The sequence below is a fragment of the Drosophila arizonae genome, chromosome 2 (genome assembly GCF_054131065.1).
Source record: "Drosophila arizonae isolate 15081-1271.41 chromosome 2, UAZ_ARI_1.0, whole genome shotgun sequence".
Lineage (NCBI taxonomy): Eukaryota > Metazoa > Arthropoda > Insecta > Diptera > Drosophilidae > Drosophila > Drosophila arizonae.
Genome location: NC_142922.1, coordinates 11,072,957 through 11,217,135, shown reverse-complemented (window position 1 = coordinate 11,217,135; position 144,179 = coordinate 11,072,957). Strand labels below are relative to the sequence as shown.

The following is a 144,179-nucleotide window of genomic DNA, read 5'->3' as shown; positions in this document are numbered from 1 at the left end:
ACCTTATGAATGTTTGATGAATATAGTCCCAGTAAAAGATTATTTATTTAACAAGTAAGATTTCATATTATTACCCACACTGCAGTCCAAGCGCAGTCGCTGCTAACTGCGCAGTTAGCAGAGCGATACATGCGAATGTATGTGTGCCTGTCTTTTTGTTTATTGCGAATGAATGTAGAATTCAGAGAATCTCCTAGTCGAGCAGCCTCGACCATAGCTAATTAAATTAATTAATCATTTATTCTAGTTTATTATAATCTGACTAATAATTTAACAAAACTTTGTTGCACAAAAGTTAATAGCAGTATAGTATTAATCTTAAGAAAATACTAACGTTACGTACCATTTTATAGATATTTACATTAGTGATCCACTTTAATAATAATAATCTATGTATGGATATGTACCTCATTGATACACAACATTAGGGCGTGTATGATTTTAATAATGCATTTGTTTATAAAAATATTATTCAGATTCAGTGTTTTATATTATTAATATTGCCTAAGGCTCTCGGATGCTTATGACTTTAGTGACAATACTAGATTATCAAACTTTCAATTTTTTAGTTTCAATACTAATATTTGAAGCTATTACAAAAACATTCTGCAAATCAACGCAGCCCCCGCCCAATTAAATGATGTAAATTAAGTCTCGCTAAAATTACTACATTTATATTTTGTATATGCCATACAATTTAAGCCTTTAACCAAAACTTATTTTTGATGATAATAACCCAGAAATATTCAATTATCGGTCAATTGAATGCATGCAGTTAAACTTTATTAAAAACAAAATTATAATTGGTCAACAAATAACATTGGATTAGAAGAGACATCGTTTGTAGTTCAGATAAGCTTAAAGAAAAGAGACAAAAATATTTAAAGTTGATCTGTAGACATTAATTATTTTGGGATTTCACTTACCTGTTCGGTTTTCAGCTGAGAATTTCTGCAGTTCGCACAAACTGCTGAATTTACGCTGCTTCAACTCGTCGGGCTTGCTCTTGCAGCCGCATTCTGGACGCACAAGTATCGACGCTATCACTGGCTTTCTAAGGAGACAGATCTTGGGAATGAAGTACTTGCAAAGCTCCTCCGATACGGGCACAAGTGCTAGGGGTCCATTTAAGATTCGATTAAATCGGGATGAGTTATGTGATTACAGCGCACTTACGTCTTCTACAAGTCTTGAGTCTAAATTCATTCTCAGCATCCCTCAGGCAAGGATTTTGGATCGGACGACAAACGCATTCGTCGAGCACCCAGCACAAGTTCTTTTGATAGATATTACACCTGCTAGGAGGCACGAAGATGGGAGGAGCCGGCTTGAGTAAGATAGTGCTCTCCACTGCCAAAAATACGGCAGTCAATACGAATAGGACTCGAAGCATTTCGAATTTCTTGTTAACAATAGGCTAGTTAGGACTAATCTGGTTGCTACCTCCGGCGGAAGGCTTTTTATAGCAATTTTTGTTTTAATATATTTATATATATATGAATAATCGTATTTGAGCAGCTGAGCACGCTAAGCAAATAAAGCCCATATTTTATATATTAATAGATTGTCATTTCAGTTTTATACATGACTCATTAATGAGACAGAGCTCTAATATATCATATGTATATAGAAGACTGCGCAGCTGAGATGAGCCTGTCCTAAGCAGCTTCCACTTGGACAATGCGGCTGTAACCGGTTGAGCGAGGTTAGCAACATGAAATATGGGACAAAAATATACAAAAATATATTTAAAATAATAATAATAAAATGTAAGAGACGGCCATAAATAATGATGACACCTTTTCAGCGGTCGGTAATTACACGCAGCAGTCATTAGCTCATTAGCATTAGAAGAGCGGAAAGCGCTGCTCGTTGCGGACTGCAATGGCGCAAAAACAAAAGTCAAACAACGCCATTAACCCTTTGCCGAGGAAGGGGGAGCCATTCCGGCTGCCCCCTCGCCAACGCTTGCTAATGTTGGCTTAGTAAGTAATAATAAAATAATAAGCAAAAAGTGTCATCATTTGAAGGGCGCTGGCGCGGGCAAATCCTGACGGATTTCGTATGTAATTACTTCAATTAAACCATCTGTGACAATTGCCGCAGCCAAACATGAAATTCAACTTTACTTTTAAAATTCCCAATTGAGTTGAGGCGCATTATCCTGGCAAGCAACCCCCAGGAGCCGGTAACTCAACGCGCTTTTTACCTTTACCTTTGCGATGTTGTTGCCTTTTGCCGTTGTCGTTGTCGTTGTTGTTTCAACTCCTCCGGCTTCTGCTGCTGATGATGATGTTGCTGCTGTTGTGGTTGTTGTTGTTGCTGTTGTCTCTTTTAATGGGGTGACATTTATGGCACTTTATCAACTCCAAAGTCAATAATGCCACTCAAGCATCTTACTTAAACGTGGCTTAAAAATATATACATACATACATACGAAAATATGAGGAAGCATAAAAAACTGTAGAGAAAATTGTAATGCGATAAAAATGAAATTTTAAAATTTATGCCGCTTATTGTCGATTCGTGGCGCCCGAAACCCAAGACTTAAGGCAGCTAATGCGCCCCAAGCAGTTGCAGAAGAATAAGAAGGAAAAAACCTGGAGAAATCAAATGCCCCTCTGCTCCCCGAAGTTTTTGTTATGACAACCGAAAGACATTTGAAATGTACTCCAAAGTGTGACAGAGAGCGTGTGGAAGACTGCGAAATTGTGGCAGGGCATTAGGCAAATGGATCCCGCCGGATTAGCAGCCCAAGCGCCCCAGAACCCAAAAGCTTCAAAGACGTGGGCGAAGGCGAGGGCATGGGTGAGGGCAAGGGCGTGGGGTGCAGATTCTCAAGCAACCATTTGTTGACATTTAGGCGCTGGCCTGGGAATATCGCCGGAAACTTTGCGTAATTAGGAGTATCTTTGAGACGACTCACGCCGCTGACAACTTGATTACGTTTCAGCAACATTGTAAAAGTTAATTGCCAACGCTGCCTTAAAGCCTGATGAGCATTTATCACCCTCTCCCAGTGGCAAAAACATCAACAACTTCTTCAGGCTCGCGTGTCATGACGGAGTCAAGCAAAAAGCGGGGAATTCATTAGGCCCGCCACGTAGAGTCTTGTTACCACATTTTTCAATTATAGCACGTTTCCGGCTCTTGCCTTTTCTCTCTCACGTTCACGTTTGCACCTAATTCCTCTTCGCTCTCTCTTTCTCTTGTTCTTTTTTTTTTTTGCGCATTCCCTCGTACGCAAATGAAGAATTATTGCATTTTAATTTGGCAGCCGCTGCATAAATGTGCCAAAACATGTGCAGGTGGTGCATTGGTTCGATGGCTAAGTGGCTCGCTGGCTCGTTGGCTCGTTGGCTCGTTGGCTCGCTGGCTTACTGGATCCGCCTTATCGAGGCGACTCGTCGAATTCCAGCTCTAATGAAGTGCAGTTCAAAGTTCAAACCGCCAACTAATTAGCTGTTGCTGCTGCCTCCAGCAAACGAGCCACTTCATTAAAATGAGTGCCCTAAAAAAAGAAAAAAAAAACTTAAAACAACTTTCAGTCTCTCAGTGGCTCACTCTGCTGGTCAGTCAGCCAATGGCTGTCTCACAAAAATTTATTGTTAAAAGCCGCTAATGAATTATTTACTGCCCATTTTGCTGTCCGGCATGTCCTTTGCGTCCTTCATGATACGTTGCCGTGTGGGGTTGCTGCCTGGGCTCCGACTCCTCCACGCATAACTCAACCAGTTCACACCCTTAATTAACTGCCTGCGTGCGTGCGTGCGTGCGTGTTACCACAGTTAACAACATGCCCCGGCATTAGCCAGCCCAGTTGGCCAACTTGTTTGTCTTTTCAAAGTGCCCAAATTTGCGTGTTTTTATTTCCATCTATTTTTTTTTTTTTTTATAACTTTGACTTATGAGCGTATTGAATGAAATTGTCTAACTAAAATTATGTTTATTAGCGCATTAAATAAGCGTGACAAAGGTTGTTCCGGTCTTGAATCATGTATATATGTATGGGTTTCTATAGAGCTGGATATAACTAGAATTACATTTCTATACTCCCTCTGCTCGTGTGCGCCTCTATCTATATGAACCCAAACCATTTCAAAAAGTTTTCACTCTCATTACAATAGCATGAGGATTTACACAAGCGTTATCTGAATATGATTTAAATGCTCGCATAAAACCAACTCACTCCCCCAGGCTAAGCAAATCAGTCAGAATATCAACGATTACATTCAGTCAATGCATTAATCATGTGCATATGAATAACCATTTTAATCACTCCGAGCTGCGAGTTTCGAGTTACGCAGAAGAGCAAACATGAAGAATTGCGTATTATGACAGGATATCCTTGTTATGCCGTGAGCTGGCTATGTAGATGGTTGCGGGAATAAGCGTATTCACTTGACAGTCGCTTTTGTTTTATTGCGATTTGCCAGCCCTGAGTTAACAACAAGAACAACCGCACACCGAAGAACAACAGCAAAAATTTCCACTTGGGATAACTTGTGAGCAATTGCAATTGCAATGCGGCTGCGGCTGCGGCTGTGGCTCTCACTCTCACTCTCTCTCTCTGACTCTGACTCTGTCTGTGGCAAAGACAATGAGCGGTGCCTGCCAAATTGTTGTGGTGCAAAAATGCGGGCATATGTGCAAAGAGGCAATCGACAACACCAGAACAACGCAGCCATCAAGGAGTAAGTGCAGCACGAGCAACAACAGCAGCACGACGACGGCAACAACAACGGACCATTTACCAAGAAAATGAAAATTTATTGTCAGAAAATGAAGAAAAGCGCTTGGAAGCTTCAGCCCAGTCTGGTCTGCGGTTAGTGTTAGTTAGAAATGGCAACCACATAGAGCGCCAGCAGGAGCAGTCGCAGCAGCAGCATCAGCAGGAGTTGCAGTAGCTAACAAGGCAATCAAGGTGATGCTTTGTTGTTGCTTTGCCCTGTTACGTCTAAGGGAGCAACTATTCTGGCTTTCTTATGTCTCGAATCAAAGAGTTAGCAAGAGTATGGCAATTGTTCAGCTGTGGATGCATTGTCACTGAAATTGCTGTCGATTTGTAGCTCAATAGAAACACACACACACACACACACACAGATGAAATTGGCTCGGCGAGAGGAGACCCCGAATGCCAAGCAAAGTCAGCGGCTAATGGAAAATATGCTCGCAAATGCCTAAAATGATAATGGCCAAACATTTAATGCACGTTATTGCTGGCCAGGAGCAAAAAGGCAATTTGAGTTTGGATTTGCTTAGGCCGCATCATGCTAGCTTTCATGTTGCCACCCGCCCAGCTCTGCCCCGCCCCGCCCATCCCTTGGCCATTGACACGCCAGCGTCGAGAGCTAATGCAGTGAAATATTTATTGAAATTGTCTGGTCCCCGGGGGCCAATGCGGCGTCGTCAGTAACTGCTATTAGGCGGGGTCTTTAGCCAACTGCTAGCAGCAGGGAATTGGATTGGATATTTGTATTTGGCTCCGACGCCTTCGTTTGGCTGCCCAAAATGGCGAATGCCGGCAAATGTTCGGAGTGTGGGGCCGCAATTTACGAGTCTCTGTTTGGCACTTTTACCATTATTGCCCATCTGAATGTTTGGCTGCGTGGCTGCTTGGCTGCCGCATAAACAGTGCAAAGTAGGGCAAAAAGTTCGCACAGTTCTTCAGGCTCCCGTACTTGATTATAAATAACGCACATTAATGCAATTAACAACAAAAAGGCCCGCGCACTCACCTGAAAGCGACTGAGAGCCGAGAGACCTTCAAGAGAGTCCTTAGCTCGAGTGCCACTTCTGCTGGAAAAAACATATTTACCCTGGCACAAAACACGGCTCAGGGAACGGGGAACTCGGAGCGGGAGGAACTGCAGGTCCTGAGGGCTGTGCGCTTGTATTTGAGCAAAATATTAGTACTGATATCTGGCTAAATGCTTGCCGCAATTATGCGAACGAAACCCGAAACGGATATGGATACTTGTAGCGCCGGCCCCGAGTCCTGCTCGCTGTTTGTTTGCGGCCACGTGCCGCGCATGTGAAGCTGCAACATGCGAGTAATTATCACACGCTTGTGGGCGCGTGCACATGCGAACGTTGCGCCGCATTGGCAACCCCGTCAACCGTTCAATCCACTTCAACTTTACACAGCGCCTACTACAAATTGTTGCAGCTGGGCGTGGCCCAATGTTGTGCACGCTGTCAGCCCATCAATAGCAACAGCAACAGCAACAAACAAGCAACAAGATGACAAAACAAATGGATTCAATGTTCGATTGGCACGCGGCAGACGCGTCAAAAAGCCGTTGATTATGAAGGTCGACTCTAATGGTTCAGTTGTTTGGTTTTAAGCTCTTAATGGGCACTTGATGCTGATGTAACCATGCGCACTGAGACAGCCGAGTAGCCGTGCTGCCTGTGCGAAAGCAGCGTCTTTTACCAAGGGGAAGTCGATAAGTGCAGGATTAGCACACAAACTTGAAATGAACAAAAAGAGGCTCTGCTCCTGCTGATGATAGTTGCTGAGTGAGGGACAGGGAAACTACAGGTAAGCAAAATGCAATAAATGAACTTCTTAATGGCAGCAGAATTTTATGATAAATCTTCATTTTTCATTAAAATACAACTCGCAATTTATATTATTTAATATTATACTATTATGTAAACACGAAAGAATTCATTGTTGTTGCTTGTATCAAAGTTAAATTTCATATTTTATATTCATATTCATATTTTATCAATTTGAAATGCCTAAAATAATGAATTCCCAGTTTTAGACAAATGGCTTCCACATGTTTGTATCATTTGAACTCCTTGCCAAAGACCAAGAGCTTCATTTTTGGTAATGAATCAAAATAAGCTCAAAAGGAAAAAATCCAAATCCCCATTTAAGTAACCAGCGATTGCAACTAAATTAAGTATCAAATATGGAATTTCCTCAAGTCCACATATGGTATTCCAATGTGAAACGTCTAAACAGCCGAAAGAGTAGAAATTTAAAAATTTGCATTCTCGAGCTATGAAGTCGGGCTCTGAGCATTGCAAACACCTTGAAGAGCAGAGAGAACGATAACATGCATATGGCAACGAATAGAGTTTGCAATGAAGTTTGAGCTCTTAGTAACATATTGTTTCTTGGATATAAATCTTATTGGTCTCACCAAATAAAATTCATGATGCTGAATTCTGCCATCCCAAGAGTTAGGGCAAAAAAATTGCTGATGAATCTAATAGTATGTAGTGCTTCTATAAAGATAATCTACTTTATATTCAGCAGCTGTCGACGGGCGGACACTATTTAGTTAATATATAAGAACTTTGTAAAAAGATTAGAAAACAGGTTTATCTAGCAGAATCATTAGCAAAGTCCTTCCACACTTTACACAATTTTTTATATCAAATTAGAATGTGAAAAGTATATCTTTGAAAATATTTTTATTTGTATATGGGAAACTAAATACTTACATTTTGATTCATAGCGTGCAATTAGAATTCATCTCTGCGCTTGCACTAACAAGTTGCCCGGGCGACTGCTGCACACGGCGTCTAATTAAAATTGATCAACATATGCGGAGTTCGTACAAAAAGTAGCCAAAAACTGCTCTTAAAAAAATGTCATTAGATTCAAATGTCAGGCGAGAGATGAGTTGTGTGTGTGTGCTCCGGTGGTGCAGTGATGGCTTCTGGCTTTGCATAGAAATGGGCATGAATATGAATTATTATTGGTCCATCAACCGAACCGAGTCTGTCTGGCTCCAAAAAATAGAGGTTAAAAAAGAAATATTCCAAAACACTGAGCTCGCCAAATGGAAAAATGAAAATAACTAGCCCAAATAGGATATTCGTGCATGACAACGTACCAGCTGCCATCAGCCAGGAGCCAAATGAATAAGGAATGCTGTGGGGCACCCAGCAGCAGCAGCAGCAGCAGCAGCAGCAGCAAAAACCACTGAAATTTACTAAATAATTTGTGGACCCTGTCGCAGTGGAGCGCAGCTACCGCACCGCGCACTCCCTTGGCATGCTAGATGCTGCTTTATCATCTTGTTACATGTTTCAATTTGACGTCTATCAAGAGCATTCACCGGTTAGGCCTCGTAACTGGCTTTGTGTTGTTGTTGTATACGTAGACTATGCACACACTAACATATATATGTATATCTATATATAAACCAGTGCTGGAGTGTTGGCATGCAGGTACATAAATCAAATCCATGCCGACCCCTCAGCATGCATGGGCAGCGATTCATATGTTTCATATTATGTCTAACGTTTTCTTGCTTCCCTTTTTTTATTTGCTCGCTCCGCGCCCTACTGTCAGCGAAAATTTTGAAAAATGGCAAAATGCCATTGATGAAAGTAAGCCGGTAAAAGCCCCAAAAAACATGGCGCAATGCAGTGGCGTTGGTATCTCCTAAAGCTAAGCAGGGCCACCAAAGGCTGTGTGTCACAAAAAAAGAGAAGAAACAAAAAAAAAAAAAAAAGCTAACCCATACATAGGTGAAGCAGGTGGGCGTGTTGGTTTACAATATCCCAAAGCGAAAAGTCGTGTAAGCATTTTTTGCTGCCTCAGCGGCAACTTTTTTTCGTCATCCTCTTGCACTGATTAATTGAGCTATGTGCTGACAGTCAAAGGACTGCAAAAGGCACCAACAGCCACTGCCGCTGTTTGATAATTACTGCTGATATACGCGGCGTATGCGTAATATCCAAAACTAGCCATACATTGCTGCTGTCAGGCAATAAAACAATGCGCATTTGACTCAAAGAACATTGAAAAAACAACAACAAAGCCATTGGCAAAGCAAAGCAAAGAATTGTGGGTAGACAGAAAAATGGCAATCAACAGAGTTCCAGGCAGAGCAAGGCTATCAAATATACCCTGTAATTTAAGTGATAATGTGTTAGCGTAAACGATGTGCACATTTCATGGCATGCAATTTAAAAATGAATCTAAGAGTATTTAATTTGACGTATTTACTAATAAAATATTTAAAGGTCAATATTTCAGTCCACAATATTTTATGGGCTCCGGTATGGGCTGATATTGCAAATATACATATAAATAAAATTCAAATTTTACAAAATAAAATATTAAAAATGATTTATAGCGTACAGTGGTTACGGATCACTCCACTACGGAGTTGCATATTAAAGCAAAGGAAGAATTAGCATTAACTTTATAAATATCTTTATAAATAGATGTTTTGGTTCCATTTACCCACACATTAATAATATTATTTTACATACACAGTAGATATATGTTTTAAATTTAAGTTCTAGTTTAAGTCAAGTTAAGACAATATTGTTGGGGTTTTATAAGTTTACATACTTAAAGATAAGTGTTCTACCTTTTTGGCTATTTAATCTATGATGAAATTAGCTAAATATATTTTGTATGGAATGTATGGCATGGAATGGGGGAGAAAGAGTAATATGTATTTAAATATACATAATAATAATAATAATTACACATACGCCGTTATACCCTATAACCGGAGTCGCTATAAGCGGAGTCGCTATAAGCGGAGTCGCTATAAGCGGAGTCGCTATAAGCGGAGTCGCTATAAACGGAGTCGCTATAAGCAGAGTCCCAATAAGCGGAGTCGTTTTGACCGTGTTCTACTGTATATGAAATTAGTTATCAATCGATATATTTCAAGTTAGCCGTAATATTTCTTGTGGGTGGTAGCGACTGAGTCTTCTTTGGAATTGTAGAATGGATGCTATATAATCTTTGGCCTGAAGTAAAGAGACTTTTATCCAGACTACTTAAGCGAGAATCTATGTAACTTTTTGACCTGCAAAAACACGCAATTGCTGGAACATAGTGAGACATATATTTAATAAAATTAATTTTAATTAAAATAAACAAATGAAATGTAATTGCTTACTTTTAGGCAATAAACTATTAAAAGCATAAATTCATATATCATTCTTTTATATTCCAAAGCCATTTGCGGATGAAAATAAATGTTTTCAAAATAAGATTGACTATATAATTAATATCTATATTATATTACTCAACTAGAATAAATATTACTATAGTTATTATTGTATAGTCAAGTCACTGTCACACAAAATCGCATGAGCTGCCTAAACAATGGGTATCTCGCAGTCAAGTCGATTCGCATGCCGTTTTTTGCTGGCATATGCTATTATGCGGCGACTGCATTGTTAACAAGAGCTCGCGGCTACCTGGCTAGGCAGCTTTGCAACATTTTTTTAATGGATTTGTGCTAACAATAAACAGAACACGGCGCATTGAAGTGAAGAATTCGCACTTGCGTTTTGCGCGCGGTTTTAAACGCGTGTGGGCCGGGGGCGCTTTCCCCATGTCTTGATGCCGAGATGTGGGAAATGCTGTTACCCGGACATCCTGCTTGCCGGTTGGCTGTTGTCAATTTGCCCAAAGTGGTTTTTCAGTTGCTTTAGCGCGAAAAAAGGCGCATCGAGTCGGCGCAGGGGCAGAATGCTGGCAAAATTGCAATTGTGCAGCGTTTTAATCACTTAGGCTACGCTGGCTACATTGGCCCTAACTAGGCGACACCGCGAGGCGTCGCTGGCTTTCTATTTACTTAATGACAGCGAAAAGTGGAAGTCCCGACGCCTCGCCAGCCACACGGCTCACTGCCAGCCGACAAGTGGTGCTCGGGCTATGTCCTTGCTGCTTGTCCGGCCTCGCAGCTGGCGCTAGCTTAGTTTTCTTACGACGGCCATTTCATTAGACTAAAACGCGCAACCCACACACGTGTGTGTATGTGTGTCTGTGTGTGTGACAAACCTTTTGTTTAACGCAGTGAAATTTGCATTTGGCTGCTCTATTGAAGCGCTAACAATTGAAGGCAGTCAAAGCTCTGCCCAGCTGTGCCTTTTTCTACCCTGCTCTTTGTGCGCTTTGTTCGAGCGTTCCAAGTGCGCCAAAAGGCGCGCAAATATCTTTTGATTCAGCTTGGGGCGGCAGGCACGCCTACCAATCGAACAAAAAGACGCACACTTCTGAATGCTGCTTGGCTTTTGATGGCTTTTATTTATCATTGGTATACGTACTCCACTCCAGGCAAGGAATTGCTGCTGCGACTGCTGCTCCCTGTCATCAATCAAAAAGTGCGCAAAATCAAAATGTCATTTGTTCTGTGGACCTGTGCCTTTGTGTCTGCCTTTTCGCAGCATTATTTGCAGAACTCGGGCCGAGCTAGGGGAGTAGCTGAAGCACCCTCTTGCCATATACATAGCACGGATTAAGACACAGATAATGGCAGGTGCAGAGTATTAAATATTTCACTATGAATAATACCCATATTATTATATATATTGTTATATATTATTATTAAATGTATAATTAAATGGCATTGGTATAACTAAATTTATTCAATGTGTCATTAAAACAATTACAAATATTTGTGTGAATAATCTGGCAAATTTTTAATCACTGCAAATTAATTGAGTTGCAATAGCCCTGAGCAATCCTCAGTCCACTTGGGCTGCACTTTAAAATGTAATTTATTACAGCTCAAACAGTTGAGCGTATGGCAACCGCAAGACTTATAACAATTTTACACGTAAACGCGGCATAAGTCAGTCCACTGCCCGGAGAGGATGTCCCGGCATATGTCGCTAGCTGCCGCCGGGGGTGGCTCATCGACGGGCAACGAGGAATGAGGAATGAGCTGGCAAGCCTGCAAAAGCCGGCGAACCAACAAACCGCCCACGCAATCAAATAATTTCGAATCATTTGGTTTTTTGTATGGCAGGGATGGGCCATTTATTTTGCTATCCAATCGCCTGCTATCCGTGCTGCTTCGATTCAGACATTCGGTTTAACTTGATGTTCATTATAATCCACTCTAAGCTCGCTACAGGCCACTGCATGTTGTATGGATGTGAGTCGAGTATTCCCCGAAGCACTAAAGCACCAAGCACCAGCCAACCACCTGCACCACTCTCTCGGGCAGCGTCCCCCAAACGTAGCTCTATTATTAAATGCACTTTTAATCTTGGCTGCTCCCTTTCTCTGTCTATCTCTCTCTCTCGTTCGCTCGCTCGCTTCGATGTTTGCTTTCAATGATTTTTCCATTTTGCACCCTCAAATGGAGAACGATTATCACCCTTAAATGGTACTTTACTCACACAATGAATGTCATGCATTGAATGGAATTGAACTGCTGCCCGGTGCACAGCCCCGCCAACCCGCCACCCCGGCGCAGCCCAGCAGCAGCTCAGTTCAACTGAAAGCTTGTTCTAACTACAATCCGCACTCACTCACAGTGAACCCAGCTGATATAAAGTTCTGCCTGTGTGTGTGTGTGTGTGCAGATTGTTTTATGTTCATGTTCATATCATTCAAAGCATGCTCATATGAATATCTCGTAGATTACTTTGCTTTGTGCATATTTGCTTAACTTTTAAACACACAATTTTTACTCTGCCTGACTGATAGCTGGAAAATGCGAAGAATGGAATTATCAGATAATGCCTTGATGCATGCATGCAGCATAGATTAGTCACAATATTGGCCAAATAGCAAATATGGAAGGGGAGACACTAAAAGCCAAATTCTTAACAACTTGTCATTTCCAATTAACAAAGATGCGACAAACTTGTGCTGCTGCCATTAAATGTCAACTAGCTGGCGCATATCCTGTCTGGTGTCGATTAAATAAACTCAACTCAATGACTACTCAGCCCGGTCCGATCGGGCAATCCCCGCGGGGTGCAGAGGCCGCATCGACCTCGCCCCGCGCACAGCGGGCACAATTACACGCCGCAGACCCTAAAACAACAAACAACTGGCGAGCCAGGGCGCAAAATTCAGCCTGATGGTCGTACATAGATGGATGGATGGTTGAAAAAAAAAAAAAAGGAACGAAGGAACGAAAATAAAAAGCAACCCTACTCTCGAACAGCGTTGTACTATGTGGGGTTCTCTTAAAGAGCACATAATTGGTCTGTAATCTATTTTTGACAGATTGAATTTCGCTTTTATCTTGATTTTGTTTTGACTGACTTGGTTGCTGCTGCTGCTGCTGCTGCTCCGGCAGAAGTCGTAATTGGGTTGTATGTGCCAGCACACAACCCACCCAGCCCAACCGAGCCGCGCCCTTCAGCCCTTCGAGGCGGGGGGGTTGATGTTGGCTGTTGCTATTCCTGTCGTTGTTGAAGTAAAGATTTGCTAAATGGTCGACGTGGGTTGGGTGTATATATAGTTTAATATGATAAGTGGGTTGCTCTTCGGGCTCGGGCTCGCGCTCGGGCTGCGCTTGGGGAGTCGATGCGGCATCTACAATCGCTTAAATGCCAATTTATGCTTTCGAAAATAGGTAATTTTAAACCGCAAGAAAAGATTTTTACGTCTAGATAAATGCGCACAGTGCGAAAAAGTGTTGACAGTGTCTTTGTTGTGCTTGATAGACATTTTGGATAAGACACGGCCTGTGTTTTGAATACTTATCATAATAAATTATATTAGCTTTCAAATGGCCCCTGGGAATAATCCAATCATATTTGCTCCTTGACTGTCAGCAAAAAAAAGTGTGGCAAAATCTGTCAGTTAAAATGAAAGCAGCAAACGATTTCAGATATTTTTGCATTTCAATTTCACACTTGGACGCGTTTGTTAACATTTATGATTTGATGATATGGAGATGTAGAGGCTAGCGAGGAAGCCGACAGCTTAGCGAGGCCCGAGTCCGATCGAGAGAGCCAGAGCTCCCGGCTTGCAGCGCTTTTCTGCAAGAGTAAATTACACACCGCATGCAATTCATTTAACTTGCCGTTTAACAGCTACCCTTAACCTCGTGCGCCTAACCCTTACAGAAGTCAATTCTCGAAAATTGTTCGGCATGTCGCATAACCTGTAATTTTCACACCATACCTGGGACCCTTGCCCATTGAACGGGTATGTGTCATTTATTCATTTGCGATTCCATTCAATGTTTTCACTGGGCGTTTAATGAAATGTGCGCTTGCGGCAGTTTTGCACAAATAAAGTTTGTGCCTGCACCATGGGGTTGCCCTTGCCGCGCTGCTATGATACCCACTTGCTGTCAACCAGCACACCAGAGTTGCCAGCCCTAACAAACAAACAACAACGAACAACCAGCACACAACAACAACAACAGCAGCAGCAACGGAAGAATGTAACAAGTAAAATGCAATCAGGCGACTGCCGTGCAGCAGAACTTTGTTCAATTTTTTTGCAATTAAAATGATTCTGTTCACATGACACCCAACTGAGTCTCAGCTGCTGCCCAGCACTTGCGGCAGCAAAGGGAATAGTTGAGCATTGGATAACGTTTTAATGAAGCCTTTTCAGCGGTTGTCAAGGCTGCAAGCTCTGCTTTGCAGATGGGCGTGGTAGCATCAAACGTAATGGAAATTGTGGATCACTAAAATCGAGTGGATTAATATTTCATTTTTGGTTAGCTTATCAACTGTCGAACGGTGAAGATAACTGAGCTGAATCCCGAACGATCTTCCTTTGGCGCTGCTAAAACGTAGATTTGGTCAGTATCTAAACGTTTTGTTTAATAACTTCTGTGTTTTGGAACTGATTACGATGAAACAGTTATTATTTTAACTATATATATATATATAAGTATATAAGTATATAAGTAAAATAAACATTGATCAATGAATGCATAAAACTAAGTATAAGATTGAAGCCTCTGACTTCAAAGAGGTGCGACATAGAATTTAATAAAAGAATTTCGTTATGGTTTTTAGTCGACAGCATTCAAATAAATTAAATTATTTTTAAAATGAAGGCTTTAAAAGAATGAAAAATTCAGGTCTCACTACTTGCCGATAAATAGGGGGACGACAGACTGATTAAGAACATAAATCCTGTATGGAATAGGCCACGGTTTCTTCTGTATGTTCTATACATTTTACTAAAATTATTATATCCTGATATCCTATTTTCAATGGGTCCAGCAATTAAAATTTTCTTTCAATTGAAGCAATAAATATAAAAAAATATAAAAGTGTTATTCATTTCGCAATAATTTTTTTTTTTTACGAAATATGTATTTGATTTTTTTTATATTAACCTATATTTGCAGTCGTACATTTAAATATATTAGATAGTTAAATTTAAAGTATTTGAATTGTTATTCTATAGATTTGGGATATTTTTTTATTAGCAGTAATTTCTATTGCAGCACCTCATGTTGTATTAGGAATCACAATTAACAGGAGTCACCAGAGTAGTCAAGATCTGTTTGCCTGCCCCTCAGTGAATGTCTGCATAAAAGCTATTTAACCTCATATAATTACGATATATGAGAGTTAATTACTTTTTTTTTGAATATAGTATCATATACTATGGCTTTTTAATTGCTTACATATAACAGAAATGATTGTATAAGCTGACTGCATTCAATTTAAATTAGAGTCGGTGGGTAGATATCTAAAATGTAATATGAATTTCTTCGAAAGTCCTGATCTATTTTTATTGGAATATTATTGTTTAATTTCATATCTCATTCACACACTTATAATCATAAAGTTGTGTGTTAGAGAATGAGTAAAAGTTGACTGTGAGTGTACTAATATGCAATTCGTAAAAAGTGAACGGAGAGTGGTATTTCCTTTCTTCAGTTATTTTACCAGGGCTTAGTTAGATTCAGTGGTCAACCAGTTCAGTTTGTTTTAGTTGCTTGCAAACAGCTCTTGCAGCAAAATGATTCCCACAAATTAACTTTAATTTGAGCTCAGTGACAAATCAAAGTGCGCACCTTATGTAACTGGTGGTTACTCTCTTATCCGGCCTTTATAAGGACAGTCAGCGAGGACCAACAACAACAACAACAACAACAACGATAACAATAACAAGGAAAACAATAACAACAGCGTATTGCATGCTGAGCTAGCGCTGTGTAGAGGACATTCAGGAGCCTGGCCGAGGCACAAAGGGGTCTTCTCTATCGTTGGTTTATTTGGCCGCAGGCTAAATGACATTAAATTACATGACGACTACACAACAACAGCGCGCTAGGTGGGGCGGGGTGGTGTCAGGCTCTCTGCCGATTTGAGAAAATGTTGCGCAGTAGACGCGGGCTAAGCGTTTTACAACAGCTTGCACAGTGTATCCTGTGCACGTCCTGGCAGCGGCGGTGGAAGCGACAGCGAATGCGGCAGCGGCAGTGGCAGCATAACTCGTTGCTTAACATTGTTGACTTCCTGTTTTACCCGCAACAGAGTAATGCCAGGGCCTATGCGAACCCGCTGGCTCCGTAATTTGTAGGAATACACAACGCGTCGGCAAACAATGCCGCGCATCAAATAACACATTTGCAGCAAGGACTCCTGCTACACGATCGTTAACGCCCCACTCCCAACTGGCGACAGCCAAGAGCTAACAGCCGAGTGCATTTTTATTGTCATTCAATTGGATTCGAATTTTCAGCGGCAGTCCGTGTGACAATTGACGCCTCACAAACAGGAAATGCTCCGAGTCCTTGCTGTCAGCCCTCGCTCCGGCTCTGGCGTTGATCGCCTGCGAAATTTGAGCAGTTTCTAGATTTAATTAGCCGTCGACTTGATCTTCAATTCACAGTCCTTAACCTCCATTTGTGCAAATTCGCTTGATGTTAAGTGCAATTGTGCATTAGGCTCTGCAAGTGTAAGTTTGTGTGTATGTGTGTGTGTGTGCGTGTGTGTGTGTGTGTTTTCCTGGTGACAAATGTGCATTGTGTAATTCGAGTTCGGTGTTTGCGCATTGTTTGTGTTATTGCATTAATTTACGACAATATGGCCCGTAATTAGTTGGAATTTGATTACGGCATTGCAGTGCAGGCTTCTGGCAGGCTGCATTGCGCGTAGTCTGAGTGCCTCTCTGTGTTTTGAAGTTGTAATTAGACGAGCATGTTAAATAGCTTAGACTCATATTGTGAATCCAATGGAGTCATATAACCTATCTTTTAAATGGAGATTAAAGTCTGAACCTTTAACATTCTCTTTTACTATTATTTGCAGGAAAATAATTCGGAAACTTGTTTACAGTGCAATGATAACAGATAACTGTTTATTTAATATACATTTCATAGAGTATATGCAAAATTATATAGAACTACCAATCTGCTCTACATTTATATATTTATAAATCTTATAATTTATTGTATTTATGACTTACAAGGAGAACTAAATAGACGGTAATATTTAATTCTCTCTGTAAGCAATAAATACCTATTTGGTACAAATATTAATTTATATAGATTAACTGCATCTTAATCCATTTAAAATAGTTGAATAAGAATATATAAATAGAAATATAAATAATTGAATTATATATAATACATACGAGTATTGTCTGAAGAATGAAAGAAGAATCTGGCAAAAATAAAAATATATTTACAAATCGAGGCAATGATTCCAACATTAAATGCAAAAAGAAACAGAAGTTACGTAATATAGAGAAAAAAATGAATATAGCAATTTTCAGACTAGTATGATAAACTTATTTAATAATAGAATAGAATGGTGAAATTTCAGCATTCAAGTAAAAGAATTGCGGAAAATTTCAATCAATGTCTCATTAGAACAATTCACAAATATCACGGTATAACCACACATTTATATCATGTATAAAAACATTTATAGATGTATAAAGCTAGCCAAATAGTTGCATCAAACACGAAAAACAACAGACCATAAGGTTGAAAATAACTACTGATAGAGTCATAAAAAGTGGACCATAGTGGACGGCAGACAGGGGCACAGAGACGGAGCAGGCAGAGAACAAATGCAACTTGATTAATGCACCTCAAACACAGCAACAAAACAACAATAAAAAACGAAATGGACAAGCCACAACGCAGCGCTGATGAGTCTATTACAGACAATAACAACAAAAGCAACTGACACAATTGCAATTGCCCATGCACACACACACACACAGATACAGATACACCCATACGCTTATAGGCTTACCCACCCCTCCAATCCACCCTGTGCACCAGTACCAGCAAAAAAAAAGGGCACGCGAGTTACCAACCCAACAACACACACAAACACATATTCAATAATTCTTTGTACACACATAAGCACACACAAAAACACTCAAACACACACAAACACATATTCAATAATTCTTTGTACACACATAAGCACACACAAAAACACTCAAACACACACACAATTATAAAATACCTACACATAAGCATTGTACTCTTTGTAAGAAGATACGAAACAAAGAAACCAAAAAACTTAGAAATAAAGACTCACTTCTGTTTTGGCATTTGAATGAAGAGGACGTTTTATTAATATCTTGACACCTACATATATACACCATCTAGCTCCCGATGGTAATTGGCGCAGCCGGTTAAGGAATGGATCTACTTATAATCATGCTAAGTATCATTATTTTTGTGAAGTTCACTAAAGTGGAGTAACTGTGTATAAGATGCATTGCTAAATGGAACGGAATCAATCGCTGATAATCGTTACCACAAAAAAAAAAAAAAAAAAAAAAAAAAAATATATATATATATATATATATATATATATATACATATATATTGCAGTCTATGTATAAACATGTACACATGTACCTAATTTTAAATAACAAATGTGTTGCGATTGGGCAGAATCAATCGTTGATAATTGCTGTTATCGCAACATTATTCATTAAAAATATATACATATGTGGATATGTATGCATATGAACATCTTGTGGTGTGATATATGTATGAAATCAAACGCTGATCATCGTACTTCATACACAACAAACATTCATTCACAAACTCATGATGTGGTGGGGTGGAATCAATCACTGATAATCACTACTGCCACAGCATGATTAAACAACATAGTAATGTATTTGTGAATTTGTACATGCAGTACATATATGCAGACATACGTAACTAGAAAATCGTCTATTATTTCACAACTACATGAAATTTTAAGACACGCTATGAAAAATAAATAAAAAGCAGCAACGCCACAATTCTGCGTTTCGCCGCCGACCTAACGGAATCTTGAATTTCGGTCGTCACTCTCAACACTAAAGAGGCTCTGATGTCCGGCGCCACTAGACACGCGACAGAATTACAACGCTCAAAACTCAAGAAATTTCGGCCGACAATAACAAATCTATGCAACATACAATATATGGCGCCACTAATCTGTCTTTCGACGCCGCCACCGTCGCTTATTTCGGCGAAACGAAATATGCCTGGCGTCACACATTCGCACAACTACGCTACAAAATATGTAGTTTGTAGTGAAAGACACTATTCAATGAGCAACTCGCAAAACTACAAGATCAGTTGCGACACAGAGCTCAAACAGAAAAGACATACAGCTTACAAATAATCTCATAGTGCAGTGATAAATAGTCGTAATCGCTCATGTGAACAGAAAAGTCTATAAAATCAAACGTTGATAATTATACGACTTAACTGATCGGCTTTGGTAAAACACATACGCAAATTTTCATAGTATATATCATTTTCATTCTTACGTTGTTTTCCCCTACGGTGAATTAGATCCGATGAATTCTGGCGCAACAACTTTTATACCAACGCAGCATTCGTAAAACTGGTGTCAATACCACAAGCAATAGCATTTTATTAAGGAATGTCAAAGCGATATACACTTCGGCCAAGAACATCTACCAGGCAAATCATAAAAATAAGCGAAAACACAGTTTATCCTCCCAACGAAAACTCAATGGACTCCGGCAACGCCTCGGTATCACTTCCGTCTACTATATCGACTTCAAACGGTACACCTTCAACAATTAGCATGGATAACACTCCAACAACTTTAACCCCAACCGACATCCTCGCTTTCATCAAGGAAGTACCTACCTTTGACGGAACCCCTAATCAACTGCAAGACTTCATCGTTAATGTGGAAGAAGTGATCACATCTATGCAAGGAATCGACCAGACACCGTACAGCTCCCTTCTACTAAGAGCTATCAGGAATAAAGTCATAGGAAGAGCTAATGACGCGTTAAAACTGTGCGACACTGGACTCATCTGGAATGACATTAAGGCTAATCTGATTCAACATTATGGTAACAAAAAAAGTGAAGCTATGCTTATTCACGATTTGCAAAACATTTCTGATAACTTATCTTTAGGTCAACTTTTTTATGGTATTTTGAAAATAAGATCTCAATTAACAGACAAATTACGAAACGCAAATCAATACTCGACCGACAAAGCTAAACTCTATGACGAAATTTGCTTGAATACATTTTTAATCCACTTGCGAGAACCTCTTAAAACTTCAGTAAAATCAAAAAATCCGCAAGATATTAACGAAGCCTACGAATATTGCCGTATAGAAAAGACCTTCTATTCTCAAAAACCAAATAACACTCAGAAAATTAGAGCACAAATAACACCATATTCACGCCCCCAAAATATAAAAAATCATCCTAACAATAACCCACAGTATAACAATAGAAGCAATTCATATAGAAATTCTGCAGCCATCACTCAGCCTAACTATCACAATAATAATAGAAATTCAACTCTAAATCCTTTCAACTCAACAATCACCCCCAACAATCAATTACATAATATTAATGAACAACAATCATCAACTGAACTTTGCAATATCAACGACGCAGAAAATTTTTTCAAAACTGCCTCCAAGACTCAACAGGGTACTTAACAAAAAGAACACATGGCTCAACACTACCATTCATATGGATTAATTCCATCACAAACCAACCCATCAAATTTTTAATAGATACAGGTTCCACAAATTCATTTATAAGCCCAACTTTAGTTTCCAATGTCGATCGCAAAACTCTCAATAATCCTGTAACTATCCAGACTGTCTTAAATCAACATGTCATTAGAGAAAAAACCATTATTCAATCGCTTACAGAGTTTAAAGAAGAAATGATTTTGGAGTTTCTTCTTTTCGACTTTCATCCACATTTTAAAGGCCTGTTTGGAATGGATATTCTAAGAAAATTAAAAGCCAATATTAATCTAGCCTGTTTTTGTCTTGAAACTCCAAAATCATGTTTAAAAATTTGTATACAAGACAATCCAGTAACCGAAGTACATGTTATACCCGCTCTATCAAAAGTCTTAATAAATCTTCCAGTCCAGTTGAAGCAAGGTGATTTTTACAGTCAAGAAACAATTTATAACAAACACTTGAATATATCAGAAGGACTATACAAATCAGCTAACGGATATAGCAATATGTTAATTACAAACAAGTCCCACGAAGATCAGCCACTATATTTGGAACAGCCATTAAAAACCACCCCCTATAATCAAAATCAATTTGTTGAAATATACAATATAGCCTCAGATAATCAAAATCCTCAACATATCCACAAACCAATCACCACATTAAGAACCGACCACCTTAACTCCGAAGAGAAAATCGCGCTAACACAACTTTGTAGTAAATACATAGACATTTTCTATGACGATAGTCAAAAGTTAACGTTCACCAATGACATTAAACACTATATACACACAACTGATAATACGCCAATCTTTGTCAAATCCTATCGCTATCCTTTCGCCTTAAAAGAGGAAGTAAAAAACCAAATAGAGTCAATGCTGAAACAAAATATAATTACAACCAGCTATTCACCTTGGAGTGCCCCAGTTTGGGTAGTTCCAAAAAAAACAGGCCCAAATGAAAAACGAAAATGGAGGCTAGTTTTAGATTATCGTAAACTCAACGAAAAAACAACTTCAGACCGCTACCCCATTCCGAATATAAACGATATTCTAGATCAACTCGGTAAATCCACCTATTTCTCAACGCTCGATTTAGCCAGTGGATTTCACCAGATTGAAATGAACCAAGCGGACAGATATAAAACAGCCTTTACAGTAGAAAGTGGTCACTTTGAGTTCGTCCGTATGCCGTTCGGGTTGAAGAACGCTCCTGCAACGTTTCAAAGAGTAATGGACCATATCCTTAGAGATCTTGTAGGTTCCATCTGTCTGGTTTACTTGGACGATATTATAATTTTTTCGACATCTCTGCAAAAACATCTGACTGACATTAAACAAGTTTTTGATAGGCTCAGATCCGCTAACTTTAAATTACAAATTGCAAAATCTGACTTCCTTCGAAAAGAGGTTAATTTCCTAGGCCACATAGTGACTCAAGATGGTGTTAAACCTAATCCCAACAAAATAAAAGCCATTCAGGAGTTCCCCATCCCAAAAACCAGGAAACAAATTAAATCATTTCTAGGGCTCCTTGGGTATTATCGAAAATTCATTAGGGACTTTGCACGCATAACAAAGCCCCTAACACAGCAATTAAAAGGCACAAAAGCGGTAACCATTGATGAAGAATACTGTAAAGCCTTTGAGTTTTGTAAGACATTACTTTGCAACAATCCAATATTGGTTTACCCAAATTTCAACAAACCTTTTATATTAACCACTGATGCAAGCAATTATGCCATTGGCGCTGTTTTATCACAAAAATTAGCTGGAAATGACAAACCTATTTCTTATGCGAGTCGTACATTATCTGATGAAGAAACACGTTATTCTACGACAGAAAAAGAAATGCTTGCAGTTTACTGGGCAGTAAAACACTTTAGGCCTTACTTATTCGGAAAAAAATTTATCTTAGTCTCGGATCATAAGCCATTAACATGGAACACAGGGCCATTTTCCACCAACGATAAAGTTGCCCGTTGGAAATTGCAGTTATTGGAATACGAGTTTGAATTTCAATACAAAAAAGGCTCTCAAAACGTGGTTGCAGATGCACTTAGTCGTATCCGTTCCGAAACAGACATTAGCGTAAACCATATAGACGCAGAAATTTCTAATAACCTTTCAACCAACATCCCAACTATTGAAAAACCACTTAACGACTTTAACTTGCAGATTGTTTTAACTGAGGGCATTCCTGCTTCTTGTAAGGTTTCTACTCCCTTTAAAAATAAATTAAGGCAAACAATCACCGAACCCAGCTTTACCACAGATATTGTACTGGACATCTTAAAGAAAACATTAAAACCAAACAGGATATGCACAATTTACACATCAGACAACATTTTTAAGATAGTGCAAGATGTGTTTTCTAAAGAGTTTTCTCACAATAAACTTTTCAAATTGTTTAGGTGTACAACTTTCCTAAATGATATTACTAATACTACTGACCAAGAAAAAATTGTCAATGATTATCACAATAATAACAATCACCGAGGTATTGATGAAACACTAATGCATCTTAAAAGAAAAGTTTACTTTCCATATATGAAAAGTAAAATAGCACAGATAATAAAGAGTTGTGAAATTTGCCTCACACTTAAATATGATAGACAGCCACAAAAACCACCTTTTCAAGTACCACAAACTCCTTGCAAACCAATGGAAATAATTCATATAGATATATACACGATAAACAAAAACTATAACCTTACACTAATAGATAAGTTTTCAAAATTCGCATGTGCCTACCCTATACCCAACAGGACCTGCATAAACGTCGTTACTTCCATGAAACATTTTTTTAGTCTTTTTGGAATACCTAAAAAACTAATCTATGACCAAGGTGCAGAGTTTTCCGGCAGTATATTTAAAGACTTTTGCAATCAATATGACATCCAATGCCATGTAACATCCTTCCAACAGTCATCCAGCAACTCCCCGGTAGAACGACTACATTCAACACTTACCGAAATTTATAGAATAATCACCGAACTAAAAAAAAAATACAAGCAGACAAATAAACACGAAGAAACTCTTTCTGAAACACTTCTCACCTACAATAATGCTATACATTCATCTACAAAACTCACACCTTTCGAACTTTTCACTGGACGCACTCATATTTTTGAACAAACTATTAAATACGACAATAATCACGAATATTTGCAAAAATTAAATTTCTTCCGATCAAAATTATACCAAGAGGTAAAAGAAATGTTACATAAAAATACCAAACACAATTTGGATAAACTTAATGTTGCTAGAAAATCTGCAACACTTGTATCCAATAATGATACCATATTTAGAAGGGAGAATCGTAGAAATAAGCTAACACCAAGATTCTCCAAACATAAAGTTTTACAAGATAATGGCAACACAATTATCACTACACACCCACAAAAAATACATAAATCTAAAATAAGGCGAACAACATAATAATAGGCAGTATAATTTTTAATTTTAATGTATACTATTCATAGTACTTAAGCATAGTATAAACAAAAGATGACATTTTATATTATACTTTATCTTTATTTTTGTGTTGTGTTGGTCTCACATCCTTTGAGTATGCTCAATCCACATAACAAATCAGTGGTATCCACCTGGACACCCTGTTTTTAATCATTTGCTTCATTTTGGGGAGGGAGGAGTTACCAACCCAACAACACACACAAACACATATTCAATAATTCTTTGTACACACATAAGCACACACAAAAACACTCAAACACACACAAACACATATTCAATAATTCTTTGTACACACATAAGCACACACAAAAACACTCAAACACACACACAATTATAAAATACCTACACATAAGCATTGTACTCTTTGTAAGAAGATACGAAACAAAGAAACCAAAAAACTTAGAAATAAAGACTCACTTCTGTTTTGGCATTTGAATGAAGAGGACGTTTTATTAATATCTTGACACCTACATATATACACCATCTAGCTCCCGATGGTAATTCGCGCTCTACGCACTAATATAAAGTCCATAAACGAAGCGCCAACCGCACTGGCTAAAAAATAAAGTACACAAAGAGGCCCTCATAAAAGGGAGCACGGCTAAAAATTGGCAACATTAACAGGCCAGGCTGACCAGGCACACACACACACACACATAATGATGACAAGGATAATGTGCGAGCAGTCAGATGCGAGTTGTGAAATAAAAATAAATGTGCTAAATGGATAATAAAATACAAAGGGAGACAGTCATAATGGCCACTCAGACACTCGACAACCGCACGAATAAAATTGCACACACTGGCAAAAAACAGAGACGAAAAAAAACAGGAAACAGAAATAACAAGCGCTGCTTAAAACAGCGGCATTTAACTGGCGTGGCCATTGTACTTAATTGAACTGTCAGCCAAAATAGATAAACATAATAGTCCACGGCGCAACTGTCAAGCAATAAATGGACACTCACTGCTTTTTATCGGATGTGACATTTTGGCCAGCTACGACAGTTAGCCGGAAATCTCGCACTTCGTGTGGCCCCAGTGAATCTGACTGGATTAATATTGTTGCTTTCTGAATTTATATACGTATATATAATTTTCGATATATAAGTGTGCTTATCGACTTATATGTGTATAATTAAAATGATAAAAAACAGAAAAGGTTATCAATAATTTTTCATTATAGGTTTATTATTATTAGCTAGGTTAAAATTAAGCGAAAAAGAAAAGTTAGAGTGCTCGTGTTCAGACTGCTTGACTAGGATATTCCTGAGCCCAGCGAAGAGCTCATATTTCTACTATTTTGGACAGACATACAGACGGATAGATGATTAGATCCATATGGCTAGATCCCCAACACTTTACGACAGACAGATAAACTGATAGACATCAGCTCAGCTCATGGATCTTTCATGCATATTCACCAAATAATTATAAAAAAAAAAAAATAAATAACATTTTGAAAATGTGATATAAAATGATATTTAACAATTGGAACAAGATATACAAGAGGTTTAATAGTACAGGTATAAAAGGAAGAAAATCAATATAGTACGCAGTAGAAATATATATAGAAAAAGATAGTAGTAGAAATGTAGTAAAAATATAGTAGAATAGTATTATAGTTGTATTAAAAAAAAAGCACATTAAGATTTATGTGACAGACGAATATTGAAATTGAAAAGGAAACTATTTAAGCTCTGTTTAAGAAACTCCCTTTGATTAGATTTAATATTCAACAAGATGAGCGAAGAGCAATACAAGGCATTAAGGCACTAGCTGTCCCATAGGACTTGCTTATATAGCAGACACATATATGTATAAATATAGATATATACTTACTATATACAAACATATATACTGGCTGCCAAAACAATAGCCAACTTTGCGCTAAGCTGCTGCACTTCATGCCCAAAAAGGCTGCAATTAAAATAAGTACCTCGCCGTTTGGCTGCCAGCTGAGTGAGCTGTGGGTGGACTGCGGAGATTTAAATGTGTATGTATGTATGTGTATGTATGTGTGTATATGCGCGAAAAGCAACAGCCAAAAAAAGTAACAAAAAGTTCACCCACACACACATACCACACTCACACACACTCGCATAGATATATGTGTGTGTGGTATATAAGCACATTGTGTTTGCAAGCTAATTAAGAAATTACTGCAGGCTAAACAGCAAAAGCCCGGACCCCGCCCGGGCAGCACCGCCATTACCAAAAAGCCATTCAATATAAATATGTATGTGTGTGAGTACGAAAAATGATATTAACAAAAATAAAAGCAGAAGAAGCAGATGCTGAGGCAAAGCCAAGTCGAAGCAGCAGTTCGCTTTTAAAAAAAAATAATAATAATAATAATAATAAACTAAAATTTTATTTAAGTAAAAGAAGATTATATAAAAAATTAAATTTTTCAGAGTTCACACTTTACATTTAAAATAATGGATTAAAATTTATAAAATAAATTGCTCAAAGCTAAGAGCATATATCATTTAAAAATCTCTTTTGCAAAACCCATATGCCCTGCAAAGGGAATGTCGCCCTACTAAAAATCTGCCATAATCCAACAAGCAGACACACACGGCCGCCCGCTCAGACAATTCACTTTACATATGAGCAATGTTAACCAAAGCAACCAAAAAATAACAAAAAGCCAAAAAGCAAAAAACAAAAGTTGGCAAAAGAGTAGAAAAAAGCCAAAACTGAAATTATAAAAGCAGCCAAAAAGCATTCAAATTATTCTCCCCGCTCATCCCAACCAGGGTGCGCTGGCAATTTTCATAATTTCTCTACAATTTTCAGCCATTTTATAAAATGAATTGAAAATCTGGCTTTTTTTTGGCGCACAAAAAAAAGCAGGCTATAAAAGGGAGAAACAAATATATAGAAAAGGAAATAAGGAAAAGAAAAACCATTAAATCTATTCATGCGCTTAAATAAAATGCTCAAGCACTTGACTGCATCCATAGAAAAAAAGAGAAAAAAAAAAAAAAAAACAAAAAAAAAAACTGTTCAGCATAGACGACAAAAATAAATAAAAATATTAAATAAAATAAAAATATTTGCCAAGCAAGGTAAAAGCCGTCCACGTAAAAGGTAGTCTAATTTGTTCAGAAGGCTTTTAAATAGACCAAGTTAACTTTGCCATCACAAATGAAAGCGAGCCATTGTTGACGTTTGCCTGGATGGCTGCCATTGCCTTATGGCTGACGAATCCATTGCTTAAGCAGATTATTGGCTAACAATTTTAACAATTTAAGCTGATAAGCTGAATTAAAGCGAAATACGTTGCAATTGTTAAATAAAATATATATGCATATTACAATGAAATTGATTTAATTACTTAGAGCGTGTGTGAAATGCAACGCCTCACATAATTGAACAATAAACTGAATGCGACACACACATACATACACACATACACACAGACACTCACACACTTGCACACGTACAAGTACCATTTGTATCTTTCTGGTTATTTGAACTTGCAATCGTTTGTTGTGCATAACCGAAAGCATTTTATGCATTTTTATTGCTATTTATTCGTAGCGCACAATTTGCAATTTATTTTTGCAATTTAACACGCCGCGCCGCAGCCAGAGGGCGTTAAAATAAAAAACAACAACAACAGCAACAGCATTCGACGCGCTCAGTGCCAGTTAACAACAACGGCAACAGCAACGATAGCAACGATAGAAACAACAACAGCAACAACAGCAACAGCAACATAAGTGCACAATAAATTGTTAAAACGTCCAACAACAACTGCTGCATCAATTGTTGCACAGATACACCAGAGCAGATACAATTACATGCACATTTATATACCCACTATTAACACAAGTTGTGCAGAGATTTGCATTTGCAATTAAACGTTTCAGATTCCTCCACCACCCTCCCCTCAAATGGGGGCGCCGTCTGCCATCAACCTAGAATCATTTCACCAAAGCCCATTACAGCAAGTGAGGATGCTGCTGCAACAAATTACAAATTACTTATATTCCCGATGGGAAATATATATACATATATTTATATATTCATACATATATTTATGTACTTACACACAAATGTTGTTATTCATTTTAAATAATAGCTCAATATTTTGCTCATTTCTAGATTCCTTATTATAGCTATAGAACTCATTATCGTATGCAACATCTTTTGATGTAATACTGCTTAATACCCTTTAATTTCATATATACATACATATATAAGTATTAGTACTTTAATACGGAGTTGAATATAGAAAGCATTTCAGCAATTTTATGTAAATTGCCTAATATTCCCAAGAGACTAATGTCTAATATTTCTATACAGACCTTCCATATGATACGATAATTTAACAAAATATGAACCAGCTGAGATTACCTAGACTATAAAGCACAATGTTTTCAAATCAATCTGATCCTAAGTTTCAAAAAACGCATATTTAAATCAAGCTGTTTCCGCCTCTTAAATACCATATATAAAAACATTTAAAACTTGTTTATATTATTATTTTTTATTGATTTTTATTTTGTTTTCTTTTTTTCATATATATAAGCATTTTTAAGAATTTAATGTTTTTTTTTTCTTATTTTAAATATAGGTTACGCCGTTTTTTTTTTTTTTTTTTTTTTTTTTTTTTTTTTTTTTTTTAGTAAATTGATGTTATAATTTTACTAGTTATTTGGTAATTGCTTGATATAATACATACAAATGTGCACATGCTGACGTTTTTTTCTTGATTTTGTTTTCAGTTTAGCTTTGGCTTATACAGCGCTCATTCAATATATGTATAAACATTTTTTTTTTTCCATTTCAATTTTATGTATAGTTTTAATTTTAATTAGCCTGCCTATGGAAACCAACTGATAATTATTTTTAAGTTAAGTCAATTATTTAATGTGGGTTTAACTTGGATCTGACCAGCAATCAAAGTTCGATTAAAATAATAGGTTATTACGTTAGATAGGAGGAAAACACATATTTATATATATATTTGTAATTTCTATTTACATTCTAAAGTACAAGCAAATAAAGCGACAATCGGAAGCGATACATTTACAAAATGAGACTTAGAATCTAATGAGCAATAGGCATTTAATTTTATACAATGCGAGAGCAGCGGGGCAGCAGAATGTGTGTGAGAGGGAGAGAGAGCTAGAGTTAGGAGCTTAGCTTGAGAGATTCACGTCCATGTCTCTTGAGTTGGTTAAGCGAACTTCTACATAAGTAGTATTTGTATATACAAAAGCTTTAGGAACAAACTATTCAAAAACTTTACAGCTTTATAACGATTATGTTGAAGAGGCGCGGCGAGCCGTCCTCAATTTTTGGCCTTTGTGGTTAGCATTGAAACCAATTGATGTGCACTTAGCCGCTGATCCTTTTGTCAAAGTTTTCAATAGAATTTTACAATGCCACTGGGAGCGGACTGTGGGCGGTGCGGCGCCAGCTGTTCAGTAGGAGTGCGCCTTGCTGATTATCGATTTCTCCTCGACAGCAGCAGGCATAGACGAATCAGGGCCACCAGCCTCGTTCCGTTCAAAACAATTATTGTTCTTTGTGTGCAGCTCGAAGGTGCTGGAAGACGGCGGAGGCGCAGCTGATGGCGTTGATCGAACGTAGTCATTGGATGACTGCACCTGCGACTGTGGCTGTGGCTGTGGCTGGTCTGCGACGGGCTCCTCATCGGCCTCGACATCGATGGCCGCGTCATCCTCGTCCATGCCTGTGAGATGCTCCTGCTCGCCGTCGGAGTCCACTTCCACGGAGCAACGTCTCAGCTGCATCGCAGGTATTCGCAGCGGCATGGGCGACATCGCCGTGGGCGGTGGCGGCTTCAGCAGCGTCATGGGCGCCGCCAGGCAGCCCACGTTCTATACAAGCGACGACAGGGGCGGCCGCGGTGGGCTGGTGTTGCGGGCAGCGGCCGCAGCATAATACTGCATGGGATGATGATGCGGCGGCGGTGGGGGCACAAAGCCAGCCGTGGTGCCATCGTGATAGAGCACAGGCACACGCACCAGACGCTGGGCCGCATGTGCCATGTTGGCCATGTTGGCTGCCTCTAGCTCGGCGGCCAGCTGGCGCTTCCATTTGTTGCGGCGATTCTGAAACCATATCTTCACCTGGGTCTCAGTCAGCCGGAGGGAGGCCGCCAGGCCAGCGCGCTCCGATGAGCTGAGGTATCGCTTCAGATCGAACGTTGACTCCAGCTGGAACACCTGAGCACGCGAGAAGACCGTGCGCGTTTTCTTCTTACGCTTGGAATTGCTGCCATCGCCGTGCGGCGACGAACTGTCCGATGGGCCGTCGGTGCCGTCATCTTCCTCAATGATTTCCTCGCCTTCGTCGTCCGATTCGTTAGAGCTGGTGGGCAGCATGTAGCCGCCGCTCGCATGAGAGCCCGACAGATGGTGCCCATGATGCGAGAGTCCGCCAGCGCTGCTGGTGGGCGTGCTGGGCTGATGTGGATGCTGTAGATGCTGATGGCCGGCATGTGGATGCTGTTGCTGTTGCTGGTAGAGCGTATGATGGGAGCTGTGGTGCGACGATCCAGTTAGGCCAGGAGGTGGTGATTTGTTGGCGTGGCCATTGCCCATGTTGTTACTGCTGCTGTTGTTGTTGTTGTTGTTGCTGCTAGCATTCGCTGTGAGGTTGTTGTCAATGTTGCTGCTGCTGTTGTTGTTGTTGTTGTTGTTATTGTTGTTGTTGCCGCTGCTGGGGCTCAGCGATGTGGGCGATGGTGGATTTTCAGTGGTGTTTGTGGAGGAACTGTCTGCAAAGTGAGCAAGATAAAGAAAAAAGAGAGCGCATGAGTGACAATCCACTTCACTGAGAGAGCACGCTGTGCGTGTGTATGTGTGTGCATACACATATACACAGATATTTATATTTATATACATGTGGAGGAGCAGGAGGTGGTGGCTGCTCTAAGGGTTGTTTAACGTATTATTGTAGCCATGTGTGTATGTGTGTGTGTGTGTGTGTGCTGCTGCTGCACAGATTTAAGCTGCAACACTTAACCTCACACTTGCCTTCGTCTTGTCTCTTCCTTTCATTTTTGTTTCATATGCCCCACAAACAACTTAGAGCGCAGACGCGTAGAGTAATTGCCCTGCACCCTGCACCCTGCGCACTGCTAACCCCACAGCCTGTTCGCCTACCATATACATATAAATATGTGTGTGTTTATATCTCTGTGTGTTCGTGTGCGTTAAATTACCATTTAAAATGGCCGTCAGTCAGCTGGGCGATTTCAGTTTTATTGAGCTTTTAGTTTGGATCCTATTTGAAAAGTTTAAATTGCTGTAATTTGATTCAAGCAAATTTGACTTGCTGGGCCCCACACAGCCGCCCCCCTCCACCCATCAGCTGGTGCTACGAAACTATGCGCTGAATCAACTAAATTCCAGAAGCCTCACATGGCGCAAAACTTAAGGCCAGTTAACATGAGCAAATGCAATTGCATCGACTTCTAATGCTAAGAGCCCAATCAATTGGGCTTTAACGCTCGCTGACCAGAAAGCTAGCCACTATCGCCAGTAGCTCCCTTCTCCCTCGCTCTCTCCCTCTCTCACTATCTCTCTCTCTCTCTCTCTATCTGTCTCTAATGAATGCAAGCATGTCAAGCACTTTGTGTATTCCCCGCAGTTGCAACTCAATACTCGATTACAAATTGCAATTAATTGAAAATGGCGATTACTGCAGTCGTGTTTCTGAATAGCCAACGCAACACAACGTAACATGTGTAGCTGCGTGCCAATGACACAGCCACCCACACTGTTCAAGCGTCTCGGCATTGTTGTTGCCGGTGTTGCCGTTGCTGTTGCTGCAGTTACTGTTGCCTGCTTCAGGGTGCGCTTTGTGTGCATTGCTCAAATTCTTGCGGGCATTAGACAAGTTTACGCGGCCAACAATGCAAATTAAACGAAATGCTGCTAAGAATGTCTGCCACGGCACATTCTTAGCCAAAGTATTTCAGCTATTCGCATTAAGCTCGTTCTCTGTCCACTATATACATATATATATATACGAAATGTATATACATACATATATTTGTAATCTGTTTACTTTCAAAAAGCGATTTTGTATTTATAAAGATTAGAGATAGATTTAAAATATATATAATTGCACACAAAAAATACAAGTATAATCTTCTTAAATAGAAAATCTGTCAGATTGAGATCTTTAAATTTCTGCTTGTTTATATAAATATATAGTAAATGGTTATGTCAAACTTACCGTGCGTTGGACTATGGAAGGGCATTCGCTGCGGTGCCCAGGGCCAGCCGGGCGGGCATAGAGCTGCATAGCGTCCAGCCAGGGCGCCCCATTGCGAAATGAAACCCAATCTGCAAAACAACAACGAACAATTAACTTTAATTAATTGCAATTATTACAGGTATCAAACGAAACTGGCCAGAATTAGTTAACAACCAAATGTGGTGCCCACACATACATATATAAGGAAATATATAATATATGCATACATAAATATTTCATGCCGACGGCATAAATTTGATAAACACACCAAGAAAAATCAAAGCTGGAAGAGAAAATATCTCAGAAAGAACGACCCCTAAATGCCAACCAACCCCACAGCAGGCAAAGGCCATAACTGGCAACAGCTGCTGCAAATTCGACTCCCCAAGAAAACACACACATATACACATAAATATAATGTAAGGATGTATGTGTGGCTGTGTATATAAATGCCGACGTCCATGTAACCTTGTTAGGTTGTTGCTTAAAAGCATCTTTATAAATACATTTATTTATTTATGTTAGACGCGGCAAAGTTTCCAAGACGAAACACTTTTTGGCGTTAACGTTATAATGTGTTCCATATACGAATGTGTGTGTGTGTTTGTGTGTGTGTGGGCTGTCTGATTGGGGGTGGGTTTTTGTGGCGCTGCCGTTGGGTTTATTGTGCTAAATCAAAGTTTTCAAGTCAAATCATTTAGGCAGAAGCTAATGCGAGAGTTAATTGGAAGAAAGCTGCTTTTGTTCTCTGAGGGTAGCACAGTGTGGTTAGCAGGGGGAGTGGGGAGTGAGTGGGGGGAGTGACTGGGCGTAGGGTTTTGTGCTTGACTGTGCTACTTAAGAGCTTTTCGCGGCCAACCCACCACCCAACTGTTCGAGCAGTCTAGCCCGGCAATTTGATTGATTTATTGATATGTTCAAAAGTGTTTCAGGTGTTCTTAAGTTTCCCACGCACTCAATGAACTTTGCTGTTAAACAATCCGGCCGGGACATAACGTAGCCACAATTCACAGTCCACTCCCACCAGTCTAGAATGCCAATGGTGGCCAACGCCAGCCCCTTTGCTGCTGTTGTTTTTTGTACTTGTTAAACCCTTTGACCGTTTTGCAGGTGACCCGTATGCAAGCAGCAGACTGTGATTTCTTTTCGACCCCAGGCAGCCCCCAAATGCGGCCCAGCCACCCCCAGGCAGACAATGAGCCGACCACGTTGTGTGTGACATTAACATTTAGCTGACCTCTTTCACAGCGGCCAAGGTGCAGGTGTGGAAATCAATAGTCGGCCATCTCTTTCACCTGCTCAACATATCTTTCTTTCCCACTCGCTGAAACATGTATGTGTGTGTATGTATGTGTACATGTCTCTCTCCTACTCTGTTCTCCGTCTGTCTCTGGCTCATGTTTTCCCCTATTTCGCATTGGCAAGTAATGTTTTTCAATTAAATTTACCTTTCGCCTGCGCCCGCTGTTAAATTATGAGCCGCTCCCCCTTTAAGAGGCGCTTCAAAGGCTTCCCCAACTGGCTAACTCCCCCCACTGCCTGGCCTGGCCTGACTTGGGCTGTTTGGCAAGCTGGCGGCTCAAATCACTTCTAATGGGCTTCATGTTTACAACGTCAATTGAGAGAAAGCCGCTCAAAAGATGACGTCCTAGCCACTCCTCAAATTACCGGCCAGCAGCAAAAGCGAAAAAGCACACACAACAACAACGGCAACAACAACAACAGCAAAAAGCAAGCAGAATGAAAAGCAACAAAACAAACGAGTCAAAAGAAATTACCTCAATTACTGCGCTAATTTTGGTCGCTGAAAGCGCTGTCAACGGAAGGGGCCCCAATGAATTGCAAACAGCTTGTAGCTATTTGCTTTACTAATTATCCAAATCAAAGGCGCTGCCCGAGTCCGTGGCAGGCATTTGTTTTCCGCCCAGCAATGAAATAAATACAACATTCCATTGCCCGCGGCAGCCGCAGACCGCGTGGCTCCATCTACATTTTCATTGGTGTCACTTTGTGGCGGAAGTGGATGACCATGTTTAAAATTCACCGGAATGGGGCGTGCCCATTCAGCCCCTGCAGCTGTCAGAAGTCAACGTTGAGCGACCCAAGCGCCCAAGCGCCCCACCATCTCCACCATACCACCCATACCTCCGCTCACGCTATTCGTCCAGTCCAATTCCTCACCCACTTCAATTTGATGCATGGCTGTTATTTCTCGTTTAATGAATTGTTTGCGGTTCTTGCTTTGGGCTTCTTTCACGTCGCTGTCATAATTCGTCTTTGGGGGGGTTAAGGGGAGCTCTCTTCGAGCTGGGACAAAAACTGTGCTATGCAATTGAGTTGTTCAACATGGCGTTCTACATGGGTTCCATGCGCCTTTTGGTTTTCCTTCGTTTGTTCGCGGGACAGGATTTTAATAAATTGGATGTGGCTGGGGCATAAAAACGCTTTGAAGTTTCTCATGCACGCAAACTAATTTAGTTATGAAAATCTGCCAGCTTGAAGAGCAAAATTAACCTTTTGTGGTATATTTAGATTTATATAGATTCATAGTTTGAAGAGCAGACTTATATATATGGAAAATGTTGTATTGAATGAATATATTATAATATATGAAATATATTATATGTGCCGCACTCGCTAACAAGCACCAAGTGAGCAAGAAAGGAACAAGAATATGAATATGAATTAGAAAGATCATTCAAACGCTTGTGTCGCCGAGCTTTCTGTGTGTTGATCGCCTTTCGCAGAAAGTTCTCTGGGCACGGGTCTCCACAGTATATATTTAATATTAATGTGGCAATATAATTTAAAATGAAAGCATGGACAATTTTATTAAATTAATCTAAATATTTTAGATTAACTTTGAAATGTGTTTTCTTATATACTATATGCTATCTGCTTATGGAAATATGTGAATGCATTTTCACGTCAAAACTAGAATCAGTTCTTTTTTTTTTTGACAATATAATAGCATTTTAGGATATGTAAATGTACAATCAATATTATATGATTATGAGATATTAAAGTATATAATGTCGGTAGCATGCAATTATAGTGAATCTCAATAATATTTGTAGACTTTTGAAAAAATTTAAGTTCTAGCTGAATGTGTTATTAAGAACACTATTAATTTTATAAATTAGTATTTTTCACACTCCCATCCCCTTTTCCTTTATTATACCTTAAAACTCTGTTCTTTTCTAATCAATCAAATTGCAAATTTCTACAGCTCAGTTAGAAGACCCAACTTTTCGATTGCTCTACTGGCTTAGCTTCTCAAGTGCCCGCAGATTCAAAGAATTTGAAGAAAATTGAGCCCAACAGCTGCCCTAACCCGGTTGCAGAACCCACTTAAGTGTAGCCGAATCATATCACACACATATAATATATAGAGCAAACAATCATTGTACAACGTACCGAGCGCATTAGCCAAAATTAATTTAAATAAATAAATTTAAATGTAATATTAACAATGAACACAAATGGCTGGCGGCGCTAAACCGCTTAGGATTCGTTCATGTATAAGAGATTTGCACACGCTAATTGGCTGCATGGAGGCCCGAAATCAGAAAATATGCATTGCCCAACCCAACATTGAGTTCATTGTGGTTTATGTGACAATTTGAGCGGTGCGGGCACTCGAAGCGACCGCAGAGTAGCCAAAATATTGAACAGCAACTCACAGTTGACTAAGCAGGAGCCCATAATAACCCGGCCATAGTTAACCCGGTTGGCTTGCTTTTGTCATTAAACGGGATTAGCATGAATATGTAGCTAAATACATGCATTCACAAATATGTATATATATGTGTATATGTATGTATATATGTATGTATATCTGTAACTGTGTATTGTAATATTCGATGGCATGGAGCGGCTTAGGCGGCTTAGGCCACTTGAAAAATGGTGACATTTGTGATGCGTGCAAAATTAGTTTTTTGGCTGCGCCACAGGAAGTCGCACAAATGACACGCGCCCAGGAGCCAAAGCCAGCCCAGCCCAGCCCAGCCCAGTGCAATCAGCAACCAAAGCAAAACGAAAGTCAAGCCTCAAATCTAGATATGAAATCAGTGCATGATGCACTATGCGACACGAATATGTTTTCATTAAATGGAAACAATGTATGTGCGCACGTTATCGAGATATAAATGTCAGAAATCGCGGACCATTTCACCACTAAATGCCGGCAGCCAGTTAATCCCTTTGTGATAGATAAGATTAGTCAGGAGCGGGCGCATTGCATTGGGACTGGAATTGGATTGTAATTACTGTAGTAGATAATTATATTGTCAGTGCGTCCTTTAGCGGTATCCTTATAATACAACAGCAACAACAACAAAACTGAAATAAAATAAAACGTAAAAGAGAGCTGCACAATAGACACACACAGACATTTCCTGGACTCGAGCACCCCTTCCGCTGGCCGCTTTGGCCCTTTGTTGGGCGCACTCTCAAGCATATCAGGTTACACAGTTACAGCGCTTAAATGCGTTCTTTGCAGCGCTATAATTAAACCGCAGTTGAGCAGCAGCCAGCCGAAGGACTTCCACAGTAGCTGACCACTAATTAAAAAGCAAAAAAAAAAATAAAATTAAATAAAAGTAAAAAATGTAATACCAATGCTTGCAGCCCAGGTGAAAGTCAGTCAACAATATTTACGTATGCGCGTATTTGTATTAAACGATCAGTCAGCGTTTTGGGCGCGCTCGAATTAATCATTTGACGGAGCGGCCAGCGAGTTCGATGATCAAGTGATAAGCCCGTCACATAGGCAGCCACACGTCAGCTGTAAGCGCCAAACAGCAGGAGTCAACACTTGGTCACTGCGCGAGGGCGATCCTCGCGCTCTTAATTGGGGTAACCTGCACGCGACCCTCGCCACAGGACTGCGACTGCGACTGCGACTGCGACTCGCTTATCGCAGGATCGATCGAGCGAGCGCATGCGTAAATGAAATGAAAATGATCATCATTAAATAAAAAACACACACACACAGAGGAAAGCTAAGAGCTGTCTACTTTGCATGTGTTTGGACAAAAAGTTGAGCAGTCTCGCTCATAAAATAAAAGTGCAACATTTTTTAATTCAACACATGCCTTAATCGAGCATTTCTGAAACTCGATCGCTTGACTCATGTCCTTTTTATGCTCATTTAAATGCCGGCCAAGTGGGGCTACCCCGCTTGCTGGTGTCTTTTTTTTTCTGTTTGAGCTGCATTGCCATATGTAGGTGGCTCTGTTCATAAATAAAAACACACACACGGCTTTTAGGTAGGTCAGTCAGTCGTCCATTCATTCAGTGAGGGTTCATTCAACACAAAGTTGCATTCATTCACTTCACATGCCGGAATATTGACAGACAGTTATCAAACTGCATTGAATTACATGCTGCATCTGCAAATGTTGCGAAATTCGATATTCTTCCCGAATTGCATAGCCAAATCGAAGTAATCAATATCGATTTAGGTGCGCACATGGAGGTCAGTCTGATGTAGATATTCAAATGGAAATTTACTTATTTCATTTTGCATATTTTTTAAAGCGGCTTAGGCGAACTTAAGCTGCAATTGTTATAGATAAATAAAAAGAAGAAAAATACAAAATATTTATATTCATCTTGGATTTCTTAAGTAACTTTGCTATGCTTTTCACTATAGCTTTTACTTGTGGAATTAAGTGAATGCATATTCAGGCTAAAATTCAACTTCAATGCATACTTTTCTCATAATATAATACAATTATAATCTGTATATTCTATTCTTGTAAAATTTGCGGACTCTTGAAACACTCGGAGCATTTTCGAATTCCATAAATTAGCCTTTTTATCACTAGTCTCTCATCTCGGCACCCACTTAAGGTGTCCTCTAACAGTTGCCCTGCACTCTTTGAGTACTTCCATTAAAAATTATTATCTCTCGCAATCAGTTACAGCAACACGAATTACTCCAGGCTACTCGAGACTGGATTCGTGTGTTTTTCCCGAGAAGAGATTTGCGTCACCTCGATCTCAATGCTATTGTACTCCGTTTGCTTAAGGATTACACAAATTTTGCTCAATGCTTCGAGGGGCAGGGAAACTGGACTACATCAGGTGAAATTGTAGCCGCTTAGGCTCATTGGGAAATAAGGGAACGCTTGACTTTTTGGTTTCACGTTGGTCTGCCAAACAAAGAGCGAGCGAGCGAGGCTCTCGAGTGGTAAGCCGGGTCTAAACGGCTCTGCCAAAGTGCACCCAAGCAGCTACCGGGCAAAGACTCACCTTGAGAGCATGGCCGCATCCTGAGGTCCGGCCGCGCCATGTTGCGGCAATTGCGGAATGGGCGTTATCAGCGCGGTGGCGCCGTTCTTTTTCGCTGGCTCGCTGCGGCTCAGTATGCTGGAGATGGAGAAGCTGGTGAAGCCATTGGAGCCAGTTGTGGCCTTGTTGCCATTGCTGCTCGTGTTGCTGTCGTTGCTGTTGGCGCCAATGGAGGCCGCCGCTGCAGCCACCGCGGCCGCAGCCGCCGAGGCACAGGTGCTGTTGTGGTTAACTGTCTTGCTGTTGTTGTTGTTGTTGTTCAGGTTCTGGGCGAGCTCCTCACTGGTGCTGCCACTGCCGTTGCGCTCCAGCTCTGGTGTCTTGGGCGCCATCGCGGCCAGGGCGGGCGGTGAGCCGAGGCGATCGCCCAGATGTGTCGGCGCAATGGCGTGGTGTAGCAGAGCGGGATGCGATGCGGTGTGAGCCGGATGCAGATGGCCAAAGCTGTGCAGCGCGTGGTGCAGCGCCACCGGATGGCCACTGAGCGAGCTGAGATGATGCTGCAGATGGTGGTGCAGCACTGCCGGCGGCACTGCGCCGTTGGGACTGTGGTGATAGTGCGGCACGGTCACGGCGGACGTCGATGTGGGCGTGCCGCTGGCTGTGTTCGGCGTGGAGCGATGCGTGGGCGTCGCTGGTGGGGAGCTGCCGTCAACGGAGCGCGCCAAGGGGCTCTCGCGGCCATTGCTCATGCCGGCGGCACCCAACGGACTTGGCTCCGGACTGGACACCACGCTAATATCGACCTCAGCGTCAGACGAAGACATCTCTGCACAGAACACGCACAAAACTCTTTTTTTTTTTCACTTGATTTCAATTGAATCTATTTCAAATTAATTCACAGTGTTTTCTATTTTTTGTTGGAATTGTTCCATGAACTGTTTCAGTTTCGACTGCTGTCACACGAATTGGCTGCTGCCGCACTTGGCCGGACGAGCATCCGTCGTCTATAGGCGATGAAAATAAAGTTCCTCAGGTGGCAACCGAAACGTCTGCACCGTTTGATCAACGATTCGCATTTAAATTCAAATGTTTTCTGTTAACAAACGCAAAGTCCTCGACGCGTCTGCCAGCCTACCTTTCTCTTTCGCTCGCTTAAACTCTCTCCCTCACTCACACTCGAGCCCTCGCATATGTGTGTGCCTGTGTCTGTCTGTGTGTGTGTGTGTGTTTGTGAAAGCGATCGCTTAGTAATTTTATTGTTTAAGTCTTTGGATTTTTAACCCCCGGTTGTATCAGAGAGCGTGTGCGCCGACTGCCTGCTGCGGCGTTCGACTGAAACTGAAACATGAAATGTGCTGAGCAGAACTAAACTCAGCTCGGATGGTTGGTTGGCTGTCGGCTGTGAAATTCTTTCGGTCTTTGCGCTAAATGGTTTTCCGCAAGTTGACAGTAGCACAAACACACACACACGCACACACACACACTCACGCACAGTTAGAGGGTGAAGCAGAGATAGCAGTGGGTTGCAGGAGAGTTTGTCTGTGTGGGGTTGTTTCTCTGCTTTGAGAGTCTCTCGTCGCATCGTGCGCGCTCTTTCTAGCAGGGGTAGCTAGAGCATGCAGCTCTTTGGCCCAGCCCGACCCGGCCCGGCTTGGTTCGGCCTGTTCCCATTTCCATTCCGTTTGCAGCTGAATTTCTGCTTTCGTTTATTTTGACAATTGCGCTGCAACCGCATCGACAGACACTTTCCGTATTTTCTCCTATTTTCTTTCATTTTATTTTTGTTGTTGTTGTTAGTTTTGTCGAAAGTCCTTAAGCTCTGACAATAAAAGCCATAACAAAAAAATACGAAGAGCAAGTTTTGAATCTCAGCTTGAAACACTTGGCAATCGAAACATGTCTGGGAGGAAGTCTCGCTTAGCTGTGCGTGTGTAGGTCTATGTGTGTGTGTGTGTGTGCTTGTCTCTGTGTTGGCCTCCCATTGAAATGCCAATATAAAATCAATCAATTGGCACCCGACAAGGGTCAAGTGCTGCTCTGTGTGCAGTGCTTTGGCTCCAAAGTGTACAAAGTATCTTAATTGATGGCAGTTGAAAGGTTCCTTTCGGGTGAAGTGAGCAAACGAATTAGAAAAGTGTTAAATTTCATAAAATTGCAAAGAGCTTAACATTTGAAATAAGTCTGCCAAATATGAACTCTATTATATGTAGCTATAATAAATTTAGAATATCTATTTCCTGGCATTGTAACTCCAGGCTAGTAGATGAATGTAGCATAACTAAACCAAAATATGTAAATAATAATTATTATAGTAGAAATATGAATAATAAAACGATTAATATATCAATCAGTTGAAAATCGCTTTGCATTTTGCTAACTGCTTTATATATGTAAATCCAACAAGTTCGAACTAAACCCAACCGTTTGACTCATATCACAGCATATACGCGTTCCATTCCACATCGTTCCGCATAGACAAACCACCCCGATGCGCGCACAGAGGCAGCCATTTTTACAAAAGCTGAGCAAACTTTGCAGACAGCGAGAGCGAGAGACCAAGAGCGAGAGAGTGTGAGAAGGGGAGTGTGAGAGAGAGAGAGCGGCCAGCAAATTGAATTTTTAACTGCCTTCGACTGGGACGACCACGAGGCATTCAATAAGTGTTGCAGCAATTTGCACAAAACAAAAAAAAACTTTGTGCGAGGCAATTGCACAGAGCAAACTGCCGAGAGAGAGAGAGAGAGAGAGAGAGAGAGAGGCAGTCAAATGGAATGATAGAGACAGAGCATGGGAGAGAGGGAGAGAGCGAGCGCGCGCGTAAGGCAGCAAGTGCGTGCTGAGAGTGGGCGTGTCGACGGCAGGCCAATGGAAACCGTCCGCGGCCACCACTAACGCTCAGCTGACACCGCCGGCAAATAACCAAAAACATTTGCCACCAAGACGGCAAACGACGGCAACACAGAAAAATGCGTAGAAATTCATGCGCAATTACATTTATCCTGTTTAGAAGATTGCTTTGCCAAAGTGCGTCTCAAAGTGCTGCCAGCCACCGCAGACTTTGGCGCTTGCTCCCCTCGCAAGCATTTACCCAGCACATACAGACAGAGGTGTGGAGCAGCATTGGGTGTGTGTGCGCGTGTGTGTGTCTGTGTGTGTGTGGGAGGGTGCCGAGAGTTCCACCTGACGGCATTGCAATGTAACACATTTTTATGTAATTTCCCTCTGCGCTTTGCTTGTTTTTGATTCGTTTTCATGTTAGACTTTGCAACGAGAGCAGCCCATGGAGCAGCAGCTCGAAACGATTCCAAAGAGAGTACGACACCGTCGCTTAGTTCAAAAGGTGTTGACACTTAGGCGCTGCCCCACTTTAATTTTAACTGAATGCACAAATGAAATCGCGTTACTTGCGATACGATGCGAGCCAGGGCCAGTCGAACCAGGGCAGAGGGCATCGTCACTCCACCTCCTCCTCCAAATGCCATTTTTAGGCAGAGCCGAGCACAACTCTGTGTGTATGCATGTATACGAGGGAGCTTTAGAGAAACAATTCCATTTGATTTTGATTTCCTTTTGACGACGATGCGATGCGGACCTGTCATTATGCCCAATCACTAATTAGGCAAATTGGACAATGGGAGGAACAAAGGGAGTTACTCCCAAACGGAATGGATGCGTCAACAACTGAATAGCTAAGAGCTGACAAATTCTATTCCAGTTATTGCAAACAAGCCTAAAATTAAAACTTAGCCCCCAACTGTTGGCCTCTCCGAGCCAACGTTAAGCTCCCTGGCCCCCTGCACTCAGTGGTCAGTGGGCAAAGGCAAGCCACAAAAATTCCAAAAGCAACGACCAAAGCTCTTTTACTTCGAACATTTAAAAGAAATAACAAACTGTTCAACTGTCGGACAAAACGATTCTACAACAAATTGCACTGCAATAAAAGAGTATTTATATATATATATAAATATGTGCTTGTATGCGAGAGAGAGTGAGATAGCATATGGCTGTGCTAGAACGAAAGACGAGTGAAACCAAAGCCAAAGCCAAAGCCAAAGCCAAAAGCACTGCAGACATGCTTCAGAGCTTTTCCACAGTACGTATGCTTGCCAGACACACACACACACAGGCATGTATATATATGTGTATGTGTGTGTGTGCACAAAGGCAAACAAGAAAAACAACTCTTAATTGACGTACGAGCAAAGTGGGAGTTGCAATTTTCATTGACTCCACTTTAGCTGGCAGTCGGGTGCCTAAAAGTCGACCACAGCGCAGTGCATACGGCCGACAGGTCGTTGGATGAGATAGTGGAGCTGGAGAAGGTGCGAGGAGGTGGAGAGGGTGGCACAGGCGTGAGCTGAATCGGTATTGCTATGCTGTGCAAGAGCTTCTAGTCAGGCTTGAGCAACACATTTTGATCGGCCAACTGAAGGCAACTGCTTCGCCTATGTGAGGCGCACACACATACACACATACACACATACATACAGACATTGTCTATATTTCGGCATATGCCACAAGCAATATTTGCTCGACTTAACTGCAATTAATTTGGCAATTGACGTTGGTCTATATTGCTGTGCTGGGGCATACATAGACATACACACATATACATATATCTGCTCAATGCAATGGGGCTATAATAACATAAATTTATGCTGGCTAATCGAAAGCTCCATTTCCTTATCGGGCACATTAGGCAAATGAGTGCGGCTTTTGTTCGCTATTAACATTTGTATAATAGACGGCGAGCATGCCAAACAATAAACTGCACGGCATGGCGATGGAATGGTTAAAAGCAAATGGAGTTGTAGTCTCTTCGCCGGACGCTAGCGTCTATTTTGGATATTAGGCTGCTAAATATCTGACGCGCTTTCGGGGCTTGGCTTTGTCTTCATTCAAATGCAAACAATAGCTGGCTAAAATATGTAACGCAACCCTCTGCCTCTCCCACCCACACACACACACACACACACACGTAAATGAGAGCGAAGGTAACTGAAAGAGTATATACATGTATATGTATATATACGTGAATGTGAACACACGCAACACAGGCAGCCCCTGTCGCTGCGCTCATAAATAACGCTTTAGACTCTGATTTAAATAAATTGTATTACGAACGCTCATATTTTATCATTTCAACAGTTTCGCGTGGCCCACGATTCGATTCCAATTTTCTGTGTGCGTTTCCTTCAAGATTTGGATCCTGCCTGATTGAGTACCATTTTAAACGTATAAATTTCATTCTCAAGTCGTTAAACTGCTGCTCGAGGACAAACGACATAATGTGCAGAGAATTTGACTCCATTATGCTGCCTGAACGGGCACTTTACCCATCCGTTAGTTATTGATTTAAAAAGTATTTAACCAAATAAATTTAAAGCACAGGCACAAAATTGACAAGTATTTGAAATTGTGAATCGTTTTAATTATTGCCCAATAAAAATACATAAATTCTATCAACTGTGCGAAACAAATTTGTTGTTGGCTTTTGTTGTAACAATCATTGGCTATTAAATAAATTGAATTGATAAATGAAACGCTTGCCGGCTAACATCAACTCACAACAGTATTAAATTACCATTTGTAATAACACAAATAGTGAAGTGGGTACAGGACGAGCGTGAGTAGTGAGAGCTAAAGGGAATCAGCAAATAATTAATTCAAACAAAGAGGAATGAAAAGAGCCGCAGAATTCGGAGTGAATCGAATACTGTTGGCTAAAAAATGAAACTCAGCTAAACGTTAAATTGGAAGTAAGCCAAAAGAAAAGAATGTAATGAATTGTGAGTGCTCTTGTCGAGGTTGGCCGACTTACAGATACTCAGTACTAGGCACCAAGCATCAGTCCAGCTTTTGCTCAATTAAATATCATTACTGCATATGCAATTTAGTTTAATTAATAAGTAAGAAATATATAAGCTAAGACCTCTAACATGAATCAATATTTACTTGTGCTACTGAAAATTATGTGAAATGTGGACAACTATAAAATAAACATAATATTATTTAATTTAATAAAATATGTTTAAAATTATTATGATATTATTATATTTTTAAAATTATTTTTAGCTATTCATATACTAAAACAAAAAGGCAGCTTTAGCATATTTCTTCTACATTATAGTATTTAAAAAATAAATATAAATAAAATAGTAGAGATAATTTTTAATTTAATGAAATCCTTAATCTTTGATTATCATATATAAATATAATATAAAATGGAATCATATATACAAATAAATATAATATAAAATATATATAATATAAAATGGAAAACTTTAGCATATATCTTTTACCTGGTACATAGTTTTTAAATAATAAATATAGTATTTTAAAAATATGTTTATTTTAAATTTTCTCCAATTTGTATTTTTATAAAATACAGTCTGACATCACAAATAATATTAAATAATCATTAGCTAATCAATACTGCTTTCAGTACCTCCGAAAATTTCAAAAATTCAATATATAAAATGTTCAGGTAGTTGGTTACAGACTCCGAGTATAAATAATTAATGTAAAAATATATAAAATAAAGGTACAATCGACTTGTCTTAATAGATGGAACAACAAACCTATCATAACAAAAGTATTTATTCTAAAAATCGAATCAACATATTGTCTGTTCTCTGCCTTTACTTCTTAATATCTCTAAAGTTTGAACATAACGAATACATAACACATAATAATACCGTAAATAAGCCTAGCCTATACGACATATTGTCGTATTTTATAACAGTGCGACTTGCCTTTTTCCCATTGTGTGAATTTAATTTTTGATTTGAGGCACTCCTCGTCCTCCCCGAGCCTAACGGGCTCTACCATGTGCGGTCTTTGTGTGCCGCCTAATTTTGCAACTGAATGCGTCGCAGCAAAAGGATCAGAGGCTGCCTATTGAGGGATCCACTTGAAAACCGATCGCGGATTAATGTGATTAACTTACAGTTGATTTCAGCATAAAGAGCAGGGCAGGGATGGGAATGAAAATAAGTAGAGAAAGTTTCAAATTCAACTGCAAGCGGATCCTTTTGGCACATCAGAGACGGCGGCTCACACAAAGGCACCCCGCGCAAATCGAGCTAAAGTCCTTAATGCCGCTTGGATGTGCGTATTCGCATTGGCACTGCCACTGCCACTGCCACTACTGAAATTGGCACAAAGACAACAAACAAACAACCGACAGACAACAAACAGCAGCTAAGACATAATTATTTTATAAGGCGGACAGCAACAACAGCGCAGCGGGCGGGATGCGGACCGCCCAGTGAGCGCGTCCTGCCGATTTGTGGTTACTGTTGACTATTAACGTGCATATGTGTGCATGTGCATGTGTGTGTGTGTGTGTGTGTGTGTGAGTGGGTATATCTAAATTGGCCTTGCTGGCGCGTTGAGTCGCTGTTGCTCAAGGAAATATCAATTTGTCGCCACATCATAAAAGGCAGCGCAATAAAATTACCCCCCGAAACTCCGCACGGCCAGCGCGGGTGGAAGAACATCTATATCTTTGTCAAATCCCACATTCAATTTGGCACTGCTTTGTGCGCAAAATCCCCTAAGGAATCAGCTCGTCCGGTACGAGGCGCCGCCACCACCACCCACTGAAATCCGAGGCAAGAAGCACAATAACAAAGCGAAACTCGCAAAAATAAATAAAATAAAAAAAAAAAAAGATACAAAGAAAGACACCTCGTAAATGGCAAATGCAATTCGCGTATTTTATGACGCGCCACGTTGATGGCAACGGCAACGGCAACGGCAATGGCTATGGCTATGGCGGTGGCACAAAAGTGCTTCATATCCACCCAGTTGGAGGAGCACATTGAAACAATGGTGAAGGCTGGAGTTTTTGCAATAGCTTTCAGAGCGCCAGCATAAGCTGGGCGATAATAAGAGACAAGCAAAATAATAAAATAAATAATGAAGAACAATTCAATTATTTTCGGTCGAATGCTGAAAGCCACAAAATCACAGAGAACAGACTACATAAAGCGCTACCGACTAATGATGATACATTATGCTTGGATAGATGATGGCCCAGGTCTCTGAACTCAGTCTGCATAGACTAATAAATTGACGTCCTTATATAGGTACATGTTTTGGTTGAAGAATTGCCAAGTTGTGCAAAAGGAATGCTTGAAATAAAAATGGATAATATATATATTTTTTAAGTATTTTATATAAATATAAAGTTAGAAGTCTGGAAAGAAATAAAAATTGATCACATTTTATCTAGAAGAATATCATGGGATTATCAGCAGCTTCTTCAACTTCAAGTCCTCAACTCTCATAGCCTTCGATTCCTCAACGTTTTTCTATTCCAAAGAAAAACTTCCAAATGCTTCCATTCTATTCTAAAATCAAATCAAAATTGAAAAAAAATTTGATCCTTTGCAAATATAGTCAGGAATATCATGGGACTATCGGTAGGTCCTTCAACTTCAAGTCCTCAACGTTGCTTCTATTCTAAAATAAGCTTCAAATGAAAACCATATTCCAAATGCTTCCATCTGCCTGCAGTCCGTGTTTGAAGTGCTGTCCATATCATCGTCGTTCCAATTATCTGCCGTTATCTCAGCAGTCAGACCAGGCGCGCACAGCTGGATATTGGGTCTGGGATGTATCAAAGTGAAAACATGGCAATTTTTAATTGAGGCCAAACAAAGCGGCATGCGCAGCGGCGTATGTAAATGTAATTTAATTGTAATCCAATTTGTAGCCAACATGGCAAACATAACAAGCAGCCAAGCGGTGGCCAGCGGAAGAACAGTAGCGTTGCCTCCGCTGCCTACCTGGGGCGCATTAGATCAGCTTAAGATTACAGGGCGAGAGCAGGCGTATGAGAGAGACAGAGAGAGAGAGAGAGAGAGAGAGTTTCAAGACGCTTACCCTTCCGAGGCAAGCCAAAACTAACCTTTTGGCTAGTCGCTGGCTGAGACGTCTGGCGCCGGTTTAAGCCAAGATCACGATCAAAACGATGCAACTACCGGGCTAATAATTATGTGCTCAGTTTTGCTTAAGATCGCGATAGACCTTGGCCAATTGTGCACTTGAAGGCGAGCGGCCTGTTGGCCAAACAAGCAAATTGCTCACTTAGCCAAACAACTAGAAGCAATGCAAATATGAAAAAAAAAACATATATATACAAATATAAATAACTCCTATACGTATATATATGAGTGCAAGACCGCCCCTTGAGTTAACCGTGAGATTTTTATCAATCAGCGAGGCGGGCAGCTTGTAATCAGGCGTAAAATTTACAGCAAACAACGCGAAATCAAAGTGGATGAAAGCCTTCCTTCGTCACGTGCACGCACTCCTAATGTCAAGGATACGCAGGATACTCACATACACACATATATGAGCCGTTGAGTTGCTGAACTGGGCGCGAGGGTAAATAGTTTGTGTCTGGTATTTATACACTTTATGGTTTCTGACGTGCCGTGATTTGTATAAAACTTGTTAACCTCACCCCGTTCCCACTCCCCTAATGCCAATGCAAATGCAGCCCGTTCCATTAAAATGTGCCACTTCCATCCGACATTGCCCGCGGCCCTTGCCTCGGACTCATTCAGGTAATAAAGTTGTTCAAGTGTATTTCATTGCCATATGCTACGCTGTGCGTGTGTGTGTGTGTGTGTACGCCTGTGCGTGTGTGGCTTTTGTTATCACATAGGATTAGGCATAATGAAGTGTTTTAATGCGTTTAGGCCGCACACACACTCACACACACACACAAAGCTCACGGGTAGCTGAATTTGTTAGAAAAGTTGGACAATAAAAGCCTTCGGGCTAAAGTAATTAAAATGTAAACATCTTATGGTAAAGGTACAATAATTAGACGAGAGCGGGCACTACTCTTTAGATACCCCAATAAAATGGAATTTATTGAGTAATTTTAATTTTAAATTATGTATCTAAAGTCAAATGGAATAAATAGAACATCACACTACACCTAGCTAGGTGCCCAGAATACAATCATGCGTTTCAAGCAACATTTAACTATCCTTAAAATAAGAAAAAATCAGAAACAGTTGGGGTACTGCAAGATCTGTAATATCCCTATGCGACAGGTTGTCGTACCGTCCTAATAAATTCCACTTAAGTTAGGTCCTCCCCTATTTAAATTTTTAATTTATCTAAAAATTTTTAAAGTTTTCTTTTAATTTTGCAGAATTTTCATAGTTTTCCTATAATTGTTAAAGCGAACTTTGTTTAATGCTGCTGAGTTTTATTTAAAGGAAAATAATAATACATAGAAGTATATATCAGAAAAAAGCGTGTCAATTATGCATTCTTAAGTAAGGCTTAAAATGTCCCCTCCAGGCGCTTGGCGGCGGTTGGGCTGCTCCTCCAATTCACCCAGGTACTCCGCGAAATGAAATTACTTTCATAGCAGTAGTTAATATTAACTCTTATTAAAATTTTACATTTTTGATGCTTCATTTAAAGTTCAAATTTAAAGAAAAAAACTACTTAGCTGAAGTAATTAAAGTTAAAAAATTGTATGAAGAGATCTTATATCAAAATGAATTAATTAAATTTTTCTCTTATGGTTGTGTATAAATGTATATTTATTGCAAAGTGTAGCATTATATAATCAGTATCAGAATCAGTATTTTGTATATGTGCTTCCTTTAAATATGTTCATAATGTAATTTAATACTATTTTAGTATTTATATTATATACTTTTTTAACATGCTAACTGATGAAGGATTTCTCAAAATTCTCATATTCATAAAAGACTTTTACTAAATTCATTTGGGCTTCATTTGAACATAATTAATTGGCAAGTATATTTAATCTACATATTTTACAATAAAAAATACTTTACAGAGAAAATATACATAGTACAACATAAAATATTAATATTAATCAATTCAGATAATATATATATTTCTATTACTTTCTCGCTCTACGACGCAGTACTTCCTCTTTTATTAACCCAATATGAACTATCGTAATTTGGCATTAGAAACACGGCTATAGCTCTCTCTCTGTCTCTGTCTGTCTCTCTCTCTCTTTGACGATCTATGCCCTTGCTGCATTTATGTATGTATTTTGCACCTTGTTCGACTTCCGTGTTGGTATTTACTCCACATATTTGGGATTTGGTTCAGCTGTGGGCGTGTGGGCGTGGCATGGAAAACCATTAAATAAATTACATGCTGCTAGCTCCTGGCTCCCGTTGCGAGTGTCAAGAGCGGTGCGGGGCATTCAATGCAATCGCATTGATGTTGAACAAAAAAAATGAAAATAAACGACGACGACTATAGCGCTTAACTGTCGAGTTGGGCGTATTTTGGGGGGGTGAGGGTGTGGCGGTGGATGGGGGCGTGGCCCAACGGCAAGCAAAGGCATTGACGGCGGTGTTGACGCTGTTTTGTGGGCATCAAAACATCAAAGTGATTGAATTGTTGCGATTGCTTTCAGAAAAGTGTGCAATGTCTGAGAGCAATTTGAATTGAATTGAAATTAAATTAAAATTGCCAGCAGTTGAGTCCACCAGTTGAATAAACTATGCAGAACACTTATACGACCCGTATGCCGTGCCTAAAAAAACACACACCTCCATTTGCAGCATGTTTTCGATATTTAGTGGAAATGCAATATGCATGTTCCTGGCCATCATTTTTAATGCACATTTTAATTGGCATAAATATACATTACCACTAAACACAGGCCAGACCACAAATGCCTATAAGCTTCCCACACACATATATGTACATGTATATGTATTCCCCTTTGTTTGTCAGCGATTGCCATTAAAATTTAAATCACAGCAATTATTATTAATGGTCGAAAGCGACTTTCGTAAATGTACGCAAATCGATGCGCAATTTGTGCAATGCCCATTGGCAACAATTACAACAAAGCCAAATGTTAACTGTTAAACTAGCATAAATCAATGGTATTAATTTTCACGCCGTTTTAATGCACAACACCGACAACAACAACAACAACAACAATTACAACAAATAAAAAATAATAAAAAATGTCGCCATCGTGCCTAACTGACTGCAAAATACTCGTTCAAGATGGATCCTGAATGACTACAGATTTACTACTCATTCTCTCTGAAAGGGGTATATACGGTTTTATGCGTCTTGCTGTCTGTCCGTCCGTCCATATTAATGCAAAGAATTTAGCTGCTATTTGTTTGTTGAAATTTGGTATACAACCTCAGGCTAAGATTTATAGGCATCGGGGGCGTGGCAAATGGAAACTATTCATTTATTTTAAAATGCTTTGCAGTTAGAACACCAAACTGAAATAATTACTGCAGTACTGCAAATTCCTTCCTGAATAAGATTAAATTGTTTTACAACCGTTAATGTGTATTATGCAGTCGGTAGGATCCGACATGAAACGTTCTTACATTCCCTTACTTGCCACGGAAAAGATGTATATTTATTCTGGTTTAATATATTTCCATGTGGCATATATGCGAGTATCATTAAATCATTTTAAGTCATTTCAATCTTCAAATGAAATGAGCAGTAATTCTGTAGACAAATTTCTTGCTGGAAGACTGTAGAATATTCTGTTTTTCCACTTTTGCAGTAGCGATCCTTAATAAATGTGGATATACAATATTATTGTGGATAATCTGTATATGAGGGGAAGAACGTAATATTTACATTTTTATTTTTGGCTGTAAGTTCTCTAGAAGCTGTCAATAGTAAACCAATTTAAAAAGTATGGTGCTCTAGTTTGTCATAGGCAGGTCGTATAGACATCAAAATCAATATTCTCATTTCGCACTTTATAAGCGAGTGAAATTAAAAATAAATGCAAACTGTAAAATGTAAAGGATTTATATGAAATGACAGTTAGGAACAAATTAAAATGCGAATATATATTACAACATTTATCTGATATAAATAAATTGGAATGAATATTGCGCCTTAATAGTAATGAGATCAAGGTGTCCTACAGGAATAACCTGAAAGCGATATAAATTATTTATTAAACAGCAACAAAACAGATTAATTGAAAATTGCAAAAGCGCAATTTATCTGGGAATACCTACAGCCGGCAAGCCCCTTACAGAAATGCTGATGGTAAAGGTGACAATGATTTTGTATATAGAAAATGGAAAATTGCTAAGATCCTTCCTTTATAATTAACTGGAATCTACTCAAGTTACAGCACAAAGTGTTAAAAGAACAGCAGAAGAGGAAAAAATAAAATAAAAATTGAGCAAGGACAGATCTGTGGCCCAGGTCTTATCGCTGCGTATCACATTAGCCAGATTTGCATCGGGATTACGCGTTGCGGCAGAAGTAGGTGCAAAGCAAAAACTCTCACCTTTTCCAACCAAAATTCAAAGGTCCTGTGACAATTGTCACGAATCAAGAGGCCTCTCAAGAGTGAGCTCAAACCCGAGCTCGAAATCTAGTGCAATCTGGGCTCGGCACTCGAGCGTCAACAAAAGGTAAGCAGATTTGTGCTAATATGACGGCATCTGTGCGACAATGCGACTCAGGCAAACGGAGCATGAGACAGATCGGCACCTGAAGCCGGGCCCAGCCGAACGCTGCGTGTGAACGGCGACAACGCCTCAATAGGGATCTTAGAGAGCTGCACGCGATCCTCGTTTGCAAGATAAACAGAGCACTCACGCACATACACGCTCACACACACGTACATTCATAGTGCATGCCTAAGCTTCAAGTGCTGTTTGCTTAAATTATGTAAATCTGTGCAAATCCAGCGGGCGGGCCGAGCATTGCAAACGTGAATTGTGTGGCGCGCGCCGAGCATCGAACTTCACAAACAAAGCTAACACACATTCACATTAATTGGTAAACGCAGTCCGGACTTAACTGACGGAATTGGTGCAGGAGCTTAGCATGAATGCCTGTGAAATTCACGGAAAAACGTAATGGATAGCCAACCAAAAATGTGAGTTGTAAACGCATAAACACAGAGCTCCCCCATTCCATGGTCGGAATAAGAGCCAACTGTGTGCATTTAGGCTTGTTAGCGTCAATATCTTCGGATTTCCAATTGACGTGCGTGGAAAATTATATGGAAAGTGAGGTTAACAGTCAAAACTGAAAGCTCGCTTGTTGTCTAATTATAGGCAATGTATCTGGTAGGAGATTCAGCATAAACTGGGCATGAGCACTGCGTAGAGATGGCCCTATGTATATAGCCATATGTTCAGCTTCCATATTGAACAGAGATAATTCAGGAACAGTTCTTACCCAAGTGCCAAGAGAATGATATCACCCAACAAATCGTGGAGCTCTGTTTCTCTATCTCCCTCGCTCTCTCTTATCCATATGCCTGAGTACACCTATTTACGCCCAGGAGTGAATATTACTGTAAATGTTTTGCCAACATATTGTCATATGCAAAACATTCGCCTTGCTGCCGGCTGCCATTGTTTCGTTAGGGAAAGATTCAAGATTCGGCTGAGTGCAAACTATGCATGCAGTTTTCATTGTTCAGTCGGCCAGTTGGCATCGTCTAAACCGCAAACCAAAGACAAGCAGACGCCATTATGCTACGCACTGTGATTCGCTTTGTTGTTAGCCGTGCTCATGTGTGTGTGTGTGTTGAATGAAGGCGATGCCGATGCCGCTACCGCTGCTGCTGCTGAGCCTGAGCCGCTTTTGAGCATTTGCTAGATTAAGAAACAAAACAACATTAATGCGTACATACATACATACAAACATAGGTATTGGGTACTGAACATGCGAGCATGCATTTGCTTTGCTCTTGCTTTATGCTGTCCAACGTATCAGAGCTCATTACCATTGTATGGCGTGCGGAGTGCGTGATAAATATTTTGCTACACTTTCCATTATCTTTTTTGACAAGAATAGGTTTGTAGGCTTGCAGATTTGTATGTGCAGATTCAAGCAGTTATCTCCCACTGGATCTTTGGCATTAAGACACGCGGCAAATGCTTTGAACTCAAATGCACAAATCTTATTGCTCTTTTATGAACATGCATATCCCAAAATTTGTTAAAAAATGCTATTGCACTTAAACTTACTAGTTTAAATTTTCGCTCCACAATTTTCGCCGCAATAAATGCCCGATAACATGTACAGTCCGATAGCTTTGCCGGTGCTGCCAACTGGTGGAAAAGCTTTTGTCATTTGTTTTGTTTTTGTACTGTGGTTTCGCAGTTTGTTTTATGCCGGTTCGTGTTAGTGCTGCAAAAAAATCGATATTCCGTAATATCGATATTCACGATATTTTCAGAGAAAAAGATCGATAAAAACGATATATCGAACACTTCTTTTAAATGTTAATTTTCTTGCTTAGAATCTATTATAATATTTATATTAATTATGACTTCTTAATGGATAAAATGGCAACCATTTCAAGATTAAAATAAAAGCAACAGCATCAAACAAAAACAAAGTTATTCAACCGAACAAAATCGTATAACAAATTATTTTTCATTAACTTAAACCTAAAACAGCAATTCATTAAAGCTCAAATTCACTATGCTCCTTAAAATTATATTATAATAATAACAAAAACAATTGCCTCCATGGCAGTTTGAAAAAGAAAAGAAATTAAGACAAAACCCATTGGTTTTTATTTAAAAAAATAGTTTGTTTACTGTTTCCGGTTTTAATGACGCCCTTCTGGAATTAGCAATCATTCCATCTTTGCTAAACATCCTCTCGCTCTCAGAGGACGTTGCCTCATATTTTTTATTTACGAAGTGCAAAATGCTACCGGACTTGGGTGCCAATTCACTCTCTTGCAGCGATGGATGCATGCGTGTTAAGTGATTTTTAAGGCTTGTGGTATTTCCATTTGTTTTGCAGACCTTAAAGCAATTTCTGCACACCGCACCATCCTTTCCTTTTTCAAAATATTTCCACACTTCGGATTTTTTGGGGCTCCCACGGTCTTATTTTCTTCATCGGAGTCCACCCTCGCCGCGCCTAAAACACACAAGCTATGATTCCAAGCTTTTCCAATAGGATATATCAATTGTACTTACGTTTTCTTCCCAAAAACTGATCAATTTTTTTTCTTTCTATCGCAATTAAATTAAATCAATCAATTTGTATACAATTTAGCAAAATTAAATAAATGCGCTTCTTACACAGTTAAAACCAACGCCAAGAATAACCATTTTTTCGATATATCGATACTAAGAAAACCATATCGATCTTTTGCCAAAATTCGAAAATATCGATTATAACGATTCCGATCCGATATTTTTGCAGCACTAGTTCGTGTTCACTTATCGTTCAGTTCAGGTTGACGACTTGTAAACGGTTATTAATTTGCAGACGATTTTAATTTGCTTATTTAAATCAAATAAATCATGTCATTTATCGGACGTACACTGCTGCGCAATGTAAGTGTTTTAGTTTCTGGGTGCAGCTCATTTCGAGAAAAACATGCCATTGTGATTACGTAATGTAAAACATGCAAATTGTGCATTGCAGGTGCCGCTCATAAGTAAAGTCATCGCTGGTCAGCATAAACAAACAGCACGTCTGCTGCATCAGAGTAAGCATACGCAATTAGTTTCTTTGTTCTATTCACTCCAACTTAACGAACTTCCTCCACATCCACAGCTAGTGCACTGTACGCAGTGCGTGTGCAACAGCCGGCACCCGATTTTAAAGGCTTGGCCGTCGTTGGCAACGATTTCCAGGAGATCAAACTCGAGGACTACAGAGGCAAATACTTGGTTCTGTTCTTCTATCCCTTAGATTTGTAAGACAGTGTGGCAACATTTGCCGCAAGTAGCCGTTTACATCTTGTTTTTTGTTTTTTTACAGCACCTTCGTCTGTCCAACAGAAATTGTTGCATTTAGCGAACGCATCAAGGAGTTCCAGGACATCAACACCGAGGTTGTGGGCGTCTCGGTTGACTCGCATTTTAGCCATCTGACTTGGTGCAATGTGGATCGTAAAAATGGCGGTGTCGGCAAGCTGAAATACCCATTACTCTCGGACATCACCAAGAAAATATCCGCTGATTACGGCGTGCTGCTTGATAAGGAAGGCATCTCGCTGCGTGGCACATTTATTATCGACCCCAAGGGCGTGCTGCGTCAGTACAGTATCAATGATTTGCCCGTAGGTCGTTCCGTGGATGAGGTGTTGCGTTTGATCAAGGCTTTCCAGTTTGTGGAGGAGCACGGTGAAGTGTGCCCAGCCAATTGGAATCCGAAAACGAATCCAGCTACTATCAAGCCAGACGTTGACGAGTCCAAGCAGTACTTCAGCAAGCATGGTTAAATCACTAAGCAAACACTCCACATTCATCACAGAACAACAAACACCTTAATAAAGCTCTAAACTAATGTTTAGTCAATCCTTTAATGAAGCATAAAATACAAAGTACATAGTTACATATTTAGTTCAGGTTGTTTAAGTTTATAAGAAGATTGTTAGGCTACAAGTTATAGATGTGCGGGGCATATATGATAGATCAGTTAGATGGCGGCGGCGGCGGTGGTGGCTGCGACAAACTGAGCGAGGGCGGCGGCGGTGCGCACGGCGGTGGTGGTGGCGGCACATACCCAGTGCCCCAGCCGGGATAGCCGCTGGCCCACGGTGGCATTGGCGGCGCACTTGTACCAGGCGGCGGCGGTATTAATGGCGGCAATGTGCCTGGTATTGGCGGATTCATGGGCTCAGTGGCCGGTGGTGGCGGCTGTGGCGCACTCATCCAAGGCATCAGCGGTGGCGGCATCGGCGGTGGCGCCTGGACCACGGGTGGTGGTGGCACATACGGTGCCATGCCCATTCCATGTTCCATGCCCATACTGGGGTCCATGTTCATTTGATGCTCGTGCGAAGATCCTCCCCAGCCACCGCCCATGTCCCGTTGATGATCACGAGACGACGAGTTGGGTGGCGACTGAATAGCCTGCATCGGAGAAGGCTTTTTATCAAAGATGCTGTAGCTCGCGCGATGTAGTTGTGGAGCAGTCGGAGCATCAGCCTTCACAGCGGAAGGGGGCGGTCCCTCGCCCAGCTCGGCCATTAAGCTCATGTACTCCTCATCGATCTTGGCCTGGGAATCCTCACAGGCCATACCAGGTGCTCCGGAGCCCGGACGTTTATTACGACAATCCTTTGTCAAATGTCCAGTGCCGCCGCACGAAGTGCACACAATGGTGTTGGTGATGATTGGCTTATCGGGGCACTGCCAGGACTTGTGATCCGTTGAGCCGCAAGTGCAGCGTTGTATGTCATTCTCGCGCAGTGTGCCATTAAGTTGGGCCAATTCGCGCAGCTGCATGCGGCGCAGATCATTGTGACCCTCGGGCACCTCAATGCCCTGACGAATGACGTCTTTAATCTTATCCACAGCCTTGCGCACTGCCTCTGGATTGGGTGCTGTGATAAAGGCGTGCAGTGGCTCATCCTCGCCCGGCAAAGGTTGCCCATCTTTACGTCCCACTTTGCCTTCTTTAACGGAGCCTTTACCGCGAATAATGATCTTCGCGCCGGTATCCTTCTCCATGGCCTTCAGTGTGTTGCCACGTGGTCCAATTAAGAGGCCCACGAAATTAATGTCCGGATGCTGTTCCTGCGGAATCAATACCTTATCGCTGACACGCGTAACAGGTGGTCTAAAGAAGAGATTACAATAGTATTAATTTGAATAATTAATTTAAATAATTATCTTCTCACTTGTAATCCGCTGGCGGCTTGAACTCCGGATTAACAGCCTGCATTTTGACAATGAGCTGATGGCGCTGCTCTTCCAAGCGCTTGCGATAGCGAAATTCTCGTGTGTTCAAACGTTTGCCATCAGAACTGTAAATGGGCTCCGGGGAAGGCGACCTGGGAATGAGCAAAACAAACAGAAAACACTTGCTTTTGAAATGGGCGTGCTCAGTGGCTAACGGTAGACGATTGTCTAAGCTTAATAATCTTATTTTAGGTACTACATTATCGTATTTGAAATATTTTATATGGATTATATCGTATAGCATAAATCCTGTAATTTGCAAATCATCATCATTAGCAAGTTATGATTAGAAAAATTTGCTGGTGAATTGAGAAGAGAAGAATTTTGATTAATTCATTTAGTTTTCGATTCGATTTGTCGCACACTTAGATCTACGCATTTTGAAATGCATCAGATGCATTCAGTTTGTTTGGCTGGTCTGTTGTTGCTTGGGAGTGCACCCTTCGGGTAAATGGGCTCAGTTTTCTGTAAAACGTGCATTTAAGTATTGGACGCTCACTTGGCTTGGAGGAAGAGAAGAAATTGGCATTATTATAATATTAAATCTGATTAGATTAGATTGCCACACGCTTACACTTCTCAGGAGTCGAATCTAAAACGCTGTCTGACACCAATAAAAAAAACCCTTGAAATGTTTTTAAAAATATTAATTAAGACTAGCATTAGTTGTAAACCAACAAAAATAAGAAAAATCAATTAAGAATATTGCGACCAGAAAGCAGCTTTTCATTAGTTTTCCTTTCCAAAGCCCCCATAACCGGGGATGTGCATTCAAGGCACTGGCATAACGTTTATAAATGTGCTTTGAACTGTGCTTTAACCGTAGGCCTTCACCCAAATATTTGTTACAGAATATAGTTTATCAAAGCATTCACAAAAGCGATCAACAGACATAATTGTACAAGAATTTAGTTTAGTTACATCGAAATCAGATCTGTTGATAATGCCTTTGTGTAATACACATACATATATAGGCATAAGAAATTAAAAATAAATAATTATCATTTGTTCTCATTTTGTAATTGCAGAACATGCTGCATTAAACCTGTACAAATTGCAGCATTGGTGTAGATCGTAGGTCGTAGATCGCATTGCCATCCCACAACCCGATTCGAATCCATCTCCATTGCTGTGCTCACTTTGGTTTGATTTATTTTTTTTGTTTTAGGGGTAGATAAGGAGAGGTGAGGTGTGAGTATAAACAGTTTCAAACCTTTCTTCCGGTGTCTGCGTGATGCCCAGGTCGCCAGTACGCAGCTTGCGGCTAATCTCCTCAATTTGGAATTGAACTGTAATTAGAAGTCGTTAGAGAAGAAGAAAGAAAATCGAGCGCAACCTCGACATTAGTATATGTTAAATGCTAATTTTGTACGAGAGAGAAAAAAGAGAGATTTATTTATATATGTTGTATATCAAATAATGGTGGGCTAGAGGGGGAGACCGTAAAGATTATAATCTCTATGAGCCTGATACGACATTTGTGTTTCCGTTTTACAGACGATAGCGCCGACACGTGCCTAAACTAACTGAAAATTTGTGAGCGTTACAATTATTACAATAAAATTAATATTTGATCGATTTAATTGATTTGTTGGATGATTAGATTGGTTCATGTATTTCTCTTTGGGCATTTAGATAAGATTATCTAGCCGTTTGGAACTCGTGTCGTTTGTGTCACACGCCGGAATCCCTTCAAAAAGAGAACGAGAGATTATTATAGTTTGCTCATTGCAATTTTTTGTTGAGGTTTTACGTTTTCTCGCACGTCCGGCCGTCTGACATGGACTTCTAACTGTGGTGGATAATGGTAACGGTAACGCTTACTGTGATCTCCCCGCGACTATTTGTGGCTGTGTTTGTTTTGCTTATTAGTTGTCATTAGACTTAAATCTAAGCTTATCACTAACTTAGTTGCCTACTAACTACAAGTGACACAATTAGAACTAATTTACCTAAATAGGCCTCCTGCTGTGCCGGGTCCAGCGTGGAGGGCAAAATCGTAGGCATGCCCGGTATAAATGTCTTGTCTTTTTCAGTGCCGCCCCATCGTGATTTCCGTTTGCGCTTCCGTTCCGCTGCGCCGTCCACTGAAAGCATTTAGAAACTTGTTTAGAAGAATAGTCTTACAGACTGAGGTGCCATTACATACTTGAATTCTCAGAGACTCCATTGCTTGTGGAATCGTTGCTATTTTGATTGCTAAACATTGCTGCAAAACTTTTATTGTTGCTCACATTGCTCATTAGATCCTGTATGGTTTGGGAAAGATCAAAGCGCGAAGTGGTCTCCTCCCTAATGGACTCCAACTGTGGCTGTTGAAGATGACGCTCAAAGAGAGACGGTATTCGCGACTCCTGGTCATGCGACATATTTCGACTGTTCGATGTGTCGAATGGGTTCACATAGGTGCGCTCACGACTGGTGCGCTCGCGACTGCTGCGCTCTCGACTATTACGATGCGAATCATTGCTGCGCTCATTACGACGCCGATCGTAGCTGCGACTGCTCGAGCGACGCCTGCGATTACGATCGTAATCATCGCGACTGCTTCCCCCTCGCGAACCGCTTCGTCTTGATCTTGAGTCGCGGTCCCGATCACGTCTGCGATCACGGTCCTTGCTTCGTGAGCGTTTCTTGCGTCTGTCATAGTCATCATGGTTACGCGAACGACTGCGATGCGATCGGGACTCTCGATCCCGCTCACGCTCACGGCTGTCACGGCGACGACTTTCGCGATCTTTGCTGCTACGATCGCGATCTCTGCATAGAAAATAGTAGATAAGTAATTGCAAAAGCAATGATCATGACATTTTCTAAAACACCAACCTGCGCTTTTTCTCACGTTCTCTGTCTTTGTCCTTATCCCTGCTTCGGTCTTTGGAACGAGAACGATCCTTATCCCGGCTTCGGTAATCGTTTTCATTCCCACCGTTGGCTTCTTTTTCTTTACCAACTCCGCCGGGCACCAGCAGCAGTTCTGGCGTTTCACTCATTTTCTTAACACAATTTTCACGATGTGCCACAAATTTTTCTTCTCATTAATTGAAATATTTAACGATTGCAGTGCGGCACGCACATTCGGTGTCGGCCTTCTTACCAATACTAATGCAACAACAAATGTAACGCGGAATTGCGTGGCAAGCAAGAAATATTTTCAGCTATGCCACACTTTAGACGAATATCGAATTATTTATATTTGTGATGCTACTTCTTTTACTGAAGTATTTTCACAATATTTCCAGCTTTATAGACTATAACATATATATATCTACAGGAGTAGATGCTGGTTTTCGGCGAAAAATTCACACACGAATGTACGTATTTTCGCAGGGATGCTTTATTGTTAGGGCTGTAAGAATGATATCGATGAATGCGATGAATCCAAATATTTTTAGTGAACGTATCGATATCTCATTTGCACGTGCATTGCGTTTGTTTTCATTTTCCTTATGCATTCAACTCGTTTAAAATAGATACAAAAATGGGTGTAAAAGCTAAAAAGTCCAACGCCGATGCGGTATACTCAAAAAAGTCAGGGAAGACTAGTAATCCCTTCGATAGTGCAATATCGCAGACTTCTAAACGTCTGAATCCGTTCGATGTACACGTGAACAAAGAGAAGTTTAAAATCTTGGGCCGGATTTGCAAACATGACCGAGGCTTACCTGGCGTGTCTCGTGCTAAAGCGTTAAAGAAGCGAGCCGAAACAATTGGCAAGCAATATGAGGTCAAGCACAAAACCAATAAATTTAGGGACCACCGCATTGGCAAACACCTTACCGGTGAGCAGCTGACCGAATCTGTAATGAATGCACGGTATTTGGCTGAGAAACTGTCTCAGGTGCGCGCCTCAAACAAAGCGCAGAAATTTAACCTGAACGACGATGAGCTACTGACGCACAGGGGCCAAACGCTAGAGGAGATTGAAAAGTACAGAGACGAGCGCTCCGATGACGAGGAGCTTGAGGATGAGGGTCTCGACGGTAAGTAGTTAGTATAGAAATCAATAATAAATGTGTGGTAACGTGCTTTAATCTCTAATCTTATAGCTGAGTTCACTTCTGCGGCTCACTTCGGTGGTGGAGCGGACGCCACACAAGATCGTCAAACGGCTATAGAAGAAATGATAAGTGAGCAGAAACGTCGCAAGATCGAAATCGCCAAGGATAAAGATGAAGTGCATGATCTGACCGAGAAGTTGGATGCCAACTACAAGGATTTATTGTCGCTGGTGGCAAAGGCCACTAAGGATGAACAGATCGCGAAGCCGCCGCCTGATGACTATGACAAGTTATTAAAAGAGATGATCTTTGAACCGCGTGGCAGTGTCACAGACAAACTGATTAAGCCGGAGGATCTGGCAAAACAAGAGGCTGCTCGCCTGGAGCAACTCGAAAATGAACGTTTGCGTCGCATGAAAGCGGATGATGAACAGCCGGAAACAACTGTACAACCTCATCGTTCTGCTGATGATTTGGATGATGGTTACTTTGCCACTGGCATCGAGGATGATGCCGACGATACCTTAGCATACGATTTGGATGGCAATCTAGGCACGCATCTGAATAGCAAAAAGGACACTTCGAAGGTGCAGAGCAATGACAAGTCTGAGGATGGCTCTGATGATGAGGGTGGTGAAGAGGATGACGATGAAGAAGAAGAGAGTGATAGTGATTCCGAATCTGAGGCAGATAACTTAAGCGATCTGAAGGCAACGGACAGCGAGCCAGACTCAGAGTCAGAGCAAGCTCCACAGCCCAAAAAAACTAAAAGCAAATCCCAAAAGCAGAAAGTTTCCGAAACGATTGAAACCAGCATACCGTACACGATCAAAATGCCCAAGACATACGAGGACTTCGCTGAGCTGCTGGCCAAGTATACGCCGGCACAGCAGGTTACAGTTGTCGAGCGCATCATCAAGTGCAATCATCCCAAGCTAGAGGGCGTGAATCGTGAGGATGTTGTCAAACTCTTCGGCTTTTTGCTGCATTACATTAAGGACATGTTCGAGGATGCCAGCGAGCTGGACATTGGCTCGCATTTTAAATTAGTCTCCCAGCTAATGCCCCACTTACATGATCTGGTCCACCTGAACATCGATCGCATGTCGAACACATTGTTGGATGTGATCAAGGAAAAATACGCCGAGTTTCGAAAAAATCATAAAATATACTCCACACTGGACACACTCATCTATTTTAAGATCGTCTCGAATCTGTATTCCACCTCGGACTTTCGTCATCCGCTGGCTACGCCAACGTACATTTTTATGCAGCATATGCTGTCAAGAGCGCGCGTGCGCACACGCCAAGACATTGCTATGGGCCTGTTCGTAGTCACCATTGCACTGGAGTTCGGCTCGAGATCGAAGCGTTTACTTCCTGCTATTTTCAATTTCCTGCAGGGCATCGTCCACATGGCCATACCCAAGCGGCAGCAGGAGCGTGTAGAGATTGCGCCGCCATTCGAGCAAGATGGACCCTTCAGCAAACTGTTGGCCATTCCAGTGACGAGCGACACTAAAGCCCTCCAGCCACAAAAGCTGCAGCCTGCAGATCTGGTTACACAGACGATAGACGTCGACTTTAGGGTGCGCGCATTGGACTCGACTTTATGCTTACTCAAGCAAATATTTGAGGAGCAAATGGGCGAACATACTGGTGCCTGCTATTTAGCTGCTCCCTTTTTGCCCCTGATCGAGCAGCTGCCCATGAATCTGTATCCTGAGCATGTGCAGCAACATTGTGCAGAGGCAAAGTCCACATTGAAGTCTGTGGCGGAGCAGAAAATGAAGCCTCTGGCGCCGCCCGACAAGAAGCCAAAGGCCTTGCGGCTACTGGAGCCTCGCTTCGAGATGGTATACGACGATAAACGAAGACCCAAGATGTCTAAGCAGAAGGAGGAACGCGCCAAGCTGCTGCACAAGATCAAGCGCGAGAAGAAGGGCGCCATCCGGGAAATCCGCAGAGACACGGCCTTCGTGCAAGATCTCAGGCTCAAGCAACAGATACAAAGGTGAGAGAAAGCATATTTTTGTTCGACAAAAGATCTTTTGCTGATTTTCGTAAATTTTCCATTGCAGCGATAACGAACGTCGCGAAAAGGTTAAACGCATCTACCAAGAGGCCTCCGTGCAGCAGGGCGAACTCAATGAATTGGCGCGCGCCAAGAAGCGTAAAAAGTTCTAAGCTCCAATCGTCCATAAGAAGTGCAGACGCAAATGATGTTATTTTTTTAATAATTATAAAAACAAAAGTCAAAACCTATTTTATTGTGTCCAAGGTCTAGGTCTGCTTGCTCGAAATCTGCCGGCAGCGCAACGTCGCTGCCTCAACCGCGCCAGCCACAGCCGCACGGAAACCTACAAAGTCCAGAGATAAGAGAAGTCTCTTTATCAGCATCAACGTCATTCATTTAGGTACCTGACTGCTCGAGGTACTTTAATGCCGCTGCAGTTGAACCGGCTGGACTGGTTACATTGTCCTTCAGCTGGCCGGGATGTGTCTGGGAATCGCGTACCATATGACCGGCGCCCAGCACTGTCTGCGCTGCCAGGCGATAGGCCAAGTCTCTGGGCATGCCCATGTGAACAGCGCCGTCGGCCAGGGCTTCAATCATTACAAAGACATAGGCCGGGCCGCTGCCGCTCAGCGCTGTGACAGCGTCCAGCTGTGACTCGTCGCAGGGCTCGCAGGTGCCAACAGCTTCGAGAAGGCGCTGGGTGACCTGGGCATCTGCATCGTTCGCCTGGCTGCCGCGCACATAAACCGAGCAACCGGAGCAGACCAGAGCCGGGGTGTTGGGCATGACGCGGATAACGCGCGATTGCGGGGATAAACTGGACTCCAGTGTCTTCAGGGTGATGCCCATGGCCACGGATAGGAACAGCTTGTTGGCGCTAATTGGTTTGATCTCTGCCAGAACTTGGGGCACAACCTGCGGCTTAACAGACACAAACACAATCTCCGATTGCATCACAATGGGCGCGTTCTCGACGAGTGTCTCAATGCCCAGTGCTTGAAAGGATTGCTGGGATATTTTGTCTGCCGGATGGACACTGGCTATAATGCCGCTGGGCTTGGTGAGACCTGCGGATATGAATCCTTTGGCCAAAGCTTTGGCCATATTGCCGCCTCCAAGAAAGCCGATTTTGCCTATAGATCCCATTTTGTATATAGGGCTGCGACTGATCTCTCCACTGCCGAAGTATTGACTGTTTTGTTTCGATCTGTTCCATTGGTGAATCTAGCTCACTGATAAGCAATCTTGTTTTTGATGCGTCGTAATTCCCCCCTTACCCTTTAAAAGCTCTATGCTTCGAACCCAAAGTCTGCAGTTATTAATCGTATTCGCTCTTATCTCTTGTATGAATGTATTCGTTTACATATTGATATTGCATAGCGTTTTATCATCTAAGAGGCAACGGCAAATACATTATTTATTCAGCTTTCTATAAGAGAATAAAAATTATCCATTTTATTGCAGTAATTGCTTTTAATTTAAACTGATTTCATTCTAAAATATTTTAAATGATATACGTTATTCGAATTTCTTCAATATAAATACAGATATATTCAAATTTAATACCAAGTTGGCAGCACGAATAAAATACCAAATTCCAACAATATATCGAAATGCAACCAACCAAAATTTCCTAACACTATTTTCAGTCGCTTTACAACTTTATTTACTTAGAACGACGTCAAGAGAAATTTTTACAATACTTATTGCAACTTTCTGAGCTACAAATAAATTTACATTCAATTATATTGTGATTAAGGTATAGAGTAAGCCAATGCTGACAACGCACATTAGACTAAACATATAAAGTAAATGCTTCGGATAGCACAGACCAAACTCGGATGCAATTTGTCTTAATACCCTGTGCTTGTGTTGTTTTCACACATTTCTCTGGGCAGCTGTGACCTAGCTGTAATTGCAATTACGATAGCAACAACAAGGAAATACAATTTGCGAGGTGGGTGAGCCAAACAAACAAACAAAAAAAAAAAAAAAAACTGACAAAAGTTACGACGCACATACACACGTCGCTAGCAATCGGTGTGCTGGAGCGCTCATCGTGCTAAGCAAACAAATTGAATATTGCATTTTTGTGTGTGTGGGCGAATTACGCACGGCCGTTAAGCTGAAGGAATTCGCCACCCCCAATGCAATTTGCCACGTGTATTTTTTGCACGTCCCATTCTCCAGTCGTGTGTGTGTGCGTATGCGTATGTTTATGTGTACTTCCACACAAACACACAGTCAAACATCATATTTGTTATCAACATAATTCATTGTTAAGTATTTGGTGTGCGTATGTGATAAATGTCAATATATTTTATTTGTTGCAATAGTTTCAATTCAAGCAGCAGCTATCGGGTCAAAAATTATTAAGCAAAAATGTCCTCGTCGACGGCGTCCGGGTCAGCTTCCCGCAAGCAACCCACTGCCGTATCGCGCATGAAACAGGATTACATGCGCTTGAAGCGCGACCCTTTGCCGTACATCACCGCCGAGCCGCTGCCAAATAACATTCTGGAATGGCATTATTGTGTTAAAGGGCCCGAGGATTCACCGTATTATGGAGGATACTATCACGGCACATTGCTCTTTCCCCGGGAGTTCCCTTTCAAGCCCCCATCTATTTATATGCTAACGCCGAATGGACGCTTCAAAACAAATACCAGACTGTGTTTAAGCATTTCAGGTAATTGCAGACTGTCATTAAAACAAATAATTGCTCATATACCAACTGTTTCGTCTCTTAGACTTTCATCCAGACACATGGAATCCAACTTGGTGCGTGGGTACCATACTGACAGGCCTGTTAAGTTTTATGGTAAGGCTATTGCATTGAGTCACTCATATTGGCTATTTATCCATCTCTGTTCATTTTCCAGCTGGAGAGCACACCCACTTTGGGTTCCATAGAGTCGACGAGCTATGACAAGCAAATGTTTGCCCAGAAATCGCTTGCATTTAACCTACGCAACGCCAACTTCTGCGAGCTCTTTCCGGATATTGTCAGCGAGATAAAGTTACGTTTACAGGGCACTCAAGCAGCGGGCAGCGCAAGCAAACCAGGCACCAGCGCTTCTTCACGACCGAATGGCTTGGCCAACGGCAGCGCCGTTCCGAACGAGAACCACAATAAAAATGCCAGAAATGCCAATGGTCAGCTACCATTGCCAACGGATGCCAGCACCAGTGATGGGCGATCTGTTGCCACAGCGGCCAGCGCGGATGTTGCCAATGGTGGTGCTACAGCGCTCAAAAACAGCACACGTAATTCCTATTTAAATTGGCAGTCGATCTATTCGAACCTGGTGATTATAATCTGTTTTGCAATATTTGCACTCATTGTTAATTACGTGATCAAGAACCTGAATCAGGAATAGACTTAAATTGTAAGCAATCAGTACTAAATAGCCTCTATATTTATATATGAATATGTACATGCGTATATATGTATTTAAAATAGTTTATTTTAAATTAGACACTTTCCGCTCTGCCCGCAGCTGTCGTACATACATATTAAAGATCGATTCCAACATTACCTTCCACAATCCAATGCGCCACGCCCGGGAAGAGCTCAACGAATAACCAAAATAGAACCTTGTGTGCACAGCTTGAAAAGTATTTGCCGACACTGCTTACCCAAAATAAAACATAAAGAAAAATTTAAAAAGGAATAAGTAAAATGAACGCCGTAAAGAAACCCTCATCGAAGTTAGTCTGAAAATATTGGCAATAACGCATAAAATTTTTAAATTTCAATTATTTGATAAATTGTTTTGTTATGTATTCATAAATAATAAACTAGTATATAGTTATATAAATGATAAATGAAATTATGAGTAACAAATTAATCGGGTTATGTTTGTAAATTAATAAAATGAGCAACACAGTACACAAAATATATAAGTATACAAAATATGCAATGCAACTAAGAATCCGATATTTGTATTTATAACTTGAGGCTGTATTAAGAAAACTCTATCGACTCTTGTCTAACAATTCCAATGCAATTCAATTACATATTTTCTCAACTTAGTTGGCTAACTGTAGTCTAATCACATTGACCCACTAAAGCACCATTGTATGTGTATGTGTATGGGTGTGTGTGTGTGTGTATGTGTGATAAATAGAGGCACACACACATACACCAGCTAATATCAAATAAAGTCGCCACAAAGTGCACCACAAATCGAAGAGGTCCTGTGGATAACATTTGAAGTTCGGTCAAAATAATAGTCAGAAGAACGCATTTTGCTCACAAAGTTTGCGGACAAGCTCTCGCCCCGCCAAAGTTGATAATTTAACTAACGTAAATTTCAAGTTCAGGCCACGTCAGTGCAGACAATGGCAAAAAGTTTTTGCTATGGCTGCTGCTGCTGCTGCTGCCAGATGCAACTTTTCAAATTTTGTTTTTCGTTTCATGAACTTGAACAGTTAAAGCCGATTCAGAGCGAATATAAAAAGGTAAAAGAATAAGAAAATATCTTGCATAAAATTAAGAGAAATGCAACGAAGTGTATATACTCTATTAACTGTATGAACTCATTAAAGCTTAACTATACGAAAGAAACCAAATAAGTCTAATAAAAATATCATATGTGACATAATCGCAAGCTTTGAGTATTATTGTGGGAAATGAAAGGAGACTTGGAGACAGATTAATTCAATTAATGCTGCAAAAAACTTAAAGCTGAATTAGTTTTAAAAAAAAATCATGAATTTATAATTTTACAAATATTTCACTAATTGAATCTAAAAAAATATATTTTGGCTTTAAATATTATTGTTATTACTACTATTCATTTTTAAAAAAATTATATTTATATTATATATTTATATTTGCATTTGCTATATACATACAAATATATATTTTGTGTATACATATGTCCAGCTTCCATTTTAACTTTATATTTTTACAAATTCGACAAATAACGAACTTTTCTTATGATGTCTTCATACTCTCTTAATCCTCTGGCAGTCAGAACGACGTTTTCCGAATCGACTAAGTAGAAATCTCGCTCTTCCTCAGCAACACGAGGCACATCCTTCAGTATATGTAGCTGTGTTTAACTCTCGCTCGATCTAGCTCTCTCTTTCTCTCTCTCTCTCTCTCTCTCTCTTACACAAAGAAGCTTTCAGCTGAGTCATAAACCCTCAGAGATCGGAGATCGTTTTTATAGTCCATACTAATATTTCTACAACAGTTGCAGGCAATCATTAGAAGATTGTATCATAGAGTTCATAGAGTATTCGAATTGAAGATATGATAGCATATTAGTGTAACTCTTCATGTACTTACATAACGTAGCTAAACAAGAGACCAAGCAGAAGTGGGTTTATTAAGAGCAAAGTTAGCTTGTCAGCTCATGTATGTATTTTCCTGGGAATGGAATCTGCCCAGGGAGCAAGCAATATACTATGTATGTAAGAATGCAAACTTTTTGCTCGGAGCTTATTTTAAGTGGGCACCAAGCTGGCGACATGTTTGGACAGACGGAGTCAGATGCCAGTGCGCTGCACTGGCTATTTCCGGCACTCACTTCGATGTGCAGGCGGAAGCAGCGCAGTTTTTGCTCATTTGCTGAGGAGCTGCTGCAACGCCGCTCAGTTGGGTCAAGCAGCTTATATGCTGGGAGTTCATTGTGCCACAAAACTGGACCACAGATGATGAGCCCATCAATTTTAGAGGCGGTCAACATATGTACACATGCAGCACATACCACATATGGACGCTGTGTTGGCTTAAGTGCACAACAAATGGCAGCAGAGCATTAGATGGCCATAAATACGGCTGCTGCTTAGGCCACTATGTAACATAACTCCCGCGACTCGAGCTAAGCTGCTTATATTGCGAAAATATGCCCATTGTCTCTTAAATGCCCAAAAAGAAAACAAATGTACCTCGGGCACAGCAGCAACAGCAATAACAACAACTACATATAGCAACAATAAATGTTCTCTGACTCCTTAACGGCCATAAAAACAGTGGTCAAGACAACGGGGGAACAAACAAATAAACATATGAGGTGGGCGCAGTCTAGTGGGGCGTGCTAGACTCGGGAATATCCTCATATAAAGGTATTTATGTATAATGAGTCCTAGTGTACACATTTTATTTACAATAATTTCTAATAATTTCTGTCGATTTCATTGTGATATTGTATTTAGGTATTCTAGCGCGTGCTACAGGAATTTATATCATATTAATTCAAGCATGAAGAGATGACCATAATCAAGAGTATGTAGTACAATTAAAAGGATCGGCTATGAGTGCTGCTGTCTTTTGCTTCAATTTTCACTACCATTTTCAATGGGTCCAGGGAATAATAGGATAGATAGTTCCAATCGATTATTCACAGGATTATATAAATAAAGATGATTAAAAGAAAAAAAAATAAATAAATAAAATAATAATAATATTAATAATATTCATTCTTCAAGATCAGATGGATACGGCTTGATTAGCTATAATATTCTTACAGGATTTCGTATTACTGCTTAAACTCTCTTCATTAATGGGCATAAAACAGGGTATAACCTGCCTGCGGCGGTGAGCGAAATTTGTATGCGCCCACGGCCAACTCCAAGATAAATATAAATAAAAATAAGAAATGCTATAATCATTAAACATGCCTCATTGGCGGAGCATGTGTGCAGCCATGTGTACGGCCAGGGGCCGTGGACTTGACCAGGCCGGATGACGACGGCCGACCGAATACCCGATAGACATGAATGAAAATGTGTGTTAAATTATGTAAGCAATATACGCTTATATCTGTTTGCCTGAGCAATAAACGATAAAACATCTACTTAATATGCGGAGGACATGCAAAAGTAGCTAAAGCTCCAATGTTTCTCTCTCTGCGTAGGTGCATTTGTTGCTTTCGCTTTGATTAATGCATAATCAAAACAGCATCAGCTGCGTCTGCTGCTTTACTTACCCATAAAGAAATCCGTATAAAGATGATATCGAATGAAACAAAGCAAAGCTGCATCAAATAAATGCAAAGGTAAATATTATTGATAATAAATATGTATTTTCTGGAAGGTTGTTTTCATGTGATAAAACAATGAATATATTTATACTCGTTGGCGACGTGAAACGAGCATATTCGTGTTAAGTAACGTCCTACTGTTCATCGTTATTCTGTCCAAAGATATACTCATAGTTATTGCCATTCTAGTGACTCTTTAGATTTGTTGGATGCCAGCAATGCCATGGTAGAAATTAGTATATCTTTAAGCTTAAGCGTAAAGATTTCTGAAAATTTGAAATATATGAAATAATTTAAGGACAAAGCTGGTGTAGCTACGTATATTAGGGATACACAAAAGCCATGAAAAAAGTGCCAGTAATTTAATTTCCAAATATAATAGTTACATATGTAGGTTTACTAGATACTACTACTTCTACTACTATTACTAAATATATTATTATTAATTTTACTATTATTATTTTTACTACTAATTCTACTATAGCAACTACGAATTCTACGACTACACCTTCTACTACTATTTTTGCTACTATTACCTGTATTACTACTTCGGATATTATTACTTTTACCACTAATTCTTTTGCTATTAGTAGATAAATAAATTATTATACTACTTTTCTATTAGGACTGCTTTTACGGCAAATTGTACTACATAAACTTCTGCGATTACTATTTTAACTACCAATTCTACTATTGCTACTACTAATTCTTCACTTTCTACCACTACTTTTACTGATAATTTTACTGTTACTGTCATTATACTACTGCTTCTTCTTCCACTACTATTTCTGCTACTTTTCAACTTCTACTGTTAATTTTCTGCTTCTAGTCACCTAGCTCATATTAGCTTCTCTAGTCGAAATATTTAAACGATGTCAAACACATAATCAGCGACCGCGGAAACGAGAGAGTTCTCTGTGCGGATAAGAGTAGAGTGCGCTTTTCTGATGATGCTTATTGTTGACTGGCATTTATGTTTTCATTTATGCTGGCATATGTATATATGTTTAGATTCTGTAAGTATCCAAAAGCACGATTTTCTAGAGTTTTTCCTTCCACTTTTTTATGAAGTAACCTCAGTCTAGCGTACTCCCATTTCATTAACTTATAATATAAATACGTACAGTGAGTTTACATTATATACATACATATTGTACAGGGTATTTACAGAGTATATGTGTATATATACAAGTGCATTGTATTTTCACGTTGTGTAGCATTTTCATATATTTTTATTTAAGAAAATCCGTTGGCCTGAGCAACTGAATTACTGTTAGTCTTTCGCCCCGTCGCCGTCCATGTGTCGACTTGTTAAGCCACTGGCCACGCCACGCCCACTGCACACCAATGGTCGTTTGCTGACGGAAACTGAGCACTTGGACTGCTAATATATTGCCTCATGATGTGCTTTATGTGCTGCCCAGTGCCCGAGTTGTTGCTGACGTTGTAAATTGTGCAATTTGCAATGGTAACGAAGCTTGGTCCGCCAACTGCCCTGTCGCCAGCTAGTTGGCCTCCAGTCAACCGCTGCACCACCACTGAGCCAGTGAAGCACAATGCTATAAATTCGTATTAGACCGCTTCAAATGCTCGTTCCGTCAAATTTGAATTATGAAGCTGGACTCGCATTCTGTGTGCCCGCGCGACTAATTATCAAACAGAGTTGACAGCAATCAAGTTGCCATCAATGAGCATTTTACGAGCCTTTTGACCCGTTCGACAAATCGAACGAATAAAGCAGCATATAGCAGTCTATATGTATATGCATGTTCGATGTGTATATGTGCATGCATTTAATGACTGTTGAATGGCAATGAACTCGCTTGGGCAGCTGTCAGAGACAAGTTGTTATTGCCCGAGCTTTAACAAATTATGAGCTCAAATAAAAGTGGTTAAAGCTACGACAGAGCGACAATAACAACAATATGCAACAACGTGACACGAGCTACGTAAGTGGCCAGCTCCTGACTTTATGCTGCTGTTTTTTTTTTTTTTTTTGTACCCTTCTCCCCCGTTTCTGCACACGCTCCACTTGCGCCGTGTGAGTTTTTCAAGTGCCGTGTTTGTTGCCACTCTCATGTCGCTGCCACACTATGCCCATTTATACAATACGCTTGTGTGTGTGTGTGTAGACTTCACATTGAATTAGCTTGAGTGGCTGTCGAGACCAAGGACGAGAGCAACAACGGAACTGTGGTCAGCTGCTGGCATTTATGGATCAGCCTCGACGCCTGTTCCATACTCAAGCAGTTTCACTGACTCTGAGGCTTATTTAATTTAGGATTACAGACAGACTGGCATTAGATATTTTCAGCCTCTTCAATGCGGATTAACGTTTCGGTTCTACTGCAATCAAATTAGAGCGCTGGCTAAGTGATTATTTCAAAGTTGATGTACGCAAACTTCATGCTAACTAAATACAGAGTACAAATAAAATTATGATAAAGTCTATTTCCATGCACAGCTGCAGCCGGCACACTTGTTGCACGCCTGTTGCTGCGAAAGTAAAGTTATTAAAAGTTTTTGAATTAACAAAGCGGCGACAACGCACTAAATGACGTCGACGATGCGCCAACAAGGCAGACAACGTTGCCGGCCAGGGAGTGCATAAAATGTGAATTAAAAGCGAATAAAAAGACACAAACTTAATTTATGCGGAGCAGCAACAGCAACAGCAACAGCAACAACAACTGCAACAACAACTGCAACAACTTGGCTGCAACTATGTAATTGTAGCCAGTCGCAGTTTTAGCCCAGTTAGCGCGAGCAGCAGCTGCGTTGGGGCCAATGGTTGAAACTGTCAGTGGGCGTGCCGCGAACTCGAACTTTGTCCGGGGCCATGCGGAAAACGGAACTGCGAACGCAATATTAGATTCAAATGCATTTCCCAGCCGGTCGACACCTCCCGCATCCGGCTGCATGCCAGCCCGCCCTCCCCGCCATCGTCCAGCGTTCGGAAATGAACAACAAACTTTCCAATTGAGTTTTCCGTTGCTTCCACGGGCGCTGCCAGTTGGAGGCGGCGACGTCAGCGGCAGCGTCAGCGCCGGGCAAAGTTTTAACATAATTTTTGTTGTTGTTTATTTTGTAGCTTATCCATAAAATACAGCCGAGCAGATCTGAACGATGTCGAAGCCACGGCCAAGGCGGTCCTTTGCTAATTAAGCCTTGTTGTTGGATATTGCAGTTGGCATAAATTTGACAAAGCAAACTCAATTAATTTGGCAAATTGTTTGTAAGAAATGCGAAGCAGCAGCAACAGCAACAGCTACAACAACAACAGCAACTGGAATCAAAGCTCATAAATAGCAAACAAATTAAGCAGTCAAATAGTAAGATGTGTGTAAGTAATCTGGAATTGGGAACGGAGCCGGGCTCGCTGTCTATCCTCGCAGCGGGTGAGCCGAGAAGATAATGATGCCATTTAGTAGCCAGACGGAAACAAAATAGCAACAACAATGGGCGGCCAGGGCAATAATGAAAATTGGACAGCGGTCGAAGGCAAAACGGAAGTCAAAGCAGGACAATATATATACATTCTCTTCTTTTATTGTAGAAAAAATGCCAACAAAGCGAACCGACAATCAGCACAAGCAATAAACTGTGAGAACAAAAAAATAAAGAATGAGAAGAAAAAACAAGTAAGAAAGCTCCAGTCGAGACTGCTCGACTAGGAGATACCCTGAACCCTCTAAGCTGATATTCTATTCATTCTGCACTTCTTTTATGCACACATACATACACATGCATCCACACGTACGCATAAGCCTGCGCTCTGCTAACTGCGCAGTAAGCAGCGACTGCGCTTGGGATGCGCTGCAGTGTGGGCAATATTATGAGAATTTATTTGTTGAATAACTTCTTTTGTAGACATACGATCTTAATGAAACTTTTAGAGCGTAATCATATGGTAAATATGTGTTCACATTCCAAAGCCCAAGTCTCTAGTACTTGAAATGCGTTTTTTACAAATTGGGGGAGAAGGGGGCGTGGTATCCAAAATCTGTAAATTACAAAATCTTTGTATCGATTACCTTTATATACAACGCAAATTTGAAGACTCCATCTCCAAAAATGTTCAAATTAGGCTAAAAAAACAAAATCAATTTTTCGATTATTCTCGATAAAAAAGTTATCGGACGAATTATCGAAAAAATAAAGCAAACTCGTACTGCGTATGGTACTCACGAGTATGCATGCCAAATTTCAGCTCTCTAGCTCTTATAACTTCTGAGATCGACGCACTCATACGGACGGACGGACGGACGGACGGACGGACGGACGGACGGACGGACGGACGGACGGACGGACGGACGGACGGACGGACGGACGGACAGACGGACAGGGCTATATCGACTCAGCTCGTCGCCCTGATCAAGAATATATATACTTTGTGGGGTCTGCCACGCCTCCTTCTGCCCGTTACATACTTTTTCACAAAACCATTATACCCTGATTTCCCATTTTCAATGGGTTCAGGGTATAATAAAGGAAAAACAAAATCATACAAAGAGCGGCTGAAAATGACCTCGAGAGATTCTGTCTAAATGAAACGAAGCGCCAGCAAAATTCTGACTCTTCCGTTGGGCTGTGTGTGAGCCCGAGGCATTAGCTGCTAGCCATTTCAATCAATTTACTTACTCACACAACAGCAACGTGTGTGTGAGCATTCAGATAGTTCCACATGCCTGATGGTATTTGCAAGACTTTCTCCATATACCCTGCATCCGGTAAAAGGACTCAGAGAGTTTCTTTCATCCATCACTCAATATAATCCGCTAACTCTTAGAGTTTTTTTTTTTTTTTTTTTTTTTAATTTAAAATTATAATTGCAATTTCGTTTACACCTTAAATAGTTAATAAATTTTATTTAATTTTATATGAAATTATACTTATATAATAGGGCATCTTCTAGTCTGTCCGTGTTGAGCTCAGAGCCCACTCGGCTTCATTTCTTTTTATAAATGGGCACGTGAGCAGCTCCCTAAAATTCGTTAGCCGGAAATAGCAGCCATGACGGAAACGAAGACACATTGTTGCTCTGCTAGGACGCTGTGCGCCGACAGTCCAATGTGATTGAGCATGTATGTGTATATGCGTGTGTGTGTGTGTTTGTTTCTCTCTCTGTCTAAGTGTATAAAACTGTGTTGTGCACTGAAGCAACCTAAGCAGTTATTTGTCATCTAGCAAACGTTTCAGAATGCCTAGTGAAAGCTTTTAACTGTGTGTCTGTGTGTGTGTGTGTGCTTGTGCGTGTTTGTGTGTGCATGTTTGTGATTTCTGTATCCCCACAAAACAACGGAAGTCAAAGAAAGTTATTCAATTTAGTATGAAAAACTGTCCTTACGGTTGATTCGCTTCATTTTTAGTCCGTAATCCATCGAAACCAAAGCGGCAAACGCAATGAAATTCGAGCACGCAATTTTTTCATCGCAAGGTTTATGAAAAGTTGAGCATTTACATAAATATAAGATTTTATTTGCTATTTGCGGTAACAAGCAACACTTAAATTCCAATCATTTTTCAATTGAATAAACTGCTTAATTATGATGATAAATTGTCCTGATCTAATATGATTATTATGGGCATATAAAGTATAGCTGAGCTGTTACAATATAGAGCTTACTTGTTATTACTGAAATGGCTAAAGTATATAAATAAAGGTTAATTTATATAACAATTTAAACTGTAATTATTAAGATGATTTAATTTTTTTAGTTAATGCTAGAATGTGAGATTTTTATGCCGCTGTTTGGTTGCTGTTATATCTCAAATATGGTATATACTATATTAAAACTTTAATAATAGAGGCAACAAATAGCATTGAAATACAGTAGAATCAAAATATAGAGAATCCGCTTATACCGGCCGTTTATTACGATGAAATTTCTGGTCCCCAGACAAACTTATATGAGCAATCTTATACGGCTTTTGCGTTTTGCAAAAGATACAGATATCGTACAGCTTTAAGATGCAGGAAAATATTGAGTTTTGGGAAATGTGGATAGATCCTAGATCTGCTCCTCAATCAACTGGCAAGCTCAATTCAAAATAGACTGCAATGCAATATAAATATAATAATTATGTATTTAAACTGATCAGGAAAGTGATTCTATTCAAGCTTCAAGCACGTTGGTTAAGCACACGTCAGTAAGGCTACCAATGAAATCTGAAATGTACGCGATTCTTCCAAATAATCTCGCATATCAGGCACAAGACGCAGATGCCAATGCATATCCAATAGCCCTTTATAAATACCATATAATCCTGCACATTCATGCTGACAAATGAGTTGTCTTCCGGAATGACATGAATAAAGCCCGCATGTGCCGCTTTTTTAAAACTCACCGCTTTCCATTTCTCGAAAACTCCAGTCAGGCGGCTGTGCATATAGAACCGAAAAAAGTCGTCCCTAAATGGCGAGTTTCGACCCATGGGAATATGTAGAATGGTTGACGAAGTGCAGAAATCTCGGCTCAGTAGCTGAAACAGCGGAGGATTAAGCCGAGACTGCTGAAATGAGGCAATGCTCCAGGCTCCTTCGCTAGCGCAATAAGCATAGCTGGTATTGAGGCTATTCCGGTGCTGTATCAGAGTGGACGAATTGACGACGAGGAGGCGTGGCTCCAGCGCTTTCGGTAGCAATTCGTTTTTGAAGTACATTTCGACTTCGGCTTTGGTTACCATGATGCGCAGCGGACTCCGTAAGAAGTCTGCAACAGTATGAATCTGCTGTGGCGTGCTAGTCAGGCTAATTGCCCGCGTTAGAGATCCAGTTCTGTCGTTCCAGAGTATGAAGAAGCTGAGCAGGATGGCCATATGCACCATTTTGTAGGCATTGCTGAGGCGTCTGAATAGATTTTCGTTCACTGGCTGCATGCTGAAAAGGACGAAGGCCAGGAAGAATCCTTTAGAGCAGTTGCGGGCAAGCAGCTGCCATCCAAGCATCAGCAATGGTAATATCACCACCAATAACACTCCATTGTTACGGACAACGAAGCTCATAAATCTGTTGAGCGGACGGGGAAAGAGGACGGGCACCATGAGGCAAGTTTTCGTTGGAGACATGACTATGATGCCTTCAGCCTCGTCAGATTTCTGTATCAGTTGCGTAAACGGATGTACGCCGATATCGATAATGCCGCGAGCTGGCCACGTTAACGTGCGATTGTGGTAATTGAACCGGTTCACATCAGGTGTTCTCTCCACTCGCAGAGTACCGTTGCAATGCTCTATGAAGCCGTCCACAAGTTTGCCAACGATGCCATATAGCTTATTATTTGGCAGCTGATAATGTAAACATAATATTAGATAGTGTTCAATCTCAATGTTGCGCCTCACTTACCAGGAATGCGTATGCATAATCCTGAAAGACGGGCACACGAAATTCGTAGCCTTTCACATCAGTGACGTCTACGGCTTCCCATTTGAAAGCAACGCCAATGTCGGTCACATTTTGAATGCTGATCTTGGGGAAGGGCGTGTAGCTGAAGAGCTCGTCATACGTGGTAAAGTTGTCATTGCCATTCTGTATGATCCGCTGATAAGTTAGGGCGACATTGATAAAATGATAGCGCCAGCACCAACGGAAGAATGTGTCTATCTCCTCCATTGAGGGTTTGTGCGGTTTGCCTGGATTGAGAATGAAGAGAATGCGCAGATCGTGACGTCCTTCCAGCATCTTATGGACAACCTTGAACATGGACTCCTGCTCTACCCTCAGGTTGCGCACGGTGCAAAAGACAAAAGTTTTCCGGGCGATGATACCCGGCTCAGGAATGGTCCTCTGCAGACCATAGATGATGAGCGGCAGTCTCAGAGTCACAGCCAGAAATCGTTCCAGCGAGACGAAATAGTGGTTCTCCACCAATGGCTTCACCAGCTTTCGGTTGTCCGAAAAGGTAATCAAGCCGTTGAATTTATGCCGCAAATGCAAATTAAGTGATAAGTCCTGAACAAAATTCAAATTGTAAAATGCATTGCTATCGGCGAGAACCGAGGCGGGCGAGAACACTCCATCTAACAGGCAGAGAGCCACTAGAGCGAACCACCTTTTGGCCAGCATTGCACTTGTTCAACTGAAGCCAGCAATTAGCTTAACCCATATATAAATAGTGAAAGTTCTGCCTGATTTTGGGTATTTGTAATACTCATGTGCCCTAATGAGGTGACGTTTTCCTTTGAGCTAATTGAGTTGTTAGCATAATTAGCCAAATTTGTTGACTCATTGCATGAAAGGCTTAACTGTTTAAAGGTTAAAGTTAAAATAGGTTTTTTTTTATTTTATTTTATTTATTTTTTTTTTAGAAGATGTTTGCAATTACCAGTGCATAAATACCTCTCTTTGCACTCTAAATATATTAAATGTGTATATACTATATATGTAAATAGAGTCGAGTCTCTATAGTTTGTGCACCGCTAAATCGAAAATCGCGATAAATAAAAAGGTAATTCTTTGCTCTTGAAAAAAATTCATTCTCGATAATTATCGATAACGGAAATTTTTGTGTAAATCGAAGAACAAAACTGATCTCCTGGCCATTTCGATTTAATAGTTATTTATTCTAAATATATTAAGCTAAGCTAAGCTAAGCTAAGCTAATTTTTTGCGCAACTTAATGTAGCAAATGAGTGTTTTGATAGATTTTATCTACTAAGAATATGCTCCTATATATGTATACTACATATGTGTATAATATCTTATAGATGTAACCGCATTGAATTATCTAACTAAGAACAGTCATCAAATTAAATTTTAGAGAGAAGTAATCAAAGGACTTCCAGAAATTTACATCTACAACCAGCAGCTGTACTGTATATTTGATAATATTTGTGTTTAAATTTGGAGTAAGCATATTCAGCCATCAGGACGAGGCAGCATAACTATCCATGCAGACTGTGCTTTATGAAAAGCAAACAGCAACAGGAAAGCAAACAGGCTGGCATATTTACCTTATCATAAGTATGCCTAACAATGCCTCTGCTCTGATTTGATTATATATGTATGCGTGTGTGTGTGTGTTACTTTGTCCTGGTCTGCAGTTGGTTGTTCAAACAAGAGAAAACAAATCGAGAAGCTGTCAAGTAAGCTCACAACATGGACTGTCCCTGTGTGGCAGCTAAGACCACGTCAATATGTTTAGTCATGTCATAATCCATGTTATGATTTATTTGCACTTTTCAATCGATGCTGCTGTGCTGGGCTGTGCCCTTTTCTGTAATATTTTGTTGTTGTTTTTGTTTTGTTGGCACTCTAAGCTTGTTCACCAAATTAATGCATTGTTATTAAGACGAGACAAAAAATTGGCAACATCGTGAGCTTGCTGGTGAGCCATAAATAACATCACGATAAATGTCCAACTGCTGTGGGTAAGGCGAGGGTAACGCTGCGTATGTGTGATCTGTGTGCGTCAGTCTCTTTGCCGTTTGTCGCGTACAATGAGCGAAACGTGTGGCTCGTTTGTCACGTGCCGAGTCAGTAAATTGCAATAAACTCTAACCAACATGTGTCCCGGCGACATTTAATAGAAATAAGTGCGAAGCGAAAGAGCACAACTCAGCTGCCACATATATATTTTATATACTCGAAATTGTCACCTTTATTTTCCTTGTCTCTTTCACTCGGGTGTTTATCATGTTTGCTTTTTGTCAAATGGCAAGTACATCTCATAGCAGTGCCAACCGAATATCGTAGGCTATATCTAAAGTAATCTCCACTGTGCATACTATTAAAGGTTTCTATCTTTCTTTTATATCAAAATCGACTTGAATCGAAAATCTTCAGTGCCAATGGGAACTGTTTACTATAAAAAGGTCGTTATCCAAGGTATTTTTCAAAAGGAATATCAAGCTATTATGCTGCAGTGTTTTTCCCCACTTGTTTTCTATAAATTTAAGTCTTATGTGCAATATTGGTGAACGAGTTAGAATGCGATGTGGAGTAGCTTAACTGTCCAAAATTATGGAATACCTGACTTTACCCAGTTTATTACGTCTTTAAGAAGCAGATAGACTTCATTTTTGGTAACTGTAATTTGGTATTCAAGTTTTCGTGTATATTTATATTCCCATTTACACTGTGGAAAAGCTATTAGAATTTTCAATATTCCACGCCCACCTAAAGTTTATAGTATTTATTTTTGCATCAGTGTCTAGTTCCAAGACTTTAAAGCCGAAAACTTTTTCAGAGTAGCACGCTTCGAATGGACGTAACTATCGCGATATATTTTGATCTTGGGTTTTCAATGCGTGCACATATATATCAATTTTCAATTAACTTAATATACATATGTATATGTATGTATTTAGTGTATCGGCGTATCGGAATAAGTTTTATATATCTATATATCTATATCTAATATATCTTATATCTAAAGATGAGGAGTATATATTGAAATTTTCAAGCCATTTGCTTCAATAGCAAAAGTTTTGTCTCAATACGAATAGATGGTCGGACAGTAATCCGGCCAATCTAGTATGGCCTTGTCACATCGTGAATGTCTTTATTAATACTGATTGAATTGTAATTCCTTTTCTCACTTCTTCAACTATCACAAAGTATATTAAGCTGATCTTTAGCTGTCAACTGGCCAAGTGTTTGTTGTTGCAGGTAGCACAGCAAATCCGCCAAGACCCGTGTATGACATTGAAGGCCATTTGTGAAGCCATTGGAAAGCATTTTACATCATCCAATGGCATCCTGTGGTTCTTAACTGCCGGAATGCGACCGAAATCAAAAAATCCAATTATGCAGAAGCACGTATTTTCCATTAGGCAAACAGCATTTCAGGCGCGACTCGTGGCATGCGGCCAGGATCATTGGCTCCGGCTGAACGGGCGTACATGATAGGCGCAAGGTGAACGCTTAAAAGTTCTGCTTAATGAATATTGTCTTTGGCCTTTTGTTTCGGGCTCTGCTGGCAATTAAGGCCATTATTATAGCGAATGGCGTCAGCTGATGCGAGAGCGGGTTGCCAGCCGAAGCCATGAACTGCAGTTTGGCCCGAATGTCGACCCGCACCTGAGAGCCTCGGCTCCGTTTGCTCACACATGACAGCGCACTTGACATTTCAATTTCCGTGTGGAGCAACTACTATATGTAGCAAAGACAATGCTAGCGACAACAGTAACAACAATGGTAGCAAATAATAAAACGAAGAAAAAGGAGGGAGAGAGGCAGAGGGGGAGAGTCAGAGAGAGTGAGAGGGAGAAAAGCTGTAGCCAATTTCATGCGGGCGAAGTCTCAAAGTTGCTTTCAATTATCCAGTCAGGACACGCTTGCTGCTTTTGTTTTTACTTGTTTGTTTTTTGGTTTTTATTCCTTTTTCATTTGTGTGTGTGTGTGTGTGTGTTTTTTTTTTTTTTTGCATGCCCGACACGCGCCCAACTTGAACTTTTTCATAGTCCAGCTGCAGTCATGAAGTCTATTCACATTTTACGCTTTGTTGCTGGCCCGAAACCCTCGACTCGGGCTGCTTGTCTGCCAGCCTGGTTGACTGCTGCACTTTATTATGCTCACAGAAATATAAGACGCACTGCAGCGACAAGTAGCGGGTGCGCCTGGAGTGGGCGCGGTGGCATCTGCAGTAACTCGGTGCAGGTGCAGCGGCCACTTCACCTGAAGTGGACAGGCAAAGCTGCCAAGTGGCATTAATAACAAAAGCCAGTTGAGCTAGGCAGGAGCAGGATAAGCAGGCGGGTGCAAGTGACTCAAAGATGGGATATGGGAATACGTACATATGTACATAGGTATATATGTATATGTCTGCATTGCGTTGCGACAATTCGATTGGTTGTTCCTTAAGTTATGCTAATTTACTTTTGTCGCATCGTCGCTAAAGTCAATTTAATTGTAATTTTCCACGCGCAACGCATTTTAGTTTTATTTCCGTCAACGCTTTTCAATTTAGTCGACTTCGCCGCCTGTCGCCCTGTCCTCCTTGCCGCCATGGCCGCATTTTCATGAGAAATAATTTAATTTGCCTTTTCCACTTCGACGTCCACTTTCCAAACTTTGCTTCTGCCCATTTCCTTTGCGACTGTAGTAGTTGTCTGCCTTGACTAAGCTCGGCCCCGCTTCGCCGCCTGTCGTCCACGTTTATATCATTTGAAAATTCAGCGCTCGTACATTTTTTCATTATTGAAAAGGCGCGCAAGGAAAGCTCGAGACGGACGCGCATAAAACTGCCATTGAATGTAGCTGCTGGCCAGGCGCTTGGAAATAATGCGGCTTGGGCGCGAACTGACGCACACCACCAGCATCCCATCCCATCGCAGTCCACCCCCTACTCTCGGCTCTAGCCGAGTGGCCTTTAAGTGGAAAAAAGGTTTTGTCATGGCTAAGCACTTTTCAAATTCACAAGGGTCGCCGCCAGCTGTTGCCCACTGGCCGCAAACCGCATTAAGGTCTACGACTTTCAGCGGCCATAACAATAGAGCATCTCGCTCTTGGACTACTTCCGCATGCTGAGCCGATTGCAAGGCGAAAATCACAGCTAGCATTATCAGAGAACTAAACTAATTTTCTGCAAAATTTATAAATTTATTACAGCCATTATTTGGCATACAGGGTATTCCGTAGTGACATACCTTTTGCGTTACCTGAAAAGTTTTAACACAATAATTGCCTGAAACTTTCAGATTGTAGACGTGGAAATTTGCCGACTTTAAGGCAAATAACGGATTAGCCATGAGAGAATAATAATTACGATAATATAATATGATTTAATATAGCCATGGGGAGGAGTTGTCATAATTTGACTCTTGTTTGACTCTTGACTTGGGCGAGCCGTGTGTTTCATAAATCACATACACTTCATCAAATGTAAGCGCAACTGGAAATTATTATTTCGATGAGCATTATGATGATGATGGGCCGGCTACATAAACTCGAATCCTTTTCCTGCTTGTCTGGGGCTTTTTATCTCCTCATGTACAAGACTGCAAATGAAAGGAGTCTGTGACAGCAGCAGTATGGAAAGTTTGACATGCTAACTAGAGGGGCTGCTAGGGGTTGGGGCGGGATGGGGCGGTGCGGTTAGTACAAGTCGAGAGCAGAAGAGGAGCCAACAGTTATAGCAATGAAAGCAACGCATGAAGTTTGATATCATTAAAGACCACTTATGTGTCAAATGCAACAGCCGTAGGACGACAGACGACAGACGACAGGGGACGGGAGACAGAGTACAACAACAACTACAACTATGATGACGGCACACTTAAATGCCATTGAAATTGAAGCTCACTTGCCAAGTAACATATACATACATACATACACACATACACTCACAGAGATAGATATTCTCTTTCCCCACGCACTTGCCATCCATTGCCATCTCACTTCCTCTATGTCGCTCTCACTCTCTGTCTATCTCTCACTGCTTACAGGCTCAAGTCAACTACAACTTGACGCACAAAAGCCGCATCAACAGCCTTCATCAGATGTCATCTGAAGAATGGTTTTGGTTTGGTTTGCGCCATAATCAGGCTATGCATTCTCTTGGTTTTTTTTTTTCTTTTTCTGCATTCTGCTAAGCCACTACGCCTGACATTATCAGTGCGCCTGACTGATTTGTGAAGCCGACAGGAGACAGCAGAGAGCAGACAGGAGGCAGCCAGTAGCAGCTAGGACGCCAGTGCAGGCGGCGCACTCAGGATACAGGCGCATAATTTTCATAATTGCATTGGCACGCATCAACGGAAATTGCGTGACGCCATCAAGTCGTTGTCAATAATTGCCACACCAGGAGAAGATGCCTCCCAGCCACCCAGCTTGCAAGCCGCATGTGCGTGTGGGTGTGTGTGTGTGCTTGTGTTTGCTTTTGCGTGTGTTTAATGGAAAATGGATTTGCAAAATGTTAAAGCCACAGCAATGAATTAAAATCAGCGCCTGCATAAATTATGGCACTTTCATTAACAAACAATTGCCCGCTGAACCGAAAACCCCAAAGCCAACTTAATGCAATTTAATTAAGCATCTCGTTATGGGTGCTCGGTGGATATGCTTATGTTGTTGCTGTAAGACTTGGCGTGCATGATTAATGAGTGAAGCACAATTTGTCGCCCGCCGAACATTGCGAAGGTGAATTGCGACTGTCCGACAATAATTCAACTGTCCCCGCACTGAAACCCAATGAAGCGTATGCAAATATCTGCCACGTTAATCGTAGACTAGTTGCTCTGCTTTAAAATATTCCAAATGCCGTGCTCAGCAAATCGATAGACAAGAAGTAAAAGTGCTCCAGTTGAGACTGTTTGACTAGGAGATGCCCTGAATTCTGCAAGAAATTGATATTTGGCCTATGCATATATATATATATATATATATATATATATATAACAGTTGAGTATTTGATTTCTCTATTTGCAAGATTTACATCAAGAGAAAAAGTCTTTTTGCCTGGTTTTCCCTCTGAGCTAAAATCTTTTATGCTTTAAATTTGTTTTCTGTTGATCTCTCAGAGTTTAACTATTCGTATTTAAGCGAGCATCGTTTAGGGAGTGATACGATACGCATTCGCACAATGAGAGTCGGTAAATGAGCATACGCTCTAAAGGTCTTCACATTCACATTCTCAGGCATACACTCAATTCACGAATGCAAAAGAAGCTCTGAGCTGAAAGAATCATACACTCAAAAAGTCTTCAATGCATGTTAGCAATTTATTCCATACCATACCAATACTTGTACAAAAGACAATACATAGAACTAAAGCAGAAGGTCGGGGACCACAAACGATCTCATTGAAGAACCGATGTAATCGGCTCGCATGCTCACTGATTTTGTTCTCAGAGTGTGAGCCTTATTTGCAGACATCGACCAACAGTTATATGCCAGCTATACCGTGTGCATACACATATACACATATTATTACACATACATACGCACATATAAGCACTCGCTCTGCTTACACATCGACTGAGCTTGGGCTTTACAGGAAGTTGAGAGAGAAGTTACTTAGTATAGAAATTCCCATATTATTATGCAAGAAGTTTTTCTTCCGTGTTATCCGAGATAAAAATGATTAAATTATATATCAAAAAATTAAATGATATATATAGGCTAAATTTCCAGCTCTGGCGAGATTTATGTTGCGTTTAACAAATCAAGACAAATAATCAATTTTTCGAAAGTAGGAAACTCGAATTAGTATTCGAACTAAAAATAATACATATATATATATATATATATACTAGCTGGCCCGGCAAACGTTGCATTGCCCTCTATATTATTTCTAGGTAAAAAATTGTTGAAAGCTATGTTGTTCAGGCTGGGATACACTGATAAATTTATTAATCGGATTTTCATTCAAGCACCTTGTTGTAAACGACATTCTTCGTTTTTTGGTCGGGTGCAAGAACAAATAATGCGGATCGTTTGCCAACACGTGAGCATGCCACGTACAATTGACCATGAGAAAAACACGCATTTTCTAGATTGAGGCCACAAATAGTCAAAGATTGGCCCTGTGACTTGTTGATCGTCATGGCGAAGGCAAGACGAAGCGGGAATTGAATTCGTTTAAATTCAAAGGGCATATCTGTTGAGCTCATCGGAATCCTAGGAATAAGAACTTCCTCATCTTTAAATTTTCCTTTGAGTATCAACGCGTGAATCACATTGCTCATCAGTTTTCTTATCACCAAACGCGTTCCATTGCACAGTTTTGGTTGGTTTAAATTTCTAAGCATGCAAATCATGGAGAATTGCTCTTTTCATAGCTGTGTTCATTTCTTGACGCCGGTCAAGTTGTTCTTCCATATTGCCCATGAAGTATATTTGCAAGAATTTTTGCTGTGCATCTTCAATAGGTTGCAATGATCCAATGCGATGGCAAATCTGGCCTTGAATCTTTAAATTCAAAGCCATAGTTATAGTTATATTTACAAACACTATTTACAGAAATCTAACAAACTACATTATTCAAAATTTTTTTTTGGCAGTCATAGAAAATAAAATTTTTAACGTAAATTACCTTAAATATCCGTCTCCAATATTTTCCGCCCCAAATTATGTCATTTGGAAACAGGCATTGTATTTTTGAGTGTTCGCTAGAAAATGTCGTGATTCTAGTGTTTCGCCATAAAGCAGGGAACGCAATGGCTATGGTGACCGCTAATGGCAATGTCACTTTACCACTAAGGCAGCACAAACCGGGCGTTTCACCAGCAAACTTCAATGCGCCACAATGCTAGCAAACAACGTCCATTGGACCAATGCAAACTAAACGATTCAAGCTGTAATCAATGGTGCAATCATATCGAAACGCTGCTCGATTCAAATCAATCCTTGAACCATTTCTTATTGCCATTTCACGGGCTGCCTCTCTTTGAGAAGCACGAATTAAGGCCCTTCTTCCCTGGGTACTAACGCGGAGCCTTACTCGGGCGATTTCTCGCTCTTCGTCAGATAATTGACTCGCGCTATTCCGTTGCCTAATTGCATTATGGGTCCGCCGGGAAAGATTAGATCTTCTAGGACGCGGCATTTTTATTAATAGTAATACTGCCCTCGCACAAAACCATATAAAACAATCGAGAAATATAAATATAAATAATTTACACAAATTTATGTTTGAGACAAACAAATACCTGAACTTTCGAGATATTTAGCTTTTGTAAAAGTCCAAAAATACAATTTTTAATAATTAACTTTTTTTTTTTTAATTTCGAATTTTGAATTTTGAATTTTTTATTTATTTTTGATTGTTAGGTTTTAATCTTTTGATTTTTTTTTTTAATTTTTGCAGATTTTTGATTTGAAATATTTATAAAGTTTAAAAGTCCGAAAATATAAAAAGCCAAAAATACACTTTTTAATAATTACCTTTTTTTTTTTTTTTAATTTCGAATTTTTAATTTTTTATTTATTTTTTGAACAGTCAGGTTTTAATCTTTTGATTTTTTGCAGATTTTTGATTTGAAATATTTTTCCTTTTGATTTGAAAAATTATTTTTTTTTTTTTTTTTTTTTTTTTTTTTTTTTTTTTTTTTTTTTTTTTTGAATAGTCAGGTCTGCTCGAGGTCAGGAGACCGTAGACTGACTGACTACATTTGTTTATTTACTTCTACACTATTGTCAAAACTGTCACTGTTACCAAGCCTACTGGGTATAAAAAAAAATTTGAACATTTGGGGAAAAAACCGCGTTTTTCAAGTATTCGGCAAATTTTTTCAGTATTTTTAAGACCCTATACTAAACTCGTTGCGGAGACAAATCCAACAAATCAAAAACCATGAAAATTGGTTCAGCCCAAATCAAGTTATAAGCAGTCTTCACTTTTACACAACTTTCTTTTATATATATAGATATATACATATATATATATATATATATATATACATAATAAGCTATTCTTGCGTATGGTATACAATTAAGATTTCATATTTAGGTTTTATGGCATAGGAAATCGTTACGTTTATATAGACAGGCGGATAAAAAAAAAAAACAGACATTCACAGCTAGAATATATATATACTTCATGGGTTCAGCCACGTCTCCATCTGTTTGTTACATACATTCTCAAAAAACCCTTGTACCTTCATTTCCCCATTTCGAAGAGAAAATGCAGTGGGCGAGTTTTCACTATAATTTGGCAGTTTTTGCTGATGTGGCACCCAATTTGCCAGCTCAACGCGCTAAAAATCTGCCAAAAATCTAATAGTATAATTATAACGAGTGGGCGGCGGCTGTGGTTGGTCTAAAAACTTTCAGCTCCAACAGGCAAAAGTTGAGCGGAGCACGCCCGAAATTATGCTACACAAATTTTACCTTAAACAATTAACACTTTTGCCAGCTTAAGAGAGGTGGAGCAAGGGGCGGAGGGGTGGAGAGGGGAGGGCATGTGATACAGGAGCTGTAGCAGATTCAACAAGTGTCCGGCTTGGCTTGCCAACGAACTTTGGCTCATGGCTCCCAGGCTGCGTGTAGTTATTGTCCTAGTTGTTGTTGTTGTTGGTCCTGGTGCTGTGGCTGGTTTGGCCTGTGCTGCTCTCGCTGCTGTTATAATATAATAAAGCGCTTATTAAATTTTATGCCAGCATTGATATAACAAGCTGCGCGATATGCCCACAAAATTGCTGTCCTGGGCTGGCCGCAACCAAACACTTCCTGTTCCGTGGCAGCTCCTCGCAGTCTGTTACATCTACATCGACTTCTTTTTCGTCCTGGCAGGCGCTGCTCCATTTCTTGCGCTCATGATAATGATGCGGTTTTGTGAGAGCATTTTGTTGGCCACCCGCCTGGGCTAGGCCACTGTGGTTGCACCACTCAACTTCGCATGCCATAGTCTACCACAACGACCACTGCTTCCCCTTCAGCTCTCTATCACTCTCTCTCTCTCTCTCACCCTCTCGCTCCAGTCTCCCGTTTAATTTCGCCTGGCAAAAGTTTTCGTGTACTGGCAACACTTTCGCCCATGTTGTTATCGTTGTAACTGGCCCTGTTTTTGTACTTTCCAGTTCCCAGCAGTAAGTCGGGCTGTTCGTCGAAAGTTATGCGTAGCCATGGGAGACGGAAGCGACTGTTTTGTATGGCTGGCGCTTTCTGGCAATGCGGAAAGGTCAAATTTAATAATATGTCAATTGTGACTTTATAAAGTGTGTGTGTGTGTATGTCTGTGAGTATGTCTGTGTGCGTAATTAAATTTTATTTTAATATTATATTAAAATTTAGAAAGTTTATATTGAACTGAACACAAACTGTTAGTTCTGGTAAATGCAATATTTTTCATTCAGGCCAATAGATTCATTGGTTCAATTCAATTTGTATTTTCGTATGGAAACTTTGATAGATAGCGGGCTTAGGGGAGGGTTTAGAGAGGGTGTTGTGTTTGCTGTAAATTAAAAGTCATGTTGGCGCGCCCAAATGGGCAGAATAAGTAGACAATAAGCTCACAAAGGGGTTACTGGAGTACCTTGTATGGCCTCAATAAACATTATTATATATATTAACAAATTAAGAAATCGTGTTATATTGTCATTGAAAGCTTTCAATTTGCTGAACTCTTAAGATAAAGCTTTCAATTTGATGTGCCCTTAAGAGAATTATTCTAATTTTTGAAGACCTAGTCTCCGTTATGTTCTCCAAAACAATTAATTATCTATGTAATTAATTCTAATTCTAAGATTCAATCTCTCTTTTGGGTAATATTTTTACCAAAGTTACTCAATTGTTCTGATTAGAAAATTTACTTTCAAGAAGAAGAGCTCATAGCTCTTGGATATGTCTCTATAAGTATAATATAAGCAGACTGAAGGTTCTGACCTAGGAGCGTAAAACTTATTAGAAAACAATTGTTTAATATTTCTAATTCTTAGGAACTTATAAAGAGAGATGACCATGTTCATGCTTATGACTGACAATCAAACTTTAAGAATTTTTGCTAATGTACTTCGATTTTTCCATGGACTACTATGAAATAAATCTATTTAACTAATTGCTAAAAATTATAGTTTAGAATATAAATTAGACTTAACCACTTTAAAAATCTCCGCCTTAGATAACAACTCGTTTCAGAAGTTTTTCGCAGTGCTTCTTAGTAACTTCCTTGAGACCTGCAAATAGAATGAACTTAAATTGAGTAAAGCAACGCAGAGAGCTTAGAGAGTCGAGGATAAGCGCTTACGAGGCAGTCGATTATTGTGGCGCTTGCAGCTGGCAACGGCCATGAAGCACTGATTGGGGAACTCGTAGCAGGTGCCGCCGTCGCTGCCGTATACGGATTCCGAAAACTTGGGGCATTTAATAATGTGGCAGTTGCGTTTTTCCCCCTTTATGGCAGTTGGAGGAGGCTGAGTAGGTGTTGCTGGGGTGCTGTACTGATATACCGAGAGAAGTTCGGCATTCGTCGAAGAGTTGGGTACTTCCAGACTGTTCGGATAGACGGCGCCCAGTTGATTATTGACTTCGAGCAAGTTTTCATGAGGGTCATCCACGGTGAGAAAAGAAACTCGGCGATCCGCATTGAAGTTTAATGCGCCAGGTAATTCACGAACGCCATACAGACAGGAAAACAGTTGAATGGATGATGGATTTTCTACTCCAGCTAGCTCCGCGCCTTGACCTAATCCCGGTTCGTAAGAATATCCCATGGGCGGCACAATGAGGCCTCGTACCAGACAGTTGTACAACACAACAAAGTTGACTGGCATGTTCCAAGCTGAACTTCAATTCAAATGCTAAAACTGATGTCTAAGAAGAAACTGAGGCTCTTCTCACCGAAGCTTGACGCTTTTATAGTTGCGACCGTAAAGAGTCATAAAGCTCGCCGCGCTAGCTCTTGCTTATAATTAATTCTAACTGCTTTAATTACGCAGAAATAATTAGACACTGTACATTAAGTAGATTTGTTTAGTTTTAATGCTCAGCTAAGCGGTTGACATGGTTTTGGGTTCTTTTACAGTTCTCACTGTAAACATCTCGAGTTTCGGTTCGCGTTTATCCCAGTCCATCTTCTGAGATGTTCTACTTGAAACTTACCGGAAGCAATGGGATCAGTCCGAATATCGCATTGATCTCAACTGACTTTCGCCGGGTTCTGATTGTCTCTCTATGGGGAGCACTCACTAATATTTCACTTAATATATTTCATTATAATATAGTTATGGTCTTGCTTCTACGCAACGCCGCGACAGACTTGTCTTTCGGCCCAGCTGCGAGTACATATTTATATATTATGCTGACGTTAGTTGAGTTAGTAGTTTTGATGCCAGATTATTAGTCAGTTTCAGGTTTGCTGGAGTTAACTGATTCCAAAGCCGCCTAACTTGATATATTAAGTGCTGTAGCTACTAAGTTCAGCACTTACCAACAATTAAAAATTATTATCACGCTTAGCTGTCTGATTCTTATCGTGCATTAAAGACGGCAGAAGAGAGTTTTATGTAAAAGACCTTATATTGCTAATAATACAAGGGATCTTCTTTAATAATGAGTTCAGAATGTGTTTGACAAATCGTATCAAAGGCCTAATGTTGGGTAGATCGCTTTTAACGTGTGCTCTACTCAATTTGTATCAAAACTCGAGATACGAGAAGTTTTAAGCTAGAAGATGTATGTGAAAATTAATTAAGCTGGAAGATGTATGTGAAAAATTAATATTATTATTGTATTTACCCGTTCCATCCCACTTGAGACGAAATTACTTTCTATACACTTATATTTACATTAAAGAGATATTATTATTTTTATGAAACCTTTTTTTTACTATTTATTTATAAATCTATATTATTTTTGAAAATTATTATTGTTATCATGCAACAGTAGTAAATATTAGAGTTCCTAATATTTTCAGAAGATCGAGTAGAATATGTCTTCTTTTGAATAATATGACTGCCGATGTCAAATATTTATACTGCTTAGAAATAATCGTCTTTAAAATAAATATATATATTTTTTTTTTATAGTCTATTTCAATTGTAAAGCATACTTTCATTTATGTTCATACATAGTTTGACTTTAAAGTTATTTTTAGATATTGGCGTCAGCCATCTATTGGCATTAGCATATCGCAACAAATTAGAGTTAAATGCATTTAATGTATGTATGGAATTTGTAAATTAGATGCCGATTTGCTTTTAAAAGCGGTCATTAGTCACAGTTTGGCGTTTTAAAATACTCCCATACTAATACAAATGACACTCGACCCCACAGAGCGGCGCCTGGCAAAGCCGTAAATCTCGAATTAAATGGCGAGATAAGCGAATTGCGTAAATTATCTCATTTTGTGTTGGCCAAGTTCGCACACAATATAAACCGTAGAGGAGTCGTTGAGGCACCAAAAGCAACAGGACGCCGACACTCTTACATACACAATGTGTGTGTATGCGTGTGTGTGCCTTCGCTCAACTGTATTTGTTTGGCTGAGAAGGACCTCAATAGCCGTATTGTGTGGCCGGGTGTATGCCTCAGGCAGCTGATGTGCACGTTAAATTATAACAATTTTGTAATTTATTTAAAAGCTTTGCATAAATGGGCCAAGTCGTTTGCTGATGGCCTGATGGCTCCTTGCCCCTTGCACCGTGCCCCATGCCACGCGACTCCATGGCTGTCAAGATGCCCATCAGTACGGGCATTGTATTGTCAGCTCATGTGTGATGGATGGATATGCATTTATATGTATGTATATGTATGTAGCGAGTCGCCCTTGTCTTCCTTGTCAGGTTTTTGTATGCCCCAAATACCATCAAATTTAATTAAGAACCTGCGCGGCTCAAAAGTGTTGAATGGCTTTTCGCCTTTTGCTATTGATGATTCAACAAATAACTTCAACCCGCCGATTGAGTTGACTAAGAAGATGCTCTGATTTATTTACCTGCCCTGACTACCTGCCTTGTGAATATGATGCCTATTTAAGGCAGCAGGAATGGCCTTCACCTAAGTATTTGGTAAGTTTAGTGGCTATAGACCGCACGCACACGCACACGCAGTTAACATATACTTACTTACATAGTGTTCTCATGATGCGAACACACAAACTAAATGAAAATATCATCCCGCATTAAGTATGATATATGAAAATGATAATGCGCTTTGACAGCTTTAGGCTATGCGATGTTCTCTCTTTTCCATGAGCCGCACACACACACACACAGACACACACACAGGCACACAGACAGAGCGACTAACTCATACAGATGCGTCGAATTCAATACATTCATTGGTTCGTTTGGTTGTCGTAGGTCGGGCCTTCAACTTTTCAGCGCTGTCGCAGCGCTGCCAACGCGCTGCCCGCTGTCGGCGTCGAAAGAGCGAGCATGCGCAGTTGCCTTGTTGACAACAGGGAGCATACTTTGGGCATGAAGCAACACGTGCTTGCCTCTCCATGTGCTCGCCACGAAGATAAATAAATAGCGTAGAGCAAAGCCGTCCGCGAATAGTGAATGACATTTTACGCTAAAAGTTGCGTAGTAAGCGGCGCGACGAGTCGTGGAGCAGGGGTAAGCGCTATGCAGTCGTGTTTTATGTAGCATAACTTTTGGCGCCAATGCGACATTCGCGCGTGGCACATTCTTGTGATTTATAGTGGCAGCTGCCCACAGACAAGTGATGAAGTGCCGCTGTCCAGAATCCCCAATGGACAATGGCCATGGCTATGGCAATGGCGATACTGATGAATGCTTAAAAGCTGCATAAATTTAAAGAACTTCAACAAATTGACTTTATTTAAAGAAAAATTATTTATATGATTATTAATTTATGTACATAATCTACACTTTATAATATTATGCAAGTAAAAAGAAAAATAAAAATTATATATGATAAATAAATTCATCTTATAAATGAAAATAGTAAATCGTTTTATTCATTAATTCAGCGAAAAGCAAACATAAATAATATTAATAACAGTTTAAGTTTGTGTCAGCTTTATTATGCTCATTAATAATTTATAGCTTCATAATTCAATCAGCCAGGAATAACAGAGATGGCGTTAACTCTCTGGGTAACGCGCTCTCCTTCTCGCGCAGTCTCTCTTCGTTTTGTGTGGACTTCAGAATGTACCGTTTACCCTTTGGTCGCAAGGCAGGAGAGCGTAAGTAATGAAAGCGCAGCGAACAAGTAGCAACAATGCAAGCTACAGTTACTTAACTCAGAATAGATAGCAAAGAGAGAATTGAGTGTAATAGAAAGAGAACGCGTGCTGTCGCAGTTGGCAGCGCAGCCGGCGTCGTTCAATTATGGCGCGACGATGTGCTACACTTACAGCTTCGACCCGAAGGGCAATAGCCGATGGAGATAATCTCAACCGACAGACGCGGACGCCGACGCCGACGCTGACGTCGACGTCGCTGTCGACGCCGCAGCGCAGTCTGTCTGGCGATTGAGGATGCTACAGTTAGCGACGCTGGCAGCATTGGACACTGTAGCAGACGGATTCAAAGTTCAGTTCAGTCATTGCCGGCGTTTCGAACTGTTTGGACGTGTTAAGCGGACAAAATTGAAACTGTTGGATGTTAGTAGTAGTAGTAGCAAGGCTTTGGCCAAGTGTATAAGTATTAGTTAAGCACGAGCACACACAAACAAACACACACGCACGCACACACTCACATGGCTAATGGTCGGACTATGTGCGAGTGTGTGAGTTAGGCACTATTTGGGGATTTAATGGAAAAAGCATTAATGGATGCTGGCGTTGTCGACGCCTCGGGGCCGGAAAGGGCCCATCGGTGATAGTGGCCAGGCATAAGTGTGCATGTGTGCGCGTGTGAGTGCCTGAATTTGTACCGTTATGTGCGGCAGTGTATTGTGTGTGTAGCGCCGTATATGCGCCAGCCTAAAACTATGCAGCAGCATTTCGTTTACTGACATTTGAGACACACACATCCAATCTCTCTGTGCGCTGTGTGTGTGTGTGTGTGCGCATTTTGGTTTTATCGTGGATTTGACTGACTTTACGGGTTATTTGTCCCTGCGAATGTGTTCATAAAAAATGTAACAAAAGTGGATTTTGCTGGCCCCCAAACACCTTCTCTCGCTGTCTGTGTGTGTGTGTACGTGATAGTGTTGGTGAGTGTGTCGACCCATGGTCTGCCGGAAGTATGGATGCCACACTAGCACACACACCAGCACACACACACACCTACTCGCGCGCGCTCATATACAGGTATGCACAATGTAACCGTACATTAGTGTCACGTTCGGTGGATAAAGTAAATTGAATAAGAGGTGAAATAATTTGCGCGCTAAGCGCAGCAAACCAAATCGCCAAAGTGACGCTTAATGGAAAATGTGTGAAAAAGGTCGCCCAACAAGGCGACGAGTGACCAAATAAAAAGAAAATGCAAATGAAAACAACCCAAAATAAAGGCCGAAAAAAAGCGAAAATATATTCAAATTTTTCGAGCTGGGGCTGAAAGTAAGTCGCGCGTTAAGTGACTAAAGCACTTTGTTGAAATTTATCGAGTGTAAAACTGCGAGCGTCGGCCAAATTGAATCGAATGGCGGCGTGATCGCGCCCGTTGACGTGTCGTGAAGCATGTGCCATGCGATTATCAAAATGTGATAAAATTGCGGCAACAATGCCAAGAGGCTAAAAAGAGACAGACTAACTAAAAGCGCCAAAAAGCCAAAAAGGAAAAAGAATGCGAGCCCCGACGCTGTCTGGGCCTGGCCCAGTCACAGTCCATAAAAATTTCCGTCTATGCACTGCGTATAATTTATGGTCGCGGCTCATTCTTTTCTCTTTTTTTTTTTTTGGTTTTTTGTTGCTTTTTTTTGCTACCTTTTGGCAATTGTTGAATGCAGCCGCAATCTGTTTTTTGTTCCAGCAGTTATCGCTGCATGTGAAAGCTGCCAGCATATGTGGGACCTTTAGTGTGTGTGTGTGTGTATGTATATGTGTGTGCTAAGAGTGTGCTAAGCGCCGCATTCTGGGCGCACTGCCAAAAATAATAAAATCACAATTTTATGCCAGACAACTCAATGTAAGTGCGGCCCGGCCAGGATCCTAGGATCGTTCCGCTGTCCACACCGAGCAGGCCGTTGCTCGCTCGCTCGCTCGCCGCACTCTGTGGCCAAAGATAACGAGGTAATTGCATTGAATGATTTACAATTCTCATTTGGCAGCTCTTAAATTTTGTTTGTTTGTCCGTTTCGTTTATTTGTTGTCTCTCTCGAATTAGTTTCAACGAGTTGAGTTTGTCTTCACTTCGCTTTGCTTTTGCTTTTGCTTTGCTTTGCTTTGCTTTACTGTTGGCATAAATCACCAAATTTCAATACACATTTCTGGTTTCTATCTTCAGATATTTGACTTTGTGTGTATATGTGTGTGTGTGTGTGTGTGGTTTCTGCCAGGCAAACTGTTGAATTATGCATGGAGCAGAGATAAGCTGAAATGTTGCTTAAGTCTGGCACAAGATTCGGACAGGCAAATGTTGCGGTCGAGGATTTGGGGTTAGATTCATTATTAAAGTTTAATCTGCGAAAACATTTCTATATTTGAAATTGCTAGTAATTGAGCATTGCGCAATAGACTCGAGGCAACTGAAAGTAAATAGAATAATTAAAATAGTATGTACTGCAAATATATATACATATATATAATTTAAGTAAAATACACAAAACTCTATCAAATACATCAAATATACAAGATAAACTGATAGTTAAAAAAATAAGAGCAACACATTAATTATTTATATTTAAATACAAAGCTTTTGGATAGAAGACGAAAGGGATTTCCATTGCCGTTGTGCATTAAAGCAGAATTTGAATTACAATAAATAAATACATTTAACTATTGAAAGCAATTGAATGTGCGATTATATGATTAAATTTGCCTTTCATCTGTTTGCCTGTTAAATATGGCTTAAGCTTGAATTTACTCAGAGGCCAGTTACTTAGTTACTCAGTTATCAGTCACCCTCTTATCAGTTACTCACTTAACAGTTACTCAATTACCACTGAGTAAATAGACGAAATTTCTGCATTGACTTTGTAATTCAATCAAGAGTCAAATAACCAGTTTGAGATTATTCGTTTTTCTATTCCGAAACGATTTAAATAGGTTTTAAGGGTGTACTGATAGGCTAGGCATAGTAGAACATATCATATATATGTATATATACATGCTTTCAGTTGAGTATAAATGCTTACGGAGTGCTCAAATTTGAATCATCTTCATATTATATTACAACTCATCCAAATTCCTAATTAGCGAGAAATATCGCTCTTTTATTATATATTAAAAAAATTTAATTATACCCTCACACATTCCCATTCAAAATGGAGAAACAGTCTCTATCTGCTTAAACATCATTCGTACGCTCTGTAAATTCTGTTCTATCGTGAAAGTTATTCAATAAATAAATTGCTCGTAATTAAATCTATAATCTACTGCAGGCACTCTAAATGCATTTGGTTGCATGTGTGTATGTTTAATTAGTATTATTTACTATATATAAGAAAATGCTTAATAATTTAAGTATTAACTAACGCTTCAGGGTATCTGCTAGTCGGATATTCCCGTAAAAGCTAGAGAGCCCTTACTTGTTCAATTAGAGCGTAAGGCACTTTCATTTTATTAGATCTCCTCAAATAATTTTAATTAAATTCAATACTTGTAAACTGTCGACAACAAATTGAACCGTTTGGACTGTTTCATTACGGGCAATAATATGCTTGAGTTGCAATCAAAATAAGTGACCTGGCGGCTGCCTTTCATATGACTGTGAAATGTTTAGGAAGCTTTGTGGTCCTTGTACCAATTAAATTTATTTCGTGAGACACTCGGGCGATGTCAGTGACAGTCGGCCGCAGCAATACACTCAAGACGGCTTTATTCATACCGACCGCAGCAGCAACAGCAGCAGCAACAACAACAACAATAAGATGCAGAAGCAGCAACAAAACAAAGGCACTCCAAAGCGCCAAAGGCCCCTTGTAGAGACTAAGTACAAAAAAAAAAAAAAAGTGAGAAAAATGAGAGGCTGGTCGGTCGAGCGGCGGTTAGTCAATGTGACAATGTAGCCCCACGAATCGCTGGGTCCCCGTGGGGCTGGCAATGCAGAAACAACAATGGAATATTTCCATGGCTTAGAAAAAATATGCGCGACCAGAATGGCGGCTACCCGCCTAGCCCCGCCCCGCCACAATCTTCTTTACACAATCGTCGCGCTTGAATTGATGTAATATAAAAGGTGGCCAAACATTTGTTGGAACACGCGGAACGCTGCTGCCACAGCCAGATGGCTATAATGCTCGGCCGCTGCTAATGTGGCTGGAGATGGAAAATGTTATTAGGTGGCTCGTCGCCTCGGCACTTCCGCCAACCGTCAGACGACGGCCAACAGCCAACAAGCAGCAGCCAGCATTTAGGTTTGAGACCGATTCCTATTCCGATTCCGATTCCGACTCCAACTCCGACTCCGACTCCTGTCATTGTTCCAGTGGTCGCTTTTGTGCAAAATCGCTGCCATTTACGAGTACGTTGTCAACGCGCCCAGCGCTCGCAACGGATGCTCTTTGACTTTCGACTCGACCCATTGTGCGCCCTGCTCACCAAAGAGTTGCACTTCAGCCTGTGTGTGGCTGTGCAAATGGATCCATTGTTTTAAGCGTCGTGCATTAGAGGGGCGCATTATTGGAGTGGCTTCGGGGTGACTTGGGTGGCGGCTGGACGAATTGGAAATTGTCGGGACTCCGGCTTAAAGTTGCCGTTTAAATTCACATGCAGGAAGACGGCCACATAAATTGCCAGGCTGTCAACCAGCGCTAAACGCAAACACATCCGCTTCACCCCAAGCAGCGCCGCAAAATATGTAGCACATGCAGGTACAAGAAAATAACGGGATGGAACAGGAACATATCTTTTTGCTTAGAAATTGAAAGCCACAATGAAGATACTCTACATTTCTTAGAGAAATCTTAGGGTATTCACCCCAGCCTGTATTTAATTTGGTTACAAACAGAGGCTGAATATATTACAGAGTAAACTGAAAAGTATTTCAAGTATTTGTATTCTATAGTAATAGAATACAATAGAATTATATGTCGAGATTTCACATGAAAATACTGGCCCATTAACAATTTACTTTCTAGAGCTAAATTCAGCAAGTGAATTAAATTAATAAAATTATACCATCTTTCTCCATTTTCAATGAGTACAGGGTATCAAAAAATAAATAACAAAATAATATAAAGAATTTAAATAAATGCTATAAAAAATATACTTAAAAAAATTTTAAATAACCTAAACAAATTAAACTAAAAATAAATAAATAAAATTAAATAAATAAAACAAACAAAAATATTAAAATAAGTAAATACACAAAATAAAATAAAAGAAAATTGAACTCATTTCTAGAAATATATTTTGTTCCTATGATTTCTTATTTAAGCAGTAACATTAAACTTTTATATTGTACTTTTCTATTTTATAAAAGTTCATATGCAAATTATATATACGTTCAATTCATCAGGTTGTCGATACTATTGTATTTTAAAAATTTGCTGTACTCTTGAAGGCCATAGAATTCAATTCTTTAGTATTTCTACGCTTGATTCTAGTCAATAAATCATTTTTGAAATAAATAAATCATTACATTAAGTGTTCGTTCGATCAACACAGCTGAGCTCAACCATTCGGAGCTCCTCTCATTTCGCTTATGCCCAATGTAAGGGCATCGATATACATAAATACAAAAGCAACTCAGGTGACGAGCATTAAAACGATTCAACAGCTCGACTCAAAAGAAGTAAAATTATTGCTTGACGCCTCGCGTGGCGGCAACGGCGGATGCAAAAGCGTTTAGCGCCAGCCACGCCCACTTTTCCGGTATTCTCAATGGTGTGCCGTTGCAACGGCACTGCATTTGCGCTCGACTGCCGCTGAAGCACATGGAACACCCCGCTACGGGCATTTGTGCATGCGAGCTGCCGTTGTTCCAATGCGTCCATGCTGTTGCCGTTTGTAGCTGTTTGTTGTGGCAGGCTGCACTTAAAGCCATTCACGTTGCACAAACAAACACACTGGAGTGTGCGAGATGCGTGCAAAATGCAAAGCGAAGCGTTTCGCATTCAATGGCGATAGTCGGGTGGCACTGCCAAACGACTCCCTGCAGCAATTCATATCCGAGGCAAGGCTCACTCCTTAGTCCTCTCACTTTTTCGCTCTCCGTCTCTCTCGGCCGTTCTTTGTGTGTGCTTTGGCCATTTCTCGTGCAAGATTGATTGCCCTGCTAACAACGTGCCCATTATTGAAGCTTCTTGCTTTGGGGCGGGGCACGTACTTTAGCCGTAATTATATCATGCTCCACTGACGGTGCGACGTGGCGACGGTGCAGGTGTCTTAATGAAGACAACGATGCACGGCACAATGCATCGGTGAAGTGCTTTTAATTTGGAATAGCTTGCGGCTTTTTAACCACACAATAAGCTTTGTTGCACTTTGCCCATTGTCAGCTCTAGTTCCTTAATTGAACAGCCTCTGGAGTAATTGAAATGCATTTCTCTATCATCGATAATTGACACACTCAGGTATCCTAATTGGGAATAACTGAGCTGGAATAATAACAAATTGCATTCCAATTTCATGCAATGAGCTGAGCTAAGCTGTCGAACCCTTCAGCTGTCGTCCATTGACAATTTAATTCAAATTCCAGCAGCGCATGGATGTCATGAAGAGATATGAAAAGGGAGTTGCAATTCAAAGGGGTATAAATTTTAATATCAACAAGTAAGAAAGCTCTAGTCGAGACTGCTCGACTACGAGATCCCCTGAACCCTTGGAGTGCTAGCTATTTCAATAATTTTTCGCGTCTTTCAGCTTACACAAGAAACACACACACATACACAAACACATACATACACAAGCACCCACGCATAAACACGCACGGGCTGCAGTGTGCGCTTACTATGAGAACTTAATTGTTTAATAACTTCTTTTGTGGACGTACGATCTTCATCTTTCAGATTATGATTATAACATGAATATGCATGTAATTGCCAAAGCACAAGTCTCTAGTATTTGAAATACGCGTTTTACAAAAGTGAGGGTGAGGGGGTGAATTTAGAGGTGGGGGGTAAATTTTAACAAAAACCGAAATTGTATAAATTGCATATAAGCATATATAAAAAATTTGGAGACTCTAGCAATAAAGGTGTAGAAGATATAATTTTATAACTGGTTTTCGATAAGGTTTTTTATCGATAAAAAAGATCGGGATGAGTTATCGAATTTTAATGATAAACTCGATATCCGCGCTGTAATTACGAACATTTTACAAAAAATTTGAAGTCTCTAGCTCTTATATCTTCGGAAATCGACGCGTTCAAACATACGGACAGACGGACAGACGGACAGACAGACAGACGGACAGGGCCAAATCAACTCAGCTCGTCACCCTGATCAAGAATATATATACTTTGTGGGGTCTTCCACGCCTCCTTCTGCCTGTTACATACATTTCAACAAAACCATTATACCCTGATTTCCCATTTTCAATGGGTTCAGGGTATAAAAATACATAAATCATATATGCAGAAATATAAATATATTAGCGTTGTTCTTCGACTGTCTATAGAGTATCTAATAGTCTAAGCCTTTACATACCTTATTCATACAAATACATCTGAAATTGTTAATTAAATTCATGTTACTGGCAGTGTAACACATGTCGAAGCATTTGAAGTGCTGCGAGCAATGTCCTTTATTGCGTGTAACGGCTGTGGTTACGCAATCATTCAGCATTGTTCGCTTGAGGCCTTCTGCAGCAGCACCGCAGGATCATGAGCTGTTGGCCTCCTGCTGACACAAAGCAAGCAGCAGAAGCAGCAGCAGCAGCAGATTATCACAACAAACTGCCAACAGATAAACAGTTGTTATAGCCCGGCTCACACATGACAAAGACAAGCGTTAAATACACACCCACACAGCTACACGCTCACACGGGATGGAGTAGGGACATTAAGACAACCGCATGGTAAGCCAGTGCGACATATTTAAAGCGCCTGAGCACATTTAGCGTCAAATTTGCTGACAGTCAGCAGTTATGACACACAAAGCATAAGGAAAAGTAAACGCTTGTGAGCGCAAAGGATACGCCATGCATCCTGAAGGCTAAAGGGGGTGACAGTCAGCTCACCCTCGTCCTCATCCTCGTCCTCGTCCTCGTCCTCCCTTCCCTTGTCGGGGAAGCCAACGCAAACAGCCAGACAGTCGGGCGGGGCAAAGAGCGGCACACAGAAGTGTAGAAAATAAAAACTCATTAAAAATGAAAGGCAAGCGAATTCACACCCACACACATACACACACAATTGCTCATGGGTTGTGTCAGTGTGAAGTTAGGTCTGCACACTCACTTTTTTGTGTGACAGCAACACCGAGCAAGTGCTAAGCAAAGAAGCAAAACGCTCGCAGCAAATTCTCCAACAAAAGACGCAGCAAAAAAATAAACAAATCATTTTAAATTCTCAATTAAATGCAAACAGCAGAGGCTGAGCGCGTCAGACGCTCGCTCACATGGAGTACATACAGGCCATGATTCGCATCCGGTGCTGGGCCACGCTGAAAAGGTGTCAAGTTGCAAACATGAAAGGACTTTCGAGTGTGACCCTTGCTGATGCATCCTTCGTCGCCGTCTCCTTGCCATTGACGTGCTGTCGATTCGCCGTAATGGGTGTCATGATGATGTTTGCTTAGTCGAAAAGTGCCTAAGAAGTGGGCGTGGCAATCGTACTGTATATTAAGAATGCTGTGAGTTTCCCTTTGGCAGGGCCGTCCAACTGTTTTCCTTTTATTTTTTATACTCTGAATAGACAAACATTCAGTGTTTAGGTCTTGAACGTAGTCATGCAAAACTCCTCGACCCCAAAAACATGTATGAATCCTCAGCTTTGTTGTCAGGCTGCTCGCATGTGTGTGTGGGCGTATGGGCGTATGGGCGTGTCCGTTGCGAATCACATTTAATGATGGCAGAAGTCATTCATTTCGTATGCTCGCTCATAAATACTCGTTAAATGTATTTACTAAGTACGCAGCAAAGCTGTGTAGAGCAATGCAAACTGAGTTGTTGCCGTTGTTATTATAGATGTTGCTTGTCTGACTGATCTGCGAACCCAGCGCTGCCATAGCCAGCATGTGGACTTCATTCCACACATCTGTGCGGTTTCAGTGAGCCAGTGAGCCAGCCATCCCGCTGCGTCAGCTTGGCCATGTTTCTCTCTCTCTCTCTCTCTCTCTCTCTCTGCGGCGCATAGGAATTACTGTTTGTTGTTTACGCAGTTGTTATGGCTCTGGCCCCGAGTTGAACTTGACTAGAGCGATATGAATGCATTAAATATATACACATAAACTAAGCTAGCAAAAGCAATTAAAGTTCACTTTAATAACAATTTAGTGCAGAATTTTCATTTGCTTTATTGTGTCTAGGTTTTTTAATTAAACAAATTAAATTGTATGAGCTAGAAAAACTATGTATTATACTGTAAACACTGTACGATATTCTTATACTTTTTATATATAATTGATAAAAGTTTGAAAAAGTTTGTAAATTGGTTAATTAATATATTCATGAGGCTTTTTAGTACAGACAAAGTTTCAAGTCGTTCAGCTATAAACAAAACTAATTTAATTGAGTGGCTTATGGCAAGATGTCAGATCTCACTTGGTAAAAAATTGTTGCACAATTAATTCTCTATCTCTCTCCCTGATTTTGCAAAAACTTTGATGTTCGAAAAAAATATTTCCGTTTATTTTTTAAGCCCTTACCGTTTTCTGATCTGCTGCCTTGAGTATATGTAAAGTTATTATGCTTATATACAAAATTGGAATACAATCTATATAAATATTATACGATTTCATTAAAATTATAGAATTTTTGGTTTAGGTATTTAAACTTGTATATAATTCTTATTTTCATTGATCTACATCTTTAATTAAACCAACTTTTAATAAAACTAAAAACAAAACAAAAATATTATTGAAATTGCAATCTTTTAAATTATGGAAGTTAATTTAATTTAATATTTCAAAACTCTATCCTAAGTTATCCTCTACTATGAATATTCTTGAAAATTTAATTATTTTATTACAAAGGGAAAAATAACTACAATTAGTAAAATATAATTAGTTAAATTTGTACAAAATAAGCTTGTAACATAATATTCTTTTCTGCAGGTGGAAGGCGACGACAGCGAGGGGAACGCAAAGCAAAGAGGATTTAATACAAGCAAAGGGAACTGTGCTTAGAACAGGCAAATATAACAAGCAGTTGCAACGCAGAGACGCTGCAACAAAAGTCAACTAAAATTAATTGAATAATATCTGCGAAGGCAGGCGAAACGCATGCACACGGCCAAATAAAGGATACACACGCAACTGAGCAAAATGAGTTTATTGGGGCTTCTAAACAGAGAGAAAGGTGGGTAACTAATTGCAGTCGTCTGTTGATATTGCCAAAGTTGTTGTTCTTGTTTATTGTTTTTTCCTGTTTCTGCTGTTGTAACAAGTAGTTGTTGTTGCTGTTGCTGCCGTTGTTGGCAACAACTTAAACTGCATTTGTGTAACAGTCAGAAAAGCGAGTTCTCAACAGGGTAAACAAACTGCATACGCACACGAGCAGCCATAAATATATCAAAAAGTGAAATGGCACACATACACCCAAACACACACACACACCCATACACCCACACACACACACACACATCAGACTCACAAGTGCTTGGAGTATAAAGTGTTTCGTCTGCGTTGGCGTTGGGCCTGTTTGGCCCGGCTGCCTGGCTGGAGCTCGCTGACTGCCTGGCTCAAGTGCTGCCTAAATGAGAGCCGTGCACTGAAACCGAATCCAAATTAGCCGCATTTTATAAGTTGCACTTGAAACAGACTCGCACAAGTAGTGGAGGGCAACCAACGGCAGCCAGCAGGAGGCTGGCAGCTGGCTGCAGTCAGCAACTACTTTTGCATCCGACTGGCTTTAAGTTTAAAACAACAATCCACGCACACACACACACACACACACACACACACACACACACAGAACGACATTTGCATAATTACATAAAGATGATAATTATCCTGTTTTACCTTTCTGTTTGCCTTTGACAGCGATTATTGCCGAGTATGCCCTGGTGCTGCTTGTGGCGGCTGCAACTTGCCAACTGGCGGTGCCATCCCAAGCCACAAGCGGCTTACGTGTGCCCACGTTCCTGCTGGAGCCCTCGCCTCGCCTGCTGTTTGGCAACGATACGGGCGCACAGGTTAGCTGTACGGCGCATGGGAACCCACCGCCCGTCGTATCCTGGGTAATGCGCGACGGCACGCTGGCAACTCAGGTGCCCGGACTGAGGTGAGTTTTGCGGTTTCGACAACTATGCGTATGAGTAATATTAAGTATATACGCCACGCTGCTCTGCGCAGCGCGTTTGCGGTTGCAACAGTCACATTGTTGCGGCTTCCGCCTGCGGGTATATAGAAGGTGATTTCGGGCTTATATTCAATTAACATGCTGGTGAATCTGAGAAGCCTTTAAGCTCTGCAGCTTATCAGCTGCAGCTCGGCGAGGGCTAGTCAATATGCAGCTGTCACAGGCGCAGAGAATAGATCCACAAAGAGGAGCATTTCTATACCAGCGTAAACAATAAGTGCACTTTTCATACGCCCCGCAACAAAAGTCAAAAGAAATTATACACAAAAGTAATGCGTTGCAAGCAACGGCCTAACCACAGACACATGCAACAACAACAACAATTACTGCATTTGTGTGCAGCAGACTCGCATTGCTTTAAATGCGCTCATATGTTAATGTCATGTAGCCAGGCAGGACGCGCTGCATCCAGTTTGCTGCACTAAACCCGCCCCCTGCGTCCTGTCAGCGCTTTGTTAACTTTTAAAATATTAAAATGTTGTCAGGCTCTAGTTGTTGCTGTTCTTCTTCTACTTGTTATTGTTTTTGCTGACTCTGTGTGTGCACTATGAAAACTTAAATGTTAAATTAAAATGTGACTTTGCATTCGGATAAATAAATGCAGACAATTTTGTGTTTATCTGCTGGCAGCTAGAGATGCAACGTGTAGCCAACGCAGGCAGACACGAAGGGAAAACATTCAAGAATATTCTTTAGAGTGTACGATCTGAGAAAAATGAATATGGTGTGTATAAGTAATCTAATATGCAATGCACAAGCTCGACCTTTTTCAATGATAATAATATGCTTTTAATTTAATATAATTTCAAGCATTTAACGTAAGTAGTAATATCTTATGCTTGTGAACTTAAGTGGGCCAGACGTTATGAATAACATTATATATATTTTAGCTTGCATTGTTTATTACATCACATGTCAGAAACTCACTTCAATATGGTTAACATATTAGATAAAATTTCATTTTGCAAATTAATATTTGAATAGGGTCGTACAAATTTAAGAAATATGAATATTAGCAGAATAAAAAACAAACCAACTAAAAGAACAATAGAAGACAGTACTGTTGCACAAAAGAAAAGTTAAACTGTATAATAACAATTCATTCGTATAATAACAATTGATTTGTATAATAACAATTCGTTGTTTCTCTAATGTTTTAGGAAATATTTTATCATCAGAGGTAATGCAGGATTTTAATGTCGAAATGATTTTTAAGTGCAGGATTTTGCTTTTTGTATAATTAATTATTATTTATATGTGATTATTATATATTATTCTACATACCAGGTATATGTTCGTTCACATATAAAATATATACATATTACAAATACTTACTTATATATATATTTCTGTGAAGTTGTCAGAAATCAGATTAGGAATCAAAAATATAATAAAATGTCAACGCTTGCCGCACAGCATAATAGAGTTCGGTCAAAGAGCACTAAAAGAAATTGTATGTTTTGCAAAACGAAAAGTCATCAAAAGTACGTGATAATGCCGACGAAATACTTACACCCACACTCACACATATATGTATGTACAAACATATATATTATTCGTATATGTGTGTATATAATTTCGGGCAATCCACGTAGTATTCCTCGTGAATTGCCATGTATCTAATGGCTATGTGCTTGCCCTTTTCTCTACAGTCCAGCTCCCACACTGGAGCATGGAAATGAAACAAATTTTATATTAAGCTGCTAAAGAGCATAGTTGAATTCAAGTGACGCATTCGCTAGCTGGGGTGTTGCGGATGTGTACTTATCTAGCCATGCCGCAAAGAGTAAAGGTTTTATTTACATATTTATTATTTTTTTTTACTTCTTTTTTGTATCTTTTTTTTTTTATTTTTTATTTAGCTCTTTGCAAACGCAATAGACGCTAACAAATTGCCAGCACTTAAACATTTTTTGAAAACAGCGCTTGATGAACTTTTTGGATGTTTTTTGCTGTGGCAGTTGTTGTTGTTTTAGTTTCTGCTATCCACCCGCAGCTCGTTTGCATGGCTCGCTCGTTAGAGTTGCCTTCAACTGAAATGATTAGCGTCTATTGAATAGGAATCCTGTGCTTTGTGCTGTGCATGGAATGTTATGGATCACTGTTTGGTCTTTGCTTGTAGTGAACACAGCATAATTTATTTCATTGCACTTTGTTTGCGATTTCTATTGAAGCCAATTAAATACATGAAATAGACTATTGTAGATGATTAAGCTAAGCTGACTTTTGAACGAGATTAGATTTAGAATTAAAACGTATTAAATTGAGATATAAATACAGATACAGATACAGATACAGATACAGATACAGATACAGATACAGATACAGATACAGATACAGATACAGATACAGATACAGATACAGATACAGATACAGATACAGATACAGATACAGATACAGATACAGATACAGATACAGATACAGATACAGATACAGATACAGATACAGATACAGATACAGATACAGATACAGATACAGATACAGATACAGATACAGATACAGATACGATACAGATACAGATACAGATACAGATACAGATACAGATACAGATACAGATACAGATACAGATACAGATACAGATACAGATACAGATACAGATACAGATACAGATACAGATACAGATACAGATACAGATACAGATACAGATACAGATACAGATACAGATACAGATACAGATACAGATACAGATACAGATACAGATACAGATACAGATACAGATACAGATACAGATACAGATACAGATACAGATACAGATACAGATACAGATACAGATACAGATACAGATACAGATACAGATACAGATACAGATACAGATACAGATACAGATACAGATACAGATACAGATACAGATACAGATACAGATACAGATACAGATACAGATACAGATACAGATACAGATACAGATACAGATACAGATACAGATACAGATACAGATACAGATACAGATACAGATACAGATACAGATACAGATACAGATAGAGATACAGATAGAGATACAGATAGAGATACAGATAGAGATAGAGATACAGATAGAGATACAGATAGAGATACAGATAGAGATACAGATAGAGATACAGATAGAGATACAGATACAGATACAGATACAGATACAGATACAGATACAGATACAGATACAGATACAGATACAGATACAGATACAGATACAGATACAGATACAGATACAGATACAGATACAGATACAGATACAGATACAGATACAGATACAGATACAGATACAGATACAGATACAGATACAGATACAGATACAGATACAGATACAGATACAGATACAGATACAGATACAGATACAGATACAGATACAGATACAAATATAGATATAAATACAGATACTCCTACAAATATAGCAGTGTGTGTGTGCTCTGGTCATTCTTCGATTAATGTGGTACTCTTATAGAGGTAATCCCAATTTTAGATGGCATATCTTATGTAAATACTCCACGCCTTCCTTATGGACTTCCGGCTGTTGCTCTTAAGCCCTATTGTTAGTAGCTGTCGTACAAATGCATTTGCCATTGCCAGCTGCTTGGCTTGCTCACGTCTATTCGCCGCAGTATCCTTAGGTTTATTGCATTTTTATGCAAATCTTCGAGTATAGTTGCAATATAAAATGCTCGCCGGCAAAGTGGCTGCCATTTTGGGTGCTTTGTGCAACAAATTTTTGTGTAACGCGCTCTCAATGTGTATAAATAAATAACGACGAAAGCCCAAGACTTAACGTACTAAAATATTGCATTCTGCTTATATATATCCTCTCTCTCTCTCTCTCTCTCTCTCTCTCTATCTCTCTCTTTTTGTGTGTCTATGTATATTTGGTTTCCTTACATTACTTTTCGTCTTTTTCTGCTTTTAGAAAAATATCTGGCAACGGCACATTGCACTTCCCACCGTTTTTGGCGCAATATTATCGCACGGATGTGCACGAGGCCACCTACCGATGCCGCGCCAGCAACGAGGCCGGCACCATATTGAGTCGCAATGTGCAGGTGCAAGCAGGTAAGCGGAAAGTAGACTAAAGTAGCTGACGTTGCCGCCATAAAGGTAGAAGTGTGTAGCATGCCAGGCACCATTAGCATGCACTGCAGCCCGCAAATACAAATACCAACAAACAGATCCCCTCCCATCCCCTTCCCATGGCCATGGGTGTAGTGCACATTCATAAGCAGCTCACGTACAGAGCAGTAGCTGCTGTAGCTTTATCCAGGCATTTGCTGGATTCTTTTTGTTGCCCTGGGAGTGTGGAGCTCGTAGTGTGTGTAGTTATCATGATTTGGCTGCTGCACCTCACTTCTGCCTGTCAGAGTTGTCAACTGCGCGTTAGTTTTTGATTTCTGCACACATCACTTTAATAACCTGCGTATTTCCTATCGCATTCTGCTGCCGCATGCCTCAAGGCGTTTGACACTAAATTAATGTTGATGCGCTGTCAAGATTGCGGAGAGTATGTTCTACACACACACAGTCACACAGTCACAGTTACATTAAGATAGCTGTATAATTTATTATGTTGTCATTAACTTGATTTTTTATTAAAGTTTAAAGCTTTTAGACATTTCCCATTCATCCGTCTATTCGTGCAAATATTCATTTCGAAATTAAATCTCATATATTGATTCGACAGCACTCGGATATGGTGAATGCTGATTTTATTTAAATATCGTCAGTCATATAGCCAACAGCCGCAGGGCGATTGCCCCACATCAACCTGGCGACCCGATGTGAGCTGCGAAACAGGCGATGCATGATAGTCGTTTAAAATCTCATTCAATATTTGCGCTGCGAATTTTCCCATATATATCATTTTTGATATTTTTTCCGAGTCATATACTGTGCTGGGCATTTTTGGTTTTCCCTTTTGCAGTCGCTTTTGTTTCTTTCTTTCTTTATGATCTTTTCACTTCCGTTTCGCATGTAATTTCAAGCAATTTCATTCATTTAAACTGCTGCCATTTTTGCATGGCATTTTACTGCTCTCATTGTGTCCTGCCTGTTGGTATCCGTGCTCCCGGTTTTTCTTCTCCTATTTTTTGTTGTTGTTGCACTGGGTATACTGGGGTTTCCCTTGCCCCATTGGCCTGCCCCAAAGCGTTTTATGTTCACAGTCGAAGAGTACTTTCGCCCAATAGGCACGCAACGATTGTTGATTTTCGGCAATTTCTCAGCTTCTCATCTGTTTCTGTATCTCTCTGTCCCTTCGTTTTGGTTTTTTTTTTCATATTTTTTACTCCGTTTTTGTAGTGGTTCGCCGACTCTTCCACGTGCACGTGGAAAACACTGAAGTCTATTTGGGAAATTCGGCGTTGATTAAGTGTGCTATACCGGAATATGTGCGGCCTTATGTGCGCGTGGCCAGTTGGCATCGAGGCGAGGAGATACTGCTGCCGGAACTGTCGGATGTTGGTGAGTGTTGCCACATTTTTACAGAGACACATACACACCCACACACCCACACCCACACTCAGACAGATATGGCTGTGTGGGCGCTTGTACGGGTGTTTATCTGCTGCTGAAATTTATGTACACAGGCTAGCATTGTGCTCTGCCTGTTTGCTCTGGCGATACAGCATGCCCTGAGGGATGTGCAGTTGTTGCTGCTGCTATGTATTGCTGTTAGCGTTGACATTTATTGATAAATGTTACGTATACGCAGCGAGCAACTTGATTTCGCTATGCAGTTTTGCTTTGGTTCGTTTTGTTGTTGGTCTTTTTGGTTCTTTATTGCTGCTATTGTTTTATGCAATTTTTGAATTACGACTCCCTGATATTGGCTTCTCTGCAGCGGGTCGCTACGTGGTGCTGGCCGCCTCCGGAGATCTGTATGTGCGGTCAGTGCGCTCAGAGGACGGCCTGGTGAAGCTCAGCTGCCTGGTTACCAACACATTGAATGGCGACCGGCAGCGCAGCGAGCCGGTCATGCTTCAGGTGAAAGGTAAGGCGAATGGCAATCGGATTGAGGCAACTATGCGCCAACTAAAACGTTCGACCCTCGCTTACAGAGCTCAGCAAGAATTTGGCGCCGAGCACCAGCCAAAAACCAGTTATGGAAATCCAGGTGGAACGTGGCAACGATGTGCATCTGCCGTGCAACATACAGGGCAACCCTTTCCCCATCTTCACGTGAGTATTGTCCCAATAAACTCTTTCAGATTCCTGAGGCCAGCTGCCAGCTTCTATGGCTACCAATAAAAATACCAAAACAACTCGGATGGCAGTCGCAGTGGCAGTGGCAGTGGGTCACATTAATATACAGCACTTAAGAGCATTCGGCTTTTTGCTTAGAGCACAGACTTTATTGCATACTAGAGGCAGCATCAGCCTCAGCCTCAGCTAATTGAAGGTCTTCCTGGCCTAATGTAGAAAGCTTTTTGATAGCCCAGCATTAGCCGTGTGTTGGCTTAGCTGACAAAAACAAACTAATAAAGCGACTGGCTTGCTGCCAAGGGACTTGGCTAATACTTAATCAACTTGTTTATGCAGTACTCAATGTATCGACTTACAAAACTCAATGTTTTGTTGGCAAATAATAAAAACTCATTTGGGTAAACAGCAAACAAACAACAAGCAACAACGGCAGAGTAAAAGGCACTCAAAGTCAGTAAATAAAACGTATCAAATAACAGCAGACATTTGGCACTAATTAGCAGTATAAAAAGCCTGGTTAATTGACAGGCCGATGCGTCTGTGGCAAAGGCGAAATTCGGGAATCTCTTTTCCATCTGTTGGGCTTATTAAAATTTCATGCAGCCATAAGCACTTGATGTGTGCCCCAAGCAGAAAGAGACAGAGAGAGCGAGAGAGTAAGAGAGAGACAGGGCATGGAGGCGCACAAAGCTGCCATGGAATATCCAAACAAACACCAGACAAACATGCAAAAAGCGCTGCTCTCCGACTGCTTGCTACGTGAAATGCCACAAATATTTTCAAATGGCAAGCCACAGAGCAGCCAAGTGCCAGACAACGACAGGACGCGAGATTTATACAGCATATTTTCAGTAAACCCTGCTACCTCCCCCCCTCCCCCTAGATCTATCTCTCTGTCTATCTCTGTCTATTCTTTTAACTCCCAAATGCCGAAGCCCTCGGGCACGTTATGATTACTATAAATGCGAGAAAAATGCGATAATTTTGTTTTTAGTTGAAGTTTAGTCCGAGCTGCCTACGTGTCTGGCATGGCTAATGAGTGAAATCGGTTTATGGCGTACAAGCTGAGTGCCTTTTATTGATTTCATCAGAAGTATTTATATTTACTGTGCGTGTGTGCGTGTGTGCGTGCGTGCTCTAGAGAGAATGTTGAATATCTTAAATATTTACTTTTTCATACAGCAGATTATATTCGTGTTTATAAATAAGTTATATAGAGTGTAGCATATTGTTATCAAGCATTTGTTATTCACTCACAATAGGACTTGAATGTGCGTTGCATCCGAGAAGTTTCATTTGTGAATTTGAAATATATTGTGTGTGGCAGCCTTTAGTTAAGTAAGCGGATTACTATTAGCCACATGTATAGGTGACTTATACACAAATAATGGAGCTAGTTACATTTTTAAATATTGTAAAAAATATTCTGATTGAGCTTTGTGTTGAAAGATACAACATATATTTTTTTATCTACAGCTTGTATACATGTCTGTATGTATATAAAGCAGTACAAAACTCTTCACTTGCAGCTTAACTTGATTATTCACTTTAAGTATTTATTCGTTTCATCAGCTGCCTCTTACAATGGGTATTAAATCAACAGAATACTCAAGCATAATCCAAGCACTGATGGGCATGTTTGATCAATGTGCAATATTTTAGGCAATGTATTATTTAAAACAAAAGCATGTAGTTGTTGATTTTTTGAATATTCTAACATTAAGCAATTGACCAAAAAATATAATTTGATAATCGCTATTGAGAAAAAACAAAACAAATAAAAGTAACACACATATAAATGACTATCATGAGCAAAAACACGTAAAATGTGGATCAAAATTGATTTAAAAGAGAATGAAGAATGTAAATTATTTAAATAATGTTTAAATTATATGCCTAACTCTACTAAAAATTATATTATATATATATATATATAAATACCCATCAGTCATTCAATAACTAACTGAGCGTGCATGCTTATCCATATAATTTTCAGTTGGTATCGCGTTTCAGACTCGGCAGCGCTTTATCCCATACCATCCTCGCAGCGCGTAATAGTCTCGCGCACATTGTTGCTTATCAAAAATGCTGACGAGCGGGACACAGGCAAATGGGTAAGTATTATCATTGTGAGATGCACACCCATACACACAAACACACATAAACATCCACACACTTACACTCATATAACAACCTCAATCCATTGACAAGCGCTGACTGTCAGTTAGTCAGTCAATCAAATGGCTAAAGTCAAGCAGTTTGACTATCTGCCACAGTCTGTCTGTCTGTCTGGCAGCGGAATATTGTGTTTAATGCACAGTCTGCCATCGATATGTGTATGTGTATGTGTGTATGTCTGTACATGGAGGGCTCGAGCATTGTGCCATGTATCGCTGTGATATATATGACAGAGTTGATTGATTTTGACTGGCTTATGTAGCACTAGCCCCTTGCTTCCAAAGTTCATGTGTGGCACGCTCTCTCGTTTTTGCAGATTTGCCAGGCATCGAATCAGTTTGGCGAGCAGCGCATCGAAATTCGGCTCAGTGTAAATACGTTCGTATCTGTGCACATACTACCGCAAGTACAAATTGTCAATTCGGGCGGAACGGCAATTTTCAATTGCACGACGACGGGCTCAGCGATCGATGGCATCGACTGGCTCCACAATGGCAAACCGCTGCAGGCGAATAATGCACTCAGCACCGGCCGGGACAAGTGAGTATACCAGCACCGTGTAGCAAACGGCAGTAGGCGCCAGCCGTAGCAGCAACATGCAACTCCAACATGCAACATTGTGTGTAGACACAGTTTAGCATAGGCCATTTCAAATAGTATCTCTAGTTAATTTTTTTTTTGGCTTGTTTTTTGTTTCATAGTTGCAAAATTTTCTGTTCGTCAATATAAAAAAAGAAAAAGTATTATATGAAAGAACCATCCGCGACTAACAGATACTGTATTTTCTGCTGTTTAGTTCCATCTGAAAATTTATAATATTTTAGATACCTATTCTGCATATTTTTTTTTATCTTATTAGCTTTATTTTAATTTTAATTTATAAAGATTATAAATGATTATTTTTTTGTTATTTTTTTTTATTTAATTAAATTAATTTCTTTAATTTTGTTTTTTAATTTTCTTTATATATCTTTATATATTTTATATAGTACATCAATATAGTCATATTAACTATATTGCAGTACAAGTCTCTACAATTTTCTTCAATTTGGAGCATATTATGAGGGCTTTAATTTTGCATCCATTTCATTTATACAGAAATTCATTTATATATTCATCAACTTAAATGTCAATAGCTTTAGCTTATGTCTGTTCTTTTACATGTCTCCAGACAAACACTCACTATACCCATTTTCAATGCCTTCAGGGTATTCCGAAAATAGATTGGGCAAAAGCCGTAGATTACATGCTGTTGTTATTATTGTTCTTGCACTGGCGTTGTTAAGGCTGCTCGGATCCAAAAATGTTTTATCGCTGTGTATTATTATTGATGCGCGATGGAAGAGCGGAGCGGGTCCGTGAACCCGACAGGCCTTCATTTGTTGCGCTCAACAATTTCATTTTTCCCTATTGTTCGGCACTTTATTTATTCGCCGGATTTTTCGATATTTTCGGTGTTTCATTTTAATTTTTTGCATGCAGCTTTTTGATGTCAGCTTTTCACAGATTGTTTAAGACTTTTGTTTTTATTATTTTCTATCGTTCAACTAATGAGTTGATGCGTGCAAGGGTCATTGTTGAAGTATGCTGATTGATTGCAATGAATATTCTAGAGTTTCAATCAATTGATTGAACAAAGGTCGGCGTTAGACTGGCCATTCTGGCCGGCTTCGATAAGAGCCTTGTTATAATTCATTAGTGCGAGTAATTAAAATTAAATAGAATACTAGTTGTGCAAGCACATGCATCTGTCTATGCATACACATGTGTGTGTGTAAGTGTGTATGTGTGTGTGTGTCTACAAAATATAAATTATGTTAATCTTCGTTGCGGCAGATTGCACAACTGCTTGTGCCTGGACAGTGGACACTGTGCACACACACATACATACACACATGCATTTGAACGGGTTGAGCACATCTTGATAATTTAATGCAAATTACGTGAAATCAGCATAATACGCAGCTTGACGTAGCCAAATGCAGAGACTCGAGTGCTCCAGCGCATCAGCACAAAATATCCTTCCATACATAAATATATTGAAGTTGGCAAACAGCCTCGAGTACAAACAGCCTGTAAAAGCAAACATTGCCCGTGTATGTGTGTCCTCGTACTGTTGTGTGTGTGCGCGTGCGTGTGTGTGTGCTTATGCGGGCGAACTGACCAGCTGTTGCCCAAGGATGTATACCAAAGCAAAAGCGGTCAAGCAGAGCGAGAGCGAAATAGAAAGGGGCTAACCGAACTGAGCTCCAGCAAATCAGCATAACAAATCAACCAGAAATTTTTATGCTTATGCTAATAAAATAAATAACAAATTTCGCCTGAGCGAACAAAAGGCCACTGCACACAAACACACACACACAGAGAGGCAGAAAAAAAATGAAAAAGAAAATACACCCGCACACACTCACACACACACACACACACACTTACGAATATAGCATACATTCACAGCCAACACTTTTAGCTTACAAAATGGCGTGAGTTTATGGCATATTGTATGTTCGGGACTTTTTCCTGCAACGTCGTCAGTTTCGAAGCAAAGTGTTTTTATTTTATATATTTTTACTATATTTTTTTTATTTTTTCTATTTGCCTGTTAAAGTTAAAATAGGTATTTCTTCAGCATTTAGCATATTATTCTCAGACTGATTTTCGAAAAATTCCATCCTTTTATTACGCTGCCAGCATACGCTTCCTATCCAAGACCTCGCTGCTCTTGTCGAATGTGGGCCGACGCGACCGCGGTGTCTATCAATGTCTCGTGGAGAACCAGCGTGCCAGCGCTCAGGCCATGGCAGAGCTGAAGCTGGGCGGTAAGTTGACATGGGTGTTATGGGCCGTGAGCTTGTGGATGTGGATGGAGCATAGCTCTCACAGCTACCCACTCATGCATAGTTTATGAGACAGGGTTTGGCATTTATCAGCCGTGCTGCTTTTGCCTCTTTCGCAGACACTGTGCCCGAATTGATTTACACGTTCATTGAGCAGAATGTGCGTCCGGGGCCATTAATATCGCTTAAGTGCTCAGCCAGCGGCTCGCCACCGCCCCAAGTAAGTTCAAATGTTTTATTGCTATTATTATGCATTGCTATATCATTACACACAGTGTACACACACACACACACACAAGCGCGCACACACACACATGAATCGCTGATTAAGCACACAAATTATGCACTGGCCATATCCTGGCGACTTCTTATTGATTATCCGCTGCGATTTTCATTGCAGTTCGCCTGGCTTCTGGACTCGCAGCCCATTATGGACATATCTCTGCATCATCGGTTCGCAATTGGCCAATTTGTCGATGTATCTGGCGATGTGATAAGTCATTTAAATATTTCCCATGTCCGTCCCGACGACGGCGGCCTGTACAGGTGCGTGGCGACCAACACCATGGGCAGTGTTGAGCACTCCGCCCGGCTGAATGTTTACGGTGAGTTCATAAATTGGCTGCGAAATCAATTATACGACATGACCCCCATTGTGCAGCTTGAGAGATCTGACACCAACCTCCACCCCCACCCCCCTCGAAAGGGGCTTTTGTGTTGCGCACAATGCAAATCACAAAAGACGCTGAGCCATGAGTTTTGTTAGTGCTCTCGTCGCATTCGCACTGATTGGAAATACATTTTGTCAGGGCAACGCGACAAAAGGCAGCAGAAGTAGACATAACAAGAAAGAATGAAGAAAATATAAAAGAAATACCCGCATATACAGCGACAGGAAAAATTCCAAGTAAACTCCCCCAGCGACGCTGGGCTCGATATGTTGCCAATGTTATCCATTGATAACAAGGTCTTGGCAAGACACCCTCCAGCCATCTGGATAATCACTGTCAAATCAGGCCAAAAAAAAACTTCGGCATTTAAGGCGCACAAATATTTGAGGGGTTGCCAGGCAGAGTTGTTGCCCCAAGCACTTAGGATCGAATTTGAGCATTTTAAGCTGTTTTGATAATTCGATCTTAATGTGTTAATAATGCATAAGTGAATATGTATCTGGCATATATTAATCAAATGCCCCGAGTGCGCCTCATGATTGATGCTGTCTCCTGCCGTTCGCTCTGCCATGGGCGCTGCATGTGTGCGTATACTTGATATTTGAGTGGGCCATTGATGATAAATGGCATGTGCCTGTGTGCCGCCATCAGCGAAATCTGAAATCAAATTAGGCCTAAGCAACAACAGTTATGAATGCAGATGAGATTCCAGCCCGAATGGACAGTGGCTCTGGAACGGTTGCCTCTGCTAGTTTAGGGCTCGCTCAGCAATGAGTATAGGAAAACTTTTATTTTTAATCAGACTAGAAATGTATTTAAGAGAACAGTTTAGTTTGACTCTCCAGAGAAAATGAGCACAGCTTATATATAGACAGAATTTATTCAACATATATTCAAGAGGTATTATTATTTATAATACTAAATACTAGACGAAGAATCTTAGGCAGACTATTGAGTGTTCTTTTTTTTTTTTTTTTTTTTTTTTTTTTTTTTTTTTTTTTTGGAAATACAAATAAATCCTGCTGATGGATAAATAGCGATGCCAGATATTAACTTGGTTATATTGAACAAAGTACAATTGACTAAAACAAAATTATATAACACAATATACAAAACACATAATTGACCATTATACATTTCGATAATAGGCTCAAAGTTACGAGTTTATTAAAAAAAAAAAAATAAATAAATAGAACTATCTAAATATGCAGAAACCAATCAATATTATGTAAATGCTTATATACCAGCAGCGACATTACGCATACGCGCTGTTGTACTGCGGAGCAGGCTGTTTAATTATAAATATGGCAATTTATGCAACGCATTTGCGCAGCATTGCTGCTGCCTCCTGCTGCATTAGTGGCACTACAAATTGCACCCTGTGGCGCCAGCCATGACTGCATTTTATGCATTAGCATCGCATCTGTGCCGAACAAAATATAATTTGAATTATTAAGCATTGGCGTTGCATTGCTGCCTAATTGCATTTTGTAACTAATTTAATAAATTACACAATCCTCTCGCACACACACACACACATATACATGCACACATCTATACAGGTCCTCCATATGTGCGAGCCATTGGACCCATTAAGGCCGTTGCTGGCGAGGACATAATTGTGCGCTGTCCGTTCGCCGGCTATCCAATTGACCAGATTCGCTGGGAGAAGGCGCATCAGGAATTGACAACAAGTAAGACAAATTGCACCAGCAAGGGGCAAGGGACTTGGGGCTGGGACTAGCCGAATTTAATGCACACACATTTTCATTTCTGTCTTTGGCCAAGGCGCTCACTACACGCTCGCCTCAGTGCAGGAGGGCGGGCAGCTTGTCATCCGGAATGTGGAGCCGGGACGGGATCAGGGCATCTACACGTGCATCGTTAGGAGCCGGGCGGGCGAGGAGGCGCGCCGCGACATGCAATTGAATGTGAACAGTAAGTTGAGGCGAGGGCGTCGCCTTCAGTTGGATGTCGCATTAATGTCTGCCACGTTGGCTAATCGCTCACCAGGTCCGCCTGTCATTGAGGCTTTCAAGTTTCCCAAGAACCTGCAGGAGGGCGGGCGCGCACAAATCACCTGCGCGGTATCCTCTGGCGACATGCCCATCTACTTTAGCTGGAGAAAGGACGACAGTGTCATCCCGCTCAGCCTGCAGGTGAGTTGGCAATCCAAAGATGTCGAACTAGCATTGCATTTAGCGCAACTTGTGAAACATTTTTACTCTTGCTGATGCTGCATCTTTGTTCTCCCTCTCCCCTCTCTCTCTCTCCCGCTGTCTCCCTCTGTCTGTGTGTGTTTCAATTTACAAGATTACTGAGAAGAAGGAGGAGTTCTACTCACTGCTGGTGTTCAAGGATATCAGCGCCAGGCACAGCGGCAAATACACCTGCTACGCCAGCAACGCGGCGGCCAAGGTGAACTACACGGCGGAGCTGCAAGTGCGAGGTAAGTTTCTTGGACCATGAAAAGGAATTGTAATGGAATGGGCAAGTCTCTGCCTCGTGAGATGCTCTATCTATTGATGCGCTTTGCTGCTGCTGCAAAATAAATCACGCAGGATTTGTGTGGCAGTCCTGCCAGCACTTTACCGTTTCTCGAGCGATACACCGAAACACATATACAACACTCACACACACACACCTACACCCACTCTCTGACACACCTACACACGTTGGGAGAAACACAAACAGCAAGTTGTTAATTTTGTTGTTTACTTGGCGCGCTTTCATTCGTTACATTTCGGCTCTGTGTCCCGGTCACGTTTCAGTGGCGCCGCGCTGGAGCTACGAGCCCATGGACACGGCCATTATGCTGGGCAATACAATATCGATAAATTGCGAGGCGGAAGGATATCCGATTCCAGCAATTACCTGGTTCAAGGGACAGGGTAAGTTTGCCAATTTGCCGGGCCGTGCAGCTTAGGCCCCACAGCCTGTCACAGCCTCAGCTCATTCAAATTGGATGGGTTAAACGTGCAGATCCAGAGCCAGCGCCAAAGTCAAACTGGCGGGCTTATTAATTAGCTCCATCCAATTTGAATGAGGGCAGCAATTAGTTTAATTTGGGGTTCGCTTGCAGGAAAAGCATCAAAAGACTTCAAGCCCCTAAACATGCGCAACCACTCGCTGGTGCTTAATCTGGCCACGGACAACGACGAGGGCTTCTACATGTGCCAGGCCACCAACGAGATTGGCGCCGGACTCAAGAAGATAATACGCATCAATGTGAATGGTAATTGAAATGGCCGCCTTATCGACAGCATTCAAATAATCACTGACTGAACTCTATTCCACTCCATACGTCGTGCAGAGCCGGCGCGCTTCGAGCAGCCCGCCCGTAATGTCAGCTCACGTCGCAATGATCCGGTTACTTTGGATTGCCATGCGAAGGGCGACGAGCCCATCAGCATTGCCTGGACCCACAACAATGGCCGCATCGATATGAATAACTTTCGCTTTAGCATTGCGGAAATGAAAACGGAAAAGGGCGTCGACTCACAGCTAACCATTGCCCACTCGGATCGCCATGACTCCGGTGTATATCGCTGCATCGCCGAGAATCCCTATGGCCGTGCCGAGCAAATTGTCTTTCTAGCCGTGCAGGAGCGACCCGACACCCCCACCAATCTAGAGGTCTTCGAGGTCGGCTCGCGCACCGTCAAGCTCAGCTGGCGGCGGCCCTTCGACGGCAACTCTCCCGTGCTCAGCTACCTCGTTCAGTATCAGGCGCTCAAATATCTGCAGTCGCACTCGGCGCTCGGCGCCGCCGGCGGCGATTGGAATGGCGTTAATGTCATCAATGTCACTCTGCCATCGACGAGCATTAGTCGCAGGTGTGTGCGTGTGTGCTGATTGCGTCTGCTTATGAATCTCTGAAAGACCCTGCGAATTTCTCCCTTCCCTTCTCAGCTATGACAGCGATCTGCGCGAGAATGCCATTGTGGCTGGCCTGTCTCCGGCGACGACATTTCTCATCCGCATGCAGGCCATTAATGAGATTGAGCGCAGCGCCTTTACGGAGGCCATTGTGCTCAAAACGCAGGAGGAAGCGCCCACAGAGGCCCCATCAAATGTGCAGGTGCAAACGGGCGGCGAGAGTGAGCTGATTATTACCTGGCAGGTGGGTGTACCATTCACTTTGCAGGAGCATACATTTAATGATCCGTGAAATCCTTCACATTATTTGGTGATTTTCCAATGCGCTCATATACATATATATTTTTACCGCTGCCTATTTTTGCTGATTTTACTAATATTTTCCTTTCTATTTTAAAATTTTATTTTCTCATATTTTTTTTATAGCGTTTATGATAATTACATCTAAGATTCTTCGTTGTTAATTATTCAGTTTCCTTTTTCGCTATCTATCATAACATAGTTCCATAATATTCCCAATAATATATTCAAATAAAATGTACCCAGCTATTTATTAATATGATTGAAAAATTTTTCCGTTCCTTCTTAAGTAGACAATAGTCTTCTCAATCTCCTAGGAAAATAAACAAGTAATAAATTAAAAATAAAATAAATAAAAATTATATGACACATATTATAATTTATGTAATAAATAAACAAACCAAAAATAAAAATTGAATAAATAAAAATATTTAAAAAAAATATTAAATATATATTTTTTAAACAAAGTAATAAATATATAATAAAATATTAAATAAAAATTATAAATAAATAAATCAAATTAAAAAATAAATAAATATTAAAAAATTAAATATAAATAAATAATATGCGCACATAAATCATCCATTGCAGATACCGCCACGGGAGTCGTGGAACGGCGAGCTGATTGGCTACACCGTGAACTGCTCGGAAGAAAAGCAAAACATTAACTACATCAGCGTGGTGAACAGCTCGCTCAAGTCGGTCATTGTCAGTGGTTGGGCAACCACCAAGGCCACGCTGCGTGGCCTGCGCAAGTACACGCGCTATGCAGTCACTGTGCGGGCTCTCAACAGCTTCGGATCCGGCCCCTGGAGTGCGCCCATCTTTGGCACCACAGCCGAGGGCGGTAAGTGTCATGTAGACTGTCATTCCACACAGATTGCAGTTCCTTAACCACTTAACGGCTTTGAAAAGGGAAAATATTAAATTGAAATAGAAAATAGATTTTAGAAATATAGAGAAAGAAAATACATTTTCGTCAAGTTCTTACTAAGCTGAACAGACTTTTTAATTTCCAATGGAAAATCATAAAATTTAATTTCCCATCGATTTGACTACTTGCAGTACCTGAGGCCGCGCCGCAAAACGTGAACTGCTCTTCGCTATCCTCGCAGAGCCTGAAGATATCATGGATGGAGCCGCCACTGCAATTCCATGGCGGCATTATACAAGGCTATAAAATTTTATATCGCCCCATAGTGCATCAGAGTGAGTATTGGCTGCCCCGGCCAGCGCATCTAGATTTTGTGGTTGCCAGTTGGCACTTTATGGCGCTGATTTTGTTGATATTGCGAGCGACGAGCGCTGTGTAAACAGCAATCGATATGATTGTGTAGTCGCCAAAGGGGCAAGCAGCAGAAGGAGATGGAAAACCGAGCAACTGGAGCCAGAGCCTGCAAGAGCTGCGAATAAGCAACGGCAAGTTAGCTGCTTGCTTTATTGGTTTTGGCGCCGGGCTGTGCGTCAGCACATTGATGAGCCGGCGAGTTGTGGATATTGGCACCGCTTATCAAATCAATGTACGCACTTGGCAATCGATACTATTTACACGGCCCAAGCAGCTACACTTTTCATCTACTTAAATCGATTAGCCCGCCAGTGACTTCCCCTTTGTCAGTGTATAAAGTTTATTACAAGATGCGCCTTAAACGAGGCTTTCGTAACTTCATCATGTGTAATGCGAAAATGTTTCTGTGATGTCGGCGATGCCATAAAAGTTCCTTGGCTCAGCATAAATTTCGTTTAAAACAACGAACGAAGCTGGAAGGAAGTCGTCTTAGGCTATAGACTCCACTTATGTTATTCTTCTCAAGTGTCGAATGAATTCAACAAAGTGCAGACTTTCTATAGCCTGAACCCATTCAAAATGGAATTTCAGATTATATATGGTTTTGTGAAATCGTATATCGCCTTTCATCAAGTATATATATTAGAAGTATCAAGTATATATATTATACGTTGAAATTAGCAATGCTCAGAATTTTTTGAGTGAAATTGAACTCGAAGTCGAAGATGTTGAAGTCAGTGCACAAGTTACAAGGCAGCATTTCCTAGATAGATAGATGTAGATCTCTATAATTCCAAGAATAAAGAACACATGCAATATTTGTACATACCCATACATATACTTATACTTATAATTATGTACAATAGTCGCAAGCCAAAGGACAAATATCGAACACTTTAAAGTTTACTCCCAATGTTGATCTATCTAGCTATATGAAGTCTTTGATGAACACTCCACAAGCTCCAAGTGGTAATTCGTACACATAAGATTAGGCCGCACAATATTCAAGAGAGAGCAAGCCGAATTGAAAGAGAGAGAGAATGCAGGGCAAACCGACCTTGAACTTGATTTATATATATATAAATTTTTTATTTTTTTTTTTGTGCATAAGGGAAAACAATTACCCCACTTCGCTTCGGCTTCCCCTTCTTCTCTTCTTCCACTTCTTATGTTTGCGAGTATTTTCGCCTTTATGAAATTTTTCATTTCGCTTTATGCTTTATTTTCATTCAATTCACTGAATGGCTGTGAGAAAAAATACGTAATCATATTCATTCTATGCTCTCGCACTCACTCAATGAAATTCCATTCGAATTCATTCAATTTGACGCATATTGGGAGTGAGGCAGATCTCTAGAATTCTCATATTGGAGAACTGCTAATTGTTCAAAAACTATATTTAAAATACTACGTAAGTCTGGGATTTATGAAATATACATCTAGTAAATCTCAGTATCATGCTCTATCAGTTTTATAGTAGAAAATTTAATTTAACAGGAAATCCCTCATAACATGCGCTCATGCGAGAGTATTATAAATACAGAGGGGCGCAGAATGATTAAAATCTGGTGCTGGGTATCTCTTAGTCAGAATAATTCGACAAGAGCACTCTTACTTGTTTTCAATTAAATTTATTTTTCGTGTTTCCAGCCAAAGTTAATCTCAAAAGTAAAGTTTGGCTCGTTTTATTGCGACATAACAGTAACAATATGGCTTATCAATTCAATTTCACAGTCGACTTCCCCGCCAAGCTGGAGATAAAGCGCACTTCGAACCTGGAAACGTATCTGCATACGCTGCTCAAGGCCACCAACTATTCGATACGGGCGCTGGCCTATACGGCCACCGGCGATGGAATGGCCAGTCAGCCGTTATTTTGCCAAACGGATGACGATGTGCCCGATGCTCCGGCGGCCATTAAAGCGGCTGCCTTGACGGCTGATTCGATTTTAATTTCATGGCTGCCGCCGAAGAATCGCAACGGCATCATATCGCATTACACGGTATATGCGCGCGAGGCCGGTCGCAAGGGCCAGACCAAGAGTGAGTATCCGAAATGGGCGTGGCTAACACATTGCATTGAATCTGTTTGCATTTTTCTCGTTTTGCTCTTCTTCCCGTTTCCCGTTTCTCGTTTTCGTTTTTTTTTTCCTTGGCTCTCGATCAGCTCATATGGTGCGCGTTGATGAGAACGGCTATCCGGTGACATTCGAGGCACGCAGCCTGGCCGAGAATCAAATGTACGAGTTCTGGGTATCGGCGTCCACATCCGTGGGTGAGGGCGAGCCCACATCTGTTGTGGCGCAGGCGACCAATACACGAGGTAGGCGTGGCAGTGCTTTATGGCGCTCCATAACAGTTTTTACACGGCTCAAATGATGCCATCAAAGGCGATTGTGTGATTTTCGTTTTAATTAAAATTTCATACATGGCCCCATGTTGGCTTGCACAAAATGACCGCAACAGCGTTGTCAATATTTAAATTCCGTGCACCTAACTGTGAACTGTACACTATGCACTGTACACTGTATGTTGTATGCTGTACACTGTATACTGTTTGGCAATGGTTTTAATTCTGTTTTGTTGTGCACCTGATGTAGCGCCTGCACGCATCGCCTCATTTGGGCAGGTGGTGCGCAAGGCCATTGGCACCAGGCTGGTGCTGGAGTGCCTCGCTGTGGGCAACCCGACGCCGCGAGCGCGCTGGCTAACCCGTGATCGCCCCGTCACATTCAGCCCCTTCTACGAGGTGACCAATGAGGGCAATCTGAGGATACACCGTAAGTAGAGCCGTGATGCGGACTATTTGCATTTACATCTTTTGATCCGCTTTTCGCGTTGCCCGCGCTGCTAACAGGAGTGGAAGGCAGCCTGTCCGGAAATTATACATGCACGGCAAACAATCTCTTTGGCAGTGACGAAATCCAATATCAGGTGATTGCCATGAGGCCGCCCGGCGCACCACAAATCATCGTGCAGTATGCTTCCGCTGACAGCATACGTGTCAGCTGGGATGCACCCGACGACGGCGGCGCCCCGCTGCAGGGCTACACACTCTCATATCACACCGCCGGCGATAGCTGGACCCAAACGGAGCTGCTGCCGGAGAACAACGCTTACACAATGACGGGACTGAAGTGCGGAAATCAGTACATTATAAAAATGTCGGCTCACAATTTGGTGGGCAATGGCCCGGCCAGCGAGGAAATTAACGTCTGGACCAAGGGAAAAGGTGAGTGCGCAGCCCCAGCCGATGATGCATTTGCATTTGCACTTGCATTTGCATTTGGCCCAGTCGAGCCGAGCTGCCTCCACTGGCTGCGGTCGCATTCACATTTCAGTTGACCACAATCACCACTCACTGCTGAATATTTCCCACATGCATTCATTTCCATTTTCATTTACATTCCATGCACAGCCTCGCAGGCGCCCAATGGCAATGAACTAATTGCCACAAATGCAACCTGTGTGAATTTGAAGCTGTCATCGTGGCACAATGGCGGCTGCACCATTCATCACTTCTCCATCGAGCATCGACCACTCGGTATGTATAATGAATATTCATTCATTCATTCTGCCCGAGCGCAGTGAATGATTTTAAATGCGAGGCCCGCTCATTATTATTAGCAGATTTTGACGTTAAGGTCCTTCAATCCGCTAAAGCCAAGAGCAAACAGTATTATCTGGGAGAAAAAATGCAAAGCCTCCGATGAATATTTCAGTGCATGCAATCCAGCTGATAGCCGGTCGAGAGCATTCGAGTTCCGCCCACAATAATTATCAATATTCATTTTTTATGAAATTAAATTAATGCAATTATTTACGTTTTCAATTAACTGCGCAATGAACATGCATATTTATTTATAAATATTTATACTATTTTTACTGCCAATGGGGAAGCCAAGTGCAACATGGCGTATGAAGTATAATTTCCTTATAGTCGAAAAAAAAAAAAAAACGGACGTGTTTTCCTATTTTATGCTGATGCTGAAAGAGTGACAGGGTATATTAGTTTTGTAACATAATTCATCCATAAGAGTTGAAGAGATTACAAATATAATTTATTCCGAGTATATATCTTTAATTCTCTGAGATTTAGATTGTCAGCTCTTTATACTCATAGATAAAGTGAGAAGGATATAATAGGTTTGTGACTTATTTTAATTTTGTTTCTGCTTTTAAAACTAAATAGATCTTACATTAGAATATACCATTATGCGAGTAAAGTCATATTTTAGACGATTAAATGAATTATATTTAACTTCAGTCATATTATATTAATTTTCTGAAATATTTGAAATATTTTTTTTTTTTTTTTTTTTTGTCATTTAAGTCAAAAGGATAATACAAAATTATTATTCGGATGAGACCTCATCCAGAACTTGTTTAATTTTCTAAAACTACTCAGATGTGCAGTTAAAATAAATACATTAAATTATTTTTCTACCCTAATATAGTGTAGAGTATATTTTCATGTATAACCGTGTTCGTTGTGAACGTGAACGGAAAATATGTCTAGGGCCACTAGGGGCGTGAATTCCGCGACAATGTCCGACGGCGCGCTCTTCCCTTTTTGTGACTTGCTTCATTCTTGTTTTTCATCCCTCAGGTGACGTACGCTGGACAGTTGTCACATCGGATATCTCGAACGCTGAGGAGAACCGTGAAAATTTAATATTCTGCGACTTTCTACCCGCCAAATGGTACCAGCTGCGCATCTCCGCCACCAACGATGCGGCTAAAACGACGGAGCATTATCATTTCAGCACCACGAACCTCGACGGCAGCACCATACCGCCGCCATCGGTGTTTCCCACAGAAATCGATTTGATGAACAATCTGATAAATGTGACAAATCCGACCAGCGGTGATTGGTTGGCAACGTTCATTGTCGTTGTCATAATTACACTGTCCATCATGACGATGTAAGCGCCGGGGCGAATAGAGATGGGGGGGATTAAAATTGAATTGGGGTATTCAGGGGAATTCAGGGGAGCACCGTAATGGAAGAAACGTAATTGCTTTCGAACCGTAATTAAGCTTTAATTAACCGGGGTGCAGGTTATGCGTCAGGTGAATGTGCAGCGATATATCAAATGAAAAGCGTTTTATTTTTTAATTTACCTTCCCTTTTGATTTTTTAAATGGAATACTGGAAAATTAACAATATTTGCTGGATGCTCAAATGATAAATCCAATTTATCAATTTCAGCAACTTCCTAAGAGCGAATTCCAATTTCGAGCAGTGCTTTAGTTAATTAGACATCTAATTGCTGAGACGAGGTTTTAATCTCTTGCAGCGGGCTGACCATCAAACATCGTCGCACCCTTTGCGGTCCCATGACCGAGGGATATGAGTCTCGGGCGCTGCCCGGGGACTACAAGGAGGAGCACGAGAACCGGCGCAACCAGCAGGTGTACAGCGCCTCGCCGGTCAAGACGGTGGACAAGAGCAACGATTCGGGTGAGTGGCGTGTGTCACGTGTCTAGCTGCAGGCAGCAATTAAACGGCTTCCTTCCTATTTCGTTCGCTTGCTTCGTGACTTACTTAGAAATGTACGAGATTTCGCCGTACGCCACATTCAGCGTGAATGGCGGACGTACTGGCGCCCCGGCAAAGACGCCCACACGCGGGCTGGCTGTGCAGACGCCGCACGACTACACCATGCAGTTCAAGACGTTTGGGCACCCGGAGGGCGAGAGTCTTAATGCTACAGCATATCCGCTGCTGCCCACTTCAGGCTTCGGGCATGTCAAGGGCAAGTCCAGCTGGCACAAGCAGCGCTACTACAACACCGATGGTATGCTATATCTGTCTATATGTGTAATTTAACTTGAGGCTGAGGTTGAGGCTGTCATTCCCAGATGAGTCCACGTTGAGCAAGTCGATGACCATGGTCGCCGGCTCGCAGTCCGGTCATTCGAAGAAGTCGAGTGGTGCACGCAGTGCCAAGACCGGCAATGCCGGCGTGGTGGCCGAGTCCGAGTCAGACACCAGCATCAGCCCCAGCACCGAGTTCTCCAACATGCCCACCTATCGAGTTCCTTGCAAGTCGTCGCGCAGCAGCGACGGACGCGCCGTTGTAGGTGCGTATGCCGCACGGGAATCGGGTCATGCATTCGCAGCCAATGCCTGTTACTTTGCAGATATGTTCCGGCCGGACTCCAGCACCGAGTCGAACAATGACCAGGGCTCGCCGGCACTGGAGCGACGGCACAATACGCCGCGGCACATCGGACTGGCGCTGGAGAAGCGCAGTGGGGGAGGACAGCGGAGCCGGAAGCATGGCGTGCAGTCCGGCAACCAGACATTGGAGCGACGAAAGTGCCCTGGTAGTAACAACAGGTAGTTCAGGTACCTAAGCCCTCACCAATCCGAATCGAACACCCCACCAAAAAGAGATCAATCTAGACACACACAGAAATTTAAAGAACACAACAAATTCATTTCCATTACGATTTGTAATTCATTCGAACAACACGAACTATATGCTCCTTCGTCATGCTCCTTCCATTGCCCCTAATTGCAGCGCTGGCAGTGAGGTTGAGACAGCCGCCTCGTTGGCCGCCTCCATAGCCGCGATGACTGGCGGCGATCTGTCCAGCGGCTTTCGGCCGCCGGCCGCCTTTCACGATGCCCGCGAGTTCGGCGACCAGGCCGAGTGCGAGCGGGAGCAGCGCGCCCTGGACTTGGAGGTGCAGCGCGTAATGGAGAACACCAGCGAAGCGCAGCTGGCGAAATTGGACCGCGAGGAGTTGACCTCACTGTTGGCAAGGTAAGCGCAATGTGTAGAGATACGGTGCTCCCAGTGCTTGACTGTAGTTTGTTGCATGCCTGTAGCGTCTACCAACCTTGAACTTGAACCTTGAATCGCAAAAACTAACCAGCCTGCGACCCCTAGGTATCACGAGAAAAAGGAGCAGGAGCGCCAAGAGTACGCGATACACGTTTAAACACGTTTAAGCAAGAGCTAACTTGGCCAGAACATACACAGATAACTAGAAATACAAAAAATACAACAACATACCACAAATAATCCAAAATATCGACACCGACACAAACCAAACGAAAAAGAAAAAGAAAACAAATGAAAATGAAAAGCATTTAAATGCATTTACTTAGCCGAGCAACTCGACAGCTCAAAACTCAACTCTAATTGTTGTTCATTCAGTGTGTAAACTAAACTCTAGATCGTAAGCCCACACGCGTAATTCTCGCTAATGCAAAACAAAGACTTTACAAACTCTAAATGTATGTAAAACTGACTGTAAGCCCACAAGAGTTATCACAGATCTTCGGAAGTATTCATATATGCTCGTTAAATGTCTGCTAGCCTGTAAGAACACACTCACACAACACACTCTCAATATATATATTTGATGTGATAAATTGAACTGTTCAAAAAATATGGAAATTGTTCTGCAATTGAGTTGAGGAGCAGCTACACTGATTTCACCTGGCCATCATCAGAATTTCCAGTTACATTTTTTATTGCCACTGATAATTTACTGACAACGGGGCAGGTTGCATTATTTTTAATGTAAGCTGCCGTTATTTAATTTATCTTAATTATGATATAACTATAAAATGTATTGAATTAAATTAGATAATCAACAATGAAATTGTATTGGTATCTTAGGTAAATATTAATATATAAATATTCATATGTGTATACATACATATATTCCGATGTGTGTATGTATGGTATGCATGTATACAAAACAAAACAATATGCAAATACTAACAGCAAATTAATTAAATAAACGGTGTGTAAGGATAAACAGAATCACAGTCATGGCAATTTCATTAAAACTACGTTTTCAAATTGAAACCCACAGCGAAACCAACGAACCAAGTGGGAGAGGCAGAGCCAATGGCACCGCTAAACCGCTCAACCACTCAACCACTCAACCACTCACCCACAGAGCGACTCTGCCAATATTTGCATTAGCAAATGAGACTAACCAAATCAATCAAATGCACTACGGGCCAACCACAAGCCAGCGGTTGCAGTAAACAAACCCAGTTAGCAACAGCAAAAACAGCTGCAGACCAGAGCCGAATGCACCTTAGTTAGGCAATCAGTTGTATTTAGGCAGCACACCACAAAATGGCTGGCAATTTCAGCTGCTCAGCTCAACCACAAGATGCCGTTGATGCAAGGCACACACACTGGCATGAGACGGCAAGGCGAGGAGACGAAAAGACTGAAATGCCACTACACGTTGAATGGCGCAATATTAGACATGCGTGGCATGATGTGGCAATGTTTACCTGCTGCCGGAGAAACTTTGTCAATTTTAGGAATGTTGCCAAGTTTCCTTAAAGTCATGTCAATAGGGCAATATTTGTGCACTCTCTCGCTCGCTCTGGCGCTTTGACAGCGCCCAATGACCCCAGAAAAGAACTTAAAAGCAGTTGCATTTTCAGGGCGCAACATTGCGTATACGCGATTAAATTGAGATAGCAAATCCTCAAGCTGAGCTGCAGCTCAGCAAAGTTGATCGCCGGAATTTCTCGCGGTGTAATTGTGACCTATTAAACTCCCGTGTAGCTGATTAAAATATATAGTCAGTTGCGCCATTTAGCTACAGACGGCCCAGCAGTCTGCTAATTAGCTGCTTCTCGTCTTGTTGATGGCTTTAATGTGTACTTAAAGCCGTGTTGAGCGGCTTATGGGTCGAGCACTCAGAAGAAAACCATCTAATTAGGTATGAAAAGAGATGTCGTACAGCTGCGACAAAGGCGGAAGTTTGTTTTCTGAGTTGAGCTAAAGTGCACTTTAGCCACATGCAGAATTGATAAGTTCTCGACTGCGAACGAGAATTCAAAATCGATTTAATAATCACACTCACTCATGACAACTATTGTGGGCAGTGCACACTCACGACTGTTGACCAAAATCGATATCAATTAGTTAAAGCTGCTGGCTGTAAGCCTATGCAAATAATCACTTAATGGCATGGAGATATAAAGGGCTGCCACTAGTAGCACCAACAATTAAAACAACAACAACAACAAAAGCAGCAACAAGGCAATTTAAGCAAATTCAAAACCCGAAAATGCTAAGGTTAGTAGTACACGCAGCACACTTGTTCGAAATGTACTTGTAATGCCGACAGGATACACACGCAATACACACACACATACATATAAGGCATACAAACACAGCTCACACACATACATGCGCACACAAATATATATACACATAAAGTGCTACATACAGTTAGCCACAGCTAACGCAGCTTGACAGCCAACCGCCGCAAGTGGCAAGGGACAGGGGGCAGGGGCAGGGGGCAAGGGGCAAAGGCATGGACGATTGCTGCACTTGCATTTAATAACAGCTAGTTCAGGCATCTGTGTGTGTGTGTGTGTGTGTGTGTGTGTGAGTCTATGTGCATGTGTGTGAGTCCCATTATTGCCATGTTTGACTGAACTGGACTCTGCGCCGCCTGCCGTGCGTAGGACATCTACACAGGCCTTGACCGAATGCAAATGTGCGTTGATGCAGTCGCACATGGCGCCCAGCAGCCGGCGAGGAGGTGAATGGGCGCTTCTGTTTTGCTGCTGTCCTTTCACCCATCGCTGAGATTGTCGGATTGTCTAGCTTGGCAGCTGCCAGGCATTGCATTTAATTAAAATTTTCAAATTACTAAAAGGTAAGTTATTTTCATTTTCATTACAATTTCATTTTATGGCGCACTGGCCATAAATTGCACAAACTGTCTTCACGTCGGTCACGTGGCCAAGACCTGCTGGCCAACTAACTGAGCGGTAGGCGCAGACAGCTTATGTATAATGCTGCATAAAATAAATTTGAAAATGCGCAAACATTGCCTGAGCGATTTAGCATTTGCACCTAAAAGGATTCGAATACGAAACGCGCAGCATAAGTCTCTCATATTAAATGGCAAAGCTGGCCAAAGGGCTTTAAAGCGCATATTAAGCCATCTGCAAGACAAACAGCCAACTCAACATAATGAGGCAAGCGCAGCGCAGGCTACCACAGCCCAGCCAAAGCCACAGACCTGCCGAACAGCTGCTGCCAAAGGCACTTGATGTCGTCGTGTGTGTGAGTGCATGTACACACATTAAACTACATTTGAAGAAAAAGTCGTTAAAGTCGTTAAAAACGCTAAAGTTCCACAATAAATATGAGTGAAAAATCGAAACTCGAAGTTTTTTTTAAATAAAATGAACTTATTATCGATCACAGAATTTTTATACCCTGAACCCATTGAAAATGGGAAATCAGGGTATAATGGTTTTGTGAAAAAGTATGTAACGGGGAGAAGGAGGCGTGGCAGACCCCACAAAGTATATATATTCTTGATCAGCGTGACGAGCTGAGTCGATATAGCCCTGTCCGTCTGTCCGTCCGTCCGTCCGTCCGTCCGTCCGTCCGTATGAGTGCGTCGATCTCAGAAGTTATAAGAGCTAGAGAGCTGAAATTTGGCATGCATACTCGTGTGTACCATACACAGTACGAGTTTGTTTTATTTTTTCGATAAATCGTCCGATAACTTTTTTATCGAGAATAATCGAAAAATTGATTTTGTTTTTTTGGCCTAATTTCAACATTTTTAGACCTGGAGTCTTCAAATTTGCGTTGTATATAAATTTAATCGATACAAAGATTTTGTAATTTACAGATTTTGGATACCACGCACCCTTCTCCCCCAATTTGTAAAAAACGCATTTCAAGTACTAGAGACTTGTGCTTTGGAATGTACACACATTTTAACCATATGATTACACTCTGAAAGTTTCATTAAGATCATATGTTTACAAAAGAAATTATTCGACAAATAAATTCTCATAATATTGCCCACACTGCAGCGCGCTGCAGCGCAGCCCAAGCGCAGTCGCTGCTTACTGCGCAGTTAGCAGAGCGCAGGCTTATGCGTGCGTGTGGATGCATCTGTATGTATGTGTGCATAAAAGAAGTGCAGAATGATTAGAATATCAGCTTAGAGGGTTCAGGGTATCTCCTAGTCGAGCAGTCTCGACTAGAGTCTTCTTACTTGTTTTTATTTATTTTGCATATTTATATTCAAAAAGAATATTTATTTATAAGTAAAATAATATTTTTTTTTTTTCATAGTGACACTTTTCTTTCTTTCAGTGTATCAGGCATATAGATAAGAATAGGTGGGGCGCAGCTGCGGCTACGGCAGTCGCCAAAGCGTTGGCTGTGCATATGCATGCTTTATAAAGACAGTGAATAAATAAATAAAAAAAGAAAAATGCAAGAAGTGTTACAAATACAAACTCCGACCACCCGCCCTTCCACCCGTCAACCCTTCCGCCCTTCTGCCCGCTCAGCAGCCAGCAGCCACCAGCTAAGGGCTATTCATGTGGGACTCACTTAAATAAAGTGCTTTTGCATTGCCCGCCAGACGGATGCGACGGCGGATGCTGCAATGTGGTTGCGGCTGCTTGTTTGCTCTGCTCTGCTCTGCTCTGCTTTGCGAATGCTGCTTCTGGTGGTGGTGGTGCTGCTGCTGGTGGTGCTGCTAGTTATTGTTGTAGCTAAAGCGTCATCATTATTTGAATTATCACAGGATTTACTCACCTAATGCACTTTGTGTGCAACATATGCTGCATTCCATTACAGCTCTAAAATAATAATACCCATTCCCCAAAGCATCTGTGCACTTTGATTAGTCTATGGCATCAACTAAAATAATTATATATACAAGTATATATTATGTATATTTTTTTATATTTTTATTTATTAATTAATTTTTTTTTGTTCTTACAATAAGTTGACCAAATATTTTTATATAAATCCCATAATGAAAAATCTTTTAAATATGTCAAGAGTATATTTTATTATTTTTGTCTGCATTCCCTAAGACTTTACATTTGCTTACGTTAAGTTCTTACGTCGAAAAAGGCAGCGGCTGGACTGCATTGTAAGAGCTCGCGGGAATTGGTTAAGTTGCGATGAAAGCTTGCTAAAAAATGTCCCCTCTGATTAGGAATTGTCACCCATACTACTTAAATCTCTCTGTCTTCGTTTCTATCATAGCAGAAGGCTATACCTCTCAAACCTTCGACTGGACGCTCTGCACAATATGAATGCTGCTGTTGCCAGCGTTCCCTCATAACTGTGAGCCATAGGTCCAGATTGGTTTTGGAACAGACTTGTAGAACAAGGTGTCAGTCATCTCCTCTTAAGGGAGAGCGAGAGCTGATACCCAATGGAGGTTACAGCTTCTTAGCATTACATCTGTTCTCTTTATTCTATAGCTCTTCCATAAAATTTTAAATATTTTTAATAAAATCTATAGAACATATATATAACGTTTCATCTCCTGCACATGACAACTACACTAAAACAAAAGCCATGGGGTTTATATTAGACAACATGTGTTGTAGTTGCCTTTGGGACTTAGGCTAACATGCTATCTTTATGCTTGGCTGAAACATTCGATCACAATAGCAACTTTTTAATGCTGCAAAAAGTTTTTTTTTTTTCTTTCCTTATTTTTTGTCAACGTGAAATTTTGGTGGCCTCGCAGCGGCCTTTGTTTTTGCTCATTCAACGTTGATCGCTTGACTATGCTTGGAATGTGAGTGTGAGCAGATGGCTTAAAACAAGGCCTGCAAGTGTCGGCGCAGTGTCGGCCTTTTTTGTGTGTCGTCTGCATTGCCTAGGAAAAATGGAAACTGATTCAAGTGGAAACGCAGCCAATTGAGTGTAAGAGAGGAAATTCGCACAGAGTACGTTTATGAAAATCGAATGAAACATGCACCACAGACTCAGTAACCTGCCGTACATCGAGCTGTAGTGTTGAATGTTATAGCTGCAGCCATACAGAGAGAGAGCAAAGAGAAGAGCAAAAGGGCAGGTGGATGAGCATCCTGGGGTATATCGGGCAAATGAAGTCAATTAGACTAGATTAGACATTTATGAACTCGCAAATTATTGTGCGTGTGCTCAAAGAGAAATTTGTTTTATTTTGCATTCATTTCGACATTTATTTGAATTGTTAAAGTCATTCGCATAGTTTCTGTGGTATTCAATTGAAACCAAATAATCAAAATAATAATTCGACTGTGGGCTGGGGCAATGTTTGCTACAGACAAACATAGGTATATCCCTATTGCTGCTGAGCACTAATTCATATTGATTATTGTGTAATTCGTTTGGCCTTTATTATTCAAGCAGTAATTAAATGAAGTGCAATCATCTTATTTGAGTTTCGTCAGAGGTCTGACTGCCACTCAGCAAATCGATACAATCACAAGTTGTAATTATTAAAATAGTTGTTGGGGAAAATGTTGCTCTTAATTAAAACTGTGGTAAATTAACAACAGGCATTGAAATGCATTTGTGGGCACATAGCCAGAGGCCCACAGAGAAAGTTAAGCATCTATACAAGAGTATATATATTTATATCTACAACACATGCACAAAGGGAAATATATATTCATATATAGATATTTGTGTATATAATATTGATGTATATATATATATATAGGAAAACTCTGGACAGTGCATCTTACTTATTTTTATTTATTTCAACTATTTGTTGTTGTTGTTTATCAACACAGCTCTAAGGAATTCAATGACAAGAGATAAGCATTGCAAATTTCAAAGAAATTCAACAACGGAAATGAAAATTCATGAGTACAAAATTCTAATCAAGAAAAAACACGAAACAAAGACGACTGTGACAGACGCAGATACAGACTCGGATACAGTGGCAGCGACATAAGCAGAAGGAGCAGCAGCAGGAGGAGCAGCAGCTGGAATCGAAGCAAAAGAAAACGAAGATGGTAAAATAGAAACAGGAAAATAACTTGAGAGGCACTTTTTACACTTGAGTAGTCGGGCAAAGCGTGTTGCATGGTACCGGAAGCGGAAATTCATAGCCGGACTCAGTACGGCACGGCACGGCATGGCACGGCTACTTGCTTTGCCGGAACGGATGGACAGTTCCCCTGCAGTCCCATGTCAATAGAGTGGAGCTCACAATAATGTCAAAGGCAAAAATGCAAATGGAATTGCTGCTGAGAAATTGAAAACGAGTCGCAATATTTAAAAAGCCAATTGCCTTTGGCCTTATAAAATATGCAGCACCAGCAGCAGCAGCTTCAGCAAGAGCATTGCAAGCTGCGGCAATGTCTCTAACTCAGTGTTGTCAGTTTAGCACATTTAAGGCTAAATCTAGCCTATTTGAAAGCGGTTTAATACAATATATTGATAATAAATCCCTTGAAATGGGATGGATAAGCTAGAAGTTGAGGCAGTCCATGCACAAAACCTCGTCCTAAAGAGAATTATAGAAAGGTAGGAGCTGCTGTCTATGGCTGAGCATATGTACATATGTAACAACCATATGTGTTCTTCAGCAGCATAATGCTGTAATCAGATTTAACTATGCGTATATGATTGCTTATATATCTGTTCGTATGTCTGTGTGTATATCATCTGTCTCTCTCTTTCTCACTCTCTATTTCATAGTCTGTCTCTCCGTCTATCTCTCTGGAGGAAGTAGAGTCTATATGTATATAGTAGTATTCATGTGATATTTATATTTAAGTAACGAAGCTGGAATACTTGAAGCAGCAGAGAGTGTTCCCATTGGTCACTTAGAGCTCGGCTGTAACGACTCCTACGAACCTAACGAAACTTGAATGCTTGAAGCAGCAGAGAGTCTTCCGACTGGTTAGTTAAACCACGAAAGTCGCCCTATATATTCAGTCAGTCGCCCAGGGCTCGTGGGGGTCAGTCGTGCAGTGGAGTAAAGGGAAGTAAAGTGTGTGCATATATATAATGATCGTTCAGGTAAGGAAATACTTAACGGAAATACTTAATGCAAATACTTAATGGAAATACTTAATGCAAATACTTAGAGGAAATACTATGATGAAATACCTAGAAGAAATACTTCAAGAAAATACTAAGAGCAGCATTTTATCCTATATTTCTCGCTGTTTTAGCTTACTGTTATCCCCAATTCAACTTTTTTCGAAGCTCAACAGCTGGCAGCACTGGCAACACACATCTCATTCTCATTCTCATTCTCATTCTCATTCTCATTCTCGCTCTTGTTTTCTCTCTCGTTCTTGTTCTCGGTCCTCATCTGTACAAAGTGCACTCATTGGCCATGCATGCTAATGATATGCATCGAATATATGTATGTATAATTACCACGGCCTGATTTGCATGCCAAAAAGTTAAGTCGCCTCGGCTAATGCATTTGTGAATGCAAATCTCTAATGGTAATTATGATACTTATTAACAATGGTGAAACAAAGCCAGGCTGCATGCCTCAAATCAAAAGGCGCCTTCTTGCTGGCTATGCATAAATTTCCGTCACTGCAATCTTCAGTCGAAGATTTGGCATTTAGGAGGAGCAGCTTAAATATGCCGCCTTGTCTCTGCCTCGATTTGCATAAATGCCCAGCCACACTGCAGGTCAGCAGGACCCAATCCAAGCAGGTCGCCAGGTCGCCGGGTTGCCCGCTTGCCCAGTTGCCAGGTTGCCGGTCGTCAGGTTACTGGTTTGCTGCAGCTTATTAATGCAACGCTTGTCCGGCTTTAATTACTCTAATTAAACGTTGAGCGGCCACGCTGTCAATTTTTGGGGCAAGCGGTTAGTTCACCTTTTTGGGGTCTGGTTGCCTGCACTCGAGCACCATATGGATGTGCGCGTCTGTGTGTGTGTATGTGGTTGAGCTGTGAGGTGGGTGTATATGCCATATGCACATCGAATCGGCAACGAAGCACAACGGCCAGCTGCAAAGGTTAATTAGAGATGGGCCAACAGAATTTGCAAATGTCCTCGGATGATTGCCAGGCTGACTGACCCCAAATTTGATATGCAGGCAGCTATGCCGATGGCCTTTTGACTCTGACGTTCAGAGTGCCCCAAAGCATATTTTGCATATCCGGCTAATCAATTGCACATCTACAGCAGCAGTTACGTTTATGCCAGCATTGAATGCCAGGCAAGCCGGTGGCAATCTAGTTAGCTCAATTGATAAATTGTGATCTGAAAGTATGATTGAAACAAAGATAAGATTAAGATTTAGGTACTATATATATGCACAAATTTGTGGAAGCAAATAGCAATTCCTCTGACATACGCATGCTAATTAGAATAAAATGATAATAATAACTCTAAAATTTATAATTTGTAATAATAATCGATGTTTACCTATATAATGAAAATAGAATAAACTTAATATAAATATTTAAATTTAAGCACAAAACCTGCAGATTGCAAAACATATTTATATTCAACTGTATATTAAATATACTTATTAAATATATATATATATATATATATTACATACCATTTTAAATAGATTGTTTCAATGTTTAATAAACCTCAATTATTTGCTTTTAATTTTTTTCACACGCAATTCACAACCAACATAATTATAAACTAAAAATTACTAAATTAGAAAAACACAATAAAAAAAATTATAATTAAAAAACAAACGGAAGAGACTTATAAATGTTTAATTCGTATGAGTATAGAAAGTAGCATAAGTACACTCAAGCGCACGTACTCATTAAGATATAGGTGGGCATAATGAATGATCTTGGTGTTAATGCCCAGACATTATAATTTTGTTTTGATTGATTAATTTGCTATGGTACCACAAATACTACAAAGTACAGTGTTGTTGTATCTGTGGGTTATGTGTGAAATAATTTTAATTACTTATTTTTAATAAACCTGTTCTATCTGGTGTCTTATCCTAAATAAGTAAAGTATTTGTTCAACATACATATCTATATGTATAAATAGTACACCTTGTATACGCTGCGTTGCACCATTAATTATAATTCAAGTTTGTTACCAGATATTCGTTTCAGCTCTTCAACTCTCTCTCCCTCTCTATCCATCTCCCCCTCAGCAAAAGCGCAGCAACCGAGCTGCTTTATCATTAATTGTATTGGCTACTCAACCAAAGAGATAAGATGAGTGTATGCCGTATAAGAAATTAAATTTCTTTTCTTCACTTGTGCAGTGTATGTTTCATTTGCATTTATCATAATTATTCTCTATTAATAATGTTGTTTGCATTGGAAGTTGATCATATAAATTTGTATTTTATTTCACTGAAATTTACCAACCACTTTTATTTAAATATTCAAATTCATAGCCAATATATTTGATAAAATAAAACAAAAATGTATATATAACATGAATTGGCGCCGGATACAAAATTGTGGACGGCGGTCCCAAGACAGAGCCGGGGAAATTGGAATTTCCGTTGAAGAGAAAACTTCAGGACATTTACAATTTTGCATTTTGTATTTTCCATTTGAATATAAAATCTGCATTTCCTTTATGGAGACTGCAGCTCGGTCGCCTGTTTGCTGAGAGCAAAGAGCAAACTGTCAATTGGCTTCAATCAAATCAGCGCATTAAAATCGCATTAATGTCGATGGAGCAGCGTTAAGTAATGTCATTTGACAAACGGCGAGCGACGAACAGCGAACGGCGGAAGGTTGGAAATATGTGTGCGTGCATGCCATAACGAAACTATTTTTCACACGACTGCACTTAGGTGCTGAGAAAGAGAGAGAGAGAGAGGGAGGGAAGGAGGTGGGTGAGAGGCGATGACAGCTGAGCTGAGCCATGCCTCCATAGCTTGCTGCAAATGTCACATTAACGGCGAAATTGATTAGCTGTTACGCGGCAAGGTAGCGCCAACGTGCCACAAGCTGCTGCACATTGGTTCTACAAAAGCCGAGCGTTGCAAAGCAAACAGAATATAATTAACTTAGTGGTGGGGCATAGTGCGCTGCCAGGCGGTGGTTGGCGCCTCTGTGTGCGGGTTAAGAAAACAGAATTGACGCCAGAGCGTGCAGCACAACAAATGGCAGCCGCTTCACAGGAAGAGCCTCACCAGAGTTTACAGAGCAGACGGAGCGTGTACTCGTCCTAAGCGTGATTTAGTAAATTGATGTATGCACTCCTAGCAGCCACACACACACACACGCACACACACACACACACGCACACACAGGCCACTCGTAATGGCTCGAAATAACCGCAACCGAATAAAATTCAATCTGTGAAATGCTCTTCTTGCATTTTATGCTGACAATCTGCAAACATAAGTGCAGCACCCGGCCACAGGAGTCTGAGGCGGCGACACCGTCCCGTCTGCTGCTCAGCGATTGCCGCAGCCGAAGTTAAAAAGCACTCAGCCAACAACAGCAGCTCGTACGTAATTCCGGAAATGGCAAAAGACATGCCAGCTAGCTCAGCAGACTTGTGCCGCTGCCCACAGTGGCACGCCCACCGCCAATGGCATAGGGCTGCTGCTGCTGCTGCTGCAAGAGGGGCCATTTGCGCTCTAAACTGCAACAGCAGCATCAGCAGCAGCAACAGCAACAGCAGCAGCATCAGCATCAGCAGGAACAGCATCAGCATCAGCGCATTATTGGATGATTTATTGACGTCGATATGCTTAGTTGAGCACACACAGACAGCGACAGTGGCAGCCATTTTTGGTGTCTGTGCGTGCACTAATGCACACACACACAGAGAGAGACACTCATGCAGACATGCACACATCACGCCAGCGCATGCAACTGCAACATTCGCAAAATGTTGCTCGATTTGAATATGCCACTTTTGAGATTGAGCACGCGTTGCAAGCGCGCCATAGATTGCGTTTGCCCCGAACCCAACAGCCCTCGGGCCGGATACCCAAATTATTGAATCAAGCATGCATTTTGACGTTGATAGCAGTTACGTGCACACACACACACACACACGCACGCACGTAATATCTATAAATTGCAGCTAAACATAATTGCAAATTTAGGCTGGGCACGTTGAGCTGCTGGTCTACGCCTCTGGGCTTCAATCTTTGATAACATACGAGCTCGAATTCGAATGTGAAACGGCATCTTTCAATTGCTCTTGGCGAACTAATCAAATTTTTATGGAGCCCGTCGACCGACAGCAACTCGACAGCGTTTACGACGATGGCTCCACACAAGTGGAGTGCACATCCGTTAGCCAAATATTTACTTCCGTCAAATCAACAAATTCATACATTTTTGATGGCATCGCAGCTGCAGCCTGGACTCGGCAAATGTCACTTTGTGCATTTGAGTCCCCGTCAGCAACAGCGCTCACACACACACGCACACACACACACATATGTATGTGCATTGTACGCTCGTTAGCTGAGAGTGCACAGCATTCCTTATGGCCAATTGTCAACTGATACGCTGGCAGCAACAAGCAACAAACGGAAATGCGCTTTTGCTATTCTATATACATATATGTATATATATGTATGTATATATATTTTTTGTTTGTTTGTTACTTTTGCTTTCCAGCGGAAGTTGTTGTTTAAAGGAAGTCGAGCTCGTTGCCATTATTTATGCAATTCCATTTGCACAACATTCTAATATTTATAGCACTATCAAACATGAGAGCATTATGCCCCAACAACAAAACAAAAGTAAGTATATCAAATGCTTTTTCAATTGCTTTGAATTCTAGTTACACTAAATTAACAATTTCATTATATATATGTGAATATTTAGACTGCAGTAAATATAATAAAATTGTTTTGAAATGTGATAAGGTAACTGCCATTCCACGATATGAAGAAAGATGTGCGAAAGCACTAAACTGATTACTTTACTCATATATAATATACTTGGGGCATGGCAGGAGTCTAACTATACTGAATAAGACGTGAGTAAAATTGATGTGTTTATGTGTGGGTGTGTCGTTTATGTCTATATATACGGAAGTCTATTTGCAGTTGCTAAGTTTCTTGAATTCAAGGTCGAAGGAATGTCTAAAAATAGGTCAATCCACTAGCAGTTATAAAGAGGCGTATTTATCAGCTTTCTATGCACAGCGGCCATTCAACATGGAATTTAAGGAGTCGAAGAGATATGAGCACTTTGAAGTATTCTTCTTCTTGAGGAATGTCCATTTGTACGATTGCACGATTTGTACGTTGATTTCCTCATCGGAATTCTAAAATTGCTTATATTTACAATCATGTTTACAGAATTAATTAACTATTTATCCTTAAGTCAATTGAGTCTTAGCATAATACCATACAAACCAGATACATTACTAAGCTAGCAGGAGATTGCAACTTATTCTATGTTTCAGACGGGATAAACCAATTAATTAACTGTACTCCCGCCTTACAAAACTCCGCTAGAATACTCCGACATAGAAGAAAATGCAGATGAGTCAAGACTTCAAATTACTTCATTTAACACTTATCTAAATACAATATTGAGAGCTGGGGATTATTATCAATATATATTGATATAATTACTCTCCTGTATTAATTGATATATATTCTCAACTCGTTTGGCTCTGAACCTTTCCTATGCAATCAAACAAACCCATTCTTACTAGTTTTCTGTTATCAACCCAAATTTTTCAATACAAAAATTGTATTTTGGCATTTTTGCTAACTATATATGCTATAGCCTTTTATACTTCAATTAGTGTATGAAAGCCGCCATGAAATGCTAAATTAAAGCATTTCAGTTATGTCGTCTGGTTGTCAGACGCAGCAAAAGTCGCAAAGGACTTTGCCCATTGCGTGCAATTTGTATTGTGGTTAGTTGGATGTGACAGCTCAGGAATTCCTATTTAGAGTCCACACACCATCGACAAGAGCAAGTAGCACGCATATCCCGATATAGGCAAAGCACTTCGGAGTTAAGCGGAAACTTAATTAAACTTGCGGGCCGCCGTTCAAATGAAACTTTTCACATAATTGACAGCTAATTAATTTGGCAATAAGCCGGTGCTGCTGCCACCTGCCAAGGTTGACAAGTCGCCTTATTTGTTAATGGTGCGCTTAAGTGGGCCGCAAGGATGCGCTTTATGACAGCGACAATTGAAGCTAATTAGCCAGGATTATGCAGTGTGCGCACACTCGAAAGACGCCGCCAAATGCGGCATATAAATGAAATTGAGAGGCGTGAGTTGCTTGCCATATTGCGCGGACGATGCGTATAAATTTCGGGCATTAACATCCTCATTGCTCAGCGAATGTCAGCCGGGGCACGGAAACGGACTCGGACACGGACACGGACACGGATACGGACATGGACACGGACGCGAGCTTGCAATTTACGAGGCGTCCATTGTAATAAATTAGCCGAACTTGTTACGCAAACTGAAAATGCCAATAAAATTGTTGAAAAACAGAGCCGCATAAATTATGGCCTCCCGCCCCCGGCCGCTGCTTTCCGGCCGGAATCTGTTTGGTGGGCTGTTCGGTTAGCAGCTCGGCTTGCCAAATGTTTGGTAAGCCATTTCAAATCCAAAGAACTAAGCAAACAGTCGGAAAAAATCGGATATAAGTGCATGGCAAGCACAAAAGTACGAATGCTGAATACTTTTGGCCAAATCCGAAAAATCAATCAGTTTAATTACACATATATATATAGAAGGAGAGAGAGAGAGAGATAGTAAGAGCGAAATGAAAAACTAAATACAGAAATATCCCAGAGCGGGAGTGAGGGAGACAGGCAGAGATGAGCACTTGCATTCAGTTTCATTAAAAAAGAACTTTGGAAAATCACTTAGCCAAGTTCTTGGGGCATGCATTGCATTAGTTGTATTTGTGCAGCGCTTAAACTCGTTGCACTTCAAAGGCAAATCAATTGGATTTGCGCAATGTTG

At 40.7% G+C, this 144,179-nt stretch overlaps 10 protein-coding genes and 2 long non-coding RNA genes across 19 annotated transcripts; 6 read left to right on the top strand and 6 right to left on the bottom strand.

Annotated features, from left to right (window-relative positions):
* Window positions 1-761: 761 nt before the first annotated feature.
* On the bottom strand, window positions 762-1,446 carry LOC149270299 (salivary glue protein Sgs-5-like). The gene is made up of 3 exons (XM_089461681.1): window positions 1,177-1,446; window positions 927-1,115; window positions 762-857 (listed from the first exon to the last, which is right to left on the bottom strand). Exons 1-3 carry the CDS (start codon window positions 1,391-1,393, stop codon window positions 826-828), a joined length of 438 nt encoding a protein of 145 aa, XP_089317807.1. The 5' UTR covers window positions 1,394-1,446; the 3' UTR covers window positions 762-825.
* A 16,457-nt stretch (window positions 1,447-17,903) lies between these two features.
* On the top strand, window positions 17,904-24,577 carry LOC149270298 (uncharacterized). 2 transcript variants are annotated; one of them, XR_016269542.1, is made up of 2 exons: window positions 17,904-18,302; window positions 19,485-24,577. It is a non-coding gene; the product is annotated as an uncharacterized LOC149270298 (long non-coding RNA). The 2 variants fall into 2 exon arrangements; XR_016269541.1 differs by having other exon boundaries at window positions 17,904-19,410.
* Window positions 24,578-29,858: 5,281 nt separating this feature from the next.
* Hmx (H6 family homeobox) lies at window positions 29,859-40,287 on the bottom strand. The gene is made up of 3 exons (XM_018017750.2): window positions 38,646-40,287; window positions 32,367-32,476; window positions 29,859-30,900 (listed from the first exon to the last, which is right to left on the bottom strand). The coding sequence occupies exons 1-3, from the start codon at window positions 39,449-39,451 to the stop codon at window positions 29,999-30,001; spliced, it is 1,818 nt and encodes a 605-aa protein (XP_017873239.1). The 5' UTR covers window positions 39,452-40,287; the 3' UTR covers window positions 29,859-29,998.
* A 14,560-nt stretch (window positions 40,288-54,847) lies between these two features.
* On the top strand, window positions 54,848-55,987 carry Prx3 (Peroxiredoxin 3). Its single transcript, XM_018017757.2, has 4 exons — window positions 54,848-54,973; window positions 55,065-55,128; window positions 55,197-55,338; window positions 55,404-55,987. Exons 1-4 carry the CDS (start codon window positions 54,941-54,943, stop codon window positions 55,864-55,866), a joined length of 702 nt encoding a protein of 233 aa, XP_017873246.1. The 5' UTR covers window positions 54,848-54,940; the 3' UTR covers window positions 55,867-55,987.
* Window positions 55,916-60,656, bottom strand: SF1 (splicing factor 1). The gene is made up of 6 exons (XM_018017747.2): window positions 60,158-60,656; window positions 59,481-60,091; window positions 59,284-59,418; window positions 58,545-58,620; window positions 57,271-57,423; window positions 55,916-57,209 (listed from the first exon to the last, which is right to left on the bottom strand). Exons 1-6 carry the CDS (start codon window positions 60,322-60,324, stop codon window positions 56,060-56,062), a joined length of 2,292 nt encoding a protein of 763 aa, XP_017873236.1. The 5' UTR covers window positions 60,325-60,656; the 3' UTR covers window positions 55,916-56,059.
* A 63-nt stretch (window positions 60,657-60,719) lies between these two features.
* On the top strand, window positions 60,720-63,597 carry l(3)07882 (Nucleolar protein 14 homolog l(3)07882). The gene is made up of 3 exons (XM_018017746.2): window positions 60,720-61,314; window positions 61,381-63,346; window positions 63,414-63,597. The coding sequence occupies exons 1-3, from the start codon at window positions 60,813-60,815 to the stop codon at window positions 63,517-63,519; spliced, it is 2,574 nt and encodes an 857-aa protein (XP_017873235.1). The 5' UTR covers window positions 60,720-60,812; the 3' UTR covers window positions 63,520-63,597.
* P5cr-2 (Pyrroline-5-carboxylate reductase-like 2) lies at window positions 63,553-64,855 on the bottom strand. Its single transcript, XM_018017754.2, has 2 exons — window positions 63,754-64,855; window positions 63,553-63,692 (listed from the first exon to the last, which is right to left on the bottom strand). The coding sequence occupies exons 1-2, from the start codon at window positions 64,496-64,498 to the stop codon at window positions 63,616-63,618; spliced, it is 822 nt and encodes a 273-aa protein (XP_017873243.1). The 5' UTR covers window positions 64,499-64,855; the 3' UTR covers window positions 63,553-63,615.
* A 138-nt stretch (window positions 64,856-64,993) lies between these two features.
* LOC108620803 (ubiquitin-conjugating enzyme E2 J2) lies at window positions 64,994-67,287 on the top strand. Of its 3 annotated transcripts, none has more exons than XM_018017753.2 (5): window positions 64,994-65,309; window positions 65,689-66,041; window positions 66,103-66,173; window positions 66,235-66,741; window positions 66,831-67,287. In XM_018017753.2, the coding sequence occupies exons 2-4, from the start codon at window positions 65,735-65,737 to the stop codon at window positions 66,730-66,732; spliced, it is 876 nt and encodes a 291-aa protein (XP_017873242.1). In that variant the 5' UTR covers window positions 64,994-65,309; window positions 65,689-65,734; the 3' UTR covers window positions 66,733-66,741; window positions 66,831-67,287. The 3 variants fall into 3 exon arrangements, with proteins under 3 accessions (XP_017873242.1, XP_089331846.1, XP_017873241.1); XM_089475720.1 differs by having other exon boundaries at window positions 66,816-67,287; XM_018017752.2 differs by having other exon boundaries at window positions 64,995-65,309; window positions 66,853-67,287.
* A 7,871-nt stretch (window positions 67,288-75,158) lies between these two features.
* On the bottom strand, window positions 75,159-80,607 carry LOC108619183 (uncharacterized). The gene is made up of 2 exons (XM_018015613.2): window positions 77,693-80,607; window positions 75,159-77,634 (listed from the first exon to the last, which is right to left on the bottom strand). The coding sequence occupies exons 1-2, from the start codon at window positions 78,410-78,412 to the stop codon at window positions 76,504-76,506; spliced, it is 1,851 nt and encodes a 616-aa protein (XP_017871102.1). The 5' UTR covers window positions 78,413-80,607; the 3' UTR covers window positions 75,159-76,503.
* A 6,688-nt stretch (window positions 80,608-87,295) lies between these two features.
* Window positions 87,296-91,055, bottom strand: LOC149270297 (uncharacterized). Its single transcript, XM_089470452.1, has 2 exons — window positions 89,973-91,055; window positions 87,296-89,901 (listed from the first exon to the last, which is right to left on the bottom strand). Exons 1-2 carry the CDS (start codon window positions 90,496-90,498, stop codon window positions 89,843-89,845), a joined length of 585 nt encoding a protein of 194 aa, XP_089326578.1. The 5' UTR covers window positions 90,499-91,055; the 3' UTR covers window positions 87,296-89,842.
* A 3,123-nt stretch (window positions 91,056-94,178) lies between these two features.
* Window positions 94,179-130,315, top strand: Dscam3 (Down syndrome cell adhesion molecule 3). 5 transcript variants are annotated; one of them, XM_089465470.1, is made up of 36 exons: window positions 94,179-94,298; window positions 95,760-95,873; window positions 103,959-104,035; window positions 104,118-104,202; window positions 104,886-105,126; window positions 109,076-109,218; window positions 110,461-110,622; window positions 111,002-111,151; window positions 111,219-111,339; window positions 113,360-113,477; window positions 113,858-114,081; window positions 116,230-116,357; window positions 116,495-116,595; window positions 116,776-116,980; window positions 118,609-118,740; window positions 118,835-118,984; window positions 119,060-119,205; window positions 119,360-119,495; window positions 119,818-119,937; window positions 120,129-120,281; window positions 120,360-120,882; window positions 120,959-121,169; window positions 121,817-122,072; window positions 122,291-122,434; window positions 124,248-124,556; window positions 124,681-124,836; window positions 125,114-125,293; window positions 125,371-125,745; window positions 125,932-126,057; window positions 127,123-127,438; window positions 127,814-127,977; window positions 128,066-128,314; window positions 128,379-128,600; window positions 128,661-128,859; window positions 129,044-129,289; window positions 129,416-130,315. In XM_089465470.1, exons 4-36 carry the CDS (start codon window positions 104,169-104,171, stop codon window positions 129,465-129,467), a joined length of 6,192 nt encoding a protein of 2,063 aa, XP_089321596.1. In that variant the 5' UTR covers window positions 94,179-94,298; window positions 95,760-95,873; window positions 103,959-104,035; window positions 104,118-104,168; the 3' UTR covers window positions 129,468-130,315. The 5 variants fall into 5 exon arrangements, with proteins under 5 accessions (XP_089321596.1, XP_089321585.1, XP_089321603.1 ...); XM_089465459.1 differs by having other exon boundaries at window positions 104,114-104,202; XM_089465477.1 differs by having other exon boundaries at window positions 103,959-104,202; window positions 129,355-130,315.
* Window positions 130,316-134,000: 3,685 nt separating this feature from the next.
* LOC149270296 (uncharacterized) lies at window positions 134,001-136,752 on the top strand. Its single transcript, XR_016271670.1, has 2 exons — window positions 134,001-135,243; window positions 136,078-136,752. It is a non-coding gene; the product is annotated as an uncharacterized LOC149270296 (long non-coding RNA).
* Window positions 136,753-144,179: the final 7,427 nt, after the last annotated feature.

Bases quoted from the DNA above. Each gene is read 5' to 3' on its own strand.
- LOC149270299 (XM_089461681.1), bottom strand. From the start codon at position 1,393: ATGCTTCGAGTCCTATTCGTATTGACTGCCGTATTTTTGGCAGTGGAG. The intron at 1,116-1,176 runs GTAAGTGCGCTG...ATGGACCCCTAG, and splicing joins ACTCAAGACTTGTAGAAGAC to CACTTGTGCCCGTATCGGAG. The intron at 858-926 runs GTAAGTGAAATC...CTTTTCTTTAAG, and splicing joins CTCAGCTGAAAACCGAACAG to CTTATCTGAACTACAAACGA.
- Hmx (XM_018017750.2), bottom strand. From the start codon at position 39,451: ATGTCTTCGTCTGACGCTGAGGTCGATATTAGCGTGGTGTCCAGTCCG. The intron at 32,477-38,645 runs GTGAGTCTTTGC...GTTGTTTTGCAG, and splicing joins GATGCGGCCATGCTCTCAAG to ATTGGGTTTCATTTCGCAAT. The intron at 30,901-32,366 runs GTAAGTTTGACA...CTCACTTTGCAG, and splicing joins CTTCCATAGTCCAACGCACG to ACAGTTCCTCCACAAACACC.
- Prx3 (XM_018017757.2), top strand. From the start codon at position 54,941: ATGTCATTTATCGGACGTACACTGCTGCGCAAT. The intron at 54,974-55,064 runs GTAAGTGTTTTA...TGTGCATTGCAG, and splicing joins GACGTACACTGCTGCGCAAT to GTGCCGCTCATAAGTAAAGT. The intron at 55,339-55,403 runs GTAAGACAGTGT...GTTTTTTTACAG, and splicing joins TTCTTCTATCCCTTAGATTT to CACCTTCGTCTGTCCAACAG.
- SF1 (XM_018017747.2), bottom strand. From the start codon at position 60,324: ATGAGTGAAACGCCAGAACTGCTGCTGGTGCCCGGCGGAGTTGGTAAA. The intron at 57,424-58,544 runs GTTTGAAACTGT...GCTCATTCCCAG, and splicing joins ACGCAGACACCGGAAGAAAG to GTCGCCTTCCCCGGAGCCCA. The intron at 57,210-57,270 runs GTGAGAAGATAA...TCTCTTCTTTAG, and splicing joins AAGCCGCCAGCGGATTACAA to ACCACCTGTTACGCGTGTCA.
- P5cr-2 (XM_018017754.2), bottom strand. From the start codon at position 64,498: ATGGGATCTATAGGCAAAATCGGCTTTCTTGGAGGCGGCAATATGGCC. The intron at 63,693-63,753 runs GTACCTAAATGA...TGGACTTTGTAG, and splicing joins AAAGTACCTCGAGCAGTCAG to GTTTCCGTGCGGCTGTGGCT.
- LOC108620803 (XM_018017753.2), top strand. From the start codon at position 65,735: ATGTCCTCGTCGACGGCGTCCGGGTCAGCTTCCCGCAAGCAACCCACT. The intron at 66,042-66,102 runs GTAATTGCAGAC...TTCGTCTCTTAG, and splicing joins ACTGTGTTTAAGCATTTCAG to ACTTTCATCCAGACACATGG. The intron at 66,174-66,234 runs GTAAGGCTATTG...TTCATTTTCCAG, and splicing joins CAGGCCTGTTAAGTTTTATG to CTGGAGAGCACACCCACTTT.
- LOC108619183 (XM_018015613.2), bottom strand. From the start codon at position 78,412: ATGCTGGCCAAAAGGTGGTTCGCTCTAGTGGCTCTCTGCCTGTTAGAT. The intron at 77,635-77,692 runs GTAAGTGAGGCG...TTACATTATCAG, and splicing joins ATTATGCATACGCATTCCTG to CTGCCAAATAATAAGCTATA.
- LOC149270297 (XM_089470452.1), bottom strand. From the start codon at position 90,498: ATGCCAGTCAACTTTGTTGTGTTGTACAACTGTCTGGTACGAGGCCTC. The intron at 89,902-89,972 runs GTAAGCGCTTAT...TTCTATTTGCAG, and splicing joins CCACAATAATCGACTGCCTC to GTCTCAAGGAAGTTACTAAG.
- Dscam3 (XM_089465470.1), top strand. From the start codon at position 104,169: ATGAGTTTATTGGGGCTTCTAAACAGAGAGAAAG. The intron at 119,496-119,817 runs GTAAGTTTCTTG...GTCACGTTTCAG, and splicing joins GGCGGAGCTGCAAGTGCGAG to TGGCGCCGCGCTGGAGCTAC. The intron at 124,557-124,680 runs GTGAGTATCCGA...GCTCTCGATCAG, and splicing joins TCGCAAGGGCCAGACCAAGA to CTCATATGGTGCGCGTTGAT.